This window comes from Mustelus asterias, unplaced genomic scaffold (genome assembly GCF_964213995.1).
Source record: "Mustelus asterias unplaced genomic scaffold, sMusAst1.hap1.1 HAP1_SCAFFOLD_1130, whole genome shotgun sequence".
In the NCBI taxonomy this organism is placed as follows: Eukaryota; Metazoa; Chordata; class Chondrichthyes; order Carcharhiniformes; family Triakidae; genus Mustelus; species Mustelus asterias.
In genome coordinates, this window is record NW_027591075.1 from 1 (window position 1) to 120,949 (window position 120,949).

Consider the following 120,949-nt stretch of genomic DNA (forward strand, 5'->3'; position numbering starts at 1 on the left):
TACTATAAACCCCCCCGGATAGAGAGAGAGAGAGACAGTGAGTAATATATATATAAATATAATATATAATATACTATAAACCCCCCGGATAGAGAGAGAGAGAGAGACAGTGAGTAATATATATATAAATATAATATATAATATACTATAAACCCCCCCGGATAGAGAGAGAGAGAGAGAGACAGTGAGTAATATATATATAAATATAATATATAATATACTATAAACCCCCCCGATAGAGAGAGAGAGAGAGAGACAGTGAGTAATATATATATAAATATATATAATAATATACTATAAACCCCCCGGATAAGAAGAGAGAGAGAGAGAGACAGTGAGTAATATATATATAAATATAATATATAATATACTATAAACACCCCCGGATAGAGAGAGAGAGAGACAGTGAGTAATATATATATAAATATAATATATAATATACTATAAACCCCCCCGGATAGAGAGAGAGAGAGAGACAGTGAGTAATATATATATAAATATAATATATAATATACTATAAACCCCCCGGATAGAAGAGAGAGAGAGAGACAGTGAGTATATATATATAAATATAATATATAATATACTATAAACCCCCCGGATAGAGAGAGAGAGGACAGTGAGTAATATATATATAAATATAATATATAATATACTATAAACACCCCGGATAGAGAGAGAGAGAGACAGTGAGTAATATATATATAAATATAATATATAATATACTATAAACCCCCCGGATAGAGAGCGAGAGAGAGAGACAGTGAGTAATATATATATAAATATAATATATAATATACTATAAACCCCCCCGGATAGAGAGAGAGAGACAGTGAGTAATATATATATAAATATAATATATAATATACTATAAACCCCCCGGATAGAGAGAGAGAGACAGTGAGTAATATATATATAAATATAATATATAATATACTATAAACCCCCAAAGAGATAGAGAGCAGAGAGAGACAGTGAGTAATATATATATAAATATAATATATAATATACTATAAACCCCCGGATAGAGAGAGAGAGAGAGAGACAGTGAGTAATATATATATAAATATAATATATAATATACTATAAACCCCCCGGATAGAGAGAGAGAGAGAGACAGTGAGTAATATATATATATAAATATAATATATAATATACTATAAACCCCCCGGATAGAGAGAGAGAGAGACAGTGAGTAATATATATATAAATATAATATATAATATACTATAAACCCCCCGGATAGAGAGAGAGAGAGACAGTGAGTAATATATATATAAATATAATATATAATATACTATAAACCCCCCCGGATAGAGAGAGAGAGAGAGACAGTGAGTAATATATATATAAATATAATATATAATATACTATAAACCCCCCCGGATAGAGAGAGAGAGAGACAGTGAGTAATATATATATAAATATAATATATAATATACTATAAACCCCCCGGATAGAGAGAGAGAGAGAGAGAGAGACAGTGAGTAATATATATATAAATATAATATATAATATACTATAAACCCCCCGGATAGAGAGAGAGAGAGACAGTGAGTAATATATATATAAATATAATATATAATATACTATAAACCCCCGGATAGAGAGAGAGAGAGAGACAGTGAGTAATATATATATAAATATAATATATAATATACTATAAACCCCCCCGGATAGAGAGAGAGAGAGACAGTGAGTAATATATATATAAATATAATATATAATATACTATAAACCCCCCCGGATAGAGAGAGAGAGACAGTGAGTAATATATATATAAATATAATATACAATATACTATAAACCCCCCGGATAGAGAGAGAGAGACAGTGAGTAATATATATATAAATATAATATATAATATACTATAAACCCCCCCGGATAGAGAGAGACAGAGAGACAGTGAGTAATATATATATATATATATAATATACTATAAACCCCCCGGATAGAGAGAGAGACAGTGAGTAATATATATATAAATATAATATATAATATACTATAACCCCCCCGGATAGAGAGAGAGACAGTGAGTAATATATATATAAATATAATATATAATATACTATAAACCCCCCGGATAGAGAGAGAGAGACACAGAGAGAGACAGTGAGTAATATATATATATAAATATAATATACTATAAACCCCCCGGATAGAGAGAGAGAGACAGTGAGTAATATATATATAAATATAATATATAATATACTATAAACCCCCCGGATAGAGAGAGAGACAGTGAGTAATATATATATTAAATATAATATATAATATACTATAAACCCCCCCGGATAGAGAGAGAGACAGTGAGTAATATATATATAAATATAATATATAAAATACTATAAACCCCCCGGATAGAGAGAGAGAGACAGTGAGTAATATATATAAATATAATATATAATATACTATAAACCCCCCCCGGATAGAGAGAGAGACACACAGAGAGAGACAGTGAGTAATATATATATAAATATAATATATAATATACTATAAACCCCCCGGATAGAGAGAGAGAGACAGTGAGTAATATATATATAAATATAATATATAATATACTATAAACCCCCCGGATAGAGAGAGAGAACACAGAGAGAGACAGTGAGTAATATATATATATAATATATAATATACTATAAACCCCCGGATAGAGAGAGAGAGAGACAGTGAGTAATATATATATAAATATAATATATAATATACTATAAACCCCCCGGATAGAGAGAGAGAGAGAGACAGTGAGTAATATATATATAAAATATAATATATAATATACTATAAACCCCCCGGATAGAGAAGAGAGAGAGAGAGACAGACAGTGAGTAATATATATATATATAAATATAATATATAATATACTATAAACCCCCCGGATAGAGAGAGAGAGACAGTGAGTAATATATATATAAATATAATATATAATATACTATAAACACCCCGGATAGAGAGAGAGACAGTGAGTAATATATATATAAATATAATATATAATATACTATAAACCCCCCGGATAGAGAGAGAGAGAGAGACAGTGAGTAATATATATATAAATATAATATATAATATACTATAAACCCCCCGGATAGAGAGAGAGACAGTGAGTAATATATATATAAATATAATATATAATATACTATAAACCCCCCGGATAGAGAGAGAGAGACAGTGAGTAATATATATATAAATATAATATATAATCTAATATAAACCCCCCCGGACAGAGAGAGAGAGACAGTGAGTAATATATATATAAATATAATATATAATATACTATAAACCCCCCGGATAGAGAGAGAGAGACAGTGAGTAATATATATATAAATATAATATATAATATACTATAAACCCCCCGGATAGAGAGAGAGAGAGAGACAGTGAGTAATATATATATAAATATAATATATAATATACTATAAACCCCCCGGATAGAGAGAGAGAGAGAGACAGTGAGTAATATATATATAAATATAATATATAATATACTATAAACCCCCCCGGATAGAGAGAGAGAGAGAGACAGTGAGTAATATATATATAAATATAATATATAATATACTATAAACCCCCCGGATAGAGAGAGAGAGAGAGACAGTGAGTAATATATATATAAATTATAATATATAATATACTATAAACCCCCCGGATAGAGAGAGAGAGAGAGACAGTGAGTAATATATATATAAATATAATATATAATATACTATAAACCCCCCGGATAGAGAGAGAGAGACAGTGAGTAATATATATATAAATATAATATATAATCTAATATAAACCCCCCGGACAGAGAGAGAGAGACAGTGAGTAATATATATATAAATATAATATATAATATACTATAAACCCCCCGGATAGAGAGAGAGAGACAGTGAGTAATATATATATAAATATAATATATAATATACTATAAACCCCCCGGATAGAGAGAGAGAGAGAGACAGTGAGTAATATATATATAAATATAATATATAATATACTATAAACCCCCCCGGATAGAGAGAGAGAGAGACAGTGAGTAATATATATATAAATATAATATATAATATACTATAAACCCCCCGGATAGAGAGAGAGAGAGAGACAGTGAGTAATATATATATAAATATAATATATAATATACTATAAACCCCCCGGATAGAGAGAGAGACAGTGAGTAATATATATATAAATATAATATATAATATACTATAAACACCCGGATAGAGAGAGAGACAGTGAGTAATATATATATAAATATAATATATAATATACTATAAACCCCCCGGATAGAGAGAGAGAGACAGTGAGTAATATATATATAAATATAATATATAATCTAATATAAACCCCCCGGACAGAGAGAGAGACAGTGAGTAATATATATATAAATATAATATATAATATACTATAAACCCCCCGGATAGAGAGAGAGAGACAGTGAGTAATATATATATAAATATAATATATAATATACTATAAACCCCCCGGATAGAGAGAGAGAGAGAGACAGTGAGTAATATATATATAAATATAATATATAATATACTATAAACCCCCCCGGATAGAGAGAGAGAGACAGTGAGTAATATATATATAAATATAATATATAATATACTATAAACCCCCCCGGATAGAGAGAGAGAGACAGTGAGTAATATATATATAAATATAATATATAATCTAATATAAACCCCCCCGGATAGAGAGAGAGAGACAGTGAGTAATATATATATAAATATAATATATAATATACTATAAACCCCCCGGATAGAGAGAGAGAGACAGTGAGTAATATATATATAAATATAATATATAATATACTATAAACCCCCCGGATAGAGAGAGAGAGAGAGACAGTGAGTAATATATATATAAATATAATATATAATATACTATAAACCCCCCCGGATAGAGAGAGAGAGAGAGACAGTGAGTAATATATATATAAATATAATATATAATATACTATAAACCCCCCCGGATAGAGAGAGAGAGAGAGACAGTGAGTAATATATATATAAATATAATATATAATATACTATAAACCCCCCGGATAGAGAGAGAGACAGTGAGTAATATATATATAAATATAATATATAATATACTATAAACCCCCCCGGATAGAGAGAGAGAGAGAGACAGTGAGTAATATATATATAAATATAATATATAATATACTATAAACCCCCCCGGATAGAGAGAGAGAGACAGTGAGTAATATATATATAAATATAATATATAATCTCATATAAACCCCCCCGGACAGAGAGAGAGAGACAGTGAGTAATATATATATAAATATAATATATAATATACTATAAACCCCCCGGATAGAGAGAGAGAGACAGTGAGTAATATATATATAAATATAATATATAATATACTATAAACCCCCCGGATAGAGAGAGAGAGACAGTGAGTAATATATATATAAATATAATATATAATATACTATAAACCCCCCGGATAGAGAGAGAGAGAGAGACAGTGAGTAATATATATATAAATATAATATATAATATACTATAAACCCCCCCGGATAGAGAGAGAGAGAGAGACAGTGAGTAATATATATATAAATATAATATATAATATACTATAAACCCCCCCGGATAGAGAGAGAGAGAGAGACAGTGAGTAATATATATATAAATATAATATATAATATACTATAAACCCCCCCGGATAGAGAGAGAGAGAGAGACAGTGAGTAATATATATATAAATATAATATATAATATACTATAAACCCCCCCGGATAGAGAGAGAGAGAGAGACAGTGAGTAATATATATATAAATATAATATATAATATACTATAAACCCCCCCGGATAGAGAGAGAGAGACAGTGAGTAATATATATATAAATATAATATATAATCTAATATAAACCCCCCCGGACAGAGAGAGAGAGACAGTGAGTAATATATATATAAATATAATATATAATATACTATAAACCCCCCGGATAGAGAGAGAGAGACAGTGAGTAATATATATATAAATATAATATATAATATACTATAAACCCCCCGGATAGAGAGAGAGAGAGAGACAGTGAGTAATATATATATAAATATAATATATAATATACTATAAACCCCCCCGGATAGAGAGAGAGAGAGAGACAGTGAGTAATATATATATAAATATAATATATAATATACTATAAACCCCCCCGGATAGAGAGAGAGAGAGAGACAGTGAGTAATATATATATAAATATAATATATAATATACTATAAAACCCCCGGATAGAGAGAGAGACAGTGAGTAATATATATATAAATATAATATATAATATACTATAAACACCCCGGATAGAGAGAGAGACAGTGAGTAATATATATATAAATATAATATATAATATACTATAAACCCCCCGGATAGAGAGAGAGAGACAGTGAGTAATATATATATAAATATAATATATAATCTAATATAAACCCCCCCGGACAGAGAGAGAGAGACAGTGAGTAATATATATATAAATATAATATATAATATACTATAAACCCCCCGGATAGAGAGAGAGAGACAGTGAGTAATATATATATAAATATAATATATAATATACTATAAACCCCCCGGATAGAGAGAGAGAGAGAGACAGTGAGTAATATATATATAAATATAATATATAATATACTATAAACCCCCCGGATAGAGAGAGAGAGAGAGACAGTGAGTAATATATATATAAATATAATATATAATATACTATAAACCCCCCCGGATAGAGAGAGAGAGACAGTGAGTAATATATATATAAATATAATATATAATATACTATAAACCCCCCGGATAGAGAGAGAGACAGTGAGTAATATATATATAAATATAATATATAATATACTATAAACACCCCGGATAGAGAGAGAGACAGTGAGTAATATATATATAAATATAATATATAATATACTATAAACCCCCCGGATAGAGAGAGAGAGAGAGACAGTGAGTAATATATATATAAATATAATATATAATATACTATAAACCCCCCGGATAGAGAGAGAGACAGTGAGTAATATATATATAAATATAATATATAATATACTATAAACCCCCCGGATAGAGAGAGAGACAGTGAGTAATATATATATAAATATAATATATAATATACTATAAACCCCCCGGATAGAGAGAGAGAGAGAGACAGTGAGTAATATATATATAAATATAATATATAATATACTATAAACCCCCCGGATAGAGAGAGAGAGAGAGACAGTGAGTAATATATATATAAATATAATATATAATATACTATAAACCCCCCGGATAGAGAGAGAGAGACAGACAGTGAGTAATATATATATAAATATAATATATAATATACTATAAACCCCCCGGATAGAGAGAGAGAGAGAGACAGTGAGTAATATATATATAAATATAATATATAATATACTATAAACCCCCCGGATAGAGAGAGAGACAGTGAGTAATATATATATAAATATAATATATAATATACTATAAACACCCCGGATAGAGAGAGAGACAGTGAGTAATATATATATAAATATAATATATAATATACTATAAACACCCCGGATAGAGAGAGAGACAGTGAGTAATATATATATAAATATAATATATAATATACTATAAACCCCCCCGGATAGAGAGAGAGAGAGAGACAGTGAGTAATATATATATAAATATAATATATAATATACTATAAACCCCCCCGGATAGAGAGAGAGAGAGAGACAGTGAGTAATATATATATAAATATAATATATAATATACTATAAACCCCCCCGGATAGAGAGAGAGAGAGAGACAGTGAGTAATATATATATAAATATAATATATAATATACTATAAACCCCCCCGGATAGAGAGAGAGAGAGAGACAGTGAGTAATATATATATATATAAATATAATATATAATATACTATAAACCCCCCGGATAGAGAGAGAGACAGTGAGTAATATATATATATAAATATAATATATAATATACTATAAACCCCCCCGGATAGAGAGAGAGAGAGACAGTGAGTAATATATATATAAATATAATATATAATATACTATAAACACCCCCGGATAGAGAGAGAGAGAGACAGTGAGTAATATATATATAAATATAATATATAATATACTATAAACCCCCCCGGATAGAGAGAGAGAGAGAGACAGTGAGTAATATATATATAAATATAATATATAATATACTATAAACCCCCCCTGAGAGAGAGAGAGAGACAGTGAGTAATATATATATAAATATAATATATAATATACTATAAACCCCCCCGGATAGAGAGAGAGAGAGAGACAGTGAGTAATATATATATAAATATAATATATAATATACTATAAACCCCCCCGGATAGAGAGAGAGAGAGACAGTGAGTAATATATATATAAATATAATATATAATATACTATAAACCCCCCGGATAGAGAGAGAGAGAGAGACAGTGAGTAATATATATATAAATATAATATATAATATACTATAAACCCCCCCGGATAGAGAGAGAGAGAGAGAGACAGTGAGTAATATATATATATAAATATAATATATAATATACTATAAACCCCCCCGGATAGAGAGAGAGAGAGAGAGACAGTGAGTAATATATATATAAATATAATATATAATATACTATAAACCCCCCCGGATAGAGAGAGAGAGAGACAGTGAGTAATATATATATAAATATAATATATAATATACTATAAACACCCCCGGATAGAGAGAGAGAGAGACAGTGAGTAATATATATATAAATATAATATATAATATACTATAAACCCCCCCGGATAGAGAGAGAGACAGTGAGTAATATATATATAAATATAATATATAATATACTATAAACCCCCCCGGATAGAGAGAGAGAGAGAGAGACAGTGAGTAATATATATATAAATATAATATATAATATACTATAAACCCCCCCGGATAGAGAGAGAGAGAGACAGTGAGTAATATATATATAAATATAATATATAATATACTATAAACACCCCCGGATAGAGAGAGAGAGAGACAGTGAGTAATATATATATAAATATAATATATAATATACTATAAACCCCCCCGGATAGAGAGAGAGAGAGACAGTGAGTAATATATATATAAATATAATATATAATATACTATAAACCCCCCCGGATAGAGAGAGAGAGACAGTGAGTAATATATATATAAATATAATATATAATATACTATAAACCCCCCCGGATAGAGAGAGAGAGACAGTGAGTAATATATATATAAATATAATATATAATATACTATAAACCCCCCCGGATAGAGAGAGAGAGAGACAGTGAGTAATATATATATAAATATAATATATAATATACTATAAACCCCCCCGGATAGAGAGAGAGAGAGAGAGACAGTGAGTAATATATATATAAATATAATATATAATATACTATAAACCCCCCCGGATAGAGAGAGAGAGAGAGACAGTGAGTAATATATATATATAAATATAATATATAATATACTATAAACCCCCCCGGATAGAGAGAGAGAGAGACAGTGAGTAATATATATATAAATATAATATATAATATACTATAAACCCCCCGGATAGAGAGAGAGAGAGACAGTGAGTAATATATATATAAATATAATATATAATATACTATAAACCCCCCCGGATAGAGAAAGAGAGAGAGAGACAGTGAGTAATATATATATAAATATAATATATAATATACTATAAACCCCCCCGGATAGAGAGAGAGAGAGAGAGACAGTGAGTAATATATATATAAATATAATATATAATATACTATAAACCCCCCGGATAGAGAGAGAGAGAGAGAGAGAGACAGTGAGTAATATATATATAAATATAATATATAATATACTATAAACCCCCCGGATAGAGAGAGAGAGAGACAGTGAGTAATATATATATAAATATAATATATAATATACTATAAACCCCCCGGATAGAGAGAGAGAGAGAGACAGTGAGTAATATATATATAAATATAATATATAATATACTATAAACCCCCCGGATAGAGAGAGAGAGACAGTGAGTAATATATATATAAATATAATACATAATATACTATAAACCCCCCCGGATAGAGAGAGAGAGACAGTGAGTAATATATATATAAATATAATATACAATATACTATAAACCCCCCGGATAGAGAGAGAGAGACAGTGAGTAATATATATATAAATATAATATACAATATACTATAAACCCCCCCGGATAGAGAGAGACAGAGAGAGACAGTGAGTAATATATATATATATATATAATATACTATAAACCCCCCGGATTGAGAGAGAGAGACAGTGAGTAATATATATATAAATATAATATATAATATACTATAACCCCCCCCGGATAGAGAGAGAGACAGTGAGTAATATATATATATAAATATAATATATAATATACTATAAACCCCCCGGATAGAGAGAGAGAGACACAGAGAGAGACAGTGAGTAATATATATATATAAATATAATATACTATAAACCCCCCGGATAGAGAGAGAGAGACAGTGAGTAATATATATATAAATATAATATATAATATACTATAAACCCCCCCGGATAGAGAGAGAGACAGTGAGTAATATATATATATAAATATAATATATAATATACTATAAACCCCCCCGGATAGAGAGAGACAGTGAGTAATATATATATAAATATAATATATAAAATACTATAAACCCCCCCGGATAGAGAGAGAGAGACAGTGAGTAATATATATATAAATATAATATATAATATACTATAAACCCCCCCGGATAGAGAGAGAGACACACAGAGAGAGACAGTGAGTAATATATATATAAATATAATATATAATATACTATAAACCCCCCGGATAGAGAGAGAGAGACAGTGAGTAATATATATATAAATATAATATATAATATCCTATAAACCCCCCGGATAGAGAGAGAGAGACACAGAGAGAGACAGTGAGTAATATATATATATAAATATAATATACTATAAACCCCCCGGATAGAGAGAGAGAGAGACAGTGAGTAATATATATATAAATATAATATATAATATACTATAAACCCCCCGGATAGAGAGAGAGAGAGAGACAGTGAGTAATATATATATAAAAATAATATATAATATACTATAAACCCCCCCGGATAGAGAAAGAGAGAGAGAGAGACAGACAGTGAGTAATATATATATATATATATAAATATAATATATAATATACTATAAACCCCCCGGATAGAGAGAGAGAGACAGTGAGTAATATATATATATAAATATAATATATAATATACTATAACCCCCCCGGATAGAGAGAGAGAGAGAGAGACAGTGAGTAATATATATATGAATATAATATGTAATATACTATAAACCCCCCCGGATAGAGAGAGAGAGAGAGAGACAGTGAGTAATATATATATAAATATAATATATAATATACTATAAACCCCCCCCGGATCGAGAGAGAGAGAGAGACCGCGAAATACAACATCGTGGGCCGAAGGGTCTGTTCTGTGCTGTACTGTTCTATGAGAGACACAGAGAGAGACAGTGAGTTGGGGAGGGTGGGGGTCGGGGGGAGCTGTGCGCGCTGTTATTGACCAATTTCTGGGTTAGGGCGTGTAGGGGGGGTGGGCGGGGAGCTGTTATTGACCAGTTTCTGGGTTAGGGTGTGTGGGGGTGGGGGGGGGGGGAGCTGTGCGCGCTGTTATTGACCAGTTTCTGGGTTAGGGTGTGTGGGGGAGGGTGGGGGTCGGGGGGAGCTGTGCGCGCTGTTATTGACCAGTGTCTGGGTTAGGGTGTGGGGGGGGAGCTGTTAAACTGGAAATCGCTGAGAGCTGGGACTCTGAATGGGGAGGAATTTGTAAAATGCGTACAGGAGGGTTCTTTGGAACAATATGTAGATAGCCTGACTAGAGAGGGGGCTATACTGGACCTAGTACTGGGGAATGAGCCCGGTCAGGTCGTCAAAGTTTCGGTAGGGGAACATGTGGCAAATAGTGACCACAATTCTGTTAGCTTTAGGATTGTGATGGAAAAGGATGAGTGGTGTCCCAAGGGTAAGGTGTTGGATTGGGGGAAGGCTAACTTTAGTGGGATTAGGCAGAAATTGGCAGCTCTTGATTGGGAGAGGCTGTTTGAGGGTAAATCCACATCTGGCTTTTAAGGAACAGTTGTTAGGGCTACGGGACAGGCATGTGCCTGTAAAAAAGAAGGATAGGAAGGGTAGGATTCGAGAACCGTGGATAACCAGGGAAATTGAGGGACTGGTCAAAAAGAAAAGAGAGGCGTATGTTAGGTCCAGGCAGCTAAAAACGGAGGGAGCTCTGGAGGAGTACAAAGAAAGTAGGAAAGAACTCAAACGGGGAATTAGAAGGGCAAAAAGGGGTCACGAAATGTCCTTGGTAGACAGGATTAAGGAGAATCCCAAGGCATTTTATTCATACGTTAGGAACAAAAGGGTTGTCAGGGAAAAAATCGGACCTCTCAGGGACAAAAGTGGGGAATTATGCTTGGAGTCCAAAGAAGTAGGGGAGATCCTAAATGAATACTTTGCATCGGTATTCACAAAGGAGAGGGATGTGTTGACTGGGAGTGTCTCGGAGGGGAGTGTTGAACCGTTGGAGAAAATCTCCATTACAAGGGAGGAAATGTTAGGTTTGTTAGAGAATATAAAGACTGACAAATCCCCAGGGCCTGATGGAATCTATCCAAGGCTGCTCAGGGAGACGGGAGATGAAATCGCTGGGCCTCTGACGCAAATCTTTGTCTCGTCACTGGACACAGGTGAGGTCCCAGAGGATTGGAGGATAGCTAATGTGGTCCCGTTATTTAAGAAGGGTAGGAAGGATAACCCGGGTAATTATAGGCCGGTGAGCTTGACGTCCGTGGTCGGGAAGTTGTTGGAGAAGATTCTTAGAGATAGGATGTATGCGCATTTAGAAAGGAATAAACTCATTAATGATAGTCAGCATGGTTTTGTGAGAGGGAGGTCATGCCTCACTAACCTGGTGGAGTTTTTTGAAGAAGTGACTAGAATGGTTGACGAGGGAAGGGCCGTGGATGTCGTCTATATGGACTTTAGTAAAGTGTTTGACAAAGTCCCTCATGGTAGGCTGGTGAAAAAGATTGGATCTCATGGGATAAAGGGGGAGGTGGCGAGATGGGTGGAGAACTGGCTTGGTCACAGAAGACAGAGGGTGGTAGTGGAAGGGTCTTTTTCCGGCTGGAGGCCTGTGACTCGTGGTGTTCCGCAGGGCTCTGTATTGGGACCTCTGCTGTTTGTGATTTATATAAACGATCTGGAAGAAGGTGTAACTGGGGTGATCAGTAAGTTTGCGGACGACACAAAATTGGCAGGACTTGCAGATAGTGAGGAGCATTGTCAGAAGCTACAGAAGGATATAGATAGGCTGGAAATTTGGGCAAAGAAATGGCAGATGGAGTTCAATCCTGATAAATGCGAAGTGATGCATTTTGGTAGAACTAACGTAGGGGGGAGCTATACGATAAATGGCAGAACCATAAAGGGTGTAGAGACGCAGAGGGACCTGGGTGTGCAAGTCCACAGATCCTTGAAGGTGACATTACAGGTGGAGAAGGTGGTGAAGAAGGTATATGGCATGCTTGCCTTTATAGGACGGGGCATAGAGTATAAAAGTTGGGGTCTGATGTTGCAGATGTACAGAACGTTGGTTCGGCCGCATTTGGAATACTGCGTCCAGTTCTGGTCGCCACACTACCAGAAAGACGTGGAGGCTTTGGAGAGAGTACAGAGGAGGTTTACCAGGATGTTGCCTGGTATGGAGGGGCTTAGTTATGAGGAGTTGGGGTTGTTCTCCCTGGAAAGGGGGGATGAGGGGAGACTTAATAGAGGTGTATAAAATTATGAAAGGCATAGATAGGGTGAACGGTGGGAAGCTTTTCCCCAGGTCGGTGGTGACGTTCACGAGGGGTCATAGGTTCAAGGTGAAGGGGGGGGAGGTTTAACACAGATATCAGAAGGACATATTTTACACAGAGGGTGGTGGGGGCCTGGAATGCGCTGCCGGGCAAGGTGGTGGAGGCGGACACACTGGGAACGTTTAAGACTTATCTAGACAGCCATATGAACGGAGTGGGAATGGAGGGCTACAAAAGAATGGTCTAGTTTGGACCAGGGAGCGGCACGGGCTTAGAGGTCCGAAGGGCCTGTTCCTGTGCTGTATTGTTCTTTGTTCTTTGTTATTGACCAGTTTCTGGGTTAGGGAGCGTGGGGGTGGCGGAGAGCTCTGCACACTGTTATTGACCAGTTTCTGGGTTAGGGAGCGTGGGGGTGGCGGAGAGCTCTACACACTGTTATTGACCAGTTTCTGGGTTAGGGAGCGTGGGGGTGGCGGAGAGCTCTGCACACTGTTATTGACCAGTTTCTGTACTGATATCAGTGCTGGATTGAGGGGTAGTCTGTCTCCGGGTCGGCAATCAGCCAGGATCTGTTTAAGCCTGGGGAACAGGTCTGAGGAGCCAATGGCTTAGCCCTCCTTCTATTCCCTGGGTTTCTATACTGTTTCTTGTCGTGTAGGTGAAGGTGGTATTGACAGCATTCGCACTTTTCAGAGCATTCCTCTATAATACATTGGAACCTGGAGAGAGGCCATGGCGAAAGCTCAGATCTGTGACTTACAGCAGCACCTGGAGGTTACGCAGAACCTCGCAAAAAAACGCAAAAACGACAGTATGGAGGTAAGTCAGCGGGAGGGAGAAACCCTCTCTTTGATACTAAATAAACTGTATTATGTACCAAAGGACCCACACCAGTGATGGTGCAGCACTTCAGACAAGATTGAAAAGCCCAAGAGGGGAGCTGTGCCATGAGAAAAGTCTGGGAAGGTGCTGGAGTTGGAGAGATGACTGGAGACACCGTGTAAAACAGTAATGGGTGTTTAACACTGCGGAACCAGTAACAATAACTCTTCTCCATAAGGGATAATGGAATCAGTCTGAGCTGATATAAAGCTTCGCATCTTGGGTCTTTTAACTGTCTGAACCCCTCTCCTGCCTTGTGACCTTGTTTGAAATGCTTTTTGGTCAACCCTTTAGTCGCCCTACCTTTGCCGCAGTGTCTGTTTGTGTCTGGTCATACCTCTGGTTTGAGCTTTGGGACACCTGCTTATGTTAAATGTGGATTATTAACCACATAACATGAGCAGGAAAGCCCAGGCTGACCCACTGAGGCAGATGAAAGTTGAAGGGTGTTCTGTGTTCCAGTTCTGAAGTACCTTATTCCCCCCATTTATCTCAAAGATTTCACTGTCCCACACACTGAATCTCCTTGAGAAATAACTGGTCATGTGTAAATAGAACTTTGTACTGTTCGGATGAAGTGCCATTGAACGGAAACGTTTCTCTCTCCGTAGAGGCGCCCAGGCCTGCCGAATATTTCTCGCATTTACTGGTTTAACATCCGCAGTATTTTGTTCTGGAAATCTCGATGGGCTTGTTTCTAATTTCTTGTCTGTGTGGCGGTGACGGCTTTGTCAGTCCAGAAGGAAGATGTGGAGTGACTGTCTGAGTGGTCTCTGTTCATTCCTGTACTGTTGCAGCAAGTGCTTCCACTTGATGGAGGACACAATCCCAGGTGTAAAATAATGTGTAAGTACAACAGTAACATTGCTGGGAATGCAATTCACAGAGCATTGAACTGCTTTTGCTCAAATTACCCTGTACAGTTCAATCACAGTGTGTTAGCTTGGATAAAGCACTGTGGCTGTGATATGATTAATTATAGAATCTCTACAGTGCAGAAAAAGCTATTTACTATAGCCAATCAACCTAACCCACACTGACTGTGGGAGGAAACCGGAGCACCCGGAGGAAACCCACGCAGACATGGGGAGAACGTGCAGACTCCACACAGACAGTCACCTGAGGCTGGAATTGAACCCAGATTCTTGGCGCTGTGAGGCAGCAGTGCTAACCCACTGTGCCACCGTGCCGCCCACTTGAGATGGAACTCTCAAATGCCATTCTCATTAAAATAAGACTGCGTAGTTGCTATGCACAGTACTTTGCAGAACAATCTTTTTTTAAAGGACCAAATTAATCGATGTGTTTCCAGGCCCTTGGTGCCAGGTTATCATAGAACATCATAGAAACCCTACAGTGCAGAAGGAGGCCATTCGGCCCATCGAGTCTGCACCGACCACAATCCCACCCAGGCCCTACCCCCACATATTTTACCCGCTAATCCCTCTAACCTACGCATCCCAGGACTCTAAGGGGCAATTTTTTTTTTAAACCTGGCCAATCAATCTAACCCGCACATCTTTGGACTGTGGGAGGAAACCGGAGCACCCGGAGGAAACCCACGCAGACACGAGGAGAATGTGCAAACTCCACACAGACAGTGACCCAAGCCGGGAATCGAACCCGGGACCCTGGAGCTGTGAAGCAGCAGTGCTAACCACTGTGCTACCGTCCCTTCCACTTGTGGGCGGGTGCAGGTGGGACGCGGGTGGGTGCAGGTGGGACGGTGCAGGTGGGACGGTGCAGGTGGGGCGGGTGCAGATGGGACGGTGCAGGTGGGACGGTGCAGGTGGGGCGGGGGCGGGTGCAGGTGGGGCGGGGGCGGGTGCAGATGGGACGGGGGCGGGTGCAGATGGGACGGGGGCGGGTGCAGGTGGGACGGGGGCGGGTGCAGGTGGGATGGGGGCGGTGCAGGTGAGACTGAAACAGTTGCTGGCTTTTGACAGCGCTCTCCTCTAACGGATCGGAAGATTAACGTCGAGACCGTGGCTGACAGTAACAAGAACCAAGCTCAGCGTTCCCGCCTTCCACAACCTTCCCTGAAGAGAATGAGGCTCAATACTACGGTGGACAACATAGATGTGAGTCCCTCAAAGTGGCTCTGTGGTCATAGACTTGGGGATAAGCTGTGATTCGGGGGGGGAGGGGGCGGTGTGTGGGGTCATTGCCTAAATAAAAATAGCAACAGCCGCTGAAATAATCGCAGCAGATTTTCTCCCGAAGCCATTGATCCTGGAACCTGCTGTCCGTGCCCCGGATTGTCCGGCCTGTAATTGCAAATCGGTGTCTCTGCTCAATGCTCATCTCGGGGAGGGCTAAGAGAGTTTGCTTTTATGCAACATCTTTCACCTTGTAGGTTCAGCCCCAATGCTGCAATTTAAACTAACACCGAGAGCCTTGCACGTGAATGTAAAAGATTCCACCACGTCACTCCGAGCAGTCGCATACTGCCTACCTGTGTAAACAAGTTAAACTGCTTTGTTTTGAAGAAAAGTCTGTCAGTGGAGCAGACTTTAGAATCAAATGATTGTTTTGAATAGTGCAGCTACTTTGGGCCGTATCTGAGCTTCTTTTCCTTACCTGACAGCCTGCCGTGGTTGTGAAGAAGTCCGTCTGCAGCGCTGCATCTGCCAGCAGCAAAGGGGTTTCCAGCAGGCCATCGATTGGGGTGAGAAGCCAGTATGGAGGTACGTGATCCTGTTTCAGATTTGACCATTGCTGCAGTGTTCTATCCTCTTTGCATTTCCTTTTACTGTCCAGTTGCATGCTTGCTGTTGGTTTACTGAACTCTCACTGAGAAGCGACGGTGCAAATGGTCCAATGGTAGTAACCTAGTATTACATGTATCTTTACAAGTCCATAATGGAATGTCACCCAATATCAAATGACTGTTTTGTTGGCTGTAATTCCGCACAGTGGGGAACTGCAGTTGACCCTGTGCAGTTGACCCTGTGCAGTTGACCCTGTGCAGTTGACCCTGTGCAGTTGTGGGTTAGAATGGCTGAGCTTTGAGGCAAGGCTGTTTGAGGAAAGGGTAATGAGACCATAGATGTCACCCTAACCCAGTGACATGCTCTGCTAGACTCTGGTTTTGCAATGAATGGATGCATCTATCTAGGGTTCTGTATAAAATCTGCACCATCTCACTTTCTGCAGTTGGATTGGCGAGAGCTATTCACGGGACAGAAGCGAGAAGTCGGGCTGTGAACTGTGCAGCCACTGTAGCTGGAGGTAAGTGTGGTTCTTGCATTGGGGTTTGGAATAATTTGCATAAATCAGTGGATGTAACCCTCCAATGCAGCAAAACTCGTGAGTTAACACATGTTTGGAAGCTTCAGTGTGGTTAATGTATAGTGAGGTGTTCTAACCTACCTATGTTCAGATGGAATTACAGTCTCAGGATACAGGGTAAGCCATTTGGGACTGAGATGAGAAGAAACCTCTTCACTTGAGGGTGATGTGGAATGGTGGATGGCAAGTATAATTATTCGGCAGCTGGTAATTGCCACGCTAACCAAATCTCAAAGGGAAATTTGAACTACATATCATAACTCTGCCCCTGGTAAAATACCAAAACAAATAAGTTTGCTAAATTCAGAAGCCAGAAATTGCGCTGATACTGAATTTTAAACATTTTACAAAAGAACGAAACTTAATCACACGAGATTACACTTACACAGTGAAAATTAGTCTTAACGACACCTGCTGCTGAGAGGATTTCCTACTTTCCAACTTGTCTCTTTAGGCAGTCATATCTTCGATGTTTAGCTCACCACCACCTTCTCAATGGCAACTGGGATGTACAATAAATGCTGGCCAGCTAGTGACGCCCACGTCCCACAACTGAAACAAAGACACACATGAATATTACCATGAGGCGAACTCACTATGGAGATGGGGAGGGCATGTCACAGGATTTCCACTTTGAAAACTCCAAGCAAAACACTGCTTTCTGAAACACAGACACTTCTGGATTGGCTGGCAAGCTGCCACACTTTGCCCCTTCTCAGCTGTTTTCCCAGCGCAGAGGACCACTCTGGTCTCACATGACCACTCCCAACCTCCTTATTCTTCGGCCTGTTTCACGTTGGAGTCCATTGTTCTTAACCCCTGTTTGAAACATCGATTTTCTATTCTGGGAAAGCTTTCATGTTCTCCCTTTGGCCCCCATTTTTCAGGTCAAATAAAATTTTAATAGCTTTGCCTTATTTATTTATCTTTTGCCACTCAAATTACTGAATATTTTTAAGAAGAAAGTAAGTTTCTCGGCTCTAAAGCATCAAGAGGCATGGGGCGAATGCGGGTGTAAGATGTTGAAAGAAGCTTCGTTCTATTCACATTGAGTGGTGAAGAGGCTTGAAACTACTCATCCTCTGTTTCTGTCTCTATCACTTGGGCTTTGTGACTGGACCATCTCTAAGTACTGCGGGCTGCGCGGTATTACAGCTTCAAATGTTTGGGATGGGAACTAAAACCACAGGAAAAACATGGAAGTCATTTTCATTCTCTGCATCTAGTAATCGGTGGCACAGTGGTTAATACTGCTGCCTCACAGTGCCAGGGAGTCAGGTTTGATTCCCGGCTTGGGTCAGAACCCAGGGGCAGCACGGTGACACAGTGGTTAATACTGCTGCCTCGCAGCGCCAGGGAGTCAGGGTTCAATTCTGGCCTTGGGTGACTGTGCAGAGTTTGCACATGTTCCCCGTGTCTGCGTGGGTTTCCTCCCACATTCCAAATGTGTGGGTTAAGTTGATTGGCCTTGGTAAATCGCCCCTTGGTGTCAGGGGAATTAGCAGGGCAAATATGTGGGGTTATGGGGATAGGACCTGGGTGGGATTGTGGTCAGTGCAGGCTCGATGGGCCGAATGGCCTCCTGCACTGCAGGGATTCTATGATTATATAATTGACCATTTTAATCTATTCAAACTGCAGGCTGGTAATGAACTTTCTGTTCTGCATGGGAAGTGTCTCCCTCTACAGACCTGCTGCATCTTTTTATCTCTTTCACAGAACCATTCATTCTTCTTTTATTTCTTTTCTAGTTATAGGGAAGAAGCCAAGAGTAGCAGTAACTGCACCCTCCATAGTGCAGACAGCAGGTAACTTGCTAGCTAATGCACTCCAGTACTGTACAGGATGCAGCCTGGTCCGAATGTAATTCAAAAACCAACTGGGATATTAACTCGAATCATCACTGGGACAAACAGCTGTTGGTTCAGTTGACCCTGTTTCCCAGTGCTGTGGTTCGGGTAATTTTATTCTAATCTATTATGCTGCAGTTTCCTCTTCATGTTCCATGAATCTCAGCACCAGACTTAAAATCTTAATGCAGAACAACTTAATGCAGTAAAGTTATTTTTTTATTAAAACAAACTTGTTTTTTGTTACATTTTGTGAACTTTGCTTTGTAGCTTTGTGTTCAGCTCCCGAGTACACAGTTTATTGCTGATATCGTTGTGTTTTTAAAAAGCTGTTTTGTCTTGTCTTGGTCTGCCAGCAGTTGGCTCCAAGAAGCGCCCAGCTTGGGATCTGAAGGGGCAGCTTAGTGACATGAAGGTGCAGCTGGGTAACATGAAGACCCGGGTGTGTGAGTACACCAGTAAGCTGGAGATGTCGGAGCTACAGAGCAGGCAGCTTCACGAGAGTATGGATCAGAGAGACAAACAGCTGGATGCTGCCAGAGCCCACATCAATGAGCTGCAAAGCAACCTGAAGTAAGTATTGTATCATTGGATTATTAGTACCAATAATCAACAGCAGGGGGTGAACCTGCAGCAGTCACACTCTGAAGGAGGATGTTAAAACTTCCTTTCTCTCTCCACCCATGCTGCCAAAGCTGCTGAATTTTCCTGGCATTTTCTGTTTTAATTTTGTGCCAGCCCCTCTGGTTGAGAGATGGTCGGAAGGAGATGGTAGAGAGCGCCTTTTGTCCATTACCAATACTTTACAATTATAGATGAATCAGTATCAAATAGTCACTCAGTAGTACAGAGCGTGAGGGATGTTCTGTCAAGGCTTTCTGTCTTTTACCTGTCGGGACAGATACAAGAGTGTCGAATTTCAATGGGAGCACCAGTCTATGTAGAACATAGAACATTACAGCGCAGTACAGGCCCTTCGGCCCTCGATGTTGTGCCGACCAGTGAAACCAATCTAAAGCCCATCTAACCTACACTATTCCAATATCATCCATATGTTTATCCAATGACCATTTAAATGCCCTTAATGTTGGCGAGTCCACTACTGCTGCAGGCAGGGCATTCCACGCCCTTACTACTCTCTGAGTGAAGAACCTATCTCTGACATCTGTCCTATATCTATCACCCCTCAATTTAAAGCTATGTCCCCTCGTGTTAGCCATCACCATCCGAGGAAAAAGGCTCTCACTATCCACCCTATCTAATCCTCTGATCATCTTGTATGCCTCTATTAAGTCACCTCTTAACCTTCTTCTCTCTAACGAAAACAACCTCAAGTCCCTCAGCCTTTCCTCATAAGACCTTCCCACCATACCAGGCAACATCCTGGTAAATCTCCTCTGCACCCTTTCCAATGCTTCCACATCTTTCCTATAATGCGGCGACCAGAACTGTACGCAATACTCCAAGTGCGGCCGCACCAGAGTTTTGTACAGTTGCAGCATGACCTCCTGGCTCCGAAACTCAATCCCTCTACCAATAAAAGCTAACACACCGTACGTCTTCTTAACAACCCTATCAACCTGGATGCCAACTTTCAGGGATCTATTCACATGGACACCGAGATATTTCTGTTCATCCACACTACCAAGTATCTTACCATTAGCCCAGTACTCTGTAATCCTGTTACTTCTGCCAAAGTGAATCACCTCACACTTTTTCGCATTGAACTCCATTTGCCACCTCTCAGCCCAGCACTGCAGCTTATCTATGTCCCTCTGTAACCTGCAAGAAACTTCCGCACTGTCCACAACTCCATCGACTTTAGTGTCATCCGCAAATTTATTAACCCATCCTTCTACGCCCTCATCCAGGTCATTTATAAAAATGACAAACAGCAGTGGCCCCAAAACAGATCCCTGCGGCACACCACTAGTAACTGAACTCCAGGATGAATATTTCCCATCAACCACCACCCTCTGTCTTCTTACAGCTAGCCAATTCCTGATCCAAACCACTAAATCACCCTCAATCCCATGTGTCCGTATCTTCTGCAATAGTTTACTGTGGGGAACCTTATCAAACGCTTTGCTGAAATCCATATACACCACATCAACCGCTTTACCCTCATCCACCTCTTTGGTCACCTTCTCAAAGAATTCAATAAGGTTTGTGAGGCGCGACCTACCCTTCACAAAACCGTGTTGACTATCCCTAATCAAATTATTCCTTTCTAGATTATTATAAATCCTATCTCTTATAATCCTTTCCAAAACTTTGCCCACAACAGAAGTAAGGCTCACCGGTCTATAATTACCAGGGTTGTCTCTACTCCCCTTCTTGAACAAGGGGACAACATTTGCTATCCTCCAGTCTTCTGGCACTATTCCTGTAGACAATGACGACATAAAGATCAAAGCCAAAGGCTCTGCAATCTCCTCTCTAGCTTCCCAGAGAATCCTGGGATAAATCCCATCCGGCCCAGGGGACTTATCTATTTTCATCCTTTCCAGAATTGCTAACACCTCCTCCTTATGAACCTCAATCCCATCCAGTCCAACAGCCTGCATCTCAGGCTGTACGTATATGAGAAAAGGGCTGATTAGTTAGCAAGTTTGTGGTGTTGCCTTGACAAATGCATCAGAAGCTTTATTTGCAAAAATATACTTTGTTCATAAAGTATCTGAACAGTGACCACAAGTGCAAAGATATTTACGCTGTCTACATTGATCATGTAGCACTCTGAGGTGCTGCAATACAGTTGTGACACAAGTAATACCCACCATATACGTTCAGTGTGAGTCATTCTGATGACCCTGCTGTCTGGTTTAAGGTGCTATACAAATGCAGATTGCTTTGTGTATCTGCCCCCTCCTGTTCAAGCTCTGATACTCTGACTATTCACCGTTTCTGCTCAGGGCCGTGGAGCTGTTACTGAAAGATCGAGAAGTAGAACTGGCAAAGTGTCAAGATGAAAATACTGCCATGCAGGGAGTGCTGGAGGTACGGGAGACAGAAATAGAACGCTTAACTGGTGAGGTTACAGAGCTGAAGACCAGCAGGAGTGTGCTCCAAAGCAACTATCTGACCCTCTCCACACAGGCTGAGAACACGGAGGTAGTGTCACGTTTCTGGATGCTTGACCATTTTCCCTGTTCCATAGAGAGACCCAAGTGGTGCTTTGAAGGGCACAGCTCTGGTATGTCAAGCTGGAGAGTAGGTGGGAGCAGGTTCAATCAAAGTATTCCAAAGAGAATGTGGAAAAGAATAATGCTCGGGACCGTGGAGAAGGTGGGGGAAAGCAGGAGGCAAACTCCTTGCACAGAGACGAATGGCCCCTTGCTCACTCGCTCCACCTCAGTTTCATTATCTCAGGACATCCGTTTGGACACTGGTAACTCTTCAGATACCCAAGCATTGCACTCCCACACCTGAGACAGCCTTACCTTTACCCCTGCTCCAAACTGCAGCGGATACTGTAGAATTGGAGGGTCACGGCAGAGATCAGATCTCTGGTGTGGTGAAACCTCCTCTGGATGTTCCAGGACTGCAGAAGGGTCAGGGGTGAGAGTTTATTTTCACGGGTCAGTATTAGGCTCTGCAGCCTTGTATCAGGTGGATTTGGTTAGTGTCAACTTGAATCCGAATCTTGGCTGACACAGGCCATATCACTGAGGTCCAACTGGATGATGCAGGCTGACTAAACTGATCCTACATTCTTAAAGGGAGTTGGTGGCGTAGTGTAATATCACTGGACTTGTCATCCAGAAGCTCAAACTAATGCTGTGGGAACATGCGTTCAAATCCCACCACAGCAGCTGTTAATATTTAAATCCAATCTGAATTGAAAGCTAGTCTCAGTTTCATGATCATTATCGATTGTTGTTTTAAAAACCCATCTGCTTCACTAATGTCTCTCAGGGAAGGGAATCTGCAGTCCTTACCCGGTCTGGCCTACATGTGACTCCAGAGCCACAGCAATGTGGTCGACTCTTAACTGCCCTCTGAAATGGCCGAGCGAGACACTCAGTTCAAGGGGCAATTAGGGATGGGCAGTAAATGCCCAGAACTCCAGATCCAATGAATGAATAGACTGAAAGATAATATAGTTACTAGGAGCAGATGTTTTGGGATTGGTTGTGTAGGGTTTGTGAATATGCCCCGTATCAGGTGGTGCCTAAAATGTAGCATTGACGGGCTGTTTTTACTGCTCTGTGCAGAACAAGCTGAAGATGAAAGAGATGGAGCTCACACAGAAGGTCACATGTATCGAAGAGCAGCAGTCGACGATTGCAGAGCAGCGTGACATGATTGTGGAGCGGGACGAAAGGCTACACTGCGCCGAACAGGAGAGGCGGCGGCTGCACAACACTGTGCAAGAGCTGAAGGTAAGTGAGGGACATCGCCAGGGCCCTGGGAGGGCACAGTCCAATTCTCCAGGCACCAGCACATTGGACATGGGGCCCTGGGAGGGCACAGCCCAATTCTCCAGACATCAGCACGTTGGACATGGGTAAATCTGAAACTGGCAGAATGGATAGCACGTGGCTACGTGCAGTGTTCGTGTGGGCAGGAGGTGGGTATATGGAGTATACAGTGTTAGTGTGGACAGGAGGTGGGTATATGGAGTATACAGTGTTAGTGTGGACAGGAGGTGGGTATATGGGAGTATACAGTGTTAGTGTGGACAGGAGGTGGGTATATGGGGTATACAGTGTTAGTGTGGACAGGAGGTGGGTATATGGAGTATACAGTGTTAGTGTGGACAGGAGGTGGGTATATGGAGTATACAGTGTTAGTGTGGACAGGAGGTGGGTATATGGGGTATACAGTGTTAGTGTGGACAGGAGGTGGGTATATGGAGTATACAGTGTTAGTGTGGACAGGAGGTGGGTATATGGGAGTATACAGTGTTAGTGTGGACAGGAGGTGGGTATATGGAGTATACAGTGTTAGTGTGGACAGGAGGTGGGTATATGGGAGTATACAGTGTTAGTGTGGACAGGAGGTGGGTATATGGAGTATACAGTGTTAGTGTGGACAGGAGGTGGGTATATGGGAGTATACAGTGTTAGTGTGGACAGGAGGTGGGTATATGGAGTATACAGTGTTAGTGTGGACAGGAGGTGGGTATATGGAGTATACAGTGTTAGTGTGGACAGGAGGTGGGTATATGGGAGTATACAGTGTTAGTGTGGACAGGAGGTGGGTATATGGAGTATACAGTGTTAGTGTGGACAGGAGGTGGGTATATGGGAGTATACAGTGTTAGTGTGGACAGGAGGTGGGTATATGGAGTATACAGTGTTAGTGTGGACAGGAGGTGGGTATATGGAGTATACAGTGTTAGTGTGGACAGGAGGTGGGTATATGGAGTATACAGTGTTAGTGTGGACAGGAGGTGGGTATATGGAGTATACAGTGTTAGTGTGGACAGGAGGTGGGTATATGGGGTATACAGTGTTAGTGTGGACAGGAGGTGGGTATATGGGGTATACAGTGTTCGTGAGGACAGGAGGTGGGTATATGGAGTATACAGTGTTAGTGTGGACAGGAGGTGGGTATATGGAGTATACAGTGTTAGTGTGGACAGGAGGTGGGTATATGGAGTATACAGTGTTAGTGTGGACAGGAGGTGGGTATATGGAGTCTCCAGTGTTAGTGTGGACAGGAGGTGGGTATATGGAGTATACAGTGTTAGTGTGGGCAGGAGGTGGGTATATGGAGTCTCCAGTGTTAGTGTGGACAGGAGGTGGGTATATGGGGTATACAGTGTTAGTGTGGACAGGAGGTGGGTATATGGAGTCTCCAGTGTTAGTGTGGACAGGAGGTGGGTATATGGAGTCTCCAGTGTTAGTGTGGACAGGAGGTGGGTATATGGAGTCTCCAGTGTTAGTGTGGACAGGAGGTGGGTATATGGAGTATACAGTGTTAGTGTGGGCAGGAGGTGGGTATATGGGGTATACAGTGTTAGTGTGGACAGGAGGTGGGTATATGGGGTATACAGTGTTAGTGTGGACAGGAGGTGGGTATATGGGGTATACAGTGTTAGTGTGGGCAGGAGGTGGGTATATGGGGTATACAGTGTTAGTGTGGACAGGAGGTGGGTATATGGAGTATACAGTGTTAGTGTGGACAGGAGGTGGGTATATGGGGTATACAGTGTTAGTGTGGACAGGAGGTGGGTATATGGGGTATACAGTGTTAGTGTGGACAGGAGGTGGGTATATGGAGTATACAGTGTTAGTGTGGACAGGAGGTGGGTATATGGGGTATACAGTGTTAGTGTGGACAGGAGGTGGGTATATGGAGTATACAGTGTTAGTGTGGACAGGAGGTGGGTATATGGGAGTATACAGTGTTAGTGTGGACAGGAGGTGGGTATATGGGGTATACAGTGTTAGTGTGGACAGGAGGTGGGTATATGGAGTATACAGTGTTAGTGTGGACAGGAGGTGGGTATATGGAGTATACAGTGTTAGTGTGGACAGGAGGTGGGTATATGGAGTATACAGTGTTAGTGTGGACAGGAGGTGGGTATATGGAGTATACAGTGTTAGTGTGGACAGGAGGTGGGTACATGGGGTATACAGTGTTAGTGTGGACAGGAGGTGGGTATATGGAGTATACAGTGTTAGTGTGGACAGGAGGTGTGTATATGGGGTATACAGTGTTAGTGTGGACAGGAGGTGGGTATATGGAGTATACAGTGTTAGTGTGGACAGGAGGTGGGTATATGGAGTATACAGTGTTAGTGTGGACAGGAGGTGGGTATATGGGAGTATACAGTGTTAGTGTGGACAGGAGGTGGGTATATGGGAGTATACAGTGTTAGTGTGGACAGGAGGTGGGTATATGGGGTATACAGTGTTAGTGTGGACAGGAGGTGGGTATATGGAGTATACAGTGTTAGTGTGGACAGGAGGTGGGTATATGGAGTATACAGTGTTAGTGTGGACAGGAGGTGGGTATATGGGGTATACAGTGTTAGTGTGGACAGGAGGTGGGTATATGGGGTATACAGTGTTAGTGTGGACAGGAGGTGGGTATATGGGGTATACAGTGTTAGTGTGGACAGGAGGTGGGTATATGAAGTATACAGTGTTAGTGTGGACAGGAGGTGGGTATATGGAGTATACAGTGTTAGTGTGGACAGGAGGTGGGTATATGGAGTATACAGTGTTAGTGTGGACAGGAGGTGGGTATATGGAGTATACAGTGTTAGTGTGGACAGGAGGTGGGTATATGGAGTATACAGTGTTAGTGTGGACAGGAGGTGGGTATATGGAGTATACAGTGTTAGTGTGGACAGGAGGTGGGTATATGGGGTATACAGTGTTAGTGTGGACAGGAGGTGGGTATATGGGGTATACAGTGTTAGTGTGGGCAGGAGGTGGGTATATGAAGTATACAGTGTTAGTGTGGACAGGAGGTGGGTACATGGGGTATACAGTGTTAGTGTGGACAGGAGGTGGGTATATGAAGTATACAGTGTTAGTGTGGACAGGAGGTGGGTATATGGAGTATACAGTGTTAGTGTGGACAGGAGGTGGGTATATGGAGTATACAGTGTTAGTGTGGACAGGAGGTGGGTATATGGAGTATACAGTGTTAGTGTGGACAGGAGGTGGGTATATGGAGTATACAGTGTTAGTGTGGACAGGAGGTGGGTATATGGAGTATACAGTGTTAGTGTGGACAGGAGGTGGGTATATGGGGTATACAGTGTTAGTGTGGACAGGAGGTGGGTATATGGGGTATACAGTGTTAGTGTGGGCAGGAGGTGGGTATATGAAGTATACAGTGTTAGTGTGGACAGGAGGTGGGTACATGGGGTATACAGTGTTAGTGTGGACAGGAGGTGGGTATATGGAGTATACAGTGTTAGTGTGGACAGGAGGTGGGTATATGAAGTATACAGTGTTAGTGTGGACAGGAGGTGGGTATATGGGGTATACAGTGTTAGTGTGGACAGGAGGTGGGTATATGGAGTATACAGTGTTAGTGTGGACAGGAGGTGGGTATATGGGGTATACAGTGTTAGTGTGGACAGGAGGTGGGTATATGGGGTATACAGTGTTAGTGTGGACAGGAGGTGGGTATATGAAGTATACAGTGTTAGTGTGGACAGGAGGTGGGTATATGGAGTATACAGTGTTAGTGTGGACAGGAGGTGGGTATATGGAGTATACAGTGTTAGTGTGGACAGGAGGTGGGTATATGGAGTATACAGTGTTAGTGTGGACAGGAGGTGGGTATATGGAGTATACAGTGTTAGTGTGGACAGGAGGTGGGTATATGGAGTATACAGTGTTAGTGTGGACAGGAGGTGGGTATATGGGGTATACAGTGTTAGTGTGGACAGGAGGTGGGTATATGGGGTATACAGTGTTAGTGTGGGCAGGAGGTGGGTATATGAAGTATACAGTGTTAGTGTGGACAGGAGGTGGGTACATGGGGTATACAGTGTTAGTGTGGACAGGAGGTGGGTATATGAAGTATACAGTGTTAGTGTGGACAGGAGGTGGGTATATGGAGTATACAGTGTTAGTGTGGACAGGAGGTGGGTATATGGAGTATACAGTGTTAGTGTGGACAGGAGGTGGGTATATGGAGTATACAGTGTTAGTGTGGACAGGAGGTGGGTATATGGAGTATACAGTGTTAGTGTGGACAGGAGGTGGGTATATGGAGTATACAGTGTTAGTGTGGACAGGAGGTGGGTATATGGGGTATACAGTGTTAGTGTGGACAGGAGGTGGGTATATGGGGTATACAGTGTTAGTGTGGGCAGGAGGTGGGTATATGAAGTATACAGTGTTAGTGTGGACAGGAGGTGGGTACATGGGGTATACAGTGTTAGTGTGGACAGGAGGTGGGTATATGGAGTATACAGTGTTAGTGTGGACAGGAGGTGGGTATATGAAGTATACAGTGTTAGTGTGGACAGGAGGTGGGTATATGGGGTATACAGTGTTAGTGTGGACAGGAGGTGGGTATATGGAGTATACAGTGTTAGTGTGGACAGGAGGTGGGTATATGGGGTATACAGTGTTAGTGTGGGCAGGAGGTGGGTATATGGGGTATACAGTGTTAGTGTGGACAGGAGGTGGGTATATGAAGTATACAGTGTTAGTGTGGACAGGAGGTGGGTATATGGGAGTATACAGTGTTAGTGTGGACAGGAGGTGGGTATATGGGAGTATACAGTGTTAGTGTGGACAGGAGGTGGGTATATGGGAGTATACAGTGTTAGTGTGGACAGGAGGTGGGTATATGGAGTATACAGTGTTAGTGTGGACAGGAGGTGGGTATATGGAGTATACAGTGTTAGTGTGGACAGGAGGTGGGTATATGGAGTATACAGTGTTAGTGTGGACAGGAGGTGGGTATATGGGGTATACAGTGTTAGTGTGGGCAGGAGGTGGGTATATGGAGTATACAGTGTTAGTGTGGACAGGAGGTGGGTATATGGAGTATACAGTGTTCGTGTGGACAGGAGGTGGGTATATGGGGTATACAGTGTTAGTGTGGACAGGAGGTGGGTATATGGAGTCTACAGTGTTAGTGTGGACAGGAGGTGGGTATATGGAGTATACAGTGTTAGTGTGGACAGGAGGTGGGTATATGGGAGTATACAGTGTTAGTGTGGACAGGAGGTGGGTATATGGGGTATACAGTGTTCGTGTGGACAGGAGGTGGGTATATGGGGTATACAGTGTTAGTGTGGGCAGGAGGTGGGTATATGGAGTATACAGTGTTAGTGTGGACAGGAGGTGGGTATATGGGGTATACAGTGTTAGTGTGGACAGGAGGTGGGTATATGAAGTATACAGTGTTAGTGTGGACAGGAGGTGGGTATATGGAGTATACAGTGTTAGTGTGGACAGGAGGTGGGTATATGGAGTATACAGTGTTAGTGTGGACAGGAGGTGGGTATATGAAGTATACAGTGTTAGTGTGGACAGGAGGTGGGTATATGAAGTATACAGTGTTAGTGTGGACAGGAGGTGGGTATATGGAGTATACAGTGTTCGTGTGGACAGGAGGTGGGTATATGGAGTATACAGTGTTAGTGTGGACAGGAGGTGGGTATATGGGGTATACAGTGTTAGTGTGGACAGGAGGTGGGTATATGGGGTATACAGTGTTCGTGTGGACAGGAGGTGGGTATATGGGGTATACAGTGTTAGTGTGGACAGGAGGTGGGTATATGGAGTATACAGTGTTAGTGTGGACAGGAGGTGTGTATATGGGGTATACAGTGTTAGTGTGGACAGGAGGTGGGTATATGGGGTATACAGTGTTAGTGTGGACAGGAGGTGGGTATATGGAGTATACAGTGTTAGTGTGGACAGGAGGTGGGTATATGGGGTATACAGTGTTAGTGTGGACAGGAGGTGGGTATATGGGGTATACAGTGTTAGTGTGGACAGGAGGTGGGTATATGGGGTATACAGTGTTAGTGTGGACAGGAGGTGGGTATATGGGGTATACAGTGTTAGTGTGGACAGGAGGTGGGTATATGGGGTATACAGTGTTAGTGTGGACAGGAGGTGGGTATATGGAGTATACAGTGTTAGTGTGGACAGGAGGTGGGTATATGGAGTATACAGTGTTCGTGTGGACAGGAGGTGGGTATATGGGGTATACAGTGTTAGTGTGGACAGGAGGTGGGTATATGGGGTATACAGTGTTAGTGTGGGCAGGAGGTGGGTATATGGGGTATACAGTGTTAGTGTGGACAGGAGGTGGGTATATGGAGTATACAGTGTTAGTGTGGACAGGAGGTGGGTATATGGGGTATACAGTGTTAGTGTGGACAGGAGGTGTGTGTTATGATCCCAGCTGACGTGACGAGCGGGCACTTAGATTCCGGAGCAGAGACCGGCTCAATAGATCCTGGCTTTTGTTTTGAGACATGGATGAAGGGTCCGGACCCCCAATTAACCGATAACAAGAATACCCCCTTTCATCAACAACACCAGATGAAGTGTATTTCGTTCCTCTTCCTTTGCAGGGTAATATCCGTGTGATCTGCCGCGTTCGGCCTCTGCTGGACTCGGAACGGGAAGGTCTCAGTGAAATCCAAAATGTTCAGTTCTCTGCCAGCGATGAGAAAGTCATCATCCTGACCAAAAGTGAAGAGGTAAGATATTCCTGCAGAGAGCACGTGGAAAAGATCCGATCCTTCAAACCGGTGACCACCCACCCCCAACCCAAAACCAGCCGCTGCCAGGCAGGGCACTGTACCACCCACCCCCAACCCAAAACCAGCCGCTGCCAGGCAGGGCACTGTACCACCCACCCCCAACCCAAAACCAGCCGCTGCCAGGCAGGGCACTGTACCACCCACCCCCAAACCAAAACCAGCCGCTGCCAGGCAGGGCACTGTACCACCCACCCCCAACCCAAAACCAGCCGCTGCCAGGCAGGGCACTGTACCACCCACCCCCAAACCAAAACCAGCCGCGCCAGGCAGGACACTGTACCACCCACCCCCAACCCAAAACCAGCCGCTGCCAGGCAGGGCACTGTACCACCCACCCCCAACCCAAAACCAGCCGCTGCCAGGCAGGGCACTGTACCACCCACCCCCAACCCAAAACCAGCCGCTGCCAGGCAGGGCACTGTACCACCCACCCCCAACCCAAAACCAGCCGCTGCCAGGCAGGGCACTGTACCACCCACCCCCAACCCAAAACCAGCCGCTGCCAGGCAGGGCACTGTACCACCCACCCCCAACCCAAAACCAGCCGCTGCCAGGCAGGGCACTGTACCACCCACCCCCAACCCAAAACCAGCCGCTGCCAGGCAGGACACTGTACCACCCAGCAACAACCCAAAACCAGCCGCTGCCAGGCAGGGCACTGTACCACCCACCCCCAACCCAAAACCAGCCGCTGCCAGGCAGGGCACTGTACCACCCACCCCCAACCCAAAACCAGCCGCTGCCAGCCATGTCCGGGCACCAGGCAGGACATTCTATTTCAGCAACACAGAAATGGGAGAAATGTCATTTGAAATGTCCAATTGATTTTACTTTATTGTGGGTTTTTTTTCCCTGCGTTCTATTCTGTTCAGCAAGAAATCGTGAATAAAAGCACAAAATGTTGGATGTTCTGAGTAAGAGACCTGGAATGTCTGCTTCTTTCACATGACTTTTTCCCTCTCTGCAGTCTCACACTGGCCATGATCGGAAGGACGAGTTCAAATACGACTTCAGTTTTGACCATGTCTTCCAGCCAATAGCCACACAGAAGGATGTGTTTGAAGATATCTCCCAGCTGGTCCAGGTAATGAGATGGGGAAGAGTGTAGATTAGCCCAGGTAATGGCCCAGGATAGGCCAGATAGTGTGGAATGTGTGCAGCTGGGCTCACCACGGCAGTCTCTGTGGGTAGGGGTCAGGTAGGGTGGCCCAGGTAGCATTATACAGGAGACCACCTCTGTGAATGTGCAGGCAGTTTAAATATTCTGCCCTCAGCCTTTCTTATCTTCACCAGTCAGTACAGGAGAGCATCTTCCTGTCTAATTAGTGTTGAAATGTTAACTTTAGCATTCATTTGTTTGCTGGAATGAACCTTTCCACTCACAGAAGAAGATAAGGCTGTGCACCCTCAAGCCTGTTAGGCCATTTCATTTATTCGATGGTGTGACCTGTGACCCATTTACCTGCTCTAAACCCCTGTTACCTTTTATAAATGTAAAAATCGGCTTATTTTGGTAGCTTCTCCCATCATGCACAGCTTTTAGGGCAGAGTGCTAGCTTTCTATTACCCTTTCTGTGAAAACATTGGCTCCTAAACATCCCTGTAACCAGGACTTGTCCACCAGAGGAAAGGGTTACCCTGTATGTACACTGTTGAATAATCTTCTTGTGTTCAACACGGTAAAGGCATCAGTTTGTGGATTAGACTGCACAGAATGGGAATGCTAGGTTTACTATCTGGCCAGTGCATTAGAGATGTTCCGACTGACCCTGGCACTTTGGGACTGGTGTCCCTGGGTCCCTGCCTGGTATTCCAGTGTCACTACCATTCCATGGATGGTGCCCCTTGCACCTCTGGTTCAGGGTGCAAGGAGTTGGTGCTTTAGCAAAGGACAAGACAGGCAACTGAGGTATTGGGGAATGAGTTCATATTCAACATGGAATAACTCTGCCTTTCTCTCTTCCCCCTCTCTGTCTTCTAGTCTGCCTTGGATGGATACAATGTGTGCATCTTTGCTTATGGGCAAACGGGCAGTGGGAAGACCTTTACTATGGAAGGACCCGATGATATGACATGTGACACGAAAGGGATGATTCCCCGAGCTGTTGATCAGATCTTCTCAACAGCGCAGGAACTGAAGACCATGGGATGGACGGTGAGTTACTGCTGGGCGTGTACTCATCGCCATGCGCTGGACGTACAAAGTTGCAGCGAATCCTTCTCCAGAAGCTGTCAGAATTCTGTAATTAAACCCATTTTCAGAAAAAGAAATGGTGATGGACTACTCATATTCACTTTGAGCTTTCTATTGGTCACTCCATTCTGAGGGTAACCAGGGCCCCTCGATTCTGTACTGTATGAGGATTGCTATCTCTGACTGGGGAACAAAATCCTTTTCTATGACGTGTGTTGGGACAGGTATGTTCAGGGCAGATCTTGTATGCATCAAGACCTACACATCTGTGAGCCCCTGGAACCACATCATCTGTACATTCCCTGTTTACTCCAGTCCAGTGTAACAGCAACATTGGCCAAGTCTGTAGCTAGCACTGAATTCCAGATAATGTGGCAGACTTTATTCAATATTACAGCCGTCAGGAGAAAGAGTTTGCATTTCTGTAACTCCTTCAGGTGTCACAGAGCGCTAATGGAGAAGAGGAAGTATTTTAAACTAGTTACGGTGCTGCGTGTGGACATGGGAGAGGAGGTTTGCTCTGATTCAGCAGTGAATGTATTACTGATTTCACCGATCCAATACTCATGTTCATTGCTTTGAGTCAGTTAATCCCATCAGCTGTTAATCTGTGCACACTTTATCTGTTCCAGTATAAATTCACTGCCAGCTTTCTGGAGATCTACAACGAGACAATTCGTGACCTGCTTGTTACCAAACCAGAGAAAAATGTTGAGTACGAGATCAAACTCCTCAACAACAAAAGTAAACAACTGCATGTCACAAACCTCAAATATGTCACCGTCACCATGAAGGATCAGGTGTGTGCGTGTTTTGTGACATTGTGGATCTGTGTTCATAAGGGGACCTCTTCTGAGAGAAATACCCACTTCTTGGCTGTTTATATGGTGCACTGTTCATTTAACCCAGCAGCAACTGCTCACTGTATCCTCCAGGGCTGACTTGTGGTGAATGTAAATTCTTTACCGTGAAGCTGAGCAGGGCTGCTTGTGCTCTGCTCACCTCGGGCAGATCACTCGTCTTCACGGATGAGGAGCGATTGAGGACTCTGGGTCTGTACTCGAAGTTTAGAAGGATGGGGGGTGCGGTCTCATTGAATCTTACAGAATGCTGAAAGGCCCAGATAGAGTGGATGTGGGGAAGATGTTTCCATTATTAGCAGAGACTGGGATCCGAGGGCACAGCCTCAGAGTAAAGGGACAGAGATGAGGAGCATTTTCCTCAGCCAGAGGGTGGTGAATCTGTGGAATTCATTGCCACAGAGGAGGCCAGGCATTGAGTGTCTTTAAGACAGAGAGAGAGGTTCTTGATTGGTAAGAGGATCAAAGGTTATGGGGAAAAGATGGGAGAATGGGGGTTGAGAAACTTATCAGGCATGATTGAATGGTGGACAGACTCGATGGGCCGAGTGGCCTCATTCTGCTCCTATGTTTTATGGTTTTGTCACTCGACTTTTTCATTTTAAATCACTCCTGGTTCAGTAACAATCAGCAGGAAGCACACGGAGTTGTATCACCACTGATCCCACTGAGGCTCGAGGCTCAATGGCCTCTTCCCTGTTCCCACTTCTTTCAACTCCATCCAGTTGGAATCGCTGTGTTCAGCAGCTTTGGGTTTTTAAGTTGAATTTCAGTCAGGAAGCAGAGTTAAAGCCAAGTTAGCTGCAGTTAAACTTTTTTTCTCCAATCCTGTCCTTCCCCCAACAGGTTCACAATTTGATTGCAATGGCCAAAGCCAATCGGTCCGTAGCGAAGACTGCAGCAAATGACCATTCCTCCCGGAGTCACAGCGTCTTCCAGCTCCAGATTGAGGGCAGTAACTCTGACCGCGATCTTCAGTGTACATGTATGTATCTGTCCCAGCATTTACCTTGTAACTGATTCCGGCAAACCTCCCTACACCCTCCTCGAGCCTTCACATCCTTCCTAAATGTGGTGACTAGAACCAGACACAGCAGCTCCTAGGTGTGGGCGAACCAGGCCCTTATGAAAGCTCAGCAAACTTCCCTCCTTTTGTACATGATACCTCCTCCTTATGAAGCCAGAGTGCCAAATGCTTTGCTAATTCCTCTTTTCAGTATGAAAAGTTGATGCAGCCTCTATCTCTGCATTCTGTAACTGTTCCGTTGGGGGGGGCTTTCCACTCCCACCTTTTGGGGGCTGGAGAATATCACGGGAGTCTCAAGACAGCTTTTAGCTGTTACCGCATCCTTTCGAATCGACTCAGTAATTAGCCTTATTACTGATGTTGGACTAACCAGTCTGTAATTCTCTTCCCTTCTGTCTGCCGTTTTTAAAGAGTGGGGTTATATTGAATTTGGTTATTGATGTGTTTGCCACTTGAGATTGTGACATTTTGTTATCTAAGCGTGGAATATGGTCTCTGCCGTTTCTCATGTCTTCCGGTCCTTGTTTCGGTCTTTGTTTCTCCTCAGCGACCTTGAGTCTGGTGGACCTGGCAGGCAGCGAACGCCTAGACAAATCTCAATCCAAGGGCGACCGTCTGAGAGAGGCACAGGCAATCAACACCAGCCTTTCCTGCCTTGGTCATGTCATCATGTCACTGTCCAGCAAGGTAAGATGCAGCATGGGGTGAAATATCGAACAAATATCTCTGTTCCTTCTCCCCACACAAACCCCCAGGCCCCAGATTGAGAGGATTCCCTCTGTAGCCCACTCGTCAATGGCTCACATGGGTCATTGTTTGTGTTTATCCATTTTCTCCATGTAAGGATACTCAGTGGTGGCCGCTGAGTGAATTTAGTACCATTTCAGCAATGCCTTTAAATACTATCACAGAATCCTGGAACTCCCTTCCTGTTGGTGCACCTATACTACATAGACTGCACAAGTTCCAGAAGGAGCTCAACTCTGGGTGAAGAAGAGCAGGGACGCTCAAGGTGTGCTGGGGGTGGGAGTTACACTGGCAAGACCACAAGAATGGAGTCATCGGGTCAAAGGGTAATTCTGGCCTGAACTGGTGCCACGGGCAGGGGAAGCACCCCAAGTCTTGTATTGCTGACTGGGGCCCCATGCACCTCCCAGTGCTAACCTGCCCTGGGATTAATCCCATCCCAGGAAGGCCTGACCTGCTGGGGTCCCATGCACCTCCCAGTGCTAACCTGCCCTGGGATTAATCCCATCCCAGGAAGGCCTGACCTGCTGGGGCCCCATGCACCTCCCAGTGCTAACCTGCCCTGGGATTAATCCAATCCCAGGAAGGCCTGACCTGCTGGGGCCCCATGCACCTCCCAGTGCTAACCTGCCCTGGGATTAATCCCATCCCAGGAAGGCCTGACCTGCTGGAAAGTCAAATAACGGGACAGTTGCAGCAAATGCAAAGATACGGAATAGGAGCAGAAGTAGGCCCGTCGTCCATTTGGCCCGTCGTCCTTGCTTCACCATCAATACGATCACCGTTGATCTGTTTGTGTTTAGATTTCCACATTCTACCCAATGACCCAGGGAATCTTTCTCCCTCTGCATTAAAACTTTTCAATGAACCCGTCTCCACTGCCTCCTGAGACAGAGAGTTCCAAAGTCACACAACCCTCGAGAGAGAGAAATTCTCCTCATCTCTGGCCTAAAAGAGCAATCTCTAATTTTAAACTGTGCTGCCTAGTTCTGGACTCCCCCATGAGAGGAAACAGCCATTCCACACCCACCACGTAAAGGTGTTCAGCATCTTATAAACATCAATCAAGTCAGCCCTCACTCTTCTAAACTCCAATGGGAACAAGCCCAGTCTGTGCAACCTCCCCTCATTAGACAACCCACTCATTCCAGTATCAATCTACCAAACCCTCTCTGAACCACCTCCAATGCATTGACATCCTCCCTTGAATAAGGAGACCAGAGCTGTACACACTATTTGAGATGTCTCGCCAATGCCCTGTATAAGTGAATCATAACACCCTGATTTGTCTGTTCAAATCCTCTCCTAATAAAGGAAAGCATTCCATCATCTTCCTCCATTACTTGCTGTGCCTGCATACTAACTTTGTCTGATTTGTGCACTGGAGCGCCTAGATCACTCTGCGCTCCACAATCCTGCAGCCGTGCTCTGATTAGTAACACTGCTTTTTTTATTCTTCTTGTGAACCACTTCACATGCCATATACTCCATCTGCCAGATTTCTGTCCAGTCATTGTACATCCACCGACCGCTTCCTATGTCCTGTTCACAACATACTTTCCCGCTTCTCTTTGTGTCAGCTGCAAATGTAGCTAGCATGCCTTCACTCCCGAGGCCTCAGCACAGATCCCTGCGAGACTCCACTTGTCAAAGACTCATTGACTGTTTTCTGCCAGACAGGTAAACTTCTATCCGTGCAAACATGTTACCCCCGACAGCATGAGCTTTCAATTCCCACAATAACCTTTGTGGCACCTTATCAAATACCTTCTGCAAATCCAAGTGTGGCATGTCTACAGCACATGTGACTCCTTCAAAGAACTCCAATAAACATATTTCCCTTTGCCAAAACCATGCTGACTCTTCCCAGTGACCAACTTTCTCCAAGTGTCCAGTTATCACTTCCTTAATGATGGAATTGAACACCTTCCCCTCAACAGACTTCACACCAACCACCTGTTTCCTGCCTCCCTCCTTGAACAGAGGGGTTACATTTGCTGAAAATGTAGGAATATTAACACCAGTGTATCTACTATCTTATCAGCCGCCTCTTTCCAGCCAGCCCCTGGGTGAAGTCCCTCAGAAACTGAGTTTTGTCACTGCTGCTTCCCTGATGGTTGTAGTTTCACCTTTCCATCTTTCATTTCGATCTGACTGGAATGGGTTTGGATCTTCTACAAAGAAGACTGAAGCAAGATTTCTGTCATTTCCTTCCCTCTGCTATTAACTCCCCAGTGTCGCTCTCCGGAGGACTCACTCTTTGTTTTGGATACCTGTAGAAACTCTTCCTTTTGGTTTTCCATTCCTAACCAGCTTCTTATTCTCGAACGTCTTTTCCTGATGAACCTCATAGACACTCTCTGCAGTTCTTACATTCTGACTTGGTTCTCATCTTTCTGCAGTTATTTTCTTTTACCCTAACTTTGTGTTTGCCCCTTAATGTTCCTCTGTATTCTGAAATATCCCTTTAAATACCTGTCACCACTTCTCTATCAATGTATTCCCTAGCCTAATCTCCCAGTTCACTGCGGCCAGCTCAGCCTTCATGCCCACATAGTTGCCCTTATTTAAGTTTAAAATACCAGTGTCGGACCCATTTCAAACTGGAGGAACAATACAATCCTATTGTGATCTCTGCTACCGAGGGATGCCTTTACTCTGAAGTCATTAATTAATCCTGTCACATTACACAGTCAAATCTAATAGAACCTGCTTCCTGGTCAGTTTCTCTATGAAAAAAACATTTGCTAAATTCCTTCTCCAGGCTACTGCTGCCAGCCTGATTTTCCAGTTTAAATACAGATTAAAGTCACCCATGATTATTGCGTCTCTTCAGCACCCAATATTTCTTCTCGTACAGTTTGCGATAACTTGGGGGGCCTGTAGACCACTCCCTCGAGTGAATTCGTTCCCACACTATTCCTTATTGATTTCACATCCTGAACCCAGGTTATCTCTAACTATTGCACCAGTGCCGTCCTTAACCAACGGTGCTACCCTGCCACCGAGCTTCCTATTCTTGAATGCCATTACTCAATATTCAGGACCCAATCCTTGTTATGCTGCAGTGTCGCCTCCGTAATGACTGACAGATCATATTTACATCAAATCTGGGAAGTTTAGTCAGCCTGGGCTCACCACCACCCTCCTGGGGCTATTTAGGATGAGCAACTGGCCTTGTCACTGATACTCCGATCATAGCATCCCTACAGTGCTGAAGGAGGCCTTTCGGCCCATTGAGTCTGCACTGACTGTCCAACAGGGCACCTTACCCTATACCCATAACCCCATACATTTATCCCGCTAAAACTCCGAACCTGCACATCTTTGGAGTGTGGGAGGAAACTAGAGCACCCGGAGGAAACCCACGCAGACACGGGGAGAATGTGCAAACTCGGTACAGACAGCTACCTAAGGCTGGAATCGAACCCGTGTACCTGGCTCTGAGGCAGCAGCACCAACCACTGTGCTGGCCCTGGACAGAATTTTAACCTGCGGATCCCAGGAGAGAATTTTTAAAACATTGGGATGTGGGAGCTTACTGCTGACTGTTTTACCTATGGAATAGGCTGATGCAGATGGTTGAAGGTGTGCATTAGTGTTTAAAGGCAGCTCTATCTGGTTGGCGGTCATTCTGAGAAAGCGAATGCAGACCTGTTGCACGCACACAGGTAAGTTTACAGATTCAATCACATTCAGTAAAGAGAAGCTTAGCTCACACGTGACACATTTCCTTTGCTGCAAAGTTTGCCGTTCCTCTCGCTAAGTGGGAAGCTTGTGCTGTTTGTGTCCATTGTAGTGGGAACTACATGTGAGGAACAGGGAGACTTGCCTTTCACAGCCTCAACGTCACAAAATGCTTTGCAGCCACTAATGTAACATCGGAAACCCCTTTGTGCACAGCACATTTTCCCATCAATCTGTTCATGATGTTGATTTGAGGTGTGTGTATGTGAGAGAGAGCTCCCTTACCTTGCAGAATAGCACCATACAATCTTTTGCATCGAGCGCAGGGTAGATGGACCCCGTTTCAGGATTCTGAAAGACACGACCTCTTTAACAGTGTGGCGTTGCCGTGGTGCTGCATTGGAGTCTCGGCCTGGATTTTCACACTCAAATCTCTGGAGTGGGGGAGAGTGACATTGGTTGAGGTTGTGTTCCGAAACCTATCACTAAAAAGTACTTGTCTTTTCTAGGAATCTCACATTCCCTACCGGAACAGCAAGTTAACTTACCTACTCCAGAATAATCTTGGAGGCAATTCAAAGACGTAAGTTGCAACATCACTAATTCAAGAAAGGTGGGAGACAGGAAACCATGGGCCAGTTAGTTCTGTCAGCGGGGAAAATGTTAGAATCTATTATCAAGGAACCAGTAGCTGGAGTGAAAAAAATGATGCAGCCAGGCAGAGTCAGCGTGGTTTCGTGAAAGGGAAATCGAACAAAGAACAAAGAAAATTACAGCACAGGAACAGGCCCTTCCGCTCTCCAAACCTGCACCGACCATGCTGCCTGACCGATCTAAAACCCCCTACCCTTCCGGGGATCATATCCTTCTATTCCCAAGGCGCCCCTTAAAAGCCACTATCATTGTCAAATCTAGAGTTCTTTGAGGATTTATCAGGGGAACCAGTATATTTGTGTTTCAAAAGGCATTTAATAAGGTGCTAGTTTCAATCTGCAAAGAGACACAGACGGGTTCAGTGAGTTTGCAAATGGAGTATTTAATATAGGAAAATGAGGCTGTCCATTTTGGCAGGAAGATTAAAATGGAGAGAGACTGCAGAATGGTACAGTACCCAGGGATCTGGGTTTCCTGCTACACAGAGTAAAGTTAACCTGCAACAACAGCAAGTGATTAGAACGGAAAATGGAATGTTTGCCTTAGTTACAAGGATGGGAAATATAATTCCGATATCTCACTTCAAATGTACAGAACGTTGGTACAGGTTTGGTCTCCTTGACTAAGGAGATATGTACTTGTAAAGGTTCACTCAGCTGATTCCTGGGATGAGGAAGTGTTCCCACGAGGAAAGCTTTGACAGGCTGGGCCTGTTGGAGTTTGGAGGAATGGGAGGAGATCTTATTGGAATAAAGATCCTGAGGAAGCTTGGCAGGGTGAGGGGGTGTTTTCTCACATGGGGGAAGTGGAGAAAGGGAACACCATTCAAAAACTATTTCGGACTGAGATGAGAAACGTTCAGAGGGTGAGTGGTGTTTGATATTCTCTCCCAGAGCGGCTGGTTCACTGTGTTTCAGGAGATTGTCGATCTGTTTGGGAGGACAAGCAGGAGAGTGGAGTTAAGGATCATCGTGAATGGGGCAGCAGGCCCAGTGGGCTGAATGGCCAACTCTTCATTCCTCCCCCCCCCCCCCAAAATCCCCTCACCCTCCCAAATAGTCTGCATTTTACCTAGCTTGTGGGTTTTTAATTGGAAACCTTTTCTTTGCAGGCTGATGTTTGTTAATCTCTCTCCGTTGGAGGAGAACTTCAGTGAGTCGCTCAATTCCCTGCGTTTTGCCAATAAGGTATGTTGAATGCAGTGGTTTAATGCTTCAGAGCTGGTAGCTAGTGTTTTATATACAGTGGGACACAGTAGTGCAAGAGTTAAGGAGAACCATTAATAAGGAGCTGGCTGTGATTGAAGGCATGTTAATTCCATATCCAAGAAAAACAGGAAATGCTGGAAAATCTCTGCAGCTCTGACAGCATCTGTGGAGAGAGAATTGAGCCAATGTTCCCAGTCTGGATGATCCTTCATCAGAGCTCTGATAAAGAGTCATCCTGACTCAGAACGTTGGCCCTATTCTCTTCACAGACGCTGTCCGACCTGCTGAGATTTTCCAGCATTTTCTGGCTTTGTTTCAGATTCCAGCATCCACAGTATTTTGCTTTTATTTCCATATCCAATTGTTCTACGAGCATCCTTTGTACAATATCTGAAGAGCCTGTTTATTTAAGTCAGAAAGGCTACCAAAGAGCCATGGTTATTGCTGGAGTTTATAAAGCAAACCCGTGTGCTCTTATGAGGTTAGACACAGTGCCAGCTGTGACCCCACCAATACTAACCATAATGCCTCTGTATGAGCCCTTTACCTAGCCCCCCCTTTCAGCAGGTGACCCATACAAGGGTAAACTAGCTTGTGATAACAGAAATGCCACAGTTATTCTGCAGGTTAGATAGTGACACTGGATCTAGCATCCTTTGGGCAGGATGGTGGCATTGTTGCCTCACAGCGCCAGGGACCCAGTTCGATTCCAGCCTTGGGTCACTCTCTGTGTGGAGTTTGCACGTTCTCCCCGTGTCTGCGTGGGTTTCCTCCGTGTGCTCCGGTTTCCTCCCACACTCTAAAGATGTGCAGGTTAGGTGGATTGGCCGTGCTAAATTGCACCTTAGTTTCCAAAGATGTGTAAGTCAGTATTTTGGGAGAACTGGGACCTCGTTGTTACTGGGCAGGAAGAGTGATTGTTAGAGAATCACTTTTTAATCCTAACTCTACAACTTGCTAAACGGTATGTTCTCCTTCAGGTGAATAATTGTGTGATTGGGACGGCACAGGTGAACCGGAAGTAGTTATCCACAGCCGTGCGGTCGTCAAGCAGAGACCAGTGTCAGTCCGGTTCCTCCTAATCTCTGTCATTTTAATACAGAAGGTGTCACCACAGTAAACCTGCTTCCAAAGTAGCTCCTTAAGAGTTGCAAATTTTGTATGACATTGCTTTCTATATATATATATGTATATATTATATCTCCCTATGAGGCATCTTTGGAATTACCCAAGAGGCCTGAAGGAATTGACCTCTCATTTCCAGGGTGAATTTACTTTTTAAACAAAAAAAATGAGGTGATTTTTGTGTTGTGTGTTCAGCTGCGGTTCCTCTTTGTGACCCTGCTGTGTGCACTCCAAGCTGATTGATTTTAACCTGTCTTGTTCTTTGTATTCATAAACAGTAAATTTTCTCTTTAAAAAAAAAGGCTGCAATTATTTTTCCTGTTTGTATTCAGTTCCTGTGCTGCACCGAGTGCACTGTACCTTCTGGACGGCCCTTAGTTTATGGCATGGAATGTCATTTGGAGAAAAAAAACAATGTTTGGGGTCTTGGCAATCAGTGCAAGAGGAAAGTCCTCGCTATTATTGTGTAAACACTATGGACAAATACATTTTTAAGATGCTAATCAAGTTATATTGTCCAAACAGCAAAGTTTTTTTCATCATCACCTCCTAACCAGGCAAATATAACCAGCCACAGGGTGTAGCCAGTGGCTGTGAATTCTGGGGCAAGTTTCTCGCTTGTCCATCATCTCCCAAGGAGAGTTCCATCTGTGAGCCGTAAGCTCTCACTGCACCCACTCATCAAGTATCTCTGCAACCTGAGCCTGTTCCCACCCAGAAGGACAAAAGCAGATGCAAGGGAACACCACCACAACATCCTTCACTGCTGGGTCAAAATCCTGACCTCCTCCTCCTAACGGACCTCGATGGATTGCAGCAGGGCAAAGAAGGTGGCTCAACACCACTATCTGAGGGCAATTGGGGCTTGGCAAGATACTGGCTCTGCTAGTACACCCACATCCCAGGGAAGCATTTGGAAGTCCAGGAGGTCTGGCTCACAGGGTTGTCCCAGGAGCCTGTACAACATGGTGTCCACTGGTCTGCTGAGATTCTCCTGTAACCGTATAATCGATGGAGGAATTATTAGGCTGCTGAAGAATAAGGGCAGCAATGTATCAGTCAATGCTGTTAAGCAGCATTTACTAACATTAATGCCTGGTTTGGACACCCCCATAACCAATCAACTCTAATCCTTATGACAGTCTGAGCCCAAACATGTAAAAACTCAAAGTGAGAGGGACTCACACCAAGGCTGTGTTTGACAGTGTGGCATCAAGGAGCTGTTTTAAGTTATAAAGTTTGTGGACATTGCTAGCTAGTCTTGGATGTATTGCTATCCCTTCCATAAGCTACTTTATTCCATGTGCTGTAGGTACACCCACAGTGCTGTTAGGGAGTTCCAAGATTTAGACAGGGAAGGAACGGTGATATTTCCAAGTCAGGTTATGACTTGCGGGTGGTGGTTCCGTGCATCTGCTGCCCTTGTCCAAGGCAGTTGAGGTCACAGGTTTGGAAGGTGTATCTTGTAGGTGGTACAGCAATCAAATGGGGCTGCTTTGTCCTGGATATGTTGAGCTTTGAGTGGAGAGTCTTAATTGGCACATAATTCTCACCAGTATAGTGCCAGGCAATGACAATCACCATGTGAATCCAACCATTCCTCCCCTTGACACAGGAATTCTGCGGTGATTTAATTATCAGTCGGATTGTGGGGAGCCTGTCCCCAAAGCAATGCCTCAGCCACTCACAATCAACTTGCCCACGAATCAGCACCTTTCCCACCCCGAGTGCGAGTTGTTGCGGGAGTTTGAAATTTGACATCCTTGTGTTTGTCCTGATGAGTGCAAGGCGAAAAACTTCAACATCTCTTCTCAGCAACGTTCTAGCAAGTCACTTCAATAATAACAAGGCAACATCATCAATGTTACCAATGAATCATCTTTATTTCCAGTTACAGTAACTGCTAGTCTATGTACACAACCAGACAAATTCCGAGAACAAAAGCAGGAAATTTCTTGCGGAACCAGTGTGTGTGTGCACAGTCACAACAGGACAGTAGGTCCCAAAAGATCCTTCAGGATCACCATCCCTCAAAAGTCCACCTGAGCCCCTGGCCTGCACCAACCACCTTCAAAGCATCCTCGTTCTGTTCATCCGGACTACTGCAACACGACTTCATCTTTCATTTCTACGTTCACCGCCTCCCCGCCCGTCTTTCCGCCTTCTCTCTTCACCTTGGTGCTGTCTGCTGGTCGCTTCCTCGATAGGGCAGGTTCAACTGGAGAAGCAAAGGAGAGAGAGGTTATTCAAATGGTCGCCTGTAAATGTCTCCAAATAGAGGAACGAATGTGGAGCCAGAAAGGAGTGTCAAGTTACCACAGAAAGTAAAATAGGGTTTCAAACTGGGAATACTGGATCAGCTCCCCCCCCCCCCCCCCGTTACTTGAAGGGTTTAGAATCATAAATGTTTACAGCACAGAAGGAGGCCATTCGGCCCATGTCCACACTACCCAATAAAGGTTGGATGTCACTACTCCCATTTTCCAGCGCTTCAAGGTCACGGCAGCGCAAGTGAAAATCTAAATACTACTTAATGTCACCAGGGTTTCTGACTGGACCACCCTTTCAGGCAGCGGGTTCTAGACCCCCATCACCCTCTGGGTAAAAAGGCTTCCCAACTACCCTCAGCCTTCGGATTCTGTCATTCATTAAGTACTCCCTTGTCTTCTTATTTATCCAAAGTGCACCACCTCGCACTTAACAGGGTTAAATACATAACTAGGAGTAGGCCATCCGGCCCCTCCAGCCTGTTCCGCCATTCAATAAGATCATGGCTGATCTTTTCGTGGACTCAGCTCCACTTACCCACCTGCTCACCATAACCCTTAATTCCTTTACTGTTCAAAAACGTATCTATCCTTGCCTTTAAAACATTCAATGAGGTAGCCTCAACTGCTTCACTGGGCAGGGAATTCCACAGATTCACAACCCTTTGTGTGAAGAAGTTCCTCCTCGACTCAGTCCTAAATCTGCTTCCCCTTATTTTGAGGCCATGCCCCCTAGTTCCAGCTTCACCCGACAGTATAAACAACCTACCCGATTCTAATCTATTCCCTTCATAATTCTATATGTCTCTATCTCTCCTCATAAGCCAACCCTCTCAACTCCAGAATCAACCTAGTGAATCTCCTCTGCACCCCCTCCAGTGCCAGTATATCCTTTCTCAAGTAAGGAGACCAAAACTGTACACAGTACTCCAGGTGTGGCCTCACCAGCACCTTATACAGCTGCAACATAATCTCGCTGTTTTTAAACTCCATCCCTCTAGCAATGAAGGACAAAGTTCCATTTGCCTTCTTAATTACCTGCTGCACCTGCAAACCAACTTTTTGCGATTCATGCACAAGGACACCCAGGTCCCTTTGCACAGCATCATCCCAGTACCTAAGAAAAGCCAAGCAGCGTGTCTTATGACTATCGTCCGGTGGCTCTGACATCCATCATTATGAAGTGCTTTGAAAGGCCAGTCATGGCACGCATCAATTCCAGCCTCCCGGACTACCTGGATCCACTACAGTTCACCTACCGCCGCAACAGGTCCACAGCAGACGCCATCTCCCTGGCCCTGCACTCAACCCTGGAACACCTAGATAACAAAGACACCTATGTCAGACTCCTATTTATTAACAGCTCAGCCTTTAACACCATAATTTCCACAAAACTCTTGTCCAAACTCCATGGCCTGGGCTCCTCTGTGACTGGATCCTGAACTTCCTAACTCACAGATCACAATCAGTAAGGATAGGCAACAACACCTCCTCCACGATCATCCTCAACACTGGTACCTCACAAGGCTGTGTTCTCAGCTCCCTACTATACTCCTTACGCACCTATGACTGTGGCCAAATTCCCCTCCAACTCGATTTTCCAGGTTGCTGACGACACCACCGTAGTGGGTCGGATCTCAAACAATGACGAGACAGAGAACAGGAATGAGTAAGCGAATCTGGTGAACTGGTGCGGCAACAATAATCTCTCCCTCAATGTCAACTAAACAAAGGAAATAGTCATCGACTTCAGGAAGCCTAAAGGAGAACATGCCCCTGTCTACTTCAACGGGGACAAAGTAGAAAGGGTCGAGAGCTTCAAACTTTTAGGTGTCCAGATCACCAACAACCTGTCCTGGTCCCCCCATGCCGACGCTATAATTAAGAAAGCCCCACCAACGCCTCTACTTTCTCAGAAGACTAAGGAAATTTGGCATGTCAGCTACGACTCTCACCAACTTTTACAGATGCCCCATAGAAAGCTTTCTTTCTGGTTGTATCACAGCTTGGTATGGCTCCTGCTCTGCCCAAGACTGCAAGAAACTACAAAAGGTCATGAATGTAGCCCAATCCATCACACAAACCAGCCTCCCATCCATTGACTCCATCCACATTTCCCGCTGCCTCGGCAAAGCAGCCAGCATAATTAAGGACCTCACACACCCCGGACATTCTCTCTTCCACCTTCTTCCATCGGGAAAAAGATACAAAAGTCTGAGGTCACGTACCAACCGACTCAAGAACAGCTTCTTCCCTGCTGCTGTCAGACTTTTGAATGGACCTACCTCGCATTAAGTTGATCTTTCTCTACACCCTAGCTATGACCGTAACACTACATTCTGCACTCTCTCCTTTCCTTCTCTATGAATGGTATGTTTTGTCTGTATAGCGCGCAAGAAACAATACTTTTCACTGTGTTAATACATGTGACAATAAATCAAATCAGCAGCATGCTGCAATTTTTTACCATTTAAATAATAGTCCATTTTGCTGTTATTCCTACCAAAATGGATGACCTCACATTTACCAACATTGTACTCCATCTGCCAGACCCTTGCTCACTCACTTAGACTATCTATATCCCTTTGCAGACTTTGTGTCCTCTGCACACTTTGCTCTACCTCTTATCGTAGTGTCATCTGCGAACATTGACATGGAAACTAGAAGCAGGAGGAGGCCATTCGGCCCTTCGAGCCTGCTCCACCATTCATTTTGATCATCAAATTCAATATCCTGATTTCCCTCTTCCCTCCATATCCCTTTAGCCCCAAGAGCTATATCTAATTTCTTCTTGAAATCACACAACGTTTTGGCCTCAACTACTTTCTGTGGGAGTGAATTCCACACATTCACCACCCTCTGGGTGAAGAAATTTCTCCTCACCTCAGTCCTAAAAGGTTTACCCTTATCCTCAAACTATGACCCCTAATTTTGACACACTACACTTGGTCCCCAACTCCAAATCATCTATGTAAATCGTAAACAATTGTAATCCCAACACTGATCCCTGAGGCACACCACTAGTCACTGATCGCCAACCAGAAAAACACCCATTTACCCCCCCATTCTTTGCTTACTGTTAGTGAACCAATCCTCTATCCATGCTAATACATTACCCGTAACACTGTGCACCTTTATCTTATGTAGCAGTCTTTGGTGCGACACCTTGTCAAATGCCTTCTGGAAATCCAGATGCACCACATCCACAGGTTCCCCATTGTCCACTGCACATGGAATGTTCTCAAAGAATACCATCTGCCACTGCTCTGCCCATCTGACCAACTCATCTATATCTTCCTGTAACCTACAACATTCTTCTTCACTTTTAACCACTCTACCAATCTTGGCATCATCTGCAAACTTGCTTATCATTCCTCCACATTATCATCGATGTCATTTACATATATAATTAAGGTCCCAGCACTGACCCTTGCGGTACACCACTGGTCACCTAGCTCCAGTCAAACAGTCTTCTACCACCATCCTGTGTGTCCTATTACTAAGCCAGTTTCAATTGGCTGACTTTTAACTGCCCCTCTGAAATGGCCTCAGTTCAAGGGGCAATTAGGGGATGGGCAATGAATGCTGGCCCAGCCCGGCCGCACCCACACCCCGTGTTGAATAAAAACTCAAGCACCACTGGAGTTTTGTGAGGTTGGAAGGGAACACGGGGATATTGTAGTCATACCATCCATGACAGATCGCTCCTTCTGACTGTGTTGTATCTGTTTCAGTAATTTCCTCTTCTTCTTTCCTGAGAGTGTGATGTTCGCCCTCTTACTCGAGCTACAAGTAACGAGAAACAGTGTTAGTGGACAGCGAAGAATAGGCGGACGTGCACAGAGTGGAAACACGGCAACAAGTTCTTGGATTTGTTAGGACAATAAAGGTAGTTTCAAAGGATGTATATTTGTATTGGTCAATATTAGAAATAAGGTTTGATTTTAAGTGGGTGAAATTTAGTGCTTCCGTGGAAGGGTAAAACCGAGAGTTAGATACATGCTGGACAAAGGTTCAATGTATGGGGGCTGGTTTCAATTCATGGCACAGTGGTTAGCGCTGCTGCCTCACAGCGCCAGGGACCCAGGTTCGATTTCCGGCCTCGGGTCACCATCTGTGCGGAGTCTGCACGTTCTCCCTGTGTCTGCGTGGGTTTCCTCCCACAGTCCGAACGACGTGCTGATTAGGTGCATTGGCCGTGCTAAATTCTTCCTCAGTGTACCCAGACAGCCACCGGAGTGTGGCGATTAGGGGATTTGCACAGTAACTTCATTGCAGTGTTAATGTGAGCCTACTTGTGACACTAATAAATAATCTTAAACTTTAACTGTGATTCTATTATGCTTAGAGAGGGTTACAGCATCAAGAATAAATAAAAGGCATGAGCATTTGGTCATTGCTTAGCAACTTTTACCGCAGGAAAGCTGTCAGCTCTGAGTTCAGACTGGATACATTGCAGTTGGAGACAGGATACTGGGGAGTGAACATCTCTCCACCAGGAGAAGCTGGACAGAAGGAGGGAGTTGCAAAGATGCTTGCTTCCTATTCCACCACGTTTTATATAAAAAATATAGCAACAATTTGAGCCAGTCTGGGATCTTCCTGTCCAGGTATAAACACCAACTGGGATCGTAACAAGTTTACCGTCCACTGATAACTTACATCGTATGTATGTTAGCGCGCAAGAAACAACACATTCCACTGTATACTAATACATGTGACGACAATAAATCAAATCACTGTGAACAGTGTCAGACATGGCACCATTATTCACAGCCTGTTGAGTCACAGAGTTCCAGAATACATCTCACCCCAGGACTAGAACACAACAGTCAAGAGTGACACTGCCAGTGCAGTACTGAGGGAGTGCCGCACTGTTGAAGGTGCCGCTTTTCAGGTAGACCTGAACTTGAGCTGAACTTTCTCACCATCTCTTCTTCAGGTGATGAGCAGTGGTCAGGCCCTTGTCAATCACCGCGCCCACAATGAGACGCTTTTTCCTTCTCTGTTTCCTCAGAACACGCCGTCTTCTGACAAGGTTACTCTGTAATCCCGGAAAACAAAGCGGGTGGGTGGAGGGCGAGGGAGTGTGGGGAAACGGGAATAAAGGAAATGATTCAAAAAGGCAAATCCCAAACTTTCCACCACTCCCCGCGCCCTTTAATATCCCACTCACTCCCCGCACCCTCTAATATCCCACACACTCCCCGCGCCCTTTAATATCCCACTCACTCCCCGCACCCTCTAATATCCCCCTCACTCCCCGCACCCTCTTAATATCCCACCCAGTCTAATCCCCCTCACTCCCCGCACCCTCTTAATATCCCACCCAGTCTAATCCCCCTCACTCCCCGCACCCTCTAATATCCCCCTCACTCCCCGCACCCTCTAATATCCCACCCAGTCTAATCCCCCTCACTCCCCGCACCCTCTTAATATCCCACCCAGTCTAATCCCCCTCACTCCCCGCACCCTCTAATATCCCACTCACTCCCCGCGCCCTTTAATATCCCACTCACTCCCCGCACCCGCTAATATCCCACACACTCCCCGCGCCCTTTAATATCCCACTCACTCCCCGCACCCTCTAATATCCCCCTCACTCCCCGCACCCTCTTAATATCCCACCCAGTCTAATCCCCCTCACTCCCCGCACCCTCTTAATATCCCACCCAGTCTAATCCCCCTCACTCCCCGCACCCTCTAATATCCCATCCAGTCTAATCCCCCTCACTCCCCACACTCTCTAATATCCCACCCAGTCTAATCCCCCTCACTCCCAGCACCCTCTAATATCCCACCCAGTCTAATCCCCCTCACTCCCCGCACCCTTTAATATCCCCCTCACTCCCCGCACCCTCTAATATCCCACCCAGTCTAATCCCCATCACTCCCCGCACCCTCTAATATCCCACTCACTCCCCACACCCTCTAATATCCCACCCAGTCTAATCCCCCTCACTCCCCGCACCCTCTAATATCCCACTCACTCCCCGCACCCTCTAATATCCCACCCAGTCTAATCCCCCTCACTCCCCGCACACTTTAATATCCCACTCACTCCCCGCACCCTCTAATATCCCACCCAGTCTAATCCCACTCACTCCCCGCACCCTCTAATATCCCACCCTGTCTAATCCTCCTCACTCCCCGCACCCTCTAATATCCCACCCAGTCTAATCCCACTCACTTCCCGCACCCTTTAATATCCCACTCACTCCCCGCACCCTCTAATATCCCACCCAGTCTAATCCTCCTCACTCCCCGCACCCTCTAATGTCTCACCCAGTCTAATCCCCCTCACTCCCCGCACCCTCTAATATCCCACTCACTCCCCGCACCCTCTAATATCCCACCCAGTCTAATCCCACTCACTCCCAGCACCCTCTAATATCCCACTCACACCCCGCACCCTCTAATATCCCACCCAGTCTAATCCCCCTCACTCCCAGCACCCTCTAATATCCCACCCAGTCTAATCCCACTCACTCCCCGCACCCTCTAATATCCCACTCACTCCCCGCACCCTCTATTATCCCACCCAGTCTAATCCCCCTCACTCCCGGCACCCTCTAATATCCCACCCAGTCTAATCCCCCTCACTCCCCGCACCCTTTAATATCCCACTCACTCCCCGCACCCTCTAATATCCCACCCAGTCTAATCCCCCTCACTCCCAGCACCCTCTAATATCCCACCCAGTCTAATCCCACTCACTCCCCGCACCCTCTAATATCCCCCTCACTCCCCGCACCCTCTAATATCCCACTCACTCCCCGCACCCTCTAATATCCCACCCAGTCTAATCCCCCTCACTCCCCGCACCCTCTAATATCCCACTCACTCCCCGCACCCTCTAATATCCCACCCAGTCTAATCTCCCTCACTCCACGCACCCTCTAAAATCCCACTCACTCCCCGCACCCTCTATCCCACTCACTCCCCGCACCCTCTAATATCCCACTCACTCCCCGCACCCTCTAATATCCCACCCAGTCTAATCCCCCTCACTCCCCGCACCCTCTAATATCCCACTCACTCCCAGCACCCTCTAATATCCCCCTCACTCCCCGCACCCTCTAATATCCCACCCAGTCTAATCCCCCTCACTCCCCGCACCCTCTTAATATCCCACCCAGTCTAATCCCCCTCACTCCCCGCACCCTCTTAATATCCCACCCAGTCTAATCCCCCTCACTCCCCGCACCCTCTTAATATCCCACCCAGTCTAATCCCCCTCACTCCCCGCACCCTCTAATATCCCACTCACTCCCCGCACCCTCTAATATCCCACTCACTCCCAGCACCCTCTAATATCCCCCTCACTCCCCGCACCCTCTAATATCCCACCCAGTCTAATCCCCCTCACTCCCCGCACCCTCTAATATCCCACCCAGTCTAATCCCCCTCACTCCCCGCACCCTCTAATATCCCACCCAGTCTAATCCCCCTCACTCCCCGCACCCTCTAATATCCCACCCAGTCTAATCCCCCTCACTCCCCGCACCCTCTAATATCCCACTCACTCCCAGCACCCTCTAATATCCCCCTCACTCCCCGCACCCTCTAATATCCCACCCAGTCTAATCCCCCTCACTCCCCGCACCCTCTAATATCCCACCCAGTCTAATCCCCCTCACTCCCCGCACCCTCTTAATATCCCACCCAGTCTAATCCCCCTCACTCCCCGCACCCTCTAATATCCCACTCAATCCCCGCACCCTCTTAATATCCCACCCAGTCTAATCCCCCTCACTCCCCGCACCCTCTAATATCCCACTCACTCCCCGCACCCTCTAATATCCCACTCAATCCCCGCACCCTCTAATATCCCACTCACTCCCAGCACCCTCTAATATCCCCCTCACTCCCCGCACCCTCTAATATCCCACCCAGTCTAATCCCCCTCACTCCCTGCACCCTCTAATATCCCCCTCACTCCCCGCACCCTCTAATATCCCACTCACTTCCCACACCCTTTAATATCCCACCCAGTCTAATCCCCATCACTCCCCGCACCCTCTAATAGCCCACCCAGTCTAATCCCCATCACTCCCCGCACCCTCTAATATCCCACTCACTCCCAGCACCCTCTAATATCCCACCCAGTCTAATCCTCCTCACTCCCCGCACCATTTAATATCCCACTCGCTCCCCACACCCTCGAATATCCCACCCAGTCTAATCCCTCTCACTCCCAGCACCCTTTAATATCCCACTCACTCCCCGCACTCTAATATCCCACTCACTCCCAGCACCCTCTAATATCCCACTCACTCCCCGCACCCTCTAATATCCCACCCAGTCTAATCCCCCTCACTCCCAGCACCCTTTAATATCCCACTCACTCCCCGCACCCTCTAATATCCCACTCACTCCCAGCACCCTCTAATATCCCCCTCACTCCCAGCACCCTCTAATATCCCACCCAGTCTAATCTCCCTCACTCCCAGCACCCTCTAATATCCCACCCAGTCTAATCCCCCTCACTCCCCGCACCCTCTAATATCCCACTCACTCCCAGCACCCTCTAATATCCCACCCAGTCGAATCCTCCTCACTCCCCGCACCCTCTAATATCCCACCCAGTCTAATCTCCCTCACTCCCCGCACCCTCTAATATCCCCCTCACTCCCCGCACCCTCTAATATCCCCCTCACTCCCCGCACCCTCTAATATCCCCCTCACTCCCCGCACCCTCTAATATCCCCCTCACTCCCCGCACCCTCTAATATCCCCCTCACTCCCCGCACCCTCTAATATCCCACTCACTCCCAGCACCCTCTAATATCCCACCCAGTCTAATCCTCCTCACTACCCGCACCCTTTAATATCCCACTCGCTCCCTGCACCCTCTAATATCCCACCCAGTCTAATCCCACTCACTCCCCGCACCCTCTAATATCCCACCCAGTCTAATCCCACTCACTCCCCGCACCCTCTAATATCCCACCCAGTCTAATCTCCCTCACTCCCAGCACCCTCTAATATCCCACCCAGTCTAATCCCCCTCACTCCCCGCACCCTCTAATATCCCACTCACTCCCAGCACCCTCTAATATCCCACCCAGTCGAATCCTCCTCACTCCCCGCACCCTCTAATATCCCACCCAGTCTAATCTCCCTCACTCCCCGCACCCTCTAATATCCCCCTCACTCCCCGCACCCTCTAATATCCCCCTCACTCCCCGCACCCTCTAATATCCCCCTCACTCCCCGCACCCTCTAATATCCCCCTCACTCCCCGCACCCTCTAATATCCCCCTCACTCCCCGCACCCTCTAATATCCCACTCACTCCCAGCACCCTCTAATATCCCACCCAGTCTAATCCTCCTCACTACCCGCACCCTTTAATATCCCACTCGCTCCCTGCACCCTCTAATATCCCACCCAGTCTAATCCCACTCACTCCCCGCACCCTCTAATATCCCACCCAGTCTAATACCTCACTCCCCGCACCCTCTAATATCCCACCCAGTCTAATCCCACTCACTCCCCGCACCCTCTAAAATCCCTCCCACCCTTTAATATCCCCCCCAATCCCTGCACGCTATAATATCCCACTCACTCCCAGCACCCTTTAATATCCCACCCAGTCTAATCCCCCTCACTCCCCGCACCCTTTAATATCCCCCTCAATCCCCGCACCCTTTAATATCCCACTCACTCCCAGCACCCTCTAATATCCCCCTCACTCCCCGCACCCTCTTAATATCCCACCCAGTCTAATACCTCACTCCCCGCACCCTCTAATATCCCACCCAGTCTAATACCTCACTCCCCGCACCCTCTAATATCCCACCCAGTCTAATCCCACTCACTCCCCGCACCCTCTAAAATCCCTCCCACCCTTTAATATCCCCCTCAATCCCCGCACCCTTTAATATCCCACTCACTCCCAGCACCCTTTAATATCCCACCCAGACTAAACCCCCTCACTCCCAGCACCCTTTAATATCCCCCTCACTCCCCGCACCCTCTAATATCCCACCCAGTCTAATCTCCCTCACTCCCAGCATCCTCTAATATCCCACCCAGTCTAATCCCCCTCACTCCCCGCACCCTTTAATATCCCACTCACTCCCCGCACCCTTTTATATCCCACTCACTCCCCGCACCCTCTAATATCCCACCCAGTCTAATCCCCCTCACTCCCCGCACCCTTTTATATCCCACTCACTTCCCGCACCCTTTAATATCCCACCCAGTCTAATCCCCCTTGCTCCCCGCACCCTTTAATATCCCACCCAGTCTAATCCCCCTTGCTCCCCGCACCCTTTAATATCCCACTCACTTCCCGCACCCTTTTATATCCCACTCACTTCCCGCACCCTTTTATATCCCACTCACTCCCAGCACCCTTTTATATCCCACTCACTTCCCGCACCCTTTTATATCCCACTCACTCCCAGCACCCTTTTATATCCCACTCACTTCCCGCACCCTTTAATATCCCACCCCCCACAATGTTTGACTGCTGCTGCTGTTCTGGGCACTGTAACCTGGTCACCCCCTCCCTGTTCCTCTCCCTGATTTGGGTCGGTTGCTGCTGTTCTGGGCACTGTAACCTGGTCACCCCCTCCCTGTTCCTCTCACTGATTTGGGTCGGTTGCTGCTGTTCTGGACACTGTAACCTGGTCACCCCCTCCCTGTTCCTCTCACTGATTTGGGTCGGTTGCTGCTGTTCTGGACACTGTAACCTGGTCACCCCCTCCCTGTTCCTCTCACTGATTTGGGTCGGTTGCTGCTGTTCTGGACACTGTAACCTGGTCACCCCCTCCCTGTTCCTCTCCCTGATTTGGGTCGGTTGCTGCTGTTCTGGACACTGTAACCTGGTCACCCCCTCCCTGTTCCTCTCACTGATTTGGGTCGGTTGCTGCTGTTCTGGACACTGTAACCTGGTCACCCCCTCCCTGTTCCTCTCCCTGATTTGGGTCGGTTGCTGCTGTTCTGGGCACTGTAACCTGGTCACCCCCTCCCTGTTCCTCTCACTGATTTGGGTCGGTTGCTGCTGTTCTGGACACTGTAACCTGGTCACCCCCTCCCTGTTCCTCTCCCTGATTTGGGTCGGTTGCTGCTGTTCTGGACACTGTAACCTGGTCACCCCCTCCCTGTTCCTCTCACTGATTTGGGTCGGTTGCTGCTGTTCTGGGCACTGTAACCTGGTCACCCCCTCCCTGTTCCTCTCCCTGATTTGGGTCGGTTGCTGCTGTTCTGGGCACTGTAACCTGGTCACCCCCTCCCTGTTCCTCTCACTGATTTGGGTCGGTTGCTGCTGTTCTGGGCACTGTAACCTGGTCACCCCCTCCCTGTTCCTCTCTCTGATTTGGGTCGGTTGCTGCTGTTCTGGACACTGTAACCTGGTCACCCCCTCCCTGTTCCTCTCCCTGATTTGGGTCGGTTGCTGCTGTTCTGGACACTGTAACCTGGTCACCCCCTCCCTGTTCCTCTCACTGCTTTGGGTCGGTTGCTGCTGTTCTGGACACTGTAACCTGGTCACCCCCTCCCTGTTCCTCTCTCTGATTTGGGTCGGTTGCTGCTGTTCTGGGCACTGTAACCTGGTCACCCCCTCCCTGTTCCTCTCCCTGATTTGGGTCGGTTGCTGCTGTTCTGGGCACTGTAACCTGGTCACCCCCTCCCTGTTCCTCTCACTGCTTTGGGTCGGTTGCTGCTGTTCTGGACACTGTAACCTGGTCACCCCCTCCCTGTTCCTCTCTCTGATTTGGGTCGGTTGCTGCTGTTCTGGACACTGTAACCTGGTCACCCACTCCCTGTTCCTCTCCCTGATTTGGGTCGGTTGCTGCTGTTCTGGACACTGTAACCTGGTCACCCACTCCCTGTTCCTCTCCCTGATTTGGGTCGGTTGCTGCTGTTCTGGGCACTGTAACCTGGTCACCCCCTCCCTGTTCCTCTCACTGATTTGGGTCGGTTGCTGCTGTTCTGGACACTGTAACCTGGTCACCCCCTCCCTGTTCCTCTCCCTGATTTGGGTCGGTTGCTGCTGTTCTGGACACTGTAACCTGGTCACCCCCTCCCTGTTCCTCTCCCTGATTTGGGTCGGTTGCTGCTGTTCTGGGCACTGTAACCTGGTCACCCCCTCCCTGTTCCTCTCACTGATTTGGGTCGGTTGCTGCTGTTCTGGGCACTGTAACCTGGTCACCCCCTCCCTGTTCCTCTCACTGATTTGGGTCGGTTGCTGCTGTTCTGGGCCCTGTAACCTGGTCACCCCCTCCCTGTTCCTCTCCCTGATTTGGGTCGGTTGCTGCTGTTCTGGGCACTGTAACCTGGTCACCCCCTCCCTGTTCCTCTCCCTGATTTGGGTCGGTTGCTGCTGTTCTGGACACTGTAACCTGGTCACCCCCTCCCTGTTCCTCTCACTGATTTGGGTCGGTTGCTGCTGTTCTGGACACTGTAACCTGGTCACCCCCTCCCTGTTCCTCTCCCTGATTTGGGTCGGTTGCTGCTGTTCTGGGCACTGTAACCTGGTCACCCCCTCCCTGTTCCTCTCCCTGATTTGGGTCGGTTGCTGCTGTTCTGGACACTGTAACCTGGTCACCCCCTCCCTGTTCCTCTCTCTGATTTGGGTCGGTTGCTGCTGTTCTGGGCACAGTAACCTGGTCACCCCCTCCCTGTTCCTCTCACTGATTTGGGTCGGTTGCTGCTGTTCTGGGCACTGTAACCTGGTCACCCCCTCCCTGTTCCTCTCCCTGATTTGGGTCGGTTGCTGTTGTTCTGGGCCCTGTAACCTGGTCACCCCCTCCCTGTTCCTCTCACTGCTTTGGGTCGGTTGCTGCTGTTCTGGGCACTGTAACCTGGTCACCCCCTCCCTGTTCCTCTCCCTGATTTGGGTCGGTTGCTGCTGTTCTGGACACTGTAACCTGGTCACCCCCTCCCTGTTCCTCTCACTGATTTGGGTCGGTTGCTGCTGTTCTGGGCACTGTAACCTGGTCACCCCCTCCCTGTTCCTCTCACTGATTTGGGTCGGTTGCTGCTGTTCTGGACACTGTAACCTGGTCACCCCCTCCCTGTTCCTCTCACTGATTTGGGTCGGTTGCTGCTGTTCTGGGCACTGTAACCTGGTCACCCCCTCCCTGTTCCTCTCACTGATTTGGGTCGGTTGCTGCTGTTCTGGACACTGTAACCTGGTCACCCCCTCCCTGTTCCTCTCCCTGATTTGGGTCGGTTGCTGCTGTTCTGGGCACTGTAACCTGGTCACCCCCTCCCTGTTCCTCTCCCTGATTTGGGTCGGTTGCTGTTGTTCTGGGCCCTGTAACCTGGTCACCCCCTCCCTGTTCCTCTCACTGCTTTGGGTCGGTTGCTGCTGTTCTGGGCACTGTAACCTGGTCACCCCCTCCCTGTTCCTCTCCCTGATTTGGGTCGGTTGCTGCTGTTCTGGACACTGTAACCTGGTCACCCCCTCCCTGTTCCTCTCACTGATTTGGGTCGGTTGCTGCTGTTCTGGGCACTGTAACCTGGTCACCCCCTCCCTGTTCCTCTCTCTGATTTGGGTCGGTTGCTGCTGTTCTGGACACTGTAACCTGGTCACCCCCTCCCTGTTCCTCTCACTGATTTGGGTCGGTTGCTGCTGTTCTGGACACTGTAACCTGGTCACCCCCTCCCTGTTCCTCTCACTGATTTGGGTCGGTTGCTGCTGTTCTGGGCCCTGTAACCTGGTCACCCCCTCCCTGTTCCTCTCCCTGATTTGGGTCGGTTGCTGCTGTTCTGGGCACTGTAACCTGGTCACCCCCTCCCTGTTCCTCTCACTGATTTGGGTCGGTTGCTGCTGTTCTGGGCACTGTAACCTGGTCACCCCCTCCCTGTTCCTCTCCCTGATTTGGGTCGGTTGCTGCTGTTCTGGGCACTGTAACCTGGTCACCCCCTCCCTGTTCCTCTCACTGCTTTGGGTCGGTTGCTGCTGTTCTGGACACAGTAACCTGGTCACCCCCTCCCTGTTCCTCTCACTGATTTGGGTCGGTTGCTGCTGTTCTGGGCACTGTAACCTGGTCACCCCCTCCCTGTTCCTCTCACTGATTTGGGTCGGTTGCTGCTGTTCTGGGCCCTGTAACCTGGTCACCCCCTCCCTGTTCCTCTCCCTGATTTGGGTCGGTTGCTGTTGTTCTGGACACTGTAACCTGGTCACCCCCTCCCTGTTCCTCTCACTGATTTGGGTCGGTTGCTGCTGTTCTGGGCACTGTAACCTGGTCACCCCCTCCCTGTTCCTCTCCCTGATTTGGGTCGGTTGCTGCTGTTCTGGACACTGTAACCTGGTCACCCCCTCCCTGTTCCTCTCACTGATTTGGGTCGGTTGCTGCTGTTCTGGACACTGTAACCTGGTCACCCCCTCCCTGTTCCTCTCACTGATTTGGGTCGGTTGCTGCTGTTCTGGGCACTGTAACCTGGTCACCCCCTCCCTGTTCCTCTCCCTGATTTGGGTCGGTTGCTGCTGTTCTGGACACTGTAACCTGGTCACCCCCTCCCTGTTCCTCTCCCTGATTTGGGTCGGTTGCTGCTGTTCTGGACACTGTAACCTGGTCACCCCCTCCCTGTTCCTCTCACTGATTTGGGTCGGTTGCTGCTGTTCTGGACACTGTAACCTGGTCACCCCCTCCCTGTTCCTCTCACTGATTTGGGTCGGTTGCTGCTGTTCTGGGCCCTGTAACCTGGTCACCCCCTCCCTGTTCCTCTCCCTGATTTGGGTCGGTTGCTGCTGTTCTGGGCACTGTAACCTGGTCACCCCCTCCCTGTTCCTCTCCCTGATTTGGGTCGGTTGCTGCTGTTCTGGACACTGTAACCTGGTCACCCCCTCCCTGTTCCTCTCACTGATTTGGGTCGGTTGCTGCTGTTCTGGGCCCTGTAACCTGGTCACCCCCTCCCTGTTCCTCTCCCTGATTTGGGTCGGTTGCTGCTGTTCTGGACACTGTAACCTGGTCACCCCCTCCCTGTTCCTCTCACTGATTTGGGTCGGTTGCTGCTGTTCTGGACACTGTAACCTGGTCACCCCCTCCCTGTTCCTCTCCCTGATTTGGGTCGGTTGCTGCTGTTCTGGACACTGTAACCTGGTCACCCCCTCCCTGTTCCTCTCCCTGATTTGGGTCGGTTGCTGCTGTTCTGGGCACTGTAACCTGGTCACCCCCTCCCTGTTCCTCTCACTGATTTGGGTCGGTTGCTGCTGTTCTGGGCCCTGTAACCTGGTCACCCCCTCCCTGTTCCTCTCACTGATTTGGGTCGGTTGCTGCTGTTCTGGACACTGTAACCTGGTCACCCCCTCCCTGTTCCTCTCCCTGATTTGGGTCGGTTGCTGCTGTTCTGGACACTGTAACCTGGTCACCCCCTCCCTGTTCCTCTCCCTGATTTGGGTCGGTTGCTGCTGTTCTGGACACTGTAACCTGGTCACCCCCTCCCTGTTCCTCTCACTGATTTGGGTCGGTTGCTGCTGTTCTGGGCCCTGTAACCTGGTCACCCCCTCCCTGTTCCTCTCACTGATTTGGGTCGGTTGCTGCTGTTCTGGACACTGTAACCTGGTCACCCCCTCCCTGTTCCTCTCACTGATTTGGGTCGGTTGCTGCTGTTCTGGACACTGTAACCTGGTCACCCCCTCCCTGTTCCTCTCCCTGATTTGGGTCGGTTGCTGCTGTTCTGGGCACTGTAACCTGGTCACCCCCTCCCTGTTCCTCTCACTGATTTGGGTCGGTTGCTGCTGTTCTGGACACTGTAACCTGGTCACCCCCTCCCTGTTCCTCTCCCTGATTTGGGTCGGTTGCTGCTGTTCTGGGCACTGTAACCTGGTCACCCCCTCCCTGTTCCTCTCACTGATTTGGGTCGGTTGCTGCTGTTCTGGGCACTGTAACCTGGTCACCCCCTCCCTGTTCCTCTCACTGATTTGGGTCGGTTGCTGCTGTTCTGGGCACTGTAACCTGGTCACCCCCTCCCTGTTCCTCTCCCTGATTTGGGTCGGTTGCTGCTGTTCTGGACACTGTAACCTGGTCACCCCCTCCCTGTTCCTCTCCCTGATTTGGGTCGGTTGCTGCTGTTCTGGACACTGTAACCTGGTCACCCCCTCCCTGTTCCTCTCACTGATTTGGGTCGGTTGCTGCTGTTCTGGACACTGTAACCTGGTCACCCCCTCCCTGTTCCTCTCACTGATTTGGGTCGGTTGCTGCTGTTCTGGACACTGTAACCTGGTCACCCCCTCCCTGTTCCTCTCCCTGATTTGGGTCGGTTGCTGCTGTTCTGGGCACTGTAACCTGGTCACCCCCTCCCTGTTCCTCTCCCTGATTTGGGTCGGTTGCTGCTGTTCTGGACACTGTAACCTGGTCACTCCCTCCCTGTTCCTCTCACTGATTTGGGTCGGTTGCTGCTGTTCTGGGCACTGTAACCTGGTCACCCCCTCCCTGTTCCTCTCCCTGATTTGGGTCGGTTGCTGCTGTTCTGGACACTGTAACCTGGTCACCCCCTCCCTGTTCCTCTCCCTGATTTGGGTCGGTTGCTGCTGTTCTGGGCACTGTAACCTGGTCACCCCCTCCCTGTTCCTCTCCCTGATTTGGGTCGGTTGCTGCTGTTCTGGACACTGTAACCTGGTCACCCCCTCCCTGTTCCTCTCACTGATTTGGGTCGGTTGCTGCTGTTCTGGACACTGTAACCTGGTCACCCCCTCCCTGTTCCTCTCACTGATTTGGGTCGGTTGCTGCTGTTCTGGACACTGTAACCTGGTCACCCCCTCCCTGTTCCTCTCCCTGATTTGGGTCGGTTGCTGCTGTTCTGGGCCCTGTAACCTGGTCACCCCCTCCCTGTTCCTCTCCCTGATTTGGGTCGGTTGCTGCTGTTCTGGGCACTGTAACCTGGTCACCCCCTCCCTGTTCCTCTCACTGATTTGGGTCGGTTGCTGCTGTTCTGGACACTGTAACCTGGTCACCCCCTCCCTGTTCCTCTCCCTGATTTGGGTCGGTTGCTGCTGTTCTGGGCACTGTAACCTGGTCACCCCCTCCCTGTTCCTCTCCCTGATTTGGGTCGGTTGCTGCTGTTCTGGACACTGTAACCTGGTCACTCCCTCCCTGTTCCTCTCACTGATTTGGGTCGGTTGCTGCTGTTCTGGGCACTGTAACCTGGTCACCCCCTCCCTGTTCCTCTCCCTGATTTGGGTCGGTTGCTGCTGTTCTGGACACTGTAACCTGGTCACCCCCTCCCTGTTCCTCTCACTGATTTGGGTCGGTTGCTGCTGTTCTGGGCACTGTAACCTGGTCACCCCCTCCCTGTTCCTCTCACTGATTTGGGTCGGTTGCTGCTGTTCTGGACACAGTAACCTGGTCACCCCCTCACTGTTCCTCTCCCTGATTTGGGTCGGTTGCTGCTGTTCTGGACACTGTAACCTGGTCACCCCCTCCCTGTTCCTCTCACTGATTTGGGTCGGTTGCTGCTGTTCTGGACACTGTAACCTGGTCACCCCCTCCCTGTTCCTCTCACTGATTTGGGTCGGTTGCTGCTGTTCTGGGCCCTGTAACCTGGTCACCCCCTCCCTGTTCCTCTCCCTGATTTGGGTCGGTTGCTGCTGTTCTGGGCACTGTAACCTGGTCACCCCCTCCCTGTTCCTCTCACTGATTTGGGTCGGTTGCTGCTGTTCTGGACACTGTAACCTGGTCACCCCCTCCCTGTTCCTCTCACTGATTTGGGTCGGTTGCTGCTGTTCTGGACACTGTAACCTGGTCACCCCCTCCCTGTTCCTCTCACTGATTTGGGTCGGTTGCTGCTGTTCTGGGCACTGTAACCTGGTCACCCCCTCCCTGTTCCTCTCACTGATTTGGGTCGGTTGCTGCTGTTCTGGACACAGTAACCTGGTCACCCCCTCACTGTTCCTCTCCCTGATTTGGGTCGGTTGCTGCTGTTCTGGACACTGTAACCTGGTCACCCCCTCCCTGTTCCTCTCACTGATTTGGGTCGGTTGCTGCTGTTCTGGACACTGTAACCTGGTCACCCCCTCCCTGTTCCTCTCACTGATTTGGGTCGGTTGCTGCTGTTCTGGACACTGTAACCTGGTCACCCCCTCCCTGTTCCTCTCACTGATTTGGGTCGGTTGCTGCTGTTCTGGACACTGTAACCTGGTCACCCCCTCCCTGTTCCTCTCACTGATTTGGGTCGGTTGCTGCTGTTCTGGACACTGTAACCTGGTCACCCCCTCCCTGTTCCTCTCACTGATTTGGGTCGGTTGCTGCTGTTCTGGACACTGTAACCTGGTCACCCCCTCCCTGTTCCTCTCACTGATTTGGGTCGGTTGCTGCTGTTCTGGACACTGTAACCTGGTCACCCCCTCCCTGTTCCTCTCCCTGATTTGGGTCGGTTGCTGCTGTTCTGGACACTGTAACCTGGTCACCCCCTCCCTGTTCCTCTCACTGCTTTGGGTCGGTTGCTGCTGTTCTGGGCACTGTAACCTGGTCACCCCCTCCCTGTTCCTCTCACTGATTTGGGTCGGTTGCTGCTGTTCTGGGCACTGTAACCTGGTCACCCCCTCCCTGTTCCTCTCCCTGATTTGGGTCGGTTGCTGTTGTTCTGGACACTGTAACCTGGTCACCCCCTCCCTGTTCCTCTCCCTGATTTGGGTCGGTTGCTGCTGTTCTGGGCACTGTAACCTGGTCACCCCCTCCCTGTTCCTCTCACTGCTTTGGGTCGGTTGCTGCTGTTCTGGACACTGTAACCTGGTCACCCCCTCCCTGTTCCTCTCACTGATTTGGGTCGGTTGCTGCTGTTCTGGACACTGTAACCTGGTCACCCCCTCCCTGTTCCTCTCACTGCTTTGGGTCGGTTGCTGCTGTTCTGGGCACTGTAACCTGGTCACCCCCTCCCTGTTCCTCTCACTGATTTGGGTCGGTTGCTGCTGTTCTGGACACTGTAACCTGGTCACCCCCTCCCTGTTCCTCTCACTGATTTGGGTCGGTTGCTGCTGTTCTGGGCACTGTAACCTGGTCACCCCCTCCCTGTTCCTCTCCCTGATTTGGGTCGGTTGCTGCTGTTCTGGACACTGTAACCTGGTCACCCCCTCCCTGTTCCTCTCCCTGATTTGGGTCGGTTGCTGCTGTTCTGGACACTGTAACCTGGTCACCCCCTCCCTGTTCCTCTCCCTGATTTGGGTCGGTTGATCCTTCCTCCTGGGGCCATCTTCTCTCCACGTTTTCAGCCAGAGCCGGAAATGGACAAATTAGCAAACATGTCAATCATCATCCAGGCAGCCAATGGGGAAGGAGGGGCGGGCCCTCCATTTAAAGTGACATGTCCAATATTTAAAGTGTCATACCCAACGTTTAAAGTGACAGGCCCTCTATTTAAAGCGACAGGCCCTCCATTTAAAGCGACAGGCCCTCCATTTAAAGTGATAGGCCCTCCATTTAAAGCGACAGGCCCTCCATTTAAAGTGACATGCCATCTATTTAAAGTGACATACCCTCCATTTAAAGTGACAAGCCCTGCATTTAAAGTGTGATGATGTGGAGATGCCAGCGTTGGACTGGGGTAAACACAGTAAGAAGTCTCACAACACCAGGTTACAGTCCAACAGGTTTAGTTGGCAGCAAATACCATAAGCTTTCGGAGCACTGCTCCTTCATCAGATGGAGAGGAAATGTGAATCCTGGTGTTGTGAGACTTTTTAAAGTGAGATGCCCGCCATTTAAAGTGAGATGCCCGCCATTTAAAGTGAGATGCCCGCCATTTAAAGTGAGATGCCCGCCATTTAAAGTGAGATGCCCGCCATTTAAAGTGATGCGGCCAGTGTTCCCTTTGTGACTGACAGGAGTTGGAGCAACGTCGCCCCGCCCCCCGGCCCTGTAAACTGGGCTCCGCCCCTTGGCCGCGGGAAGAGGGCGGGGCCTCCCTGGCCCCGCCCCCCCCGGCCGCCATTGGCGGAGCGGTTGTGGAGCTGCCGCCCAGCTCCACCCCCCCCTCTCCCCACTCACCAATCCAGGACTGGCTGAACAGCTGACGTTCGTTTCCGACCACGCCCCTTCCAGAGGGCGGAGCCATCGACGGTGACGTAACGCGCCCGGTGCGGCCAATGGGGTGAGGAGTGAGGTCAGCCGGTGACGTGACGGTCGATTCCATCAACAGAGGAAGGAGGGGGGGTCGAGCTGAGCGCGGTGACGTCAGTGACGGCCGCGTCGCTCTGTAGGCTGCCGGTCACGTGCCCCCTCCGGGCGCGCGGCGATCCACGTGCCGCCGCCCGCTTGGAGGTGACGGTTGGCGGCCGCCATTTTGTCACATCTGCTTCCCTTCTCACCCCCCGCCCGCCAATGGCCGTTAGTCATGGCGCCGCCTCGGATCGGCTACCAGGCGGTCTGCTCGCTCTGCCTGCTCAGCCTGCAAGGTAAGGGAGGGCCCAGGGTGAAGGGCCAGGCAGGCTGGCCAGCAGAAAGCCCCAATAAATCTCCCCCCTGTGGGGAGGTGGCCATTCCCTTTGCCCTCAGGCTGACCGGCCGGCTGGCCGGAGTCCAGCTCCTGGTCACTCCCCGCCGCACCCTCCCTGTGGCCAATGGATGCTGGTCTGAACGGGAGGATCCGGCTTGGCCGTCCTCCCGGCCTGGGGGATTTGTGCCTTTCCAGGGTTTATTTGGACCTGCTTCTTCCCCCTGGGATTTCCCCTCCGTTTCCATGGTTCCTGACACGTCGGGGGGATAAAACATCAACATTGGCAGCGTAAGCCACATTGACGCCCTCTCAGGGAGCCGGAGCTCCCCACCAGGAACATTCTGCATCGAGGAACCACCCACAAGGCATTTAGCCGGACCGCTGGCCCCCTGTTCAAGCAGCCAGCGTTTAACATGTGCCAGAAAGGAGCAAGAACAGCCCAGCCGGCCAAGAGACCCGGGAGGCAAATCTACTGGCAGAGATATCCCGCAGGAGCTGGAGGAGAGAGGGGCTCGAGGTCCGAGAGTGCTGCCCCAATACTGACCCTCTGACAGTGCGGCACTCCCTCAGCACTGACCCTCTGACAGTGCGGCACTCCCTCAGCACTGACCCTCTGACAGTGCGGCACTCCCTCAGCACTGACCCTCTGACAGTGCGGCACTCCCTCAGCACTGACCCTCTGACAGTGCGGCACTCCCTCAGCACTGACCCTCTGACAGTGCGACACTCCCTCAGTACTGACCCTCTGACAGTGCGACACTCCCTCAGTACTGACCCTCTGACAGTGCGGCACCCCCTCAGTACTGACCCTCTGACAGTGCGGCACCCCCTCAGTACTGACCCTCTGACAGTGCGACACTCCCTCAGTACTGACCCTCTGACAGTGCGGCACTCCCTCAGTACTGACCCTCTGACAGTGCGGCACTCCCTCAGCACTGACCCTCTGACAGTGCGGCACTCCCTCAGTACTGACCCTCTGACAGTGCGGCACCCCCTCAGCACTGACCCTCTGACAGTGCGGCACTCCCTCAGTACTGACCCTCTGACAGTGCGGCACTCCCTCAGCACTGACCCTCTGACAGTGCGGCACTCCCTCAGTACTGACCCTCTGACAGTGCGGCACTCCCTCAGTACTGACCCTCTGACAGTGCGGCACTCCCTCAGCACTGACCCTCTGACAGTGCGGCACTCCCTCAGCACTGACCCTCTGACAGTGCGGCACTCCCTCAGTACTGACCCTCTGACAGTGCGGCACTCCCTCAGTACTGACCCTCTGACAGTGCGGCACTCCCTCAGCACTGACCCTCTGACAGTGCAACACTCCCTCAGTACTGACCCTCTGACAGTGCGGCACTCCCTCAGCACTGACCCTCTGACAGTGCGGCACTCCCTCAGTACTGACCCTCTGACAGTGCGGCACTCCCTCAGTACTGACCCTCTGACAGTGCGGCACTCCCTCAGTACTGACCCTCTGACAGTGCGGCACTCCCTCAGTACTGACCCTCTGACAGTGTGGCACTCCCTCAGTACTGACCCTCTGACAGTGCGTCACTCCCTCAGTACTGACCCTCTGACAGTGCGGCACTCCCTCAGCACTGACCCTCTGACAGTGCGGCACTCCCTCAGTACTGACCCTCTGACAGTGCGGCACTCCCTCAGTACTGACCCTCTGACAGTGCGGCACTCCCTCAGTACTGACCCTCTGACAGTGCGGCACTCCCTCAGCACTGACCCTCTGACAGTGCGGCACTCCCTCAGCACTGACCCTCTGACAGTGCGGCACTCCCTCAGCACTGACCCTCTGACAGTGCGGCACTCGCTCAGCACTGACCCTCTGACAGTGCGGCACTCCCTCAGTACTGACCCTCTGACAGTGCGGCACTCCCTCAGTACTGACCCTCTGACAGTGCGGCACTCCCTCAGTACTGACCCTCTGACAGTGCGGCACTCCCTCAGCACTGACCCTCTGACAGTGCGGCACTCCCTCAGCACTGACCCTCTGACAGTGCGGCACTCCCTCAGCACTGACCCTCTGACAGTGCGGCACTCGCTCAGCACTGACCCTCTGACAGTGCGGCACTCCCTCAGCACTGACCCTCTGACAGTGCGGCACTCGCTCAGCACTGACCCTCTGACAGTGCGGCACTCCCTCAGCACTGATCCTCTGACAGTGCGGCACTCCCTCAGTACTGACCCTCTGACAGTGCGGCACTCCCTCAGTACTGACCCTCTGACAGTGCGGCACTCCCTCAATGCTGACCCTCTGACAGTGCGGCACTCCCTCAGTACTGACCCTCTGACAGTGCAGCACTCCCTCAGCACTGACCCTCTGACAGTGCGGCACTCCCTCAGTACTGACCCTCTGACAGTGCAGCACTCCCTCAGCACTGACCCTCTGACAGTGCAGCACTCCCTCAGTACTGACCCTCTGACAGTGCGGCACTCCCTCAGCACTGACCCTCTGACAGTGCGGCACTCCCTCAGCACTGACCCTCTGACAGTGCGGCACTCCCTCAGCACTGACCCTCTGACAGTGCGGCACTCCCTGAGTACTGACCCTCTGACAGTGCGGCACTCCCTCAGCACTGACCCTCTGACAGTGCGGCACTCCCTCAGCACTGACCCTCTGACAGTGCGGCGCTCCCTCAGTACTGACCCTCTGACAGTGCGGCACTCCCTCAGTACTGACCCTCTGACAGTGCGGCACTCCCTCAGCACTGACCCTCTGACAGTGCGGCACTCCCTCAGTACTGACCCTCTGACAGTGCAGCACTCCCTCAGCACTGACCCTCTGACAGTGCGGCACTCCCTCAGTACTGACCCTCTGACAGTGCGGCACTCCCTCAGTACTGACCCTCTGACAGTGCGGCACTCCCTCAGCACTGACCCTCTGACAGTGCGGCACTCCCTCAGTACTGACCCTCTGACAGTGCGGCACTCCCTCAGCACTGACCCTCTGACAGTGCGGCACTCCCTCAGTACTGACCCTCTGACAGTGCGGCACTCCCTCAGTACTGACCCTCTGACAGTGCGGCACTCCCTCAGTACTGACCCTCTGACAGTGCGGCACTCCCTCAGTACTGACCCTCTGACAGTGCGGCACTCCCTCAGCACTGACCCTCTGACAGTGCGGCACTCCCTCAGTACTGACCCTCTGACAGTGCGGCACTCCCTCAGCACTGACCCTCTGACAGTGCGGCACTCCCTCAGCACTGACCCTCTGACAGTGTGGCACTCCCTCAGCACTGACCCTCTGACAGTGCGGCACTCCCTCAGCACTGACCCTCTGACAGTGCGGCACTCCCTCAGTACTGACCCTCTGACAGTGCGGCACTCCCTCAGCACTGACCCTCTGACAGTGCGGCACTCCCTCAGTACTGACCCTCTGACAGTGCGGCACTCCCTCAGTACTGACCCTCTGACAGTGCGGCACTCCCTCAGCACTGACCCTCTGACAGTGCGGCACTCCCTCAGTACTGACCCTCTGACAGTGCGGCACTCCCTCAGCACTGACCCTCTGACAGTGCGGCACTCCCTGAGCACTGACCCTCTGACAGTGCGGCACTCCCTCAGCACTGACCCTCTGACAGTGCGGCACTCCCTCAGTACTGACCCTCTGACAGTGCGGCACTCCCTCAGCACTGACCCTCTGACAGTGCGGCACTCCCTCAGTACTGACCCTCTGACAGTGCAGCACTCCCTCAGCACTGACCCTCTGACAGTGCGGCACTCCCTCAGTACTGACCCTCTGACAGTGCGGCACTCCCTCAGCACTGACCCTCTGACAGTGCGGCACTCCCTCAGCACTGACCCTCTGACAGTGCGGCACTCCCTCAGTACTGACCCTCTGACAGTGCGGCGCTCCCTCAGTACTGACCCTCTGACAGTGCGGCACTCCCTCAGCACTGACCCTCTGACAGTGCAGCACTCCCTCAGCACTGACCCTCTGACAGTGCGGCACTCCCTCAGTACTGACCCTCTGACAGTGCGGCACTCCCTCAGTACTGACCCTCTGACAGTGCGGCACTCGCTCAGCACTGACCCTCTGACAGTGCAGCACTCCCTCAGCACTGACCCTCTGACAGCGCGGCACTCCCTCAGTACTGACGCTCTGACAGTGCGGCACTCCCTCAGTACTGACCCTCTGACAGTGCGGCACTCGCTCAGCACTGACCCTCTGACAGTGCAGCACTCCCTCAGCACTGACCCTCTGACAGTGCGGCACTCCCTCAGTACTGACCCTCTGACAGTGCGGCACTCCCTCAGTACTGACCCTCTGACAGTGCGGCACTCCCTCAGTACTGACCCTCTGACAGTGCGGCACTCCCTCAGTACTGACCCTCTGACAGTGCGGCACTCCCTCAGCACTGACCCGCTGACAGTACGGCACTCCCTCAGCACTGACCCTCTGACAGTGCGGCACTCCCTCAGCACTGACCCTCTGACAGTGCGGCACTCCCTCAGCACTGACCCGCTGACAGTACAGCACTCCCTCAGCACTGACCCTCTGACAGTACGGCACTCCCTCAGCACTGACCCTCTGACAGTGCGGCACTCCCTCAGCACTGACCCTCTGACAGTACGGCACTCCCTCAGCACTGACCCTCTGACAGTGCGGCACTCCCTCAGCACTGACCCGCTGACAGTACGGCACTCCCTCAGCACTGACCCTCTGACAGTGCGGCACTCCCTCAGCACTGACCCTCTGACAGTGCGGCACTCCCTCAGCACTGACCCTCTGACAGTGCGGCACTCCCTCAGCACTGACCCGCTGACAGTACGGCACTCCCTCAGCACTGACCCTCTGACAGTGCGGCACTCCCTCAGCACTGACCCGCTGACAGTGCGGCACTCCCACAGTATTGACCCTCTGACAGTGCGGCACTCCCTCAGCACTGACCCGCTGACAGTGCAGCACTCCCTCAGCACTGACCCGCTGACAGTGCGGCACTCCCTCAGCACTGACCCGCTGACAGTGCGGCACTCCCTCAGCACTGACCCGCTGACAGTACGGCACTCCCTCAGCACTGACCCTCTGACAGTGTGGCACTCCCTCAGCACTGACCCTCTGACAGTGCGGCACTCCCTCAGTACTGACCCCCTGACAGTGCGGCACTCCCTCAGTACTGACCCTCTGACTGTGCGGCACTCCCTCAGTACTGACCCTCTGACAGTGCCGCACTCCCTCAGTACTGACCCTCTGACAGTGCAGCACTCCCTCAGTACTGACCCTCTGACAGTGCGGCACTCCCTCAGCACTGACCCTCTGACAGTGCCACACTCCCTCAGCACTGACCCTGTGACACTGCAGCACTCCCTCAGCACTGACCCTCTGACAGTGCGGCACTCCCTCAGTACTGACCCTCTGACAGTGCAGCACTCCCTCAGTACTGACCCTCTGACTGTGCGGCACTCCCTCAGTACTGACCCTCTGACAGTGCGGCACTCCCTCAGTACTGACCCTCTGACAGTGCGGCACTCCCTCAGTACTGACCCTCTGACTGTGCGGCACTCCCTCAGTACTGACCCTCTGACAGTGCCGCACTCCCTCAGTACTGACCCTCTGACAGTGCAGCACTCCCTCAGTACTGACCCTCTGACAGTGCGGCACTCCCTCAGCACTGACCCTCTGACAGTGCGGCACTCCCTCAGCACTGACCCTGTGACACTGCAGCCCTCCCTCAGCACTGACCCTCTGACAGTGCGGCACTCCCTCAGCACTGACCCTGTGACACTGCAGCACTCCCTCAGCACTGACCCTCTGACAGTGCGGCACTCCCTCAGTACTGACCGTCTGACAGAGCGGCACTCCCTCAGTACTGACCCTCTGACAGTGCGGCACTCCCTCAGTACTGACCCTCTGACAGTGCAGCACTCCCTCAGCACTGACCCTCTGACAGTGCTGCACTCCCTCAGCACTGACCTCTGACATGGCGGCACTCCCTCAGTACTGACCCTCTGACAGTGCGGCGCTCCCTCAGTACTGACCCTCTGACAGTGCCGCACTCCCTCAGTACTGACCCTCTGACTGTGCGGCACTCCCTCAGTACTGACCCTCTGACAGTGCGGCACTCCCTCAGTACTGACCCTCTGACAGTGCGGCACTCCCTCAGTACTGACCCTCTGACAGTGCAGCACTCCCTCAGCACTGACCCTCTGACAGTGCCGCACTCCCTCAGTACTGACCCTCTGACAGTGCGGCACTCCCTCAGCACTGACCCTCTGACAGTGCGGCACTCCCTCAGCACTGACCCTCTGACAGTGCGGCACTCCCTCAGCACTGACCCTCTGACAGTGCCGCACTCCCTCAGCACTGACCCTCTGACAGTGCCGCACTCCCTCAGTACTGACCCTGTGACACTGCAGCACTCCCTCAGTAGTGACCCTCTGACAGTGCGGCACTCCCTCAGCACTGACCCGCTGACAGTGCAGCACTCCCTCAGCACTGACCCTCTGACAGTGCGGCACTCCCTCAGTACTGACCCTCTGACAGTGCAGCACTTTCTCAGCACTGACCCTCTGACAGTGCGGCACTCCCTCAGCACTGACCCTCTGACAGTGCGGCACTCCCTCAGCACTGTCCCGCTGATAGTGCGGCACTCCCTCAGTACTGACCCTCTGACAGTGCGGCACTCCCTCAGCACTGACCCGCTGATAGTGCGGCACTCCCTCAGTACTGACCCTCTGACAGTGCGGCACTCCCTCAGCACTGACCCTCTGACAGTGCAGCACTTTCTCAGCACTGACCCTCTGACAGTGCGGCCCTCCCTGAGTACTGTCCCTCTGACACTGCGGCACTCCCTCAGCACTGACCCTCTGACAGTGCGGCACTCCCTCAGTACTGACCCTCTGACAGTGTGGCACTCCCTCAGTACTGAACCTCTGACAGTGCAGCACTCCCTCAGCACTGACCCTCTGACAGTGCGGCACTCCCTCAGCACTGACCCTCTGACAGTGCGGCACTCCCTCAGTACTGACCCTTTGACAGTGCGGCACTTCCTCAGTACTGACCCTCTGACCTCTCCTTTCATGCTTTTCTATTTGTTCACGAGATATGTGTGCCACTTTTGTGCCCTCTCAAGGATGATACATTCCATTGAAGGGGAAAAAAAGAAAAAAAAGTATTGAGTGAAAGCAGTTATTAAAATTTGAGTTTACAGAATAATAAGAACAATCTTTGCTATTTTAGGTGCAATGTCTACTCTTATAATAACAGCCAATAGCACCTACGCTCATCACTTGATTGAACTTAGGTGTATTTCTTCAGAGCCTGTTCGAAGTTATGAATGGATGAAAGGCAATTTCAGTGCTGTGAATATTTATAAATTGTCCAAAGACAACACCAGCCTGTACATCCCTGACGCTGTGTTCGAGGACTGCGGACTTTATATCTGCATTACAGAAAGAAATGGCGAAGTGAAGCGAGCAGAATACCAGTTAATTATTGATGGTGAGTTTGGGCATGTAAATGTCTGAGAATGGTTCGTAGGTCTTCAAGCCATTTGTCCTCCCAATCACATATTTAAGTAGCTCAAGGCCTCGGGCTACCTGTTGTTCAGCAGTTGTTTCATTGCAGGAAAAATAGGAACTGGATGTTGTGGTATGTGAGGAATATATCTCTGGAAGCAGCCCAAACAACAACAGAAACCTACCTTTTTATGTAGTTTACAGCCAGGAGCAGTAACCGCCCTTTCCGAGGAATTGATCAGATGTGGAGAGCTTTGGGAGATTGTGAGGATGTGATAATATGCTATATACCTTCCAGTTTATTCAAGTTTGCTTAGTCTTCACATGGGAGGAAAGCTTAAAGTATCCTACATTCAGGAAGAAAAGCACCAAGCAGTAGGGAAATTGCCAAAGGCATAGCTGCGAAGGATTTGGAGGTGGGAGGGAGGCAGAGAGTTCCTGAGGCTGAGGTGAGGTGTCTAAAAGAACAGCTACCGGAGTGAAGCAGAGGGGACAGGCTGAAAGGAATAATCAACATCATTGAATAACTGGAAAGATCCATCTTCCAGCCTCAGCATGATTTTTCTTCAGGAGCCCCCTCTTCAGTGGTGGGTCAGTGAGAGCCTTTTCAATACGGCACCCAGATGATGGCACACACATGATCAAGTCCGCCCTGCCACGGAATATGGCACTAAACCCCTAGACACATAATCATTGAGGTCTGGGATGGACGATATGGCCTGGTTTCCTTTAACCTCTGCAGCGGGAAACACGTCCCGTGCCTGACCCCATCTTGGATGGGAGAATTCTGCCCAAAGTCTCAAAATTAGATCCAGACATTTCTGAGGTGAAATTAGAAAAACTTTCCGCTTGTAAAGGCTGGCAAAAGGTGAATGAAGCCCAATCCATCTCGTAAACCAGCCTCCCATCCATTGACTCTGCACTTCCCGCTGCCTCGGCAAAGCAGCCGCATAATCAAGGACCCCACACACCCCGGACATTCTCTCTTCCACCTTCTTCCGTCGGGAAAAAGATACAAAAGTCTGAGGTCACGTACCAACCGACTCAAGAACAGCTTCTTCCCTGCTGCTGTCAGACTTTTGAATGGACCTACCTCGCATTAAGTTGATCTTTCTCTACACGCTAGCTATGACTGTAACACTACATTCTGCACTCTCTCCTTTCCTTCTCTATGAACGGTATGCTTTGTATAGCGCACAAGAAACAATACTTTTCACTGTATGTTAATACATGTGACAATAATAAGTCAAATCAAATCACTTTTGCCCCACATCATTAACCTATCAGTTTCAGATTTAAAATTAACAATGATTTAGCGTCAATTGCCATTTATATAAGAGATTTCCAAACTTCTGCCACCTGTTGTATGTAGAATTGTTTCTATATAATAGCATTTCAGAAGAAGTTGATTTAGTTATTTAAAACAATAATTGGAATAACTCCTCAGAGGCCGGTGTCCCTTCACCAGATTCCCTTTAGCTTCAGGTGTAAAGTCAGAATCCGGAGTGCCAGTAGCCCTGACACTCCTCAATGTATACACAGGCAAGGCTCCCTGATTGGACAGGCAATCATTATCTCAATCAGGGAGCTCATACTCCAAGAGGCTAACCTGATGGGCCTCGAAGAGGTCATTACAATAATTTAAAGCATGAACAAATTGTTAGCATTTCTCTGCCGTGCTGAAGCAGAATTATAACAGAATTATTAGTGTGTGGGTTATTATTTAGAATGTTTCATATTTTAATAGGCATTAACATTCATCTTTTAAAAGAATGGACAAAGAAATGTGACGTTTTCATTTGCTGGAATCACAACTCATTTTAGATCCATGAGCTTATCTGACACAGTACTGGTGACAGCGAATATTAATCCAGAGTCTTTCAATTGGTTTAGGTATCCTTCCATATGAATACAGGATAATAACGACAGCTGTTGCCGGTCTTGGCTTCATGCTGACATCAGTTAGTGCCTTCATGCTCTCAACAATATTTCGGAACAAAGGTATGAAAAATGAATGAGTGTGTGTGCACGCACATTATGTAGGTTACTTTCCTGTAATGAATTAGCAGAGGAAAACACAGGTCCCGATTGCTGTGGAACTCACTGAGTAAAAAGCAAAGACCCAGGTTGGGCAGGAAGAGCTTAATGTGCAGCTTGTGTTCACTATGGTGGAGTATATATGCTGCCTCACCTTACCCTTTTCCTTAGGAGTTTTCTAATGGAGAATTCCAGGCATGAATCTGTGCCCTGCCAATCCAGAGCACAGCATTTAGACTCCCACCCACTTCATTTAACAGGAAAACAGATTGTTTTTTCCTGCTGTGTAGAAATTACGATATCATTACTAAATAGATCATTTCCCGATACCTCATATTTATCGGTAACTGAGTTTTCGAGCCCCCTTTTCAGAATTCCTGTTGCAATTCTGATTGTTGGAATGGTTCCTTCTTAGTAAATTTGTATTTTTATTGAATTTCCAACAGAGTAAAATGAGCACCGATCACAAAGTGATGGCTCATCTTTTATTCTCAAAGGATGAGAAGTGTGGGAAGAGATATTCAACCATTAATGGCTTCACATTTCTTTCTTGGTGTGCCTCTTTATAGCCTGAATGAACTATCTGACATGCCTTTAAATGGGCACCCAGCACCATGACCCAACACAGCGAGAGAATCAGTGTCCTACAACTGGTGTAGGATGTTGTAGAAACGGACAGAGTATTTGTCACGTATTGGGAGGCTTCACCAGTGATTCTTAAAGGGACTTCTGGAGACCTCCCCACAAGGACCAGTTTTGTGCTATTGGAAGATTTCTGTGGGAATGGGGAGAGTTGCTGGTCCATCCTGACACCTGCACTGAGGACATCAGCATTTCCTTCCTATTGATCAGCCCTTACTTATTGGGGAACGGCAGCAAGGAGGGTGGCTGCTTTAAACTTGTCACTCTGAAACCAAAAGTGTTGGTCCTGATAATAACTCGGAGCTTTGTTGGAAGCAGTGCGATATTGGGTGTGAAAACTGGGAGAACTTCAGTACATATTTGTGTCTGAGGCATTTTGACCCAGCAAGCTAACTGTAATACTAAGAGCAGCAGAGGCCGTGGTGTGGATCTACGCGACACAATCTCAATGTGAGAATTTACAGGGACAATCTCCTGAACCATATCTTATTCTTTTTGCTTCAGATCAGAAAACCCGGAAATTCCTGGTTGGCCTTTGTCTGCTGTGCCTGATGTCGTCACTAATTTTACTGGTAGCTGCGACCACTTTATGGATCTTTATCGATGGTAAATGCCCAGAATGTGTTTCCATTTATAGTGCGTCACTTTGAGCCATGTAATAAAATGTTGCTCATTCTACAGAAGGTTTAGGAGGACGAACCTTTGTAGAAGGATAGAATGTGATATTGTAAGCTGCACAAAGTTCTTACAATATCTGGGTTTTGGAGCACTGCAAGCTACATCTGCCTGCAAATTGCAGCAAATAAAGAATATTTATTTATTCACGGGATATTTTTGTTTGGTGAAAACAGTTGATGGGGAAGTTACGACTATTTACTAGTGAGTCTATATTTGAAAGCAAAGAGCTGATAAACCATTTAGGAAAAGTCTGAATGAAGGTCCCATTGGAAACCCTCATTGACCTGCTGTTGGCACGTTGGATATTGTGAGTTTGGTTCAACCAGTCTTCAAGACATGTTGCCAACTTTCATTGCTTGTGATCTGCAATGCAGGAGCGTGTAAGGCTCTTTCTTTGGGTGGGGGGTGACCTGAGATGATTCATACTGAAAACATCAAATTGGTGTTTGAATAGGTCTTGGGCGCGACAAGAATGTTTTTCTCCTCTTGGGTCTCCCCGTCCTCTTGCCCTGAAGGGCTTCACCTCCTGAATTTGTGTGGGGTCGATTTCCACAGCTCCCTGCTGCTGGCTGGCCTAATGTCAGTTCATTTTAAAGGTTGGGGAGTCACTTTGCAGCCCACTTGTCAGAAATCTGAAGGTCCATTTTAATGATGCCAGCGCCCAGATATACACTTTGTTTGGTTTGATCTGTTCCTGTCTGGGAGCTAAAATCGAGTCCCCTGTGTCCATCAACAACCAAAAATAGACAACCATTGAAGAGCACTTTCTAACAAATATCATTTCATATCATGGCTTTGTTGATAACCATCTTTTTCAGGTTGGTCGGTTGAATCAGTGGGTCTTCTGGCTTTTTCACTGCTTTTCATGGTAACACCAATGTTAATGTATGTTGGAAAAAAGATAGGTTCATGTCAGCGCTTCTGGGCAAATAACTGTAAGTAAGAAGCTTATGTTTTGTGTATAATAGCTGTCTGCTGTGACTGTGTGATTTTATTTATATATTATCCTGTTTCTATTTACTAACAACATTATATAAAAGATGACGAACGTAACATCTTGTAACCTTTGACTCTGACCAAAGATTATCTTCAAACCAGTTTTGTTAAAGTACCAGGATGAAGTGACAGATGTGTTCTGCTGTCAGGTAGTTTGTGCCGGGCAACTTTACTCACAATCACATTCTTTTAATTCTATTGAGAAAGGTAGGGAGAGGCCCTGCCTCTCTGCCTGAATCTCCCACTCCACAGCCAGAAGGTTTTGGAGCCCCCACATCTCCACCAACGCTGAAGGCACGCCATCATTTTATACTCAATGAGCATGGATTGGCGGCGGCAGGTGGGACTTCTGAGTTTGGCCAACAGTTTACTGGCCCACCCAGACACAGTGCTGGGGACTGAAGTGTTGGGACTTGAAAGGCCTGATAAATGTCAGGGGTCCCGGGGAAGGACTTCTGTGGTGGGGGTGTCACAGGTGGGTGATTGGGATATCGGGAGCTAGGTGGGTGAGCAGAGGTCCAGGGGTGCCCAGTCCTTGAGAGGAATGTGTTCCCAGTCAGGAGGGGGCTTCTGCTGGGTGCACCCCCCCACCCCCAATTTACCACCAAGATCAAGGATTATAGAATTTTCTATTCCCCCGGACAGGAAAATGGGGCAAGGGCAGCTTCCTGTCCAAGGCCCTGCCTGTCCCACTGTCAAACTGTATCCAGGTTGTGGGGAGGAGGGGGGAGGAATATTTCACTCCCTCCACCTCAAAACCCACCAAGGGGGAGAAGATAAAATCCATTGGCCATGGATGGAGCATTGGTGAAGTAGGTTAAAAGATGGATAAGCAGTTTGCTAATTCTTCCATCACTTTCCCAATATTCCCTCAGGAAAAACAAGATACAAAACAAAAAGATCAATTATATTCCAAAGGTGTGCTGGTTAGGTGGATTGGCCATGCTAAATTACCCCTTAGTGTCAGGGGGATTGGCGGGGTAAATATGTGGGGTTATGGAGATAGGGCCTGAGTGGGACTGTTGTCAGTGCAGAGTCGATGGGCTGAATGGCCTCTTTCCGCACTGTAGGGATTCTATTGTGACTTGTACAATTATACCGTGGTGAACTGTTATAACCTTGTGCGAGCATTGTTGCTAAATTTCACAAGATATAGAATTGCAAAGTGAGTGCCAATACTAGATTGTGAGTACATCCTTAACTCTATTTTCACTCATTTGTTCTGCTTCTTGTGTTCTGATTTCCACCTTTGATACAGTGGAGCAGGAACAGGAGTTAGCCACTCTGTCCTGTTCTGCCATTCAATTAGCTTTGTATCTCCCCTCCATCTAGCAGGCCTAGCTCCATATTCACAGACAAAAACCAATGGATCTCCCTATTAAAAACTCCAATTAGAGGCTCACATGATGTAAGCGTTTTGGCGAGCTCTAGCACTACTCACCTTTTAATCCTTTTATTTATCCTGATATACATAATTGTCTAATGCTGGAGTGTATACTCTGTGCTATGTTCCTGGAAGGTCCTGGTTAAGTTGCGGTGATGGGACACTGCACAAGGTCAGGAAAATGATTGTTTGATAAAGATGGTGGTAGATAGTGGGGTAGGGCCTTGCTCGCTGTGGCGGTGTAGCTGGTGAGCGAGCTCATGCTCTCGCGATGTTATTGGTCCCATTGCATCTCGTGTGTTATCCTGTTATTCTTTGAAAGCCAGGGATATCCATGGGCAGAATTCTCCCAAAACATTTCAGTGTTGTCCCCAGTGGGAAAACCAGTGAGATAGGCACCGATTACAATGAATTGTAGTTTATAATCTGAACTGATTGTAATGATATTTGCCAGATTCTCAATGTGGAATGGTGATTATTCGGTGCTGTCCAGGATTCTGGAGGTTTGTTATTTGGTAAAATCTTCAGTAAAAATATTTTTTAAACAATCTACAATTGTCAGCTTCCACAGCCTTTTGGAGGAAAGAACTCCAGATTACTGCGACCCTTTGTCTGAAAGGAATGCTTCCTGATTTCCCTCCTCGATGGGCCAGTCTAGTTTTAATTTCAGGATTATGTCCCCTTGCTCTGCATTCCCTCGCTGGAGAAAACAGCTATTCATCAGGTTGAAGCTTTTTAACAGTTTAAACATCTTGCTCTCTATACTCAAGGAAGGACAAGCCACTTTACACAACTGATTCTCATATACATGAGTATACATCAGCAGTGAAATGTTGTTACTAAGTGACGGCACCTTATGATTAATGTTCTTGTCTTTGGCAGGGTTACCCATTCTGGTCGCCATGTTTGTGCATATAACAATCATCACTACAATCATTCTGATTATGAAGAAATATGAGTACAGTGGTGAGCATTCGCAACAATCTTTACTGAGCAGAGCAAAAACACCTCAAATTGTCATTAACCCCACCATTTGGGCTGTGTGCTGGACCAGGCAGAGATCAGCATCATTTCCTGTGATCAGAGCTAGTGCCCCATAGTGAGGAAGCGTAACTTAGCAAACTCGCCTCACAGGCCTGCTGAATGACTTAAATTGTGTTAGGTGCAATTGAACAGAAATATTTGATTTGATTTGATTTATTATTGTCACATGTATTGGGATACAGTGAAAAGTATTGTTTCTTGCGCGCTATACAGACAAAGCATACCGTTCATAGAGAAGGAAACGAGAGAGTGCAAAATGTACTATTACAGTCATAGCTAGGGTGTAGAGAAAGATCAACTTAATGCGAGATAAGTCCATTCAAAAGTCTGACAGCAGCAGGGAAGAAGCTGTTCTTGAGTCGGTTGGTACCTGACCTCAGACTTTTGTATCTTTTTCCCCGACAGAAGAAGATGGAAGAGAGAATGTCCGGGGTGCGTGGGGTCCTTGATTATGCTGGCTGCTTTGCTGAGGCAGCGGGAAGTGTAGACAGAGTCAATGGATGGGAGGCTGGTTTGCGTGATGGACTGGGCTACATTCACAACCTTCTGTAGTTTCTTGTGGTCTTGGGCAGAGCAGGAGCCCAGACCAAGCTGTGATACAACCAGAAAGGATGCTTTCTATGGTGCATCTGTAAAAGTTGGTGAGAGTTGTAGCTGACATGTTGAATTTCAGTATACAGATTTGATTCCTACAGGTTAAAATTGCCACCTATTGTCCAAGATATACTTGATAAATATATTTCACCAGGAGGTCAGTGCTATTCTTGTCCAGGCCTTTTCACGTCACTACTTTCAAACAATGTCAAAACTTCAAAATCAATATTTCTGACTGATCATTAAAATTTGATTAATGGGAGATCTTTTCAGTACTGCAGGAAAGCTGCATTCAAATTTCCTTGCCTAATTAAAGCATTCACTTCAGGGCTTCATCGACATGTAGCAAGACCAGGACAAGACTCAGGCTTAGGCTGACAAGTAGAAGGCTGAGGGATGATCTTATAGAGGTCTATAAAATAATGAGGGGCACAGATCAGTTAGATAGTCAATATCTTTTCCCAAAGGTAGGGGAGTCTAAAACAGGAGGGCATAGGTTTAAGGTGAGAGGGGAGAGATACAAAAGTGTCCAGAGGGGCAATTTTTTCACACAGAGGGTGGTGAGTGTCTGGAACAAGCTGCCAGAGGTAGTAGTAGAGGCGGGTACAATTTTGTCTTTTAAAAAGCATTTCAACAGTTACATGAGTAAGATGGGTATAGAGGGACATGGACCAAATGCGGGCAATTGGGATTAGCCTAGGGATTTTTAAAAAAATGGGCGGCATGGACAAGTTGGGCCGAAGGGCCTGTTTCCATGCTGTAAACCTCTATGACTCTGAGTGACAAGCAACATTCACGCCACACAAGTGCCAGACAATGACAATCTCCAACAAGAGAGAATCAAACCATCTCCCATTGATATTCAACGGTATTACAATCACTGAATCCCCACTATCAACATCCTGGGAATTTATCCTGAGACCAGGGTCCTGAATCTCGATAAAGGTAACGGTGATGGTTTGAGGCATGAGTTGGCCAGGATGGACTGGGAAACATTACTGAATGGAAGGACAGTGGAGAGGCAATGGCAGGCATTCAATGAACAAATAGGTGAACTCCAGAAGATGCAGCATAATGTGGGTAAATGTAAGGTTATCCACTTTGTAGCAATAATAGGAAGACAGATTATTACTTGAATGGGTGTAAATTGACAGAGGTGGATACTCAGCGAGACCTTGGTGTCCTCGTGCATCAGTCGCTGAAAGTAAGCGCGCAGGTACAGCAGGCAGTAAAGAAGGCAAATGGTGTGTTAGCCTTCATAGTGAGAGGATTTGAGTATAGAGAGAGGGATGTTTTGCTGCAATTGTACAGGGTGTTGGTGAGGCCACATCTGGAGTATTGTGTGCAGTTTTGGTGTCCTTATCTGAGGAAGGATGTCCTTGCTATAGAGGGAGTACAGCGAAGGTTTACCAGGCTGATTCCTGGGATGGCAGGTCTGTCATATGAGGAGAGACTAAGTCGGTTAGGATTATATTCACTGGAGTTTAGAAGAGTGAGGGGGGGATCTCATAGAAACTTATAAAATTCTAACAGGATTAGACAGGGTAGATTCAGAAAGAATGTTCCCGATGGTGGGTGAGTCCAGAACTATGGGTCATAGTTTGAGGATAAGGGGTAAACCTTTTAGAACTGAGGTGAGGAAACATTTCTTCACCCAGAGGGTGAATGTGTGGAATTCACTCCCACAGAAAGTAGCTGAGGCAAAATGTGTGATTTCAGGAAGAAATTAGATATCGCTCTTGGGGCTATGAGGGGAAGGGGGGATCAGAATATTGGATTTGATGATGAGCCATGATCATAATGGATGGCAGAGCAGGCTCGAAGGGCTGAATGGCCTCCCCCTGCTTCTAGTTTCTACGTATGTTACCATTAACCAAAAACTGAACTGAACTATCCATTTAAATACTGCGGCTACCAGAGCAGGTGAGAGACTGGGAGCTTTATGGTGATTAACTCACCTCCTGTCTTCTCAAAGTCTGTCCACCATCTACAAGACATGAGCCAGGGATATGATGGAATGCTCTCCAATTGCCTGGATGTGACTGCTTCAACATCCCGGCAAAGCAGCCCACTGGATTGCACCCCAACCACAAACATTCACTCCCTCTACCACCAACGCACAGTAGCAACCATGTGTACCATCTACAAGATGTGTACAGTTTTGGTCTAGTTACTTGAGAAAGGATACACTGGCACTGGAGGGGGTGCAGAGGAGATTCACTAGGTTGATTCCGGAGTTGAGGGGTTGGCTTATGAGGAGAGACTGAGTAGACTGGGGCTATACTCATTGGAATTCAGAAGAATGAGGGGAGATCTTATAGAAACATATAAGATTATGAAGGGAATAGATAAAATAGAAGCAGGGAAGTTGTTTCCACTGGCGGGTGAAACTAGAACTAGGGGGCATGGCCCCAGAATAAGGGGGAAGCAGATTTAGGACTGAGTTGAGGAGGAACTTCTTCACACAAAGGGTTGTGAATCTGTGGAATTCCCTGCCCAGTGAAGCAGTTGAGGCTACCTCATTGAATGCTTTTAAGACAAGGATAGATAAATTTTTGAACAGTAAAGGAATTATGGGTTAGGGTGAGCGGGTGGGTAAGTGGAGCTGAGTCCACGAAAAGATCAGCCATGATCTTATTGAATGGCGGAGCAGGCTCGAGGGGCCAGATGGCCTACTCCTGCTCCTAGTTCTTATTAAGTTGGGTGCAGGAACATTGGCCTCTAATTTCAGTGCAATGAGTTTAGGAAATGCCTCAGTCAGGTAGGTACAGGTTCCAGTCCATGCTGCAGTGATATTGTGCACAGGGCAACACCTGGTCTAACTGCAGACTGCTTTATTCACCTTTAGAAGCTATTATTCCAATCAAACAGAAAGTTTGGCTGCAGCTTGATTTTGTTTGTAAAGCTCATTATTTCAGTATTTAAAATCCTGACTGCTTTATTTTTATTGTTTAGAGGAAGGATGTGCCTCGGAATGGCCTTTGATACATAAATTATTTGGTGCTGTCGCTTCACCATTTGTGTTATGTCTACTTGTGTTCAGCTACAGTAAGTATCTCTGCACAACCCTGAACTGATTTAAAGTGAACACTTTAGAAGACTTTATAGAAAGTTGATGCATTAAAATGAACTCGGGAAATTACTGCCCAACAGAAGGTGATGAAAACAAGTTCATATTTCCTGTCATCCATTTCATTTTAAAACACTGCACCACAGCAAGTGGGAAACCTGCTCCCAGGCCATAGCCATCGCCACCCTGAAGCCATCCTTCCCTGCTTCATAGCCAATGAGACCAATCATAACATCCCGATTGCCCTCCTAGCTGAGATCAGAGCCAGAATTCTCCAATGTCGCACGTCCTGCCATCGCTGCCAGCGAGGACAGAGAATTTGGCACTCAGACAAATCTCCATTCACAGCAGCGGGACTGGAGAATCCCAGCCGCAGGGCTGGAGAATCCCAGCCGCAGGACTGGAGAATCCCAGCCGCAGAGCTGGAGAATCCCAGCTGCAGGACTGGAGAATCCCAGTCGCAGGGCTGGAGAATCCCAGCCGCAGAGCTGGAGAATCCCAGCCATGAGACTGGAGAATCCCAGCCACGGGACTGGAGAATCCCAGCCACGGGACTGGAGAATCCCAGCCGCGGGGCTGGAGAATCCCAGCCGCGGGGCTGGAGAATCCCAGCCGCGGGGCTGGAGAATTCCAGCCGCAGGGCTGGAGAATCCCAGCCGCAGGACTGGAGAATCCCAGCCGCAGGACCAGAGAATCTCAACTGCGGGTGAGGTTGGAGAATTCTGACCCAGGTAGCTCAGGAACTGAACCAGGTATTATACCTAATGTGTGTGTGCTTAAACACTATATTAGACACATTTCTCCACTAAACAGAGATGCTGTGGTTATAATTGAACCTTTCCTTGCTCCTTTACTGACGTAAGCATTTAACTATCTTTTTCTTTCTGTCTTGAATATAATTTATTTTATGTTGGTTAATAGGTACTATAGAAGTCTACAACATAGAAATTGCTTATCTAATAAAAAATAAAACAGGAAAAGGTCAGCCCTATTTGTGGAGAGTTTCATGTCCATATCACAGTTTCCAAAATGGACCCCACTGAGACATCAATCCCCTGTCTGGGCTCATTTCCCAGAACCAGGTCTAAGATAGCCCCTTCCTGAGTTGGACTATCTACATGTTGCCTCAGGAAGCACTCTTGGACACACTGAACAAACTTGCCCCGTCCAAGCCCCTGGCACTAAAGGAATGCTAGTCTATGTTGGGGAAGTTAAAATTGCCCATCACAACAACCCTGTTGTTTTTACATCTTCCCATAATCTGCTGACATATCAGTTCCTCCACTTCACGCTGGCTGTTGGGAGGTCTGCAGTACAACCCCAACAATGTGATTGCACTGCTCCTGTCAGAGCGGAACCGGTGGGTGTGGTGTATTTAGATTTCCAGAAGGCGTTCGATAAGGTGTCTCACAAAAGGTTGCTGCATAAGATAAAGGTACACGGAGTTGGGGGTAAAGTGTTAGCGTGGATTGAGGATTGGCTATCCAACAGAAAGCAGAGAGTCGGAATAAATGGGTGCTTTTCCGGTTGGCAATCAGTGACTAGTGGCGTGCCGCAGGGATCGGTGCTGGGGCCTCAACTATTTACCATATACACAGACGATCTGAAGGAGGGGATCGAGTGTAGGGTAACAAAGTTTGCGGATGACACAAAGATGAGTGGGAAAGCGAATTGCGTGGAGGACACAGAGAGTCTGCAGAGAGATTTGGATAGGCTAAGTGAGTGGGCAAGGATCTGGCAGATGGAGTATAACGTCGGTAAGTGTGAGGTTATCCACTTTGGAAGGAATAATAGTAAAATGGACTATTATTTAAACAGTGAAAAATTACAACATGCTCTTGTGCAGAGGGACCTGGGGGTCCTTGTGCATGAATCACAAAAACTCAGTCTGCAGGTGCAGCAGGTAATCAAGAAGGCAAATGGAATGTTGGCCTTTATCGTGAGAGGGATGGAGGATAAAAGCAGGGAGGTCTTGCTGCAACTGTACAGGGTACTGGTGAGGCCGCACCTAGAGTGCTGTGTACAGTTTTGGTCCCCTTATTTAAGAAAGGATATATTAGCTTTGGAGGGAGTACAGAGAAGGTTCACCAGGTTGATTCCGGAGATGAGGGGGTTAGCTTATGAGGAGAGATTGAGTAGACTGGGCCTGTACTCATTGGAGTTTAGAAGGTTGAGGGGAGATCTCATAGGGACATATAAGATAATGAAGGGGCTAGATAGGATAGAAGCAGCGAGATTATTTCCACTTACAATGGAAACAAGAACTAGGGGTCATAGCCTCAAAATACAGGGGAGTCAATTTAGAACAGAGTTGAGGAGGAACTTCTTCTCCCAGAGGGTAGTGAATCTTTGGAATTCTCTGCCCAATGAAGCAGTAGAGGCTACCTCGTTAAATGTGTTTAAGTCACAGATAGATAGATTTTTAACCATTAAGGGAATTAAGGGTTATGGGGAGCGGGTGGGTAAGTGGAACTGAACCCACTATCAGATCAGCCATGATCTTATTGAATGGCGGAGCAGGCTTGAGGGGCTGGATGGCCTACTCCTGCTCCTATTTCTTATGTTCTTATGTTCCTGAGTTCTACACAGATGGCCTCACTGCATGATCCCACCAAGGTGTCCTCCCTCTGTATAGCTGTGACATTCTCCCTAATCAGTAAAGCAACACCCCCACCTCTTCTGTCACTCTCTCTATCTCGCCTGAAGCATCTAAATCCTGGAATGCTGAGCTGCCAGTCCTGCCCTTCTTTCAGCCAACAATAATTGCCACAACATCATGGTTCCATGTAGTAATCCAAGCTTTAAGTTCATCCACCTTATCTGTTATATTCCTTGTGTTAAAACACCATCTGTCCCGTCATGTTTTGTATACTCTCTGTGTTTTATTTCTCTTAGCCTCACTGGACCCATTCACAGTTCTCCACAGTCTCTGTACTGGGGCCTTTTTTGATTTTTGTCTTTGGTTTCTCTGCCTTCCACTTTTCCCCTCACTGCCTTTTGTTTCTGTCCCCATTTTACTTCCCTCTGACTTCCTGAATCGGTTCCCACCCCCCTGCCACGTTAGTTTAAACTCTCCCCAACAGCACTGGCAAACACTCCCCCCAGGACATTGGTTCCAGTCCTGCCCAGGTGCAGGCCGTTTGATTTGTACTGGTCTCACCTCCCCCAGAACCGGTTCCAATGTCCCAGGAATTTGAATCCCTCCCTCTTGCACCATCCCTCAAGCCACGTATCCATCTTAGCGATCCTGACATTCCTACTCTGACTAGCACGTGGCACTGGGAGCAATCCTGAGATTACTACCTTTGAGGTCCTACTTTTTAGTTTAACTCCTAACTCCCTAAATTCAGCTTGTAGGACCTCATCCTGTTTTTTACCTATATCGTTGGTGCCTATATGCACCATGACAGTTGGCACCCTCCAGAATGCCCTGCAGCCGCTCCGAGACATCCTTGACCCTTGCACCAGGGAGACAACATATCATCCCGGAGTCTCATTTGTGTCCACAGAAATGCCTGTCTGTTCCCCTTATAATTGAATCCCCTATCACTATAGCTCTGCCACTCTTTTTCCTGCCCTCCTGTGCAGCAGAGCCAGCCACGGTGCCATGAACCTGGCTGCTGTCACCTTCCCCTGGTGAGCCATCTCCCCCAACAGTATCCAAAAGGGTATATCTGTTTTGGAGGGAGATGACTGCACTTCCTACTCTTCCTCTGTCCAGTGGTTACCCATTCCCTATCTCCCTCAGTAATTTTTATCTGAGGTGTGACCAACTCACTGAACGTGCTATCCACGACTTCCTCAGCATCGTGGATGCTTCAAAGTGAATCCATCCACAGCTCCAGAGCCGCCAAGCGGTCTAACAGGAGCTGCAGTTGGACACACTTCCTGCACGTGAAGGAGACAGGGACACCAGATGGGTCCCTCAATCCCCACATCGCACAAGAGGAGCATGACTCTGGTCTGGGACCTCCTGCCATAACTGAACCCTTAAGTTAATTTACAACTACAATGCCAAGAGAAAAGAAAGAAAAAATAGAAAAGAAAAACTATTTACCAGTCACCAGCCAATTACTTACCTGCTGGCTGTGACGTCACGGTTCGATTTCTTTCTACCTCTCACTTACCCTGAGTCTCCCTCGCAGGTCCACCTCTCCACTCCTCCCAAAGACGAGCACCTCTTTCCCCTCAGCACCAAATTCCCGATACCCTCACTCTGGCTGAAATCTCACTCCAGCTGCAGCCTCTCTCTCTCCCAGTGGCATGCGCAGGCTCACTCCTTCTGCACTGTAGGGATTCGATGATCACCTCTGACCATCTCTGCTTCTTCCCATATTCTGTCAGATTGCCTTCCTTATTAAACACTGAGACAAGATACTCATTAAGTATTCCAGCCTTGCCCTAGCACACACCACTTTATCCCTCAGAGAGCTCTATATCCACTTACTGTTATGTTGGTATGAGATTTTTAGGTTATGTTTATGTAAACTATTCTCGATATTCTCTCTTTGCCAGTCATTTTCCCCCTCAATTCACCTGAAAAATCCATCCCCCATGAATCACACACAGGGCGGGATTTTACGGCCTAGCTTGACCTGAGACTGGAAAATCCTGCCCAGGATTAATGGACCTTCCCACTGTCTGCCCCTTGCCCGCTCCGATTCCCGAGGCGGGCAGGACGATAGAATTCCAGCGACACTGAAGGAACCCTGGCTTTGGTGCTGCTCCCTATGCTGTGGGAGAGAGTACAAGGTGTGTGTGTGTAGTGTAAATCATTGTTAGAAATGTAAAACAGTGAGAAATCTGAGGAATGATGAGCGTATGTGGAGTGAGGATGGTAAGAGGCTGTAAAAGAATATGAGGAACAGAAAGAATACAAGATATTTATAACGGATGTGATCTCCTTCCTTCTGTTCACCCCTGAAACCAGGCTTCCAGAGCAGCGGCACGGTAGTACAGTGGTTAGCACTGCTGCTTCACAGCTTCAGGGTCCTGGGTTCGATTCCCGGCTTGGGTCACTGTCTGTGTGGAGTTTGCACATTCTCCTCGTGTCTGCGTGGGTTTCCTCCGGGTGCTCCGGTTTCCTCCCACAGTCCAAAGATGTGCGGGTTAGGTTGATTGGCCAGGTTAAAAATTGCCCCTTAGAGTCCTGAGATGTGTAGGTTAGAGGGATTAGCGGGTAAATATGTGGGGGTAGGGCCTGGGTGGGATTGTGGTCGGTGCAGACTCGATGGGCTGAATGGCCTCCTTCTGCACTGTAGGGTTTCTATGATTCTATGATTCAGCATCTGAGCATCTTGGGGCCCAGTCTTCAGGCGTTGCAGCCATTTCTCACCTTACCTGTGTCCCTTCAGATCTGCAGCCAAAATGTACCTCCTTTATGAGATGGTGCCTGTAAGAGGTGGTGTCAGAAACATCTGATTTCTGGTCCCAGGTGTACAGCCAGCTACCTGCACTAACTCATCATGAGTTGACAGTGAATGCCAGGCAGGCGTGCGCCTGTTTCTGAGTCTGGTGGCATTTCTATGGACTTTCAAACCCGATGGAACAAATTGGTTCTAGTGCTGTTGGGAATGTCATTTTTTGGAATGTGACTGAATGCAATAATGTCAATAATAACATGAGAAACAGCAGCAGGAGTCAGCGATATAGACCCTCGAACCTTCTCTGCTGCTCAACAAATCACAGTATACCTTCCATTCAGCTGTTTTCCCTCTCTAACCCACATGTCTTGATTCCCATAGTGTCCAAGAAGTTATCCATAAGACATAGGAACAGAATTAGGCCACTCGGCCCATCGGGTCTGCTCCGCCATTCAATCATGGCTGATATTTTTCTCATCTCCATTCTCCTGCCTTCTCACCATAACCCCCGATCTCTTTATTAATCAAGAACCTATCTATCTCTGTCTTAAAGACACTCAATGACCTGGTCTCCACGGCCCTCTGCGGCAAAGAGTTCCACAGATTCACCACTCTCTGGCTGAAGAAATTCCTCCTCATCTCTGTTTTAAAGGATCGTCCCTTTAGCCTGAGGTTGTGCCCTCTGGTTCTAATTTTTCCTGCTAGTGGAAACATCCTCTCCACATCCACTCTATCCAGGCCTCACAGTATCCTGTAAGTTTCAATAAGACACCCTTCAACGGGTACTGATCCAGATTCCTTAACCGTTCCTCATACGACAAGCTCTTCATTCCAGGGATCATTTTTGTGAATCTCCTCTGGACCTTTTCCAAGGCCGGCACATCCTTCCTTCGACATGGGGCCCAAAACTGCTCACAATTCTCCAAATGGGGTCTGACCAGAGTCTTATACAGCCTCAGGAGTACATCCCTGCTCTTGTATTCTCGCCCTCTCGATATAAATGCTAACATTGCATTTGCCGTCCTAACTGCCGACTGAACCTACATGATAACCTTAAGAGAATCTTGAACAATGACTCCCAAGTCCCTTTGTGTTTCTGATTTCCTAAACATTTTCCCATTTAGAAAATAGTCTATGCCTCCATTCCTCCTTCCAAAGTGCATAACCTCACACTTTTCCACATTGTATTCCATCTGCCACTTCTTTGCCCACTCTCCTAACCTGTCCGAGTCCTTCTGCAGCCCCCCTGCTTCCTTCATACTACCTGTCCCTCGACATATCTTTGTATCATCTGCAAACTTAGCAACAGTGCCTTCAGTTCCTTCCTCCATATCGTTAATCGTTGTGAAAAGTTGTGTTCCCGGCACCGACCCCTGAGACACACCACTAGTCACCGGCTGCCATCCTGAGAAAGACCCCTTTATCCTCACTCTCTGCCTTCTGCCAGTCAACTAATCCTCTATTCATGCCAGGACCTTACCCTTAACACCATGGGCCCTTAACTTATTTAACAGTCTCCTACGCGGCACCTTGTCAAAGGCCTTCTGGAAATCTAAATAAATCACGTCCACTGGCTCTCCTTTATCTAACTGCCTTGTTACCTCCTCAAATCACAGTCTTTTATCTGACTGACCTTTGATTTTCTCTGGGACTTCCACTGGCACACCGCTCTGTGGATTGCACCTGGTGGTAAAGGGTAATGGTATCTGAACTCGAGGAAAGCTTTTCAATGTTGCAGATGTTCACTGTCTGCAATGTACAGAGGGACATATTTATTTGTGGGAATTATTAGTCAAGAACCTATCTATCGCTGTCTGAAAGACACTCAATGACCTGGCCTCCACAGCCAATCAAAGGAATCAAACATGGCAGGGTTACAGAAAGCCTGCACAAACTTCATGGCCAAATGGCCTGCTTCTGTGTTGTAAAGATTCTGTGGTACGATATTTCTTAATGTTTGAGTCCTTGCTGAAGCGTATTGCCAGTATTCTCAAGCTTACAGGTGCATTAGTATCGATATTGGTCACCGAGCTACTTTACGTAACCCTACCTTTATTATTGTAATTGTTTTAAGTTACAAATCATAGAAGGATTATAGCACTGAAAGAGGCCATTCTGCCCATCTGCTGGCTGTCTGCAATCCCAATCCCTGTCTTTCCTCATGGTCCTGCAAAGTTCTCCTCTTCAGATAACGATCTAAATCTCTTCTGAACTGGCCTCCACCACACTTTCGGGCAGTGCATTCCAGATCCTAACCAATCACTGCGCAAAAGATCTTTTTACCTCATGTCACCATTGCTCCTTTTGCCCATCATTTAAAATCGGTGTCCTCTGGTTCTCGATCCTTTCACCAATGGAACAGTTTTTCACTATTTACTCTGTTGGTGATTGATGAATGCGTCTATCAAATCTCATCTCAACCCTCTCTTCTCCAAGAAGAAAAGCCCCAGCTTCTCCAATCTATCGCCATAACTGCAATTCCTCATCTCTGGAACTATTCTGGTGAATCTTTTCTGCACTCTCTCCAATGCTTTCACATCTTTCCTGTTAGAGTGGAGAAAACATGCGACCCATGGAGCCTGTTCCATCTTAATGCAGTCTGACACACAGTTTACCAACTCTGTAGGTATTCCTGGGGAATGAGCTGCAGTTGCCCCAATGTCAGTCTCATAAACTACCCAGCCAGCCATGAGCTATTGTCATGCCTTCATAGTGTCATTATAAATAATTATTGATTTATTATGTTTGAATAATAGTTATCTCAGTACATAAAGATGTTTTAAATCTATACAGAAAAGCCAGACCTACTGGCAGAACAGAAGCCTGCAAGACAACAAGCAGAGATTGCTCCTGCCTCTACAACTGCTGCTGACATACCCATCACTGCTGCCAGTGACACCATATCCTCCTCCACCAGATTCACTACTTCCAGCTGTGCCACCATTACCCATTCCTCTGCCGTCAACAGCCTATCCAATAATAATGTCACACCCGGCACAGACACCACACCTATCGAAATCAGCCCTGCAAACAGTAATGTTCCCAAGAACAGATCCACTAATACAACCCTTGCCACTGCTGTCAAAATTACACCGACGACCCTTGCCACCACCAGACCCACTAGTACGCTGACTGTGGCTGTTACATCCACTGTCACTACACCCGTCACCTCCAGACATCCTGCAGGGACCTACCCTGTGATCATCACCTATGATGAACCAGTGCAGCCCCTCATCCCCACACCAGTAGATGTAGCCCAGCAGGAGGAAGAGGCATTCGCTGGAACATCTGGATGGCCAAGGAGGCGTTGGCACACACCAACGGGTGCTGTAAATGCAGCATCACAGGATCTTCTGGCCCTGATGTTCCACGATGAATTCTCCAGGATGCAGCAGGCGGAAAGCATGGGGGATGGAGGCCAATTCACCGGCATACAGTCTGCCATGGCAGACATGCAGGCCTCCTTCCACACTGATCTACACAATGTACACAGAAGTATGCAGTCAGATATTATAGACCTGCAATCCAAAATTCAGGCAGGCTTTACAGGATTGCAGTGTGTCTTGCAGAGTGGCATAGCTGAGCATCTGACAGCAGTGAGGACTGGATTAGGCAACATTCAGGATGTTCTTTGCAGAGGCTTGTCGGATATAAGGAACACCGTTCAGGATGGCCTCACCCAGGGAGATTCGAGCATTCAGAAAGTACACACGACAGTGCTGGAGGGTTTAGCTCAAATCAGTGAGGAAGCTGACTCTGTGGTCAGTCTCCTCACTGAAGTGGTGGACAACCAAAGCTCTGCACAGTTCAGCAGGACAGAAGTCTTTGAGACACCAGTCGACTTAAGGGAACAAGAGGAGAACACAGTTGCTAATGGGGACGTGTCTTCCATTGGAGCTGGGTTCTCCAAACATAAAAAGGGTAGACCAGCCCGTACCTCCTCCAGCAAAAGCACCACATTAAGAAAAGAACCGTTAGTGCCCACACGGAAAAGTTCACGAAAGAAAAAGTGGAAGGGTAGAAAATATAAATAATAACCACACATTGTTTAATAAAATTACATCTTTCACAAAGCTTTGACTTATGTTCATTATTTAGCTGCATTGTTACGTGTATTAGAATTCTCGAAAGGTGGGTTGGATTGCACAGTGCATAATATGTCAGTTTTTTATATGTGGTACACTTCAGGATGGTCTATTTGTTCATACCAATTGGTTTGGATAATTTTCTCTTTGTTGCTGTGGTTTGAAATGTGGCTGGAGTAAATAGTTTCTTGTTGTGTAATGCTGCTGTTTTGAAAGATCTGAAATGGTATTGCCCTGTGGCAATGTTGTACAAGAGACTTACTGCAGGCATTTAGGGAAAGACCACTTAGACATACAAGAAGATCATTGTCAGGGATGCCAGACTGATGTTCCGACACTCACAGAGAATTCAGGAAGGGCCATTTGATCTCAACTTCATGCTAGCTCTCTGTAGAGAAATGCAGTCAGTCCCATTCTGCCCGCACCCCACTCAATCCACGTAGCCCACAGATTTATTTCCCTCAAATGCCCATCCAATTTCCTTTCCTCTAACAACAGATTAGTGGCTCCATCCTCAAACCATCCTCCGCCTTAAGTAGGGAATCACTGACTACCACTCCAATCACACAGTACCAAAGCCTCCATGACTCATAACTAAACCTCACAAAGCTCTGATCAAAAGTTCACTGTGCACGACAGGTCATTAATCTAACTTTGTACCTTTGACCCTGAGAGAAGTTATTGGCCATGTGTCCCCGCCGCCATCACTAAGGTTCCTTACCTCGGCCCCACCTCAGGTTACCTACTGCTGAAACCTTCATACCTTTGTTATCTCAGCCCTATTTCAATGAACTCTGTGGCCTTCCACAGTCTACCCTCTGTAAACTCTGCTGTCCCTGTTCTTACTCACACCAAGTTCTGTTCACTGCTGTCCGACTGGCTCCTAGTCAAGCAACTCCTCTGTTTGAAAATTCTCATGCTTTTCAAATCCCGCTATGGTCCGGCCCCTTCCTCATCTCTACTCCAGCCCCACAACCCTCTGAGGTATCTGCTCTCCTCATCTCTACTCCAACCCCACAACCCTCCGAGATATCTGCTCTCCTTATCTCTGCTCCAGCCCCACAACCCTCTGAGGTATCTGCTCTCCTCATCTCTATTCCAGCCCCACAACCCTCTGAGGTATCTGCTCTCCTCATCTCTATTCCAGCCCCACAACCCTCTGAGGTATCTGCTCTTTTCATGTCTCCTCCACCTTCATAAGCCACCGAGATATCTGCTCTTCTCATCTCCCCTCCAGCCCCACAACCCTCCGAGATATCTGCTCTTCTCATCTCTCCTCCACCTTCATAAGCCACCGAGATATCTGCTCTCCTTATCTCTCCTCCAGCCCCACAACCCTCCGAGATATCTGCTCTCCTCTAATTCTGGCCTTCTGAGCATGCCTGATTTGAACTGGTCTGCCATTGGTGACTGTGCCTTCAGCTGCCTATGCACTTAGCTCTGGAATTGCCTCGTTCCAACTCTTTCTTTCTTTCTTTAACACACTCCTTTTGCTCATCTGCACTAACTTGGCCTTATTTTGTTCTACGATGTTCCTATGAAGTGCCTTGGGCATTTTATCATGTTAGAGGCACTATATAAATACAAGTTATTTCTAACCTACATTATTGGTTTGTTGGCCAACTATATTCCATAGGTTACATCTATGGATCCCACAGACCCACCAGCCTCGAGGACCTGTGTTTGTCCTTAAATTTATATCCAGCTTTTGCTGAGAGTCTATCCCACAAATCCAATGCCTTACATGGAAACCCTCAGGAAAAATATCAGCTACAACTTTCAAGAACCCTACTTCGACGGAAAAGTTTAAATCTTGGCCTGAACCAAAGCTAGTTAACTATTTTTAACTTGAGCCTTCCAATTCTGAAACCCCCACCTACAATAGCCGCACCGTTTGGATCATTTCCCCCTCTCAGCCTCACGGTGCACTGCGTCCCATTCCCTTTCTCAACAGGCGGGGTGTGAACCCACTTTGTACTTCTGAAACTAACAAATTTCACCCGCGATATGACACACAAATGGCCTGTTGTCCAGCAGGCCCAGTCCTGGGCCTGCCTTATATAATGAGTTCCAGCTGAAATTCCAGCAGAGTTGCCCCCACTTGATGACTCTACTCATTCCATACCTGAAAACACTAATTTTCCAGCTGGAATAGAGCCACAGAGCAACTACATCCCAGAAACACCACCACCTGGCTACATCAGTGAAGATGGGGAGACAAGTGATCAACAAGTGAATCAAAGTATGGATACAGGGTCTCCTGCAGAAATGTCACCAAGTACCTTGTCACCAGTCAATCATAGCTTGGATCTACAACCTGTGACCTATTCGGAGCCAGCATTCTGGTGTTCAATAGCATACTATGAGTTAAACCAGAGAGTTGGCGAGACCTTTCATGCATCTCAGCCTTCATTAACTGGATGGATTTATAGACCCATCAAATTCAGAAAGATTCTGTTTGGGTTTGCTGTCCAACGTCAACAGAAATGCAACAGTTGAGATGACGAGACGACACATTGGGAGAGAAATAAAGTTACCAGGGGAACTCGTACTCAACAAGCCCCACAGGGAGATCAATCAATGATTCCCTATGGATCTCGTGGGGGTTATTGGAGTCACTTAGTCTAATTTCACTCATCTGACTGTTCCCTCTTTCCGAAACAGCTTATTTCTTCCCAGAATTACTCTTCAACAATGACCTCAGGCAGAGAATTCCACATTCTAACCATTCAGTAAAGGTTATTTTCTTCTAACTTTCCTTTAATTCTTGTGATTATCTTCTCACGGTGCCCTCCTGTTTATTCTCCCACTGGCAACGAGCAGCAACTTCCTTCTAATTTTCCTCATTATCCTTCATAATCTTCACCTCTGCAAATACTCTCTCCGAGAATGCTCATGGATCGTGGAAACAGCAGCTGACCCAGAGCAGGTTCGCACTGAACCCCTCCAACATTAATTATCTCCCATTAGCTGTCACCTTCTGCTTTGATTCTGCTGTGTTCTATTCATTCAGTTTGGATTGCCATTGGTATTAACCACTCTTTAAAAGCCTGGCAGGTTAAACTTTGCCCAGTGGCTTAACTGCCTGCCTAAGTACAGTAAATTAATTTCAAATTATCTGGAGCCGAGTGGGCAAGTCTGCAGTGCAACAGAACTGAAGGTAGTCCTTGCAGTTCATGTCACCAAAGAAAGCTAGCAGGAAAGGGTTTCATACCTGGTGTGTTCCTAGCAATGATCAGACTGACACTTCATTTATAAAACAATAAATTCAGGGAGGTGCTGGCACAGTGGTATTGTCGCTGGACTAGTGACCCAGAGACCCAGGGCAAGATCTGGGAACCCGGGTTCGAATCCTGCCACGGCAGATGGTGAAATTTGAATTCACAAATGTCTGGAATTAAGAGTTTGACAGTGACCATGAAACCATTGTCAGAAAAACCCATCTCGTTCATGAATGTCCTTTAGGGAAGGAAATCTATAATCTGTGTGTGACTCCAGTGCCACAGCAGTATGATTGACTCTGAAATAGGGGGCAGTTAGGGAGGGGCAGTAAGTGCTGGATCCAGCCCGTGACACCCACGTCCCATGAATGAATAAAGAGAAAAAAATTCTATTCCGCCGACTTCTATTTTCTTTGAAAAAGAAGCAATATTCCAATTTTTAATTCCCTGTTTTGGGTCACACCTAATGGTCACATGAGCACAGAATTGGATGCTGAAATCCCTTTGGAAGGAGAATGGTTTGAGTGACGTTAGAAGTCAGGGTAGAAAGGAATAAGCCCGTCTCTTTGCATTTAAAACTGCACGTGCTTGCTGTCCTGAATGGGTTTTCTTCTCTCTTTGTAGAAAAGTGTCACGAATTGGTAAAAGAAAATCAGGTAATTACTTTTTTTCGAACTTTGCTGTTAAATAATTGCTGTGTCCCCCTCACCTGACACTTTGCTAGTTTTCAGATTGGGTGATTTTTAAAATATTACCATATGACTGATATTTGCAGTTGTATGTACTGACATTATTAAAGAACATTAGCGATTAGTGCACAGCGGCACTGCTGTCTCACAGTGTTATGGAACCCGCCTGGATCATAAGTTTTGCACTTTGAATTTGGCTAGGATAAGCATATGTTTCACCTCAGGTATGATTCAAATGACCCACTGGGGAGCTTTTGTCAAACAAAGTTTATTTAAGAATATAATTAACATGTATAGAAAGAAAATTACCAATAACTTTTATCAATTACAAATAAAAATAAAAAGAACCATGATATTGTATAACCCTTAATGAATATAGGAAATGTTCCAATCAAACCAAACTTTCCTGTACAAAACCCTTTCCACAGGTTCAACACAGAAAATACAAATGCTCACGTGATGCTGAAACTTAGTCCTTTGGGTGGAGAATTGAAACTCTGACTTCCCAGCCTTGTAACTTCTAGTAGACCTCTGGATATACACCCAGGACAGCTTGAAGTCAGAACAGCTCCCCACAACACCAGGGAGAGAGACTCTAGGCAAGCCAACCAAAAACAGAATGTTCAGTCCATGAAGGACAGGAACCTTGCTTCCAGCTAACCAGCAGAATTTCCAAAACCAGGGAGGGAGAGAGAGAAAAACACTGCTTTTCAGTCTGATGTCCACCCCCTTCTAAACTAAAACTGAAAATGAACCCTTAGATTTTTTTCTGAGGAGGACCCACCTGACTTTGACCTGTTCATCAATCTTCCCTCTTACAATGCAAGGTCATAAAAAATCCCAGGAAGTACCCGAGGCCCCAGAATAAAAATAAACAAAACCCCATTTAAGCCATTGAAGCAGCAATTAAAGGGGCTTCTCCAGACAGCCCAGCAACAATGAAATAAAAAAAAACTGGAGCTGTGATAGCTGCAGAGAACACGATAAAAAAAAACTTAAAGGTACACTAATATCACATTTAAACCTGCAAGCAACTGTTCACAGAGTCTGAATTATTTTAAACCGCCCAACATCTCCATTAACACCCTGAAAAGTCAAAATTACAGCAGCAACTGAGGCAAAGTGCTCCTTAAAAATCAAAGAAATAAATAAAGTGTGCTTTTTAACCCAGCTATTACATTAAAAAATATTGCTTTAATCTCTTAAAATGTGCTAAAAATGTGTATTGACAAATCTCCACAAAACATCGTGATTTGTGGCGTACGGAAAGGTTGGTGCAAGCATTCACTTTGTAAAAGATATAACACGTTCAGCAACTTTTCACCCGAGAGGTTGGCAGGCAATAAATTATCCTGCGGCATTGAGTTTGGATAAACCACACCCCGTTTGTAAAGACCATCGCAGAAAGAATGCCCACTGCTGAGAACACCGGCAGTGTGAATGGTGCCCATGCGGTGAGGAGGAGCTGGGATCTAAGCCCAGCAGAGTCTGGGAGTGCTGTGTGTGCACGGCGGAACATCAGAGCCCTCTGCAAAGGGGACTCACTCCATACACCAACCAAGGAATGATGGCTGAGAGATTGCAGCAGAAGGTGCAGTTAAAACACTCTAAGAACAGAGTGAGGCACAGGGCTTGATAGGAGACGTAGAGGGAATCAATGGGAGACAGATATGTGAAGATAGAAGCACAGGCAGTGAGGAAAGTTATAGCTGGTGGAGTAGAGACAGCAGCAAAGTGGACAATCGGGAGCAGAGTAACGGGCACTGAATATTTTTCAGGCTGGAAGAAGGTTTGTAGTGGGACCCTTGCTTTCCCTGGTATATATAGATGATCTGGAGGAGGGGACTGAGTGTAGGGTAACTAAGTTTGCAGACGACACAAAGATAAGTGGAAAAGTGAATCGTGTGGAGGACGGAGAAGGTCTGCAGAGAGATTTGGACAGGCTGAGTGAGTGGGCGAGGATCTGGCAGATGGAGTATAACGTTGACAAATGCGAGGTTATTCACTTTGGAGGAAATAATAGCAAATTGGATTATTATCTAAATGGAAAAGAATTACAACATGCTACTGTGCAGAGGGACCTGGGGGTCCTTGTGCATGAGACGCAAAAACTCAGTCTGCAGGTGCAACAGGTGATCAAGAAGGCAAATGGGATGTTGGCCTATATCGCAAGGGGGATAGAATATAAAAGCAGAGATGTCTTGCTGCATCTGTACAGGGCATTGGTGAGGCCGCAGCTGGAATACTGTGTGCAGTATTGGTCCCCTTATTTGCAGAAGGATATATTGGCCTTGGAGGGAATGCAGAGAAGGTTCACCAGGTTGATACCGGAGATGAGGGGTGTTGATTATGAGGAGAGACTGAGCAGATTAGGTTTGTACTCGTTGGAATTTAGAAGGCTGAGGGGGGATCTTATAGAGACCTATAAGATAATGAAGGGGTGGATAGGGTAGAGGTGGAGAGATTCTTTCCACTTAGAAAGGAAGCTAGAACTAGAGGGCACAGCCTCAAAATAAAGGGGGGTCAGTTTAGGACAGAGTTGAGGAGGAACTTCTTCTCCCAGAGGGTGGTGAATCTCTGGAATTCTCTGCCCACTGAAGTGGTGGAGGCTACCTCGTTGAATATGTTTAAATCACGGATAGATGGATTCCTGATCGGTAAGGGAATTAGGGGTTATAGGGATCAGGCGGGTAAGTGGAACTGATCCACTTCAGATCAGCCATGATCTTATTGAATGGCGGGGCAGGCTCGAGGGGCTAGATGGCCTACTCCTGCTCCTATTTCTTATGTTCTTATGATCCAGATCTTGGTAGGCAGGGGGCAGTTTCAAAGTTTGAGGATGACACAAAACTTGGAATTATTGTAAACTGTAAGGAGGACAGTGCAGAACTTCAAAAGGACCCAGACAAGTTGGTGAGGTGGGCAGGAGTTCAATGTGGAGGAGTGTGAGGTGATGCATTTTGGGGGGAAGAGCATGGAGAGAGAATATAAAATGAGTAAAATTGTAAAGAGGGCAGGAGCAGAGGGAGCTGGGTGTATCTGTGTACAGATCATTGCAGCTGGCAGGACAGGTGGAGAGCAGTTATTGCAGAGACTACCCTGGGCTTTATTGATAGGGGCACAGAGTACACGAGCAAGGAGGTTAGACTGAACTCATAAAGACACGAGTTAGACCTCAGCTGGAATATTGTGCACAGTTCTGGGTGTCACGCTATAGGGAGGATGTGACCACATTGGAGAGAGTGCAGAAGAGGTTTACAAGAATGGTTCCAGGGATGAGAAACTTCAGTTACGAGGAGAGATTGGAGAGATTGGGACTGTTCTCCTTGGAGAGAAGAAGGCGAAGAGGAGATTTGATCGAGATGTTCAGAGGGGGCTGGACACTCTACAAAGATCACAGAGTCCAGAGGTAATCTCTAAAATTATTAAAAAGACTACATTTAGCTACATAGGGGTCAGATTGCGTATTGACAGTATGGGCTGTTTACAGAGACACAAAGGCTTAGGAATTTATAATTGGGCAGAAAGTGACAGATAAAGTAGACCTTCAGTGGTTCTGACAGCGTGTGCACAATGTAAGTTTTTAACCACCTTATAGACAGATGCCTCCACAATCAGCCTGCACATTGGACTCCCTCCCCAGTGTGTGGGGCGGGGGGGGGGGGGGGGTACCTCCTTTACATTGGACTCCCTCCCCAGTGTGTGGGGCGGGGGGGGGGGGGGGGTACCTCCTTTACATTGGACTCCCTCCCCAGTGTGTGGGGTGGGGGGGGGGGGGGTACCTCCTTTACATTGGACTCCCTCCCCAGTGTGTGGGGGTGGGGGGGGGGGGGGTACCTCCTTTACATTGGACTCCCTCCCCAGTGTGTGGGGGTGGGGGGGGGGGGGGGTACCTCCTTTACATTGGACTCCCTCCCCAGTGTGTGGGGCGGGGGGGGGGGGGTACCTCCTTTACATTGGACTCCCTCCCCAGTGTGTGGGGGTGGGGGGGGGGGGGGGTACCTCCTTTACATTGGACTCCCTCCCCAGTGTGTGGGGGTGGGGGGGGGGGGGGGTACCTCCTTTACATTGGACTCCCTCCCCAGTGTGTGGGGCGGGGGGGGGGGGGTACCTCCTTTACATTGGACTCCCTCCCCAGTGTGTGGGGGTGGGGGGGGGGGGGGGGGTACCTCCTTTACATTGGACTCCCTCCCCAGTGTGTGGGGCGGGGGGGGGGGGGTACCTCCTTTACATTGGACTCCCTCCCCAGTGTGTGGGGGTGGGGGGGTACCTCCTTTACATTGGACTCCCTCCCCAGTGTGTGGGGCGGGGGGGGGGGGGTACCTCCTTTACATTGGACTCCCTCCCCAGTGTGTGGGGGTGGGGGGGTACCTCCTTTACATTGGACTCCCTCCCCAGTGTGTGGGGGTGGGGGGGTACCTCCTTTACATTGGACTCCCTCCCCTGTGTGGGGGGGGGGGGGGGGGGGGGTACCTCCTTTACATTGGACATGACTTTAGGAACATCCCTGGTGTTGATTACTACCTGAATGGGTGTAAATTGGGAGAGGGGAGTGTGCAGCGGGACCTGGGTGTCCTTGTGCACCAGTCACTGAAGGTAAGCATGCAGGTGCACCAGGCGGTAAAGAAGGCAAATGGGATGTTGGCCTTCGTTGCGAGAGGTTTCGAGTACAGGAGCAGGGATGTTGTTGCAATTATACAGGGCCTTAGTGAGGCCACACCGAGAGTATTGTGTGCAGTTTTGGTCTCCTTTTCTGAGGAAGGATGTTCTTGCTCTCGAGGGAGTGCAGCGAAGGTTTACCCGGCTGATTCCGGGGATGGTGGGACTGATGTATGAGGAGAGATTGACGAGGTTAGGATTGTTTTCACTGGAGTTCAGACGAATGAGGGGGGAATCTCATAGAGAATTATAAAATTCTAACAGGACTGGACAGGGTAGATGCTGGGAGGATGTTCCCGATGGTGGGAGAGTCCAGAACCAGGGCTCACAGTCTGAGGATTCGGGGTAGACCATTTAGGACGGAGATGAGGAGACATTTCTTCACCCAGAGAGTGGTGAGCCTGTGGAATTCATTACCACAGGAAGTAGTTGATGCCAAAACATTGAATGTATTGAAGAGGCGGCTGGATACAGCACTCGGGGCGAATGGGGTCAAAGGTTATGGGGAGAAAGCAGGATTGGGCGATTGATGTTGGATGATCAGCCATGATGGTGATGAATGGGGGAGCAGGCTCGAAGGGCCAAATGGCCTCCTCCTGCTCCTATCTCCTATGTTTCTGTGACTGTCAGTAAGTGTTGCCTCGGCTGACTTCTCCTAGGTATTCCCCTTGGCCTCCTACACAAGGGGATTGCTGTCTGTCCTCGATCCCCACCAGTGAATGCTGGAAACTGGAAAAGGAACAGGAATGGGCCATTCAGCCCCTCGAGTCTGCTTCACCATTCAGTAAGATTGTGGCTGATCTGACTGTGACCTTAGCTCCACCTTCTGGCCTATCCACTCAACCCCCTCCCCCCCTCGCCGCCCCCCCCCCCCCCCCGCCGCCCGCCCCCTCCCCGCCGCCGGGATAGACACAATAATGTGTCTCAGCCCTGAACATACTTAATGATTCAGCTGTCTGGGACAGAGAATTTCAAAGGTTCGCAATTCCCAGAGGGAAGTAATTCCTCCTCACCTCCATCTTAACTGGCACCCTTATTCTGAAACTCCCCTAGTTCTAGAATCCCCCACGAGGGGAAATAATCCTTTCCCGCTGCCCTGTCGAGCCCCCCTCAGAATCTTGCATCTTTCAATTAGATCACTCTCATTCCTCCAAACTCCAGTGAGTGAAGACTCAGCCTTTCCTCATCAGGTAGCCCTCCTTCCCTGCGATTAATCCAGTGAACCTTCACTGAAGGACATGGAGCTCACAGCCAATGATGTGTTCTTGTTTAATCATTACTGTTGTAAAAACAGCAGCCGCTTTGTATATAGCAAACTCCCAACAAATGTGGCAATGATTAGACTGCTTCCTTCTTGTGATGTTCATAGAATCCCTATGGAGCAGAAGGAGGCCATTCGGCCCATAAGACCATAAGACATAGGAGCAGAATTAGGCCACTTGGCCCATCGAGTCTGCTCTGCCATTCAATCATGGCTGATATTTTTCTGATCCCCATTCTCCTGCCTTTTCCCCATAACCCCTGATCCCCTTATTAATCAAGAACCTATCTATCTCTGTCTTAAAGACACTCAATGACCTGACCTCCACAGCCTTCTGTGGCAGAGTTCCACAGATTCACCACTCTCTGGCTGAAGAAATTCCTCCTATCTCTGTTTTAAAGGATCGTCCCTTTAGTCTGAGGTTGGGCCCTCTCGTTCTAGTTTTTCCTACTAGTGGAAACATTCTCTCCACTTCCATTCTATCCGGGCCTCGCAGTATCCTGTAACTTTCAATAAGATCCCCCCTCATCCTTCTAAACTTCAACGCGTGCAGACCCAGAGTCCTCAACCGTTCCTCATTCGACAAGCGCTTCATTCCAGGGATCATTCTTGTGAACCTCCTCTGGACCCTTTCCTCTCGCCCATCGAGTCAGCACCGACCACAATCCCACCCAGGCCCTATTCCCATAATCCCACGTATATATCCTGCTAATCCCCATGACACTAAGGGACAATTTAGTATGGCCAATCAACCCGGAGGAAACCCACGCAGACACGGGGAGAATGTGCAGACTCCACACAGACAGTGACCCAAGCCGGGAATTGAACCCGGGTCCCTGGCACTGTGAGGCAGCAGTGCTAACCACTGAGCCACCATGACACCTTAATTGTTTGAGGGATAAATATTGGCCAGGACACCTGGGATGCCTCTCTGCTCCCTGTCCTGGGAGCAGTTACATCCAACTGAGGGAGCATACCAGGCCTCATTTGAACATTTTGTCTGAATGGTGGTATTCCCTCGGTCCTGTGCCAGAACATCAGCCTGGAATTTCCTGCTCAACTCTCCAGAGCAAGACTTGAACCCACATCCTTCAGACACTGAAGTGGCAGTGCTATTAGCTGAGCTCCAGCTAATGCCAAGGCTGCCACATTCCACCTCACTTGGCCCTTCACTGATAGATTAGGTCGAAATAAGTCCCCTCCAGGACAATGAGAGTTCAGTCCTTGCCTCTGACGTGGGCCGTTGTTGCCTTTTTATGGTAAATGGATCTGCATCTCGTGTAAAGCAACTCAGAAACTCCAAGACCCACAGCTACCCAGGAAAATAGGGTCGCTCACTGGAGCTAGACCAGGGCCAGTACCTTAGGGGTGCCTGAGTTTCCCAACCTGTCCTCAGCAGAATCGGTGGGGAATTCCCCCCCCACCTCCCCGACATTGCCCTCACAGCAATTTCACCCTCCAATGGATGATAAATGGGGTGCTGGCGGGAGTTCTGCCCCCCTCTCTCGGGACATTGTCCTGCCTGAGAGAGCAGTCAGCCACTCTGAGGGACAACCCTCCAGTCCCTGCAGGACCCGAATCTGCAGTGGACAGGACTGGGATGGCAGAGCCGCTGTCGCAGTGTTCCCAGGTCTTGGGGGTCTCAGGGCAGGGAGGGTAGGGGTAGCCTAGGGGGTGGTGGACAGAGGGGGATTGGCGTGTCGGGGAGGGACAGTGGGTGGGGGAGGGAGGTGCTTACAGACTTGCTCGTCTGTACCTGGCGGACTTACCTGGCCAGGGTTAGAGCAACTCCCACTGCTCACTTCCAATTGGACAAGCATCTGCTCAGTCAATAAGGGTGAGGTTTATCCTGCATAATGGGGATTGACTATAGGTCATTGCCCCCCTCATTTCCATCGTGTCCATAACAATAACCACTGCCCAGTGTCAGCCCAACACACAAATACAAATGTCTTTGTGAAAGGAAATTCACATTTGCCTGATTTTATTATTGTTTCTATGAGGAAGTGACAGGCAAGGTGGATAAAGGTGACCCTGTAGATGTGGTGTACATGGATTTCCAAAAGATATTGGATAAGGGGCCACATCGAAGATTACCACACAAAATAAGATCTGATGGTGTTATAGGATGGGGGGGTGGCATTGTTGGTCAGGGAAAATGTTACAGCGGTACTCAGGCAGGATAGATTAGGGAGCTTGTCTACAGAGGCCCTATGGGTGGAGCTGAGAAACAGGAAAGGTATGACCACATTAATGGGCTTGTATTATAGACCACCCAATAGTCAGCGAGAATTGGAGGAGCAAATCAGCGGAGAGATAGCTGACAACTGCAAGAAACACAAAGTTGTGATAGTAGGGGATTTTAATTTTCCACATATAGATTGGGACCCGCATACTGTTAAAGGTTTAGACGGGGTAGAGTTTGTAAAATGTGTTCAGGAGAATTTTCTACATCAGTATATAGAGGTGCCAACTCGAGAGGATGCGATATTGGATCTCCTATTGGGAAATGAGTTAGGGCAGGTGATGGATGTGAGTGTGAGGGAACACTTTGGATCCAGTGATCATAATGCCATTAGTTTCAACCTGATCGTGGATAAGGATAGATCTGGTCCTCGGGTTGAAGTTCTGAACTGGAAAAAGGCCAAATTTGATGAAATGAGAAAGGATCTGGGAAGTGTGGATTGGCACAGGCTGTTCTCTGGTAAGGATGTAAATGGAAAGTGGGAGGCCTTCAAAGGAGAAATTTTGAGAGTGCAGAGTTTGTATGTTCCTGTCAGGATTAAAGGCAAAGTAAATAGGAATAAGGAACCTTGGTTCTCGAGGGAGATTGTAACACTGATTAAGAGGAAGAGAGAGTTGTATGAAATGTACAGGCAGCAAGGAACAGATCAGATGCTCGAGGAGTATAAAAAGTGCAAGAAGCTACTTAAGAGGGAAATCAGGAGGGCTAAAAGAAGACATGAGGTTGCTTTGGCAGACAGAGTGAAGGAAAATCCAAAGAGCTTCTATAGGTATGTTAGGAGCAAAAGGATAGTGAGGGATAAAATTGGTCCTCTTGAAGACCAGAGTGGTAGACTGTGTATGGAACCAAAAGAGATGGGGGAGATACTAAATGGTTTTTTTGCATCCGTATTTACTGAGGAAACGGGCATGGAGTCTACGGAAATAGGGCAAACTGGTAGGGAGGTCATGGAACCTTTACAGATTAAAGGGGAGGAGGTGCTCGCTGTCTTGAGGCAAATCAGAGTGGATAAATCCCCAGGACCGGACAGGGTATTCCCACGGACCTTGAGGGAAGCTAGTGTTGAACTTGCAGGGGCCCTGGCAGACATATTTAAAATGTCAGTATTCACGGGGGAGGTGCCGGATGATTGGAGGGTGGCTCATGTTGTTCCGTTGTTTAAAAAAGGTTCCAAAAGAAATCCGGGAAATTATAGGCCAGTAAGTTTGACGTCGGTGGTGGGCAAGTTATTGGAAGGTGTGATACGGGATAGGATCTACAAATATCTGGATAGACAGGGACTTATTAGGGAGAGTCAACATGGCTTTGTGCGTGGTAGGTCATGTTTGACCAATCTATTAGAGTTTTTCGAGGAGGTTACCAGGAAAGTGGATGAAGGGAAGGCGGTGGATGTTGTCTACCTGGATTTCAGCAAGGCCTTTGACAAGGTCCCTCATGGGAGGTTAGTTAGGAAGGTTCAGTCGCTAGGTATACATGGGGAGGTAGTAAATTGGATAAGACACTGGCTCAATGGAAGAAGCCAGAGAGTGGTTGTGGAGGATTGCTTCTCTGAGTGGAGGCCTGTGACTAGTGGTGTGCCGCAGGGATCGGTGTTGGGTCCATTGTTGTTTGTCATCTATATCAATGATCTGGATGATAATGTGGTCAATTGGATCAGCAAGTTTGCTGATGATACAAAGATTGGAGGTGTAGTGGACAGTGAGGAAGGTTTTCAAAGCTTGCAGAGGGATTTGGACCAACTAGAAAAATGGGCTGAAAAATGGCAAATGGAATTTAACGCAGACAAGTGTGAGATATTGCACTTTGGAAGGACAAATCAAAGTAGAACGTACAGGGTAAATGGTAGGACTCTGAAGAGTGCAGTTGAACAGAGAGATCTGGGAATACAGGTACAGAATTCCCGAAAAGTGACGTCACAGGTGGATAGGGTCGTAAAGAGTGCCTTTGGTACATTGGCCTTTATAAATCGGAGTATCGAGTATAAAAGTTGGAGTGTTATGGTAAGGTTATATAAGGCATTGGTGAGGCCGAATTTGGAGTATTGTGTACAGTTTTGGTCACCTAGTTACAGGAAGGATGTAAATAAGGTTGAAAGAGTGCAGAGAAGGTTCACAAGGATGTTGCCGGGACTTGAGAAGCTGAGTTAGAGAGAGAGATTGAATAGGTTGGGACTTTATTCCCTGGAGCGTAGAAGATTGAGGGGAGATTTGATAGAGGTGTATAAGATTTTGATGGGTATAGATAGAGTGAATGCAAGCAGGCTTTTTCCGCTGAGGCTAGGGGAGAAAAAAACCAGAGGGCATGGGTTAAGGGTGAAAGGAGAAAAGTTTAAAGGGAATATTAGGGGGGGCTTCTTCACGCAGAGAGTGGTGGGAGTGTGGAATGAGCTACCGGATAAAGTGGTAAATGCGGGGTCACTTTTAACATTTAAGAAAAACGTGGACGGGTTCATGGATGAGAGGGGTGTGGAGGGATATGGTCCAAGTGCAGGTCAGTGGGACTAGGCATAAAATGGTTCGGCACAGACAAGAAGGGCCAAAAGGCCCTTTCTGAGCTGAAATTTTCTATGGTTCTATGATGGATAACGGATTGGTGAGCTAACCAGGAGCTGGGAGTTGGGATTATTGGGTCTTTCAGGTTAGCAGGCTGTTGCTAGTGGATTATCTCAGGGATCAGGTTCGGGGGCAATGACCTATATTCAATCCCCATTACCCAGGATAAATACATGGAATTACAGGGATAGGATCTGGGTGGGATTATCGCCGGGCCAAATGGCCTCTGCACTGTAAGGATTCTATGATTTTGTGAATAATGACTTGATATTTTTATTGAATTCAAATTCTACCATTTGCCGTGGCGGGATTCGAACCCAGGTCCCCAGAACATTAGCTGAATTTCTGGATGAATAGCCGAGGGATAATACCACTTGGCCATCACTTCCCCAGTAAAATGCAGTGCCAAGTAGTCGGCAGCATAGAAAGGAGGTTCTGCTGAAACCCGGGATTGAACCAGGGACCTTTAGATCTTCAGTCTAACGCTCTCCCAACTGAGCTATTTCGGCTTGCACCTTAAATGAGGAATACGTAATCAGCAGGGTTCGAACATGCGCGGGGAAACCCCAATGGATTTCTAGTCCATCGCCTTAACCACTCGGCCATGACTACACGTGTGAATAATGACTTGAGTGAAGGGACAGACTGATTACTAGCTAAATCTGCGTCTCACACCAAGACAGATAGGAACATTAGTGGTTAAAAGGAGGTAAGCAGTCTGCAGGAGCAAAAGGATAGAGTGAGAGAGAGTGAAAGGATTAATTGCCAATGAAACCACTCCAGCTCTGAGGGTGTGAGGATAACTCTAACCCAGACTGGTCTAAATAATCAACCTCAAAGCGCAGTGCATTCAGCTAAAGGCACTGCCGCACTGTAATCTTCCTGTTTTGGTGATTATTCTGTGCATTCTTCCCGACACAGAGAAGCTACCAGGACGAGGATGAAGAGAGCGAAACTGATCACGAGAAAGATGTCCCTGGCTCTTCCAAAACCTGAGGCGGTTTTAGGCTGACTGGAGCGCGTTTGAACATCTTGTAAAGGACAGAGAGCCCCGAGCTGCCCAGAAACCTGGCCCCATGCTCAGTGGGTCCAGGACAACTCTCCAGGGAAATGCAGCGCTGACCTAACTTCACAAGCAGTCTGAGCTGAGGAGAGTGTCTCATCTCACCTGTGTGAGGTGGAGGGTGTGGAACCTGCCCTTCCTCTGGGTAACAGCAACTCGTCAAGGTGGTTCAGCAACTCGATTTTAAAATTCTCCTGGTGTTCAAATCAGCAACAACAGCTCGGATTTGTATAGCCACTTAACCCCCACCCCCCACCAAAGCACCGCGTAAAGGGATTAGACCTCTAGCACCAAACTACATTCAGACAGCTTTGTCAAAGAGGTCGTTTCTTCAGGAGAACTGGAGAGGTGTGGGGAGGGAGGCCCAGAGCAGCAGAGGCAGGGGGAGGTTAGAGTGATGTGGGGGGTGGGCATTACCGCACCAGAAACCAGTGGAGCTCGGTGTGCACACGGGGAGTGGGACTGCGTACCAGTCAGGGAATGGACGGCAGGGTTTCGGATGAGGGAGTCAGCTGGAGGATTGGAGGGCAAGATGAAGGGTTTGAGCAGCTGGTCTCCAGGGCCAATCCAGCCTCTTGTCTCTGCTTGGTTTTCAGTCCTCCACCAGTGTGTCTCCAGTTCCCTCGGCCCTATCTCTCAAACCTCTCCCCTCCTTGAAGACTCCTCCCAAAAAGTGATCTCTTGGACTCAGCTCCTGATCCCTGTCCGACTATCTTCTTGCATGAGGTTTTGTCTCATCAGCGAGGTGCTTTGCGAAGTCACAGGCACCATTTATTGTCACTGAGATGGGCCTTCTCTGAATCACTGCAGTACAAAGTATATTATCAACTGCTGAATGGAGATTTCTTCACACACAAGGCTTCCTGAAACTTTTATATCAGATATAGATATGTCTCTGCCTATATCCAAATGTAGAAATAATTCTTCAACATCTGTTCCGTTTTTCTACTTTCCCATTTATTAATAAATATTTGTATTTAAAAACCCACTTGTACTGATCTCCTGTGGGAAGACTGAGAACGTGCTGAGGTTGATTTGATTTGATTTATTGTCACATGTTTTGGGATACAGTGAAAAGTATTGTTTCTTACGCGCTATACAGAAAAGCATACCGTTCACTGAGAAGGAAACAAGAGTGCAGAATGTAGTGTTACAGCCACAGTAAGTAGTCTCACAACACCAGGTTAAAATCCAACAGGTTTATTTGGTAGCACGAGCTTTCGGAGCGCTGCCCCTTCATCAGGGTTCAGAGCGCTGCTCCTTCATCATGACTCACCTGATGAAGGGGCAGCGCTCCGAAAGCTTGTGCTATCAAACAAACCTGTTGGACTTTAACCTGGTGTTGTGAGACTACTTACTGTGCCTACCCCAGTCCAACGCCGGCATCTCTACATTATGTTACAGTCATAGCTGGAGTGTAGAGAAAGATCAACTTAATATAAGGTAGGTTGATTCAAAAGTCTGATGGCAGCAGGGAAGAAGCTGTTCTTGAGCTGGTTGGTACGTGGCCTCAGACTTCTGTATCTTTTTCCCCGACAGAAGAAGGTGGAAGAGAGAATGTCCAGGATGCCTGGGATCCTTAATTATGCGGCTGCTTTGCCGAGGCAGCGGGAAGTGTAGACAGTGTCAATGGATGGGAGGCTGGTTTGAGTGATGGATTGGGCTACGTTCACAACCTTTTGTAGTTTCTTGCGGTCTTGGGCCGAGCAGGAGCCCAGACCAAGCTGTGATACAACCAGAAAGAATGCTTTCTATGGTGCATCTGTAAAAGTTGGTGAGAGTCGTAGCTGACATGCCAAATTTTCTTAGTCTTCTGAGAAAGTGGAGGCGTTGATGGGCTTTCTTAACTACAGTGTCGGTATGGGGGGGACCAGGACAGGTTGTTGGTGATCTGGACACCTAGAAGTTGCTATCACTATCAGCTGTGAACCTGTCCTGTTCACAGCTCAGTAACTTTCTGGTTAGTCACAAAGATTATTGTTGGTAATGAGAGGATATTCAGAGATGATTCAGTGTGTAACCCAGTCTACCAACAGACTGGGCTTGGCACCAACTGACAGCATTTCTCTCATCACAACACTGAGGTGGAAATGAGAAAGCAACACTAAAGAGCCATTATTGTATCAGTCACTGACCAATAGACCCTTGGTTCCTCCCACTGTAGCCCTGCCCACTATACCTCACCTTTATACCAAGACAGCCCATTGGGAATTGGATATTGAGGATAGGGCATAACAGGCAAAGCAACCAGGGGCCAGATAGTAAACATCGCTTTGCGCTGCCTTTAATTTGAGGTGGAAGCAGGTTTATGGATTGGCCATGCTAAATTGCCCCTTAGTGTCCCAGGATGTGTAGGTTAGGGGGATTGGCAATGCTAAATTGCCCCTTAGTATCCAAAGATGTGTAGGTTAGGGTGGATTGGCTATGCTAAATTGTCCCTTAGTGTCAGGGGATTAGTAGGGTAAATACGTGGGGTTACGGGGATAGGGCCTGTGTGGGATTGTTGCCAGTAGATGTTTACTGGGCTGAATGGCCTCCTTCTGCACTGTCGGGATTCTCTGATGATGTTATATACAACTGGATTTCTTTTCAGCTATCAGCCCGACACCAAAACAGTAAATAGTTTTAAACAACTACACAAGTGTTTTAATTAAAATTTCCAACAAGTAGAAGATACATTTCCCAATAGTTTGAAGTCATTTTTGAATTTGTTGGTGTTTTTCTATGTGGAGGTTGTTGATGAATTTGTTGGTGTTTTTCAATGTGGAGGTTGTTGTTGTATTTGTTGGTGTTTTCAATGTGGAGGTTGTTGTTGAATTTGTTGGTGTTTTCAATGTGGAGGTTGTTGAATTTGTGGGTGTTTTTCAATGTGGAGGTTGTTGTTGAATTTGTTGGTGTTTTCAATGTGGAGGTTGTTGTTGAATTTGTTGGTGTTTTCAATGTGGAGGTTGTTGTTGAATTTGTGGGTGTTTTTCAATGTGGAGGTTGTTGAATTTGTTGGTGTTTTTCAATGTGAAGGTTGTTGAATTTGTGGGTGCTTTTCAATGTGGAGGTTGTTGTTGAATTTGTTGGTGTTTTCAATGTGGAGGTTGTTGTTGAATTTGTTGATGTTTTTCAATGTGGAGGTTGTTGTTGAATATGTTGGTGTTTTCTATGTGGAGGTTGTTGTTGAATTTGTTGGTGTTTTCAATGTGGAGGTTGTTGTTGAATTTGTTGGTGTTTTCAATGTGGAGGTTGTTGTTGAATATGTGGTGTTTTTCTATGTGGAGGTTGTTGTTGAATTTGTTGGTGTTTTCAATGTGGAGGTTGTTGAATTTGTGGGTGTTTTTCAATGTGGAGGTTGTTGTTGAATATGTTGGTGTTTTCTATGTGGAGGTTGTTGTTGAATTTGTTGGTGTTTTCAATGTGGAGGTTGTTGTTGAATTTGTTGGTGTTTTCAATGTGGAGGTTGTTGTTGAATTTGTTGGTGTTTTCAATGTGGAGGTTGTTGTTGAATATGTTGGTGTTTTCTATGTGGAGGTTGTTGTTGAATATGTTGGTGTTTTCTATGTGGAGGTTGTTGTTGAATTTGTTGGTGTTTTCTATGTGGAGGTTGTTGTTGAATATGTTGGTGTTTTCTATGTGGAGGTTGTTGTTGAATATGTTGGTGTTTTCTATGTGGAGGTTGTTGAATTTGTTGGTGTTTTCAATGTGGAGGTTGTTGTTGAATTTGTTGGTGTTTTCTATGTGGAGGTTGTTGTTGAATTTGTTGGTGTTTTCAATGTGGAGGTTGTTGTTGAATTTGTTGGTGTTTTCAATGTGGAGGTTGTTGTTGAATTTGTTGGTGTTTTCTATGTGGAGGTTGTTGTTGAATATGTTGGTGTTTTTCTATGTGGAGGTTGTTGTTGAATATGTTGGTGTTTTCTATGTGGAGGTTGTTGTTGAATATGTTGGTGTTTTTCTATGTGGAGGTTGTTGTTGAATATGTTGGTGTTTTCTATGTGGAGGTTGTTGTTGAATATGTTGGTGTTTTTCTATGTGGAGGTTGTTGTTGAATATGTTGGTGTTTTCTATGTGGAGGTTGTTGTTGAATATGTTGGTGTTTTTCTATGTGGAGGTTGTTGTTGAATATGTTGGTGTTTTCTATGTGGAGGTTGTTGTTGAATATGTTGGTGTTTTCTATGTGGAGGTTGTTGTTGAATTTGTTGGTGTTTTCAATGTGGAGGTTGTTGTTGAATATGTGGTGTTTTTCTATGTGGAGGTTGTTGAATATGTTGGTGTTTTCTATGTGGAGGTTGTTGAATATGTTGGTGTTTTTCTATGTGGAGGTTGTTGATGAATTTGTTGGTGTTTTTCAATGTGGAGGTTGTTGTTGTATTTGTTGGTGTTTTCAATGTGGAGGTTGTTGTTGAATTTGTTGGTGTTTTCAATGTGGAGGTTGTTGAATTTGTGGGTGTTTTTCAATGTGGAGGTTGTTGTTGAATTTGTTGGTGTTTTCAATGTGGAGGTTGTTGTTGAATTTGTTGGTGTTTTCAATGTGGAGGTTGTTGTTGAATTTGTGGGTGTTTTTCAATGTGGAGGTTGTTGAATTTGTTGGTGTTTTTCAATGTGAAGGTTGTTGAATTTGTGGGTGCTTTTCAATGTGGAGGTTGTTGTTGAATTTGTTGGTGTTTTCAATGTGGAGGTTGTTGTTGAATTTGTTGGTGTTTTTCAATGTGGAGGTTGTTGTTGAATATGTTGGTGTTTTCTATGTGGAGGTTGTTGTTGAATTTGTTGGTGTTTTCAATGTGGAGGTTGTTGTTGAATTTGTTGGTGTTTTCAATGTGGAGGTTGTTGTTGAATATGTGGTGTTTTTCTATGTGGAGGTTGTTGTTGAATTTGTTGGTGTTTTCAATGTGGAGGTTGTTGAATTTGTGGGTGTTTTTCAATGTGGAGGTTGTTGTTGAATATGTTGGTGTTTTCTATGTGGAGGTTGTTGTTGAATTTGTTGGTGTTTTCAATGTGGAGGTTGTTGTTGAATTTGTTGGTGTTTTCAATGTGGAGGTTGTTGTTGAATTTGTTGGTGTTTTCAATGTGGAGGTTGTTGTTGAATATGTTGGTGTTTTCTATGTGGAGGTTGTTGTTGAATATGTTGGTGTTTTCTATGTGGAGGTTGTTGTTGAATTTGTTGGTGTTTTCTATGTGGAGGTTGTTGTTGAATATGTTGGTGTTTTCTATGTGGAGGTTGTTGTTGAATATGTTGGTGTTTTCTATGTGGAGGTTGTTGAATTTGTTGGTGTTTTCAATGTGGAGGTTGTTGTTGAATTTGTTGGTGTTTTCTATGTGGAGGTTGTTGTTGAATTTGTTGGTGTTTTCAATGTGGAGGTTGTTGTTGAATTTGTTGGTGTTTTCAATGTGGAGGTTGTTGTTGAATTTGTTGGTGTTTTCTATGTGGAGGTTGTTGTTGAATATGTTGGTGTTTTTCTATGTGGAGGTTGTTGTTGAATATGTTGGTGTTTTCTATGTGGAGGTTGTTGTTGAATATGTTGGTGTTTTTCTATGTGGAGGTTGTTGTTGAATATGTTGGTGTTTTCTATGTGGAGGTTGTTGTTGAATATGTTGGTGTTTTTCTATGTGGAGGTTGTTGTTGAATATGTTGGTGTTTTCTATGTGGAGGTTGTTGTTGAATATGTTGGTGTTTTTCTATGTGGAGGTTGTTGTTGAATATGTTGGTGTTTTCTATGTGGAGGTTGTTGTTGAATATGTTGGTGTTTTCTATGTGGAGGTTGTTGTTGAATTTGTTGGTGTTTTCAATGTGGAGGTTGTTGTTGAATATGTGGTGTTTTTCTATGTGGAGGTTGTTGAATATGTTGGTGTTTTCTATGTGGAGGTTGTTGAATATGTTGGTGTTTTTCTATGTGGAGGTTGTTGTTGAATTTGTTGGTGTTTTTCTATGTGGAGGTTGTTGTTGAATTTGTTGGTGTTTTTCTATGTGGAGGTTGTTGTTGAATTTGTTGGTGTTTTTCTATGTGGAGGTTGTTGTTGAATTTGGTGTTTTTCTATGTGGAGGTTGTTGTTGAATATGTTGGTGTTTTCAATGTGGAGGTTGTTGTTGAATTTGTTGGTGTTTTCAATGTGGAGGTTGTTGAATTTGTGGGTGTTTTTCAATGTGGAGGTTGTTGTTGAATATGTTGGTGTTTTCTATGTGGAGGTTGTTGTTGAATATGTTGGTGTTTTTCTATGTGGAGGTTGTTGTTGAATATGTTGGTGTTTTCTATGTGGAGGTTGTTGTTGAATATGTTGGTGTTTTCTATGTGGAGGTTGTTGTTGAATTTGTTGGTGTTTTCAATGTGGAGGTTGTTGTTGAATATGTGGTGTTTTTCTATGTGGAGGTTGTTGAATATGTTGGTGTTTTTCTATGTGGAGGTTGTTGTTGAATTTGTTGGTGTTTTTCTATGTGGAGGTTGTTGTTGAATTTGTTGGTGTTTTTCTATGTGGAGGTTGTTGTTGAATTTGGTGTTTTTCTATGTGGAGGTTGTTGTTGAATATGTTGGTGTTTTCAATGTGGAGGTTGTTGTTGAATTTGTTGGTGTTTTCAATGTGGAGGTTGTTGAATTTGTGGGTGTTTTTCAATGTGGAGGTTGTTGTTGAATATGTTGGTGTTTTCTATGTGGAGGTTGTTGTTGAATTTGTTGGTGTTTTCAATGTGGAGGTTGTTGAATTTGTGGGTGTTTTTCAATGTGGAGGTTGTTGTTGAATATGTTGGTGTTTTCTATGTGGAGGTTGTTGTTGAATTTGTTGGTGTTTTCAATGTGGAGGTTGTTGTTGAATATGTTGGTGTTTTCTATGTGGAGGTTGTTGTTGAATATGTTGGTGTTTTCTATGTGGAGGTTGTTGTTGAATTTGTTGGTGTTTTCTATGTGGAGGTTGTTGTTGAATATGTTGGTGTTTTCTATGTGGAGGTTGTTGTTGAATATGTTGGTGTTTTCTATGTGGAGGTTGTTGAATTTGTTGGTGTTTTCAATGTGGAGGTTGTTGTTGAATTTGTTGGTGTTTTCTATGTGGAGGTTGTTGTTGAATTTGTTGGTGTTTTCAATGTGGAGGTTGTTGTTGAATTTGTTGGTGTTTTCAATGTGGAGGTTGTTGTTGAATTTGTTGGTGTTTTCTATGTGGAGGTTGTTGTTGAATATGTTGGTGTTTTTCTATGTGGAGGTTGTTGTTGAATATGTTGGTGTTTTCTATGTGGAGGTTGTTGTTGAATATGTTGGTGTTTTTCTATGTGGAGGTTGTTGTTGAATATGTTGGTGTTTTCTATGTGGAGGTTGTTGTTGAATATGTTGGTGTTTTTCTATGTGGAGGTTGTTGTTGAATATGTTGGTGTTTTCTATGTGGAGGTTGTTGTTGAATATGTTGGTGTTTTTCTATGTGGAGGTTGTTGTTGAATATGTTGGTGTTTTCTATGTGGAGGTTGTTGTTGAATATGTTGGTGTTTTCTATGTGGAGGTTGTTGTTGAATTTGTTGGTGTTTTCAATGTGGAGGTTGTTGTTGAATATGTGGTGTTTTTCTATGTGGAGGTTGTTGAATATGTTGGTGTTTTCTATGTGGAGGTTGTTGAATATGTTGGTGTTTTTCTATGTGGAGGTTGTTGTTGAATTTGTTGGTGTTTTTCTATGTGGAGGTTGTTGTTGAATTTGTTGGTGTTTTTCTATGTGGAGGTTGTTGTTGAATTTGTTGGTGTTTTTCTATGTGGAGGTTGTTGTTGAATTTGGTGTTTTTCTATGTGGAGGTTGTTGTTGAATATGTTGGTGTTTTCAATGTGGAGGTTGTTGTTGAATTTGTTGGTGTTTTCAATGTGGAGGTTGTTGAATTTGTGGGTGTTTTTCAATGTGGAGGTTGTTGTTGAATATGTTGGTGTTTTCTATGTGGAGGTTGTTGTTGAATATGTTGGTGTTTTTCTATGTGGAGGTTGTTGTTGAATATGTTGGTGTTTTCTATGTGGAGGTTGTTGTTGAATATGTTGGTGTTTTCTATGTGGAGGTTGTTGTTGAATTTGTTGGTGTTTTCAATGTGGAGGTTGTTGTTGAATATGTGGTGTTTTTCTATGTGGAGGTTGTTGAATATGTTGGTGTTTTTCTATGTGGAGGTTGTTGAATATGTTGGTGTTTTTCTATGTGGAGGTTGTTGTTGAATTTGTTGGTGTTTTTCTATGTGGAGGTTGTTGTTGAATTTGTTGGTGTTTTTCTATGTGGAGGTTGTTGTTGAATTTGTTGGTGTTTTTCTATGTGGAGGTTGTTGTTGAATTTGGTGTTTTTCTATGTGGAGGTTGTTGTTGAATATGTTGGTGTTTTCAATGTGGAGGTTGTTGTTGAATTTGTTGGTGTTTTCAATGTGGAGGTTGTTGAATTTGTGGGTGTTTTTCAATGTGGAGGTTGTTGTTGAATATGTTGGTGTTTTCTATGTGGAGGTTGTTGTTGAATATGTTGGTGTTTTTCTATGTGGAGGTTGTTGTTGAATATGTTGGTGTTTTCTATGTGGAGGTTGTTGTTGAATATGTTGGTGTTTTCTATGTGGAGGTTGTTGTTGAATTTGTTGGTGTTTTCAATGTGGAGGTTGTTGTTGAATATGTGGTGTTTTTCTATGTGGAGGTTGTTGAATATGTTGGTGTTTTTCTATGTGGAGGTTGTTGAATATGTTGGTGTTTTTCTATGTGGAGGTTGTTGTTGAATTTGTTGGTGTTTTTCTATGTGGAGGTTGTTGTTGAATTTGTTGGTGTTTTTCTATGTGGAGGTTGTTGTTGAATTTGTTGGTGTTTTTCTATGTGGAGGTTGTTGTTGAATTTGGTGTTTTTCTATGTGGAGGTTGTTGTTGAATATGTTGGTGTTTTCAATGTGGAGGTTGTTGTTGAATTTGTTGGTGTTTTCAATGTGGAGGTTGTTGAATTTGTGGGTGTTTTTCAATGTGGAGGTTGTTGTTGAATTTGTTGGTGTTTTCAATGTGGAGGTTGTTGTTGAATTTGTTGGTGTTTTCTATGTGGAGGTTGTTGTTGAATATGTTGGTGTTTTTCTATGTGGAGGTTGTTGTTGAATATGTTGGTGTTTTCTATGTGGAGGTTGTTGTTGAATATGTTGGTGTTTTTCTATGTGGAGGTTGTTGTTGAATATGTTGGTGTTTTCTATGTGGAGGTTGTTGTTGAATATGTTGGTGTTTTTCTATGTGGAGGTTGTTGTTGAATATGTTGGTGTTTTCTATGTGGAGGTTGTTGTTGAATATGTTGGTGTTTTTCTATGTGGAGGTTGTTGTTGAATATGTTGGTGTTTTCTATGTGGAGGTTGTTGTTGAATATGTTGGTGTTTTCTATGTGGAGGTTGTTGTTGAATTTGTTGGTGTTTTCAATGTGGAGGTTGTTGTTGAATATGTGGTGTTTTTCTATGTGGAGGTTGTTGAATATGTTGGTGTTTTTCTATGTGGAGGTTGTTGAATATGTTGGTGTTTTTCTATGTGGAGGTTGTTGTTGAATTTGTTGGTGTTTTTCTATGTGGAGGTTGTTGTTGAATTTGTTGGTGTTTTTCTATGTGGAGGTTGTTGTTGAATTTGTTGGTGTTTTTCTATGTGGAGGTTGTTGAATTTGGTGTTTTTCTATGTGGAGGTTGTTGTTGAATATGTTGGTGTTTTCAATGTGGAGGTTGTTGTTGAATTTGTTGGTGTTTTCTATGTGGAGGTTGTTGTTGAATTTGGTGTTTTTCTATGTGGAGGTTGTTGTTGAATATGTTGGTGTTTTTCTATGTGGAGGTTGTTGTTGAATTTGTTGGTGTTTTCAATGTGGAGGTTGTTGTTGAATATGTTGGTGTTTTTCTATGGAGGTTGTTGTTGAATTTGTTGGTGTTTTTCTATGTGGAGGTTGTTGTTGAATATGTTGGTGTTTTTCTATGTGGAGGTTGTTGTTGAATTTGTTGGTGTTTTCAATGTGGAGGTTGTTGAATATGTTGGTGTTTTTCTATGGAGGTTGTTGTTGAATTTGTTGGTGTTTTTCTATGGAGGTTGTTGTTGAATATGTTGGTGTTTTTCTATGGAGGCCTCCATCGTGTCCTCCCTCACTGCAGCTGTGATAAAATATTAGTCTCCCACCTCTTTTCCAACCCTCTCTAATACACCTGAAATATTTGAATCCCGGAACATTAAGCTGCCGGTCTTGTCTCTCTCTCTCTGTAACAGATACAACATCCTAGTTGTATGTACTAATCCAAGCTCTAAATTCATCTATGACCTGTCACACTCCTGGCGTTAAAACAAATGCAGTCCTGCCGTGTTCAGTAACCTCTCCCTGTCAGTTCCTCCTGTGTGTTACTGACCCTAATCTCTAATTCCTCCCCACTCTGACCTGCTGCTCTGGTTCCCACTCCAGCCACTCTAGTTTAGTCAGGGTTCCTGTAGTTCCTCCTGCGATTAGTCTGTGCTGGAGGTTGAAGGCACATCACTCCTGCTCCTGGCTTCAATCACAGAGGCTGTGCACAAAGAGGGTCCGAGCTGGTCAGCGATGGTAAGAATACATCTCGCGTTGTTAACGCAAATAATCCAGCTCGTCCTTGTTCAAAAACAGTACCTTTAATATGACACTAAACCAACTGAACTCTTCATAAGACATCAATAGAAAATTAACTTTGGAATTAAAATAAAAACTGAAGGTATACAGTACACTTGAGGTAAACACTTAACCCTTGTTGCCCTCTTCTCCCCACTCCCTCCCCCCCCCATCCAAGGGTTCACCCATCCTTACACCCCACAAAGCCAACCCAGCCTGCTGGTTCGAGGGTGCTGCTAAGTCTCTGGAGTCGACAACAGTTCATGGAAGGACATTCTTGTCTCCCTTCTGTGACAGGGACAGCCAGACCAATTCTTGATTTTTCTGGTGGAACACACTTGTGCTGTTAACACAGGTGGTGCCCCCAGTACCAGACCCCCTTAGTGCTGCGCAGGAAGGGGGGGGGCATTTGGAGCGTTCCGTTCAGGATGCAGAATTTCACCAGCATGCCTGCCCTGGAATCGAGGCGGGCGAGGCTTGCACAACGGCATTCTCCGTTGGCCTCAGGCGGGATCTTACGAGCCTCGGGTGGGCGAGGCGGTAAAATTCCACTTGCCTGATGAAGGAGCAGCGCTCTGAAAGCTCGTGATATCAAATAAACCTGTTGGACTTCAACCTGGTGTTGAGAGACTTCTTACCGTGTCCAAATAGTCAATATATTGTTGCCTCCACTGCTGTTTAAAAACCAGTTCATTAAATGAATTCATTTCAGAGAGTGCGCAGCAGGAAAAGGTTGAAGTGAACCTGGACTCATCTCTGTCCTGACTTGTACACTCAGCACTGATCCAGGAACAGGAGAGGCTTTGGGAAAAGGGGCAGAAGGAGTGAAGGACATGGGGAATTAAAACCACTCGGAGGGAGGGGGGGACAACACAGGAATGTGTCTGCGTGCGGGGGTGCGAGTGGGTGCCAAGGACAGTCGGAACCCCGGAGAGATTAATTCAATTCCCCCCTCTCCAAAAAAACCCACACAATGTTCCTAAAACCTTTGCCAACAGGTGGGGCCTTGCTCCTCACTGAGCAAACTCAGAGACTGCACACTCTGTCCAGAAATAAACTGCTTTAGGGAAATCTGGGGAGAGCGAATGAGCCAAGGCCAGAAACATTCCCACACAAAGTGCCTTGTTGGCCAGTTAGAAACCCACCGACCCTGAAAGTGTCAGAGTTGAGGTTTATTTATTAGTGTCACAAGTAGGCTGACATTAACACTGCAATGAAGTTACTGTGAGACAGGATGGGGCATGGCCAAAATATTTAATTCAATAAATATTTTTAAAGAGCATTATTTTTAAAAACTCCTACTCCAACATTTATACACAAGAATATCACTCGGGGTATAATCCCTTCTTTCTTTAGAATATCTTTGCCTGCCTGAACTGCTGCGTCGGGATTGGATGGGAGAGAGTAAGGGGCCGACTACTCTCCACAAAGTGGTTCCCACGATGGGAGACGGAGACCCCCCCACCCACTCATCCAGACCCTTCCTCTGGTATAAAACTAATTGAAAATGATCTGACATTGAACTTAACACCAAACACAGGACACAGTCCCCTCTCCCCCACTAACCCCCAGCACCCTCTCCCCAACCTAACAATGTGTTATTTTTGCATCTCTTGCATATTAATCATTAAATGGAGCTAGCTCGCAAGGAAGTGGGTGAGTGCGTGAGAGAAACAGAGACAGAGCAGGGGGGGGGAGGAGAGGGTGGGGGGGGGGGGGGGGGGAGAGGAGGAGGGTGGGGGGGGGGGAGAGGAGGAGGGTGGGGGGGGGGGAGAGGAGGAGGGTGGGGGGGGGGGAGAGGAGGAGGGTGGGGGGGGGGGGAGAGGAGGAGGGTGGGGGGGGGAGGGGGGGGGGAGAGGAGGAGGGTGGGGGGAGGGGGGGGGGGGGGAGAGGAGGAGGGTGGGGGGAGAGAGGGAGGGGTGGGGGAGGAGGAGGAGGGTGGGGGGGGGGGGGGAGGAGGAGGGTGGGGGGGGGAGGAGGAGGGTGGGGGGGGGGAGGAGGAGGGTGGGGGGGGAGGAGGAGGGTGGGGGGGGGGGAGGGGGGGAGGGTGGGGGGGGGGGGAGGAGGAGGGGTGGGGGGGGGGGAGGGAGGAGGGTCCGGGG

The 120,949-nt window shown here is 46.8% G+C and overlaps 3 protein-coding genes and 2 non-coding genes across 13 annotated transcripts; 2 read left to right on the plus strand and 3 right to left on the minus strand.

Moving 5' to 3' along the window:
- Positions 1-14,561: 14,561 nt before the first annotated feature.
- kifc1 (kinesin family member C1) lies at positions 14,562-42,894 on the plus strand. 9 transcript variants are annotated; one of them, XM_078205965.1, is made up of 17 exons: positions 14,562-14,687; positions 16,697-16,831; positions 17,338-17,437; positions 17,907-17,981; positions 19,793-19,849; positions 20,221-20,464; positions 22,807-23,005; positions 24,109-24,276; positions 30,909-31,037; positions 32,068-32,184; positions 33,082-33,255; positions 33,927-34,094; positions 35,001-35,139; positions 35,729-35,868; positions 40,125-40,198; positions 41,381-41,456; positions 42,458-42,894. In XM_078205965.1, exons 1-17 carry the CDS (start codon positions 14,601-14,603, stop codon positions 42,500-42,502), a joined length of 2,127 nt encoding a protein of 708 aa, XP_078062091.1. In that variant the 5' UTR covers positions 14,562-14,600; the 3' UTR covers positions 42,503-42,894. The 9 variants fall into 9 exon arrangements, with proteins under 9 accessions (XP_078062091.1, XP_078062094.1, XP_078062092.1 ...); XM_078205968.1 differs by having other exon boundaries at positions 22,807-22,891; XM_078205966.1 differs by having other exon boundaries at positions 20,248-20,464.
- A 1,565-nt stretch (positions 42,895-44,459) lies between these two features.
- On the minus strand, positions 44,460-64,956 carry c4h11orf98 (chromosome 4 C11orf98 homolog). The gene is made up of 5 exons (XM_078205963.1): positions 64,908-64,956; positions 64,812-64,858; positions 49,798-49,913; positions 48,558-48,655; positions 44,460-44,820 (listed from the first exon to the last, which is right to left on the minus strand). Exons 1-5 carry the CDS (start codon positions 64,954-64,956, stop codon positions 44,702-44,704), a joined length of 429 nt encoding a protein of 142 aa, XP_078062089.1. The 3' UTR covers positions 44,460-44,701.
- Positions 64,957-65,096: 140 nt separating this feature from the next.
- Positions 65,097-92,666, plus strand: LOC144487916 (uncharacterized). The gene is made up of 8 exons (XM_078205962.1): positions 65,097-65,218; positions 72,449-72,709; positions 74,620-74,727; positions 75,910-76,011; positions 76,902-77,018; positions 79,346-79,429; positions 83,057-83,149; positions 91,328-92,666. Exons 1-8 carry the CDS (start codon positions 65,158-65,160, stop codon positions 92,566-92,568), a joined length of 2,067 nt encoding a protein of 688 aa, XP_078062088.1. The 5' UTR covers positions 65,097-65,157; the 3' UTR covers positions 92,569-92,666.
- Positions 92,667-107,682: 15,016 nt separating this feature from the next.
- Positions 107,683-107,755, minus strand: trnaf-gaa (transfer RNA phenylalanine (anticodon GAA)). Its single transcript has one exon. It is a non-coding gene; the product is annotated as a tRNA-Phe (tRNA).
- A 21-nt stretch (positions 107,756-107,776) lies between these two features.
- Positions 107,777-107,858, minus strand: trnas-aga (transfer RNA serine (anticodon AGA)). The gene has a single exon. It is a non-coding gene; the product is annotated as a tRNA-Ser (tRNA).
- Positions 107,859-120,949: the final 13,091 nt, after the last annotated feature.

Bases quoted from the DNA above. Each gene is read 5' to 3' on its own strand.
- c4h11orf98 (XM_078205963.1), bottom strand. From the start codon at position 64,956: ATGGAATCGACCGTCACGTCACCGGCTGACCTCACTCCTCACCCCATT. The intron at 49,914-64,811 runs GTGAGTGGGGAG...CCGGGATTACAG, and splicing joins GTTCAGCCAGTCCTGGATTG to AGTAACCTTGTCAGAAGACG. The intron at 44,821-48,557 runs GTATGACTACAA...TTGCTTCTCCAG, and splicing joins GGAGCGATCTGTCATGGATG to TTGAACCTGCCCTATCGAGG.
- kifc1 (XM_078205965.1), top strand. From the start codon at position 14,601: ATGGCGAAAGCTCAGATCTGTGACTTACAGCAGCACCTGGAGGTTACG. The intron at 17,438-17,906 runs GTACGTGATCCT...CACTTTCTGCAG, and splicing joins GGTGAGAAGCCAGTATGGAG to TTGGATTGGCGAGAGCTATT. The intron at 34,095-35,000 runs GTGTGTGCGTGT...TTCCCCCAACAG, and splicing joins CCGTCACCATGAAGGATCAG to GTTCACAATTTGATTGCAAT.
- LOC144487916 (XM_078205962.1), top strand. From the start codon at position 65,158: ATGGCGCCGCCTCGGATCGGCTACCAGGCGGTCTGCTCGCTCTGCCTG. The intron at 65,219-72,448 runs GTAAGGGAGGGC...TTGCTATTTTAG, and splicing joins CTGCCTGCTCAGCCTGCAAG to GTGCAATGTCTACTCTTATA. The intron at 76,012-76,901 runs GTAAATGCCCAG...CATCTTTTTCAG, and splicing joins TTTATGGATCTTTATCGATG to GTTGGTCGGTTGAATCAGTG.